This window comes from Thamnophis elegans, chromosome 6 (genome assembly GCF_009769535.1).
Source record: "Thamnophis elegans isolate rThaEle1 chromosome 6, rThaEle1.pri, whole genome shotgun sequence".
In the NCBI taxonomy this organism is placed as follows: domain Eukaryota; kingdom Metazoa; phylum Chordata; class Lepidosauria; order Squamata; family Colubridae; genus Thamnophis; species Thamnophis elegans.
The window spans coordinates 70,167,991-70,301,955 of NC_045546.1; the positions used below are offsets into that span (position 1 = coordinate 70,167,991).

The following is a 133,965-nucleotide window of genomic DNA, read 5'->3' on the forward strand; positions in this document are numbered from 1 at the left end:
TTGCCTGCTTCAGCTTCCCATCAATCTTAAGGATCTTTTCTGAATGGAACGTAAACTGATATATTTGCCTAAGCCTTACTACAGAGTATACCAGAGTTTAACTGATTTTTAAAATTCTATTTCGCCTTAATTTGATTTCAATACAACCTCTGAGAAGGCAGATTGTATCTTTATGACAAATAGTTGATAAAACATGCAGAGAATGTGAATCCTGTTTTTGTTCTTCTGCTTTGATCATATGACTTTAGAAATTATGTTAAATTACCTTTTTCATTATTGAGTGGCAATCAGGATACCTCACATGAACCAGCGGGTAAAGGACTAGAGACCAGTTTTAGTGCAAAGAATTCAATATTTTGTGGAGGTTCTATCCCAAAAACGCAGGATGGGCTTTCCCATGTTACATCTTCAACATTAGTAATGGAACAACCATAGGTCCTCTTTGAATATCTGTGGAAATTTAGGATTGTTTTAATCTTGGCTCCTCTTTTTCTGATTTTCTAGATGTCACAAACAAGGAGTATATGATGTAGAGAATGAAGAGAAGGTTAAATTGGGCATCACTGTCAATCAATGAATTGTCCAAGAACTGCAAGGTAACCCTTTCAGCATATAATATCTGGGTAAATTTGGCCTTCTGTTTGTTGGTGGGAGGCAGGGGTGGGTTTCAACCGGTTTGGTTGGTTGGTGAACCCAGAAGTAAGTAACTTCCGGGAATGCTGAAGGGCCCGCCCGCCCGTGCTCCTTACCGGTCTTTGAAGGCTTCTGTGCTGTCACGCAGGCGCATGGCACATACAGCGCCTGCGCGATTCTCCGTGAGCAGCTGGAGCATCGCGCAGGCGCTAAGACGCATCTGTGAACTGCACGCGTGCACAAGGATGCCGCCGGCCCCGTTCCAACCGAACCGGTTGGAACGGGATAAGCAACCCACCACTGGTGTGAGGAGAGACTATTTAATGGGTTGATTCTTTCCTCTCATTTGGCAGATCAACATAAAAAGGAAATGTTTATCATACTGGATTAGTCATAAGAATTTCTTTAGAAAGAACTTTGAGAATCCAACTTTGAGAATATTACTGATTGTTTCTGCTGTTGCATTTTGTCTCACTGGGATCTACCTAGTTGTGCTGAACTATGGTAGTAGTGAGGCATTGGAGAGGAAACAACTGTTACAAAAAAGACACCTCAGCCCAAGGGAGGGAATAGTGTAAGAGTAAATATGTCTTAATTATGCCATGTTCAAGTTTATCTGGAGAGCTGCTTTAGCAGGCTTTCTAGTGTCTGTGTTTTACTCTACCAACAATATAGGTCTTTCCAGAAATCTTAAGTAGTCTTGATTTCTGAATTTGTCTGCCTCACAGGTCTTGACACCAGTCAACTACTTTGCTATTGCAATCCAGGCACTTATTACCTTTTTTCCCCCTGAAAATTTATGCAGCTCAGGCACATTTTTTAAATATATGCATTATTTACCCCTCTTTGCCCTTCTATGGCAGCTGCTATTTATTTCCATTTCATTACTTCGGCTACTGTAGACCAGTGGTCTCCAACCTTGGCAACTTTAAGACCTGGGGACTTGAACTCCCAGAGTTCCTCAGCCAGCTTTGCTCTAGAAGTTCAACTCTGGAACTCTGGAAGTTGAAGTCCAGTTGCCAAGGTTGGAGACCACTGCTGTAGACCACATTTTAGACTCAAAAATAAATGTTTTGTTTTTCCTTGGAGGCCATTTCCTTTAAGATGATCTTGGATTTTGAAGATGCACATAATCCTCTGATGGGATTTCCCTAATCAGATAAAATCCTTTAAGAGAGTATAACTGGATCTGTTATAGAAGGTTAACAGGTTGAATGTCGTTAGTTCTGCTGAACTCCATGAGAATGCATCAATATAAGCCTCTAGTCAATTAGTCTGTATTAACCCTGAAATAGCTCTAGTTTATCCTAATTCTGTTTGGAGATGGCTGTCAATATTATACTGCAGAGTCACTAAAAATTAGTATTATAAATCAAATGTTATGTAAATGATTTGTTTTAACTTGAGGCATCCTTTTATTACAAATTCAGGTTTAAGCAGTGAAACAAGTTCTACACTCACAATTGAATGGATAATACTCTTCCTAGGACACGCTTAAAGAGGAAATTGTATGAATGAGAACAACTTTGTTTTCGAGGAGATAATGCTTTGTTAAAGAAGCAAATCATATCTCTAAATTGAAAGAATTCTCTTGAGAGACAGAACCACATTTATTCGCAGAGGACTTGTTCACAATGTGAAGCTACAACCGGAGAAGATTTTAAATTTGTCTTCTTACCAGTGGAAAATGACTTTGGCGTGAACCAAGCAAACAATGAACCAGGCAACTGGATTCTTTACAAAACTGTTGCTGAATAATGCTCTGAAAAACTGTGAAACACTCTCCTGAAGAGATCTACTTCTTGAACTTTTATTTAATCCAAAAAAATATTTAACAAGATGCTTCATTTTAAGTTATATATTTATTTTAGATACAGTGTATATGTTATTTATTTAAGACTTAATCCTGTAGTCCTGAAATCAACAGGAAAGACAGGAGTATTGCGCAGTGTACCATTCTAATAAATAATCTTTCTTATGCTTGCTGGCACTTGAATCCTGATTTAGAGATTAAAAGTGAAAAGCAATTATTTTTACTGATACAATCTTATAATATCTAACAATTGCCAAAATATATGCAGTCGGGGCTAAAATTCTTATAGCAAATCTTTGATTCTTTAGTAAATTTGGCATTCTGAAAACCTCAGAATATTTCCTCTAGAGCAGTTTTTAAAATGTTATCTAATTTTGTCTCTATTGCAGTTGTATTATTTATGGTTTGACAATGTTGAATTCTGCATAGTGCTTTTTCTAAAGACATTTTAGGTCAGCATGCAAAGCATTTGAACCTCAAAGCAGATGTTTTGCTTTCTTATGTTTTTATATGCTGTTGTGTGTTTTTGTTAGCCACCAAGACTCCTCTGATTGTGGCAGCATATGGATGGATGGATGGATGGATGGATGGATGGATAGGAAGGAAGGAAGGAAGGAAGGAAGCAAGCAAGCAAGCAAGCAAGCAAGCAAGCAAGCAAGCTAGACATTCTGGAAGTGTTCAAAACATCTCTGTGCTGAGCTTGGAGCAGGTGCTTCAAGTTCCAAATGAGAGGGATGGAAACTGAACATTTCCACAATCAACCAAAAACTATAAATGTGTTAAGCACACCTGTATTCTTTTGCAAATGGTAACAAATACACATTGCCCATGGTGGATTTACTACTAAGGAGATAAAGCTGAGTTTTGCCCATTCATTTCTGACCCCAACTAAGAATCAAGTAAGTAACAATAATGCAGAAGGTAGGGGAGAAGTTTTACTTTAAGCTTCTTTCAGACATACTTATTTTGTATATTGCTGAAAGTTGTACTTTGGGGTGGAATTTTTTTGCATGGATATATTCAATTTAGATGCAATATTATTAAATTAGCAAGAGATTTGCCTTTTATCTCATATAATCTAAGCAATGGGTATCTTACATGCTAAACTATAATTAAGTTAGATTAGCATGAAACCACCTGCTGTGATATGTAAACCATTGTAAACTTATGAGTTAACACCTAGTATAGTTTTGCTTCTTTTATGATGTATGCTTAAGCTTTATGCTAAAGCATTAAACTGAATGTTTACATAGCAGAGTGAAACATTTTTGTATAATACATTTTGTATAATGGCACATTAAAAAGAAAAACTTAAATTTATGTGTATTCTTTTCCAGATAACTTATAGTAGCAGCTGACAGACAGCAGGTAAGGTGGCAGAAGGGTGAAAAGGAAAGAGGAACATTCTAGAAGGTGGCTTTTATTTTCCATTCCTAGGTAGTACAGTGTAGCTTTTCTTTATTCCTGAACTCCATCAAATCTTCTCAACCAATAGGAATTAATCATCTAAACTCATTTGAATTACATAATGAAGAGATTCTCCAATATTTTTATGTAGTTAATATTTGATAGGGTGATCTCTTTGGGATATCACAAATCTCTGCATAGTTATCATTCTACTAATCCCATTCAGCAAATTAGCAACCTTTGTAGTGTTGCTGTCTTGATTCCGAGTAATAACCCCAAAGCAATCAAAACTCTGAGGCCTAGAGTTTCCTCAAAGCATAATTTTATTTGGCATATCATATTAGCACAGCAGGTGAAAACCTGACTCTGAAGGACCCAGGTTTTTCGCCACCCAAATCAAAACCCAAAGTTCTTGCCCCCAGGTCACATGTCCATCACATGGTCCAATCGGGTCGCAATCCCAACTCCAGCTGGCTCTGGTCCATACCCTTTCAACACCTGGTAGAGCGTGCTTGGCTCCCACGAGAAAGAATGCTATTTTGCCTATACATCCCCCAGCTATCTCTACCTCGCCCCTCACATTGTGACAGCTCCACCCAGCCTTGCTGTGGCAGGCCTGAAAATGCTCCCAAAATGGCTTCAAGGCTGACAGTTGCCTTAACTAAATCCATTACTAACATGGCTCGATATTCTTTCTCCATATATATCAGTTCCAGAGTGTAGAAGCCCAGCTGTGCCCCCTTTTTTTCTTGTAGGTGTTCAAATCTTTTCAGTTGGCAGGATCATTATCCTGTTGAATATTCTTCATCTAGGATGCGTTTGTTCTCTTCTGTTCTTCAAAGAGAGTCACTCTGGATCCTGTTGACAAATGTCTGTAAGCTAGGAAGTCATTGGGGTGACAGCATAACACACAGGCTAAATGCAAATAGCAATAGCATTTAGATTTATATACTGCAGTTTACAGAGTCAGCATATCGCCCCCAACAATCTGAGTTCTCATTTTTTCTACCTCGGAAAGATGGAAGGCTGAGTCAACCTTCAGCTGCTGAGAATCGAACTGCCAAACTGCTGGCAGCCTGCAGTCCGTAGAATTGGCTGCAGTACTGCATTCTAACCGCTACTCCACTAGTGCAATCATCTTGGGATCCATTCCCAGAGCAGGGAGGGCTGCCGTTCTCATTCATAAACCTCCATTATAATGGGTTTAATTTGCTTTTTCTGCTTGTTGTCGTCTTTACTTTCTGCATTATAAAACTGTATCCAGACTGTAGAAAAGTTGCATACTGCTTGCATCTCTGTATTTTTTTTGTTTTGTTCTTCCAAATATATTTTTCCAATCTTTTGTCCTAGTTGTATTGTGGGAAGCATTGAAGCTACAAATCTGTCTCTGCTTTTCCCATTTCCAAAGGACTTTTGACTGAATGTTCATTTGATGTATCTTTTTGTGATTCATTGTTTTTTCCCGTATTTTTCTTAATGCAAGCACTTCAAAACATCTAACTACTTAGGAATTATACATTCACTACCTTTAAATTGAATGGTGAATCCTTTCGTTATTAAACCTATTATTCTACAAGATTTCTCAAGTCTGAAACCTAGGAGATCTTTCACAATTACAGGATAATAATGGCATTTCTCTAAGTACTACATTTCAAAATTCTAGCATTTTCTGCTTCACTGCTATCAATAAAGTAAACCTTTCCTTCAGTATATAATTTTGTAATTCAAGATCAGTTAATAAAATGTTGCAGTGTACTCCAGATCTATGTCACTATACCTTTAATTAATTTCTCTAGTTCTCTGTAAATCTCTTTATGTCACTTTGCTTTCAATATTGAATTTGCTTCTTCCAATATCTGGCTTTCTTAGATTTAAAACAATTTTTGTCCTTGTTTTTTATTCTGATTTTAATTTCCTCTCAGCTTCCTTTCCCTGTAGGAATCTATTTCCCTTCCCCTAACACTATTGTTAGGTCTGCTTGCGGAATTTACTTCCAACACATTCATAAAGGTACTGAATATTTCAGGATAGCCACTGAGAAGTCAACCTTATACATGACAGCTTTTTTTTCTTTCATGAATAATATGCAGCACCTTTAGCATTTATTTGTTCCTACATCCCTTTGCTATTCCAAAGTTTCATCTACTATATTTTTTCAGGAAAAGAACCCTTGCTAATGAACTTGTTCTTTCATACAGCTTCTGTGAAGTTTCCAAATAATCTTTGCTCTGTTCTCATTTGTTTGTATGTAATCTTTAACAGTAGTTTTGTCTTTCTGGTTTTTCAATCCCATTGTTCAGAATTTTCTAATAAGCGTTTTTAGTATCCCTTAAATTATCATTGGATATAAGCATATAACAGATTTCCTTCACTTTCTGCTTAGATTATGTTCTTTCCAAACCTCACATAAAGTGAAACACTGATGTTTTAGACAAGGATTTGGACAATTTGATGATGGTTTTGGTTCCATAGTAACAATAGTAGTTATTGCAGTTATGAAAATAAGTGGAAAAAGGAACATACAATAAAAGGGACACACAACACAACAGTAAATGTGTTTTGCATAAAACAAATTTTGTATGAAAATGATCAAGCACATAGTAGCAAAATTTCATAAAGCAAGGAAAAACTGTATACCCCACATTTCCACAGTTGTTAATCTGATTTATTTATCTTTGCAGTTGTAAAATCTGTTCTACTGGTCATATTTTCTCCTTCATGCTAACATAAAATGACTTTTTGCTGAATGTTCATATTTTACATATGTGTTTCATCCAGTCAACTTTTAATCATCCAAATAAATTCTTGGATAAACTGGGCTTGTTATATCTACTGAAGTGTTTTCCTTCCAGTATAACAGAGTGGGAGGGGATTTTGGAAGTCTTCTAGGCCAGTGGTTCCCAAACTTGGCAACTTTAAGACTTGTGGACTTCAACTCCCAGAATTCTCCTGGCTGGAGAATTCTGGAAGTTGAAGTCCACAAGTCTTAAAGTTGCCAAGTTTGGGAACCACTGTTCTAGGCCAATCCCCCACTCAAGCAGGAAAATCTATACCATTTCAGAAGAATGATTGTCTGAAATGAAAGGAAATTCATTAATGAGATTTATGCTTTATTAAAGGGATGGGCAATCCACCATTAAGATGATTGCATTTGATCCACCATTACTCAGAGATTAAATTGCTGAATTTCAGTCGCACTTTGGTTCATTTTTTTCTTCAAAATGAAAAAAGAGAGTAGGAATGGGAAGATTATGAAGGGCAAATCACTCCTATTCTTGCTCTTAAACCAATAGATACTTTCCCAAAATCAGCCTGAAATACATTGTTTCATTTCTATTACTAAGCTAAAAACAGGCAGTAAAATGGTGAATGATATAAAGAATTATGTAGAGAAGCACCAATACTCCATATCTATATCACATCAGAATGAACTCTAGACTATAACATGGTACTCCTTGAAGGGATCCTATTCCAAGCTCTCACTAGGCATGATCCTGCTTAGCTCCTGAGCAGTGATGGGATTCAAAATTTTTTACTACTGGTTCTGTGGGCATGGCTTGGTGGATGTGGCTTGATGGGTGTGGTAGGGGAAGGATATTGTAACATCTCTATTCCCACCCCACTCCAGGGGAAGGTTACTGCAAAATTTCCATTTCTTCCTGATTAGCTGGGACTCAGGAGACAGAGAATAGATGGGGGCAGGGCCAGTCAGAGGTAGTATTTACTGGTTCTCCGAACTACTCAAAGTTTCCGCTACCGGTTCTCCAAAATGATCAGAATCTGCTGAATACCATCTCTGCTGCTGAGGCCGTACAAGAAGGAGCAAGGAATAGTTGGGGCAGGAACATTAGTATAGCCTTTATTGTTGTATATCATGTATACAAGGAAATTGGTTTTAGCCCCACTGGTGCAATCTATGACAAAAAATACAAACAACATAAGTTGCATAAAGAATATTGTGAGCTTGTAGGGGTACTATTTCCATCTTTATGCCACTCTGCCATCTGAGACATACTGTAGGTTTGTATTACGCTAATGATTTTTGCTTTCACATTCTCTAATGGGCTATGTCAACTGAGAAATATATTTGAGGATGAGCCCAGGCAGTATGCTAAACCATAATGTGGTTTCTTTTGCTTTTGCTAAACATGATACTATGAACTCAACCATTGTGGCTTTTTGAGTATGGTTTACCATGTTATACATGGACCAGTCCATTATGGTTTGTTCAACAAACTAGTTCAGAATGAACTATACCTTGACATTGCATTTTAATCCAGCTAATATTGATTGCCCTTCATGGTATTGGACCTGGGTACTTGAGAGACCGCCTGCTGCCAATTACCTCCAACAGACCGATTAGATCCCACAGATTAGGCCTCCTCCGAATTCCATCCACTGGCCAATGCTGTTGGCTACCACCCGGAGGAGGGCCTTCTCTGTGGCTGCTCCAGCCCTCTGGAACGAGCTCCCCGTGGAGATTCGGACCCTCACCACCCTCCAGGCTTTCCGTAAAGCCCTTAAAACCTGGCTGTTCCGACAGGCCTGGGACTGATGAGTTCCTGTTCCCGCTCGAATTGTGTGGCTGTTGATTGTTTTTAAATTGTGGTGTTGTTTGTCTGTTGTTTCTTTTTTTTTTTCCTGCTTGTATCCCCCCCCCCCTTACTTGGTTTGTGAGTCGCTCTGAGTCCCTCTGGGAATAGGGCGGCATAGAAATACAATAAAATCAAAAATCAAATCAAATTGCAAATGTCAATTATTAGGAGAAAGATTGTGCTAAAATTATTAGCTGGAAGACTTATAATCATCTTGATATGCAAATTTAGAGGAGTAAAAGCATAACATTTTTTCTCATAAGAAAATATTGCAGAACTCTCCCAGAATATCCCAGAAAGCTCAGATTGAGTTGTCACCCACTCATATATATCAATGTATTTTTCTCCTGTCCATGAGATGGAAGGAAAGAACAGATAGTCCTCATCACAATTGAGCCCAAAATGTATGTTATTAAGTGAGAAATTTGTTTAGTGAGTTATGCTTTATTTGATGACTTTTCTTGCAACATTTGTGAATCATTGCAGTTCTGAAATTAGTAACACGGTTAAGTGAAACTAGTTTCTCCATTGACTTTGCTTATCAGAATGTCACAAAAGTGGATCACATAACTCTGGAACACTGCAACCGTCATAAATGTGAACCACTTGTCAAGCATTTGAATGTAAATCACATGAGCATGGGGATGCTGCAATAGTCATAAGTGTGAAACATGGTCACAGGTCACTTTTTTCAGTGCTGTTGTAACTTTGAACGGTGATTATATGAACCACTGTAAGTCAAGGACTATCTGTATGTTGTTTTAAAAACCAACACTTTTTACTGCATCATGTCAATAAAGCTGGTAATGTAACAGCCCACATGGAAAATAATATAGGTTACTTTGTGGGTAGCAGCTGGTTAACCAACCTTCCCACTGACTTTCTCTCTCCCTTGCACCATGGCTATGTGTTGTAGTCGGTTCCGCCACAAATCCGCAAAGCCCTTATCCGCGGAGACATAAGCGCGAAGACTAATTTGCGCCGTTCGAAGCGCTAAGGAAAAACGCGACCCTACCGCGACGACATAATCGCGGAGGGCAAATCCGCGCATTCCCAAGCACTCAGCATCCTAAACCTAACCCTAAACCTAACCCTAAACCTAACCCTAAACCTAACCCTAAACCTAACCCTAAACCTAACCCTAAACCTAACCCTAACCCTAAACCTAACCCTAACCCTAAACCTAACCCTAAACCTAAACCTAAACCTAACCCTAACCCTAACCCTAACCCTAAACCTAACCCTAAACCTAACACTAAACCTAAACTAACCCTAACCCTAACCCTAAACCTAAACCTAACCCTAAAACAAACCCCTAAACCTAATCCTAACCCTTACCTTAATTTAAATCCGCTTTCTGCCGCCGCACTGTTTTAAAGCGCCCTTCTGTCACCGCGCTGTTGTTGCGGCGGTGATGACGCACGGTGATGACGTTGCGGCTTTAGCGACGCGATTTTATCACCGCTATTTTGACGAGCGCGGTTTTGTCGTGCCACGGTAGTGGTCTGGCTGAGAGTGAGCCCTCCCCATTCTTCCCTGGATTACTTGCTGCTGTTGCCCAGATATCTCCAAGCAGCCAGCATTTTTGACAATGCACTTTCAAAGTAGGTGGATGACAAAACATCTGGCTAGTTAATGGTAGAAAAACTGAGGAACAGAATCAATCTGTCTGCATCACAGAAGGTGTGTGGGATTGTCTAAATTCCTCTTTCAACCCTAACCTCAGTTTGAGCAAGCAAACAAGCCATTCTCTAGAGGCCAGTTCTACTCACAGCATATCAAGTCTTAACAGAGAATAAATAAAATCCTATGCGTTGGTATACAGAAGGGAATATCAGTCTCATGAAATATCTGCATTTGGTTTTCTGAGGTGTTGATATTCTGGTGACTAAAATAAGAAAGCTGTTGGATGAAGCTCTACGCTCTGCAGCTAAGGAAAAAATAGTCACAGAGGCACGGAATCTCACGGCTAGATAAAAGGGGGCAGTCCTACAGCTGGTTGGAGCCCTGCTGGACAACAACAAGCCTTTGAAGACTTCCATGTGATATAGAGTGCTTGCATTTTTTTTGTGTGTTTTTCAATAGAAATCATACTTTTCCTGATAGATCACCTTGATCCAGGTCCAGCCTGCGTTAGTAGCTGGATCTGACCCCAAGATATAGGTTCCATTGTCAGGAAATGACCCCAATAACTAGTAAGTGGGATATCAATTTTAAGAGCCCTTAAAATCAAAGCAAATGACTAGAAGTAAATTAAACAGTTGAATCCATACATTATGTTATCATTCACCGGCAGTTGGTTTGGAGGGAAGATTAATTCTGAGCTGACAAGAACTGTGGGAAGAGCTATTACTAGAAGTTCACTCTGTGGAACAAATTAGCAGAAAACATGGAAGCAAAAAGAAATACAGAGCGGAAAAGTCAGGTCTTGAAGAATAAAGGGTTTGAAGTTAACATCTGATGAACTCCCATTAGAGAGACCTGGGCCAAAGTTCAGGGGAGACACTACAAAGAAACCTGTAGTTTAGCAGTTAAAATGTTAAATCTGGGTAAATCTCTTCTACTGTTCCTGTTAAGTAGTAGTCCTAGTCTATTAAGAAGCCTGAATGTAGTTTATCAACCTTTGGTAATTACAAAGAAACAATTTGTATTTGCAATTTGATGGAAGGAAGGAGGGGAATCTATAGACTTTATAGGAGAGAAATGTAGGGCTGGCAAATGCCTAACCATGTCTCTCACACTGTCAACACTTTTAACAGTAACTAAGCAAGCATCACTGACATTTTAATTTATCTTTTATTTATCTTGTAAATCAATTTCTTTGTCAAATCTTTGTTCCAATAACACACTATCTAAGTGTGGAAGGGAGAAATTCATTACTTCTATTAGGTTCATTTGTAGATTTTATTTTTAAGGATCAATTAAACTTTTCAGATTGTGTTTTTAATTTCATTCTGGTTGATTTTCTGCTCCACTTCAGCATTTTGTTAACATCTAATTCTGACAAAGATCTCAGAAAATTGCTCACTGCTAAATGACCTTTTTGTTGGCAACAACATTGCAGTGCTCATTTAGCCTTTCTCCCTTTGTGTGCCTTTAACCATCATCACTAAGACATCCTTTTCCTTCGGTGTCTGCCACAAATTCCTTATTTAATGGCTTGGTGATATCATTCTTTTAGCTAATGGTGAACTTTTTTTCAAGTCGTCATATTTTTTTCATTAATGTTAGTGGTGGGTGATTAACAATGACCACCAGAATAAGTAATAGGCCATGAAACTTTCCTCTGTTCCTAACCAGTGAAGATAACAATAGTCAAACTGTTTATAAGCCAAAGCTTTTTCATAAGCATGTGGGAAAATATGATAATAATTTCAAGCCAGCAACAAGTGATACTGAATTCATAACACTGTTCTTTCCCAGGCATTGTCAGCATCAGCACAAAGAGCCTTTTCCTACCCTCCAAATGGGGAAATGGAAGACAGTTTCAAACAAGCATGTATGAATAACTTGGATCAGACATGAGTCCAAGATAATTTTTCCAATTTCAAAGATATTTGTCTTCCTTCCGGTCAGTGTCTGATTCTAGTCTCATATAATCTGGGATAAAGCAGGTTGGTTTTGAAGCTATGGAGTATGGACCAACTCTGAAGGGTACATTTATTTTTATAAGCCTAGTTTGATTTATTCCTGTCCCTCTAATCCTCTCTCTGTTAAAGGGTAGGTAGGTTGAGAGACAAAAAAGAAGGCAAATAGCTTCCAAGCTGAATACTTGGTCTTTATGGTTATAATACTTTTCAGAGGAATAAAGCCATTGATTACTTTACATTTGATCAGTATGGATCATTGATGGGTAATAGTAGCACAACTGCCATGTCAATGTAACTTATATAAACAAACTGTCAACGTTCTGACTGATGAACCCAACCAAAGGAAGCACAATTGAGACAATCCAGTTTCTTTTTGCAAAACTTTATTGAGTACATCTTTTTGGCACGTTTGAAGGCAAAACCAGATCCAGGGCTAACCCCTATAGTTAAAGTTCACATTCCACAATCCCCCAATTAGCTCAGATCACATTATCCAATACGGTTTTGGGATATTGTTGTGGAAAAGTGTTTTTGCCTTCTGTAAATACCTGCCGAAATGTCCGCGGTTCTCACACTGAAATCTTGATGTTTGGGCTATTTTCTATTTCCCTCTTTCTCCCCCCATAGTTCATTGGCAAGCTGAGATGTGATAATAGTTGCAACAGCGAAAGTTTTTTGAAGCTTGACACAAGGACTGCAACTAACTAGGAAATAGATTGTGGGTGCCTGATTACATTGGCAACTATGCAGAGTTCATGCTCTTTTCCCCTGAATTCACAGTAGATGAAGGGCAGCACAGCTAAGCTGGTTCATGTGTCATAGACAGGTGGTCGATAAGAAGAGAGGGATTTATAAAAGTATTTGGCAAAACCACACTTTGTGCTCATTCATAATTTGCTTAATTGTATCTTATTGGCTGATGGCAGAATGCTAAGACATAAATCCTATTTTACAAAACACAATGGCTTCATTCCAGTGGTGGGTTGCAGGCAGTACACCCTGGTACGGGCATACCGTTGCCTGCCGGGAGCACTGGGTACTGTTCCAGTATGGTGTTCCGGAGGGCCCACCCGCCCACCCAAGCTCCTTACCTGTATTTGAGCTCTTCAGCGCTACCGTGCACGCAGTGTATGGCGCCTGCACGACGCTCTGCTGAGCAGCTGGAGCATCACAGATGTGTCACGGAGGTAAAGATGCCTGCTCGTGTGTGCGCATGTGCTGTGCATGTGTATGTGGGGGACACCAGGCCCCGTTGCACTGTACTGGTTGCAATGGGATCCAGAATCTACCACTGCTTCATTCATATAGCACACTAAATCAAAAAAACAACAAATAGGCATTATACCTTAAATTTCTACATAATCCCCAGATTTTATTGAATTCTAGTTCCAGTTTGACTTCTACTGATTTTTAAAAAACCACAAATATGAAATGGTTAAGTATTATTTGTCTCCAAAATCAAATTTCTGTACAAGAGAACTAGAAAAATACCTATTTAGTGTAGGTAAATACTTATTTACCTACAATAAATAATAAAGGTACCATATACCTCCAGAGCAAGAACTTTAATGTCAGAAATTGTGAAGGATGCATCATTTTAAGAGATTGTAGCAGTTATTTCAGGGATAGGTACTTTGTAGACTACATAACATTGCTGCGGCATCTCATATCACATTGTCCATTTTCAGCACCAAAGTAAGCTATTTTCAGCAGTGCTGTGGTTTATTTGAAGGCTTTTAGGAGATAAACCAGTTCCATCTCACTATTAAACTTCTTCCCAAATTATCAACTTCAACCTGAAATCACAACTTCAGGTGGCCATAATAAAAGAATATTTGACAGTTCTTTTTGCATTTTTGTCTTAATGTTTGAAGACCTTTTTTAGTTTACTTTATTGTCATTGCACAGGAAGTCACTTCCGGGTTGCCCGTAGGGCCGTTTTTTGCCCTCCGGAGCCTTCAGGAGGCTTCCCTGAAGCCTCCGGAGGACAAAAAACAGCCTTAAAAGAAGGCTGAAGTCAGCTGGCCAGCGTGCACATGCGTGCTGGAACTGACAGGGCAACATCTCACATGCCCTAACAAATGGCTCTGTGTGCCACCTGTGGCACGTGTGCCATAGGTTCTCCATCATGACACTATACCATGGAATTCAATATGGTTATTGCCCTGTAAATGTAAATTTACATTTTTTACTATTTACTATTACAAATGTAAAACTAGTAAATGCTTTATCTGGTGATGCCAGACTCTTGCTTTGCCAGAAAAAAAGGTCAAATACAGATAATCCTCGACTTACAACTGTAATGAAGCCTGCTCATTAAGGTTGTAAGTCATGGTGGTACTTTAGTGAAGCACCCATGTGATTGCCTTGCTTAATGACCTGCTATAATTCATTGAGGTTGCTCCGAAATGGTCCAGGCTTCTGGGATTGCACCATGTGGCTGCTGTATTATACAGAGAGGCTGAGGGGTGGATCAACTACTTATCAAAGGAGATCTACAGAAAAGATAAGTGAAGCAAGTCATGACAGGGATTGAAAAGGAGGGTGTGGACCCAGTGGGACAGGAAGCAGGCCTGTCAAATCCTCTGGCCACCCAGTGTTATGGGATGGGGGAAATAGACAGTGGCACTGCAGCTTCCTACCATTAGTCATAAGGGAGAGTGTATTGCCAAGTGTCCAAATTTTGTTCACAGGAACATAAGGAGCTATAACTTTGGCCAGGAGTTGTAAGTCTAGCACTATTGCAGTATCAAACACTTGCTGAACAAACAGTAATAAGTCAAGAATTGACTTAAAGGACTTGTAAAGGACTTGCTAAGTGTAAGCACAGTTTAGGAAAATGAAAATGAAAAATTTAATTTCATCTCTGAAGAATATTTCCCCTCTATTTCCAAGTTGTGCTAGGCTGCCTCTTCATGGTGGTGAGGTCTTGAGGGAGATGAGCCAAGAACACCAGGAATGTACACCAAGAAGATACTCTATACTCCAATGAGGTTACCCAAGGCATGGCAGTCATCCCAGCTGCCCAGCTAAAGCAAGCAGACATCTATATTAGGTAACAGCAATATAAGAAGATGCTGGAGGCAGATGATCACTTTAGTGACAAATGGTATGACATATTGCATGGGAGAAGGTAATAATAGTTAACCATTCCTGTACTTTAACAATGAACATCACATGGATAGATAAGATTACATGGTTGACAATAGAATGTCTGGTGATGGATCCCTCAGATTGTATGGCATTCAACATGATACTGAAGAAGGATCTTTTGCAATACCAATGGTGTTTATGATACATGTATGTTGAAGCCTTCTGAATGTCTAATTGTTGATATATCATACAAGAAAAGAAAATCTGAAGCTGCAAAGAAAGAATTACAGTAGGGACATGAAATGTAAGAAAAACTGATATGAGAAAATTTGCCATTTAAAGGTTACATGAATACACATTAACATCTTAGACATCAGCAAATAGAAATGGGAATGAATTAGATACTTTTAGCAAAAAAAAAAACTCATGCTGCTACAGATTAATGACAGCAATGAAGGTAATGAATAAAAATTGATCTCATGCAAAAAGGAGGAACTTTGAGAAAGCTGAAGAGAATTTGAAGTGTTTCTACACAACCACAATATATTTATTAGGTCATATTTACTCATTCTTATTCAAATATGGAAGATGGAACACATTCAGAATGTCATGATAAAGTGGATGCAAACAAGCAATCATAGAGTAACAATGCAAAGACCTAGAGCCGTGATGATGAACCTATGGCATGCATGCCACAGGTGGCACGTGGAGCCATTTGTCAGGGCATGTGAGGAGTTGCCCTGTCAGCTCTAGTGCACATGTATGCGCTGGCCAGCTGACTTTGGCCTTCTTTTGAGGCAATTTTTCACCCTCCGGAGGCTTCCCTGAAGCCTCTGGAGGGCGAAAAACAGCCCTACGGCCAAACCAGAAGTCACTTCCACTTCCCTGAAGGCTCTGGAGGGCAAAAAAATGGCACTACGAACAAACAGGACTTCCGGTTTGGCCATAAGGCCATTTTTTGCCCTCCAGAGCTTTCAGGGAAGGCTCCTGAAGGCTCCGGAGGGCAAAAAATGGCTCTACAGACAAACCGGAAATGACTTCCGGTTTGCCCTTAGGCTTATTTTTCACGCTCTGGAGGCTTCAGGGAAGTTTTCTGAAGGCTCCGGAGGGCCTCCGGGTGGGGAGGCTGTTTTCTCCCTCCCCAGACTCCTAGAAAGCCTCTGGAGCCTGGGGAGGGTGAAAAAAGAGCACCAAAAGCAGCGGGGAGTGCTGGTCACGCGCACATATGTGCAGAGGGGGGAAGCATGCGCATATGTGGAATGCCCGCGCACAATCCCCCTGCGTTCCCCCTGCTTTTGGCACACAAGCCAAAAAAGGTTCGCCATCACTGACCTAGAGGAAACAATCAATAAAATTTCCTCCAAGTTATATTGATATAAAATTGGTATAAAATATTTATAGCAATAGCAATAGCAGTTAGACTTATATACCGCTTCATAGGGCTTTCAGCCCTCTCTAAGCGGTTTACAGAGTTAGCATATCGCCCCCACAGTCTGGGTCCACATTTCACCCACCTCGGAAGGATGGAAGGCTGAGTCAACCTTGAGCCGGTGAGATTTGAAACGCTGAACTGCAGATAACAGTCAGCTGAAGTGGCCTGCAGTACTGCACCCTAACCACTGCGCCACCGCGGCTCTTATAGATGGTGTAAAATTCCATTAATAATTATCAAGATGGATGAATCCAATAACAATAAAAAGTTGAAGATGCTACCAAAAAAGATACAAAAAAGCAATACATATATACTAGAAAAATGAATGATCACTTAAATCTGAGTTAGTAGTGTGCGGCGGCAGCCAAAAAAGCTATTACAATCCTTGGTTGTATAAACAGAGGCATAGAATCAAAATTACGTGAAGAATTACTACTGCTTTATAAAACTTTAGTAAGACCAACTGGAATACTGCATTCAGTTTGGGTCACTACATTATAAAAAAGATGTTGAGACTTTGGAAAAAGTGCAGAGAAGAGCAACTATGATGATTAAAGGCCTAGAAATTAAAACATATGAAGAATGGTTGCAGGGTTTGAGTATGGCTAGTCTAGAGAAAAGAAGGACCAGGGTGACATGATAGTGGTGTTCCAATATTTGAGGGGGTCAACTTATTTTCCAAAGCACCAGTGGACTGGACAAGAAACAATGGATGGAAACGAATCAAGGAGAGAAGCAACCTGAAATTAAGGAGAAACTTCCTAAAAGTGAGAACAATTAATGAGTGGAACAAATTACCTTCAGACGTTGTGGGTGCTTCATCACTGGAGGTTTTTAAGAAGAGTCTGGGCAGCCACTTATCTGAAATGGTATAGGATCTTCTGCTTGAGCAGGGTTTGGACTAGAAGACCTCCAAGGTCCCTTCCAGCTGTATTCTGAATTTGAATTATATGGGGAAAAATATGGTGAAAATTACCAAAAAGAGACATCTGTCTTCAAAGGTATAAACAGATAAAGAAAAATCTTCAAAGATATTTCTGCTCAGAAAAAAACCTATTCTAAAAGGCACTACTGGATAGAAAATATGTGATTCAAAGAGGATCATGTGGACATTGAAGGAGTATACTGAAATTCTGAACAGTAATGTCAAAATGCAAAATACCTTAAAAGAAATCAAAAGATCTAAGAATTAGAAGATACTAGATTAGTACTTTACCCATTATCAAGATTGGAAGGTTACTGGAATTGAGAGAATATCCAAATGGCAAAAAACAGAAAAAAATTAAGGATGTAACCAAATTATGTTAGAAAATCTGAAGAAAGATAGAGTTGGGTTGGAAGAAGTCAGTCTATATCAGTGTTTCTCAACCTTGGCAACTTGAAGATGTCTGGACTTCAACTCCCAGAATTCCCCAGCCAGCGAATGCATTCGCTGGCTGGGGAATTCTGGGAGTTGAAGTCCAGACATCTTCAAGTTGCCAAGGTTGAGAAACACTGGTCTATATGAATACTAAAGAAAGGAGACTTAATGATATTGTTTGAAAATTACCACACAACATTGTTAATTTAAATGCTAGCAAAATAAAGCTTAGGATCATCCAACATCCCTACGTGGAAAGAGAAATGTCAAGTATCCAAGGTTTATGTGCAGAACTTGGTGCACATGTATCTCCTCTCCTCTCCTATTATTTTTATTTCTTTTATATTGTATTTTTATCTCCTGTAATCCGCTGTAATCCGATGAGCCAAGGTGGCACAGTGGTTAAATGCAGCACTGCAGGCTACTGCTAGATCAGCAGGTCAGCGGTTCAAATCTCACCGGCTCAGGGTTGACTCAGCCTTCCATCCTTCCGAGGTGGGTAAAATGAGGACCCAGATTGTTGGGGGCAATATGCTGACTCTCTGTAAACCGCTTAGAGAGGCCTGAAAGGCCTATGAAGCGGTATATAAGTCTACTGCTATTGCTATTGCTATTGCTTTGAGTCACTATGTGCGAGTAGGTAGCAATACACATTTTCTAAATAAAAAATAAATGAATGAATTGGAATTGGAAAAGGCCAAGGAGCAAGATAATTGTTGATACACTTGGGATAATTGAAAAATCAAGGAATACCAAAAAGAAGCCAACACATGCTTCTTTATTATAGGACTTTTGATTGTGTTGACCATGCCATGCCTCAAGAACCATAGCTTAATGCACAGCACATGATTTTTAAGAAATGTCTCAGCCCTGGCCCAGAAATATTCAGCTAAGAGGAATCTCAAAAGCTATCACCAGGTATGATGGAATGTAGACTTGTTATTAGAAATGAGGAAGAAATTGGGGTTGGGGGGGGGGCATACAGAAAAGGTTATGCAATCTGAGAAAGATTACAATAGTAGGAAAAGTAGGGGGGGGAAATGATCCTCCCTTAGTTTTATTTGGCTCAAGACGGAACAAGAAAAACTGTGAAAGGTTTCTGTTAATTAGCTTTCTGTCCCGGGGTGGAGGGCAGCAGGGAGGCCGGGCTGGACCCTTCACAGGGTGGCTGGCCTCCCCCGAGCCAGACCGGCCTTGGTTGACCCCAACCAGAGGGCTCAGGTGCCAAGGGCGTGGTCGGGGGAGCCGGGCTGGTGCCGCTCGGCTCTTCTCCAAGGAGCGAAAGGCGGGTGGCGGCAGGTGGATGCTCAGAGCCCCGGGAGCCCTTCTATTACCTTTAAAGCCCTACATGGCCGAGGACCTGGGTACCTATGGGACCGTCTTCTGCCACATACCTGCCTCAGACCAATAAGATCGCACAGGATGGGCCTTCTCTGGGTACCTTCAGCGGGACAAGGAGTAGGGCCTTCTCTGTTGCCGCTCTGGCCCTATGGAATGAGTTGCCCCCAGAGATCCGGGCCCTACCCACTCTCATAGCCTTTTGCAAAGCCATTAAAACCTGGCTTTTCCGGCATGTCTGGGGCTGTTGACCCCTTGATGGAGGTCCAGCCCTGTCCAATTGAGTGTCTGTTGTGTTCTTTTTTAACTTGTTGTGTCCCATTGTTTTTAATAATTCTTTTTAATTCTTTTTTTCATTTCTGTAAGCCGCCCCGAGTCCTCCGGGATTGGGCGGCATAGAAATTAAATAAATGAAATGAAATGTTGAGCACGGAGCTCCCTCACAGCTCCTGTCAAGCAGCTGAGCTGGGGAGTCCTGGCCGGCAGTTCGGCTTCCTGCCTTCCCTGTTTTTGTGGAAAGCAAAAGAATGGAGAAGAAACAGGGAAGCTTTGGGTGGGAAATGAGGCAGTGGAAGAGAGTTTTGTCCTTTGCTGGTAAACGTGGATCGGTCTTGCGCCCATCCTGGAGGGATCCTACCCGGGGCTGGCTTTCAGAGATGTGAAAGGCTCTTTCCTCAGGAGGGCATCTTTTCTAATGAAACAGATCGAGACAGAAAGATCATTTTATTACATTTGAACGTTCTGAGTAAAACGGATTCTCTCATTCAAAGAGGGAACCCAAAGACCATCTTTCCATCCCTTTTATCAAAGAAAATGCAAGAGAAAAGCTGATTGGACAAGGCAAAAATAACTCCTCCTTTGCACTGTAAATCAGCTACATGGAATTAAACACTACAATCCAACTTCTTTGTGTGTGTGTGTGTGTGTGTGTTTGTTTGTTTGTTTGTTTGAGAGCAGGGGAGGGAGGGAGAGAGGGAGGAAGGAGGGGAAGGGAGAAGAAAAAGAAAAAGAAAGAAGGAAACTTATTTAGCAAAGGAGAAAAACAAATGCTGTCGCTTTAATAATAACAGCAGTCATGGGATTCAATTTTTTTTACTACCGGTTCTGTGGGTATGGCTTTGTGAGAGTGGCAAGGGAAGGATACTGCAAAATCCCCATTCCCTCCCCACTCTCAAATTTCTGCTACCAGTTCTCCAGAACCTGTCAGAACTGGCTCAATACCACCTTTGAATAACAGGCAAATCTTCCCTGTAACCTCCCACTGTGCATGAACAATGCCAAAATGCTCCAGATTTTTACATGAAACTACATTCAACACAGCTTCCTCCCCACCCACTTTTGCATCCTCTTCCAACTTACCGTTGAATATTGTTATGGTTTTAGTAATGGCGTAGATGAGAATGTACAGAAACATTAAATCCAGGCTACTTCAAGGTGTTCAAAAGATCAATCTGGGGGATTGGGATTCAACTTGCTTTAGATGAAGTTGAATTCTGCTAATAGAGGACTCCCTCCTTTTCAAATTCAAGTTGTTGAGATAGAGCAGTTTCTTAACCACAGCAATTTTAAAATAGGTGAATTTCAATTCCTATAATTCCACAGTTAAGAAGTCCATACAAAATCACCAAGTTTGATAAACATTGAGTTAGAGTCTTTAATTTATTCATGCTTCTTGGACTTATGAGCTAAATAATGGCAAGAGTATAATTACTTTTAGGAGAATTAGTGTTATTTTCAGCATGTCTACAAATTATTTTGAAATGACAACCCATCGCACAGGAAGTTTGTGTCACTAGGATTCTCTTGGCACTGAGGAGAGACAGCTCTCATAGCATATACACCTCTTTTCTAATCTGTCTTTGTGAATGTCTATATTAGACTTATATGTATAAAGTTGACCTGACTTCTGCAACAGAACTAAAATTGGGAGAAACCATGTATTTAAAAAACCATTATTGTTGCCATTTCTTTTAATATATTGATTAAATCAATACATGTTTTAAAAATACATTAAAATGAGAAAAAGCCTTTGAATTTTGGGGATTCTCCTTGCATCCTTTTATCACAATTCCAACCAGAAAACTAGCATTTAATATCTAATTAAAATAATTTACTAAAATTTAATAAGATTCTATCTGAACTGGAAGTAACAATTTCTTGGATAAAATTAATATTTTATGTAGTAAGTGGTTTAAAATAACGGTAGTTATACAAATATGAAGAAGAATTCTTCTTCAAGTACTAAGCCAAGGGCATTTCAGTTCCTTCAAATAAGGTATTTGGTAAGGGTTGTTTTTTAGCTTAAATCTTAAAAAACTATTACCTCTCTGAAGACCTTAGCAGATCTCACAATTTAAAACCACGGATAATTCTGGGAGGAGAAAATTACAATAGAAATTCTTCTATGTATTGTAGGAAATTAATGCAATTAATGATTCATTTGTTGGCACCATTCCCCTTTAGTCGTTGTAAAATTGAAGCCTTGTATGGCAGCTCTCAATGGTTCCAGCTTTCAGATGATATCAAAGATGCTGGCTTTTACTATCTAGATAGTAACTAAAGAAAAAATAAGTCAGAAATTCACATCATCTAATTTTTCAAATACCTTCTATGTGGTAAATGTATGTTTAAGAAGAAAATAAAAACAGTCAAACAGCTTCTAAACAGACTTAGTCTTGGTTCTCTGGCCAAATTCCTTTCAATGTATTTGTCCCCTCCATGTTCAGCTTATATCTGAAGAAGCCCTAAAAGGTCAGGCTCTGACAAACATTCCTTTCAGAGAACTGAATATACATAGATCTACCATTCAAAACCCTCCTACATGGCTTTTCTGGCACATAGAAAATAATTGTCACTTGGTGTCTCCAACTTTAATGGCTAACAGGAGTTTTATAGGTCAAAACATGCATCATCAATTACATTCTTTGTATACTGATGAGTGGAGAAGTTGGCAAATTATAATCCTGCCAGCTAAAGACTCTCCTAATTTTCTTCCCAATTTTTACATAGCTCTGTTTGGAGCAAGGAGGAGAATGCTAATAATCTAGTTGCTGGGATCATACTTCACATTAAATTATAATGTGATTTGATTGGCTTTGGAACATGAACCAAGGAAATGGGAAGTATTTAACAAACTATGGACAAACAAATTAGGACTTAGGGCCGTAGCTGTGTTCTGTGAACCTAGTTGCAGAACATTCATTGCAAAGGCATGAAGCACATATGGTGCTAATATTAGCAAAAGAGCTACCTATGGCTGCTGTTCAGGTGATATATCAAATCCTAGACAAAATTGTTTATTGTTTTCAGTATCAGTCAGTGTCTTAGATACCCTTGTGGCAGAGGTCGTATTCAGCCGGTTCTGACAGGTTCTGAAGAACCAGTAGTGGAAATTTTGAATAGTTCGGAGAACTGGCAAATAAGCTGGCCCCAGCTAATCTTCTTTTGTTGCCCTGAACAGGAGAATGGAGCTGGAAAGCAAGTTAGTGGGGTGGGGAGGGAATGGGGATTTTGCAGTAACCTTCCCCCAGGAGTGGAGAGGGAATGGGGATTTTGCAGTATCCTTCCCCTGCCATGCTTACAAACTCACACCATGCCCACAAAGCCATGCCCACAGAACATAGTAAGAGTAAAAAATTTTGAATCCCACCACTGCCTTGTGGTGGTTCTCACTTGAAGCTGTAGCTGGTGAACAAACTCAGTCCTGTCATTTAGAAATATAATAACAGAATTGAAACGGACCTTGTAGATCACCTAGTCCAACCCTCTGCTCAAGCAAGAGACCCTATACCATTTCTGACAGATGGCTGTCCAGTCTCTTCTTGAAAGCTTCCAGTGATGAAGTATCACAACTTCTGAAGGCAAGCTGTTCCATTAGTTGATTGCTCTCACTGTCAGAAAATTTCTCCTTATTTCTAGGTTGAATCTCTCCTTGATCAGTTTCCATGATAAATAAAGGATAAATTATTAGTACTCTGTGATTATATATTAGATACATAATCATAAAGTAATCAAGGCAACTTGGCCTAACCAAAATTTACCTTATGGAGCTGATTCAGATGACTTGTTATTCGTAGACACATTATGGCTTAGTACATCATGTAAATCACTTTATAATAGAAGTTTAGACGTTTCTATAATATATATTTTATTATATAGTCATATAATACATATATGGATATCGTGTTTTCCTGAAAATAAGATCCAGCCAGAACATAAGACCTAGCATAATTTTAGTGTGTGTCTAATATAGCCCTATCCCCAAAATAAGCCCCAGTTAAGAGCCCGCCCACTCCTTCCCACTGTCTGGTTCCTCACCGCTGCAACAAAGCAGGCACCACAAGGTGAGGCAAGGCAGGTGTGTGTGTGTGGAGCTGCCCCACAACCTGCACCTATGCACCTCAGGGCCGTCCCAGACACCAACAGGAGCCCACCTGCCTGACCACTCCATCCCACTGTCTGGTTGCTCACAACCCCAGTGGAGCAGCTGGCTGCGTGTTGTGTCAGTGCCACTGCCACGAGGTCAGGTGAGGCAGGTGGCAGGGAGGTGGAGCTGCTCCACATGCCCCGCATCTGCACACCTCAGGGTCCCCACAACTGGGCCACCCATCTTTGCCAGGGCAACCAGAGAGCAGCCAGAGATGACCCTGCCCTTGCCACCTGAAGTTTGGTTTCAGGAAAAATTTGTCCTGTAATCTGCAACTCATACACTTCAGAAACATTTGGACCACACATCTTGACAAGGGTAAAGCAATAGACACAATTTACATAGACTTCTGCAAAGCCTTTGATTTAACGGTGCACAACAAACTACTGTTGGAACTAAGTTCTTATGGCATCTCCAGATCCCTGCACAAGTGGATAGCCGCGTTCCTATCAAACAGGCAACAAATAGTCAAAATAGGGAGGGCCCTATCAAATCTAGCACCAGTTAACAGTGGTGTCACAAAAGGCAGCTTTTTAGGACTCATACTCTTTCTGCTTTACATCAACGACCTATGCGATCATATTAAAAGCAGCTGCGTCCTCTTCACCGATGATGTAAAATTATTTAACACCACTGACAATGCTGTTGCCCTACAAAGCAACCTTAACTATGTGTCAGAATGGTTGCATATTGGCAACTCCAAATTTTAACTAATAAATGGTCTGTCCTACACATTGGCAATAAAAATCAGAACACCAAATACAAGTTGGGCGGAAACATTCTTGTAGATGACCCTCACTTTGTCAAGGATCTAGGAGGACTCATCTCAAATGATCCAAGCCCCAAAGCTCATTATAACAGCATTGCCAAAAAGGCATTAAGAGTTGTTAACCTAATTTTGCGAAGCTTCTTCTTCGGTAACACTGTATTGCTAATTATGACATACAAAACCTTTGCCAGACCAATTTTTGAATACAGCTCATCCGCCTGCAACACACACTGTGTATTGGACATTAACACAATGGAGCAGGTTCAGAGGCATTTCTCGAAAAGAGTACTCCACTTCTCTACTCACAATATAATTTCCTATGCCTCCAGGCTTGAAATTTTGGGCTTGGACAATCTGGAACTGCACTCCTTGCAGTCTGATCTAAGCATAGTACACAAAATTGTCTTCTACAATGTCTTGCCTGTCAATGTCCTCTTCAGCTTCAACTACAATAACACACAGGCAAACAATCAATACAAACTCAAGGTAAACAGCTTTAAACTCGATTGCAGAAAATATGACCGGAAACAGAGTGGCCAATGCCTGGAATGCTCTACCCAACTTCGTTATTACAGTCTCAAACCCTCACAGTTTCAATCTCAATCTCAAACAGTCTATCGTGGACCTCACGCCATTCTTTTAAAGAGGGCATGCATAAGCGCACCAGCATACCTACTGTCCCTGTCTTACTGTCCCCATTTAACTGTATTTACCTCCATGTTTATGTTCATACCTATACTTGTTATCTTGTACATGTTTGACAAACAAACAAGCAAATAAATATGCTGACTCGCCCAACTGTCCAACAACCAGGTGTTTCTAGTGTTTTCAGAAACAGTTCAGCTGTTGCTGCCAGGGAAAAAGATGATGATGAAGAACAACTCCTCATGTGCTGAGTAGCCCTATACCCTTGTCTCGCTGCTCCTCTGTTTCTCCTCTCAGGGCAGTGTCTCTGGAGATTCTCTGTAGAACCACCCATAAAGCAACGTTTCATTGTGTAAACAGTCTCAGCTGCTCTGCTTGCATCTTGAGATGTTGCAGATATTGGCCTGTGCTGAGCATTATCTCCTTCTTCTCCTAATCGCCTTTCAAGCTGTTTTTGTTCTTCCTCCAACAATCAGCCAGTCAAATATGCCATGGCTAAGTCCGTCTCTTGCATAGACTCTAGGCTAGTCACAAGAACATCCCATGAAGTGTCTAAGGAACTGAGCACCACTTATACCTTGTGTGCCTCAGTAAATGCCATTCCTCTTTCCTCTAATTCCAGGAATGTTTTTCTCATAGCCTGAAGATGTGTGGACATGCTCTCCCCTGGCTTCAGTTGTCTCCTTGTCAGCAACACTTTACTGCACACAGTCTCTCTAACATACACACTGTGCAAAGCCTCCCAGCACTCTTTCACAGACTGGAGATCCCTCACCTGTATCAGCTGACTGTTCTCTAAAGCCAGAATTATGCTGGCTAATGCCTTTCATTTCTTCACCAGTCCCTGTCATCAGGATTACTGGTGGATTAGTAACTATCATCCATAACTCCTCCCTTTGCAGGTACATCTCCATCTTTACACTCCAGGAGAGGTAGTTCTCATTCAGCTGAGACACCACAAAACCTCCTCCCATTACACTGATGGAAGCCATGATGCTTGTTTCCGTTACAACAGTGGTGGGTTTCAAAAAAGTTTGGAACCTCTTCTGTAAGTGTGGCCTGCTTTCTGGGTCCACTGGTGGAACCTCTTCTAACTGGTTCGGTAGATTTGACGAACCGGTTCTACCGAATAGATGTGAACCGAGAGGGACTCACCTCTGCGTTACAAGCACTAACAACTAACAAACTATGATGCACAAACCCTCTGACTTTAGTGCAAGCTCTTAATGAATTTCTCTTTTCTCTGATTTCTTTAGTCACTCTGGCCTTCATTCTGGACTGGGCCCATAACCTGTCAGAGTCCACACAGTATGACTATGTGAGATAATCCAGGAGCAAATACATTAAAAAGTGTTGTATTTAAATAGTGGTTTTATCTACTAAATATATACAATATATACATACATGTGCTTTAGTTAGACTTCAAACAAACAGCAATCAGCAATTACAGGATGGAAGCACACACGAAGACAGAAATATGCCCCAACAGGGTCTCTTCTTATTACAGGCTCTTAAAGTGATATCAGCTCCAAAATCTTGCTGATTCATTCCTAGCATTACATCATTGTAGCTGCTGGTCAGCTCTTAAATCACTACCCTGACACAATGCTATATGGCTCAGAACAGGAATCTACCAAGTTGGAGTGGTTTTAATACATCCACATAATCCTCATGGTGTTGTTGAGTCTGGCATCTAACTTACTAGTATAGCAATTGTAAAGCCATACAAGGGCATAGTTCTGCTGTGAAGTAGACCAATCCTAGGGCTGATGTCCCGATTTGGTTCCACATAATTTCTGGAGTATGTTGTTTCTAGTATTAATTTTCACTGCCGTATTCTCAAGCTCTCCTGTACAATGTTACGCCAAGGTATTTTGGATGGAGATCATAGGGGAATAAGCTGTTGTTTAAGTAGATCTTTGGGGCTTCATATGTTAGTTTGTGTTAAGGTGGGAGCACATACTGTTTCCATGAAAATAAGACCTATACCAAAAATAAGCCCTAGCCTGATTTTTAAGTATGCACCTAATATAAGCACTGCACTAAAATAAGCCCTAGTGAAGGAGGTGGGTGTGTGTGGCCAGCACAGGAGGAGGCAAGTGTCTAGCAGCAGCCACAGGCAATCAGAGAGATGGTAGGACAGAGTGGGCAGGCATGACAGATATGTAAATTACCCAAACAATTTAAACCCAAGGGCAGAAAATAAAACACTGCAAAAGAAAAGAAACTAAAGGTGTTCTACCTCACCTCTGAGCATACCGATTCAGAAGTGTACATAAATTGAAGATCTGAGTTGAAGTTGTACCCTCCCAACATCTGAGGAACGGATGATGAAGCTAGAGGAGAAAAGCTATCCCCCCCTCCATGGGCCAGGAACAGCCAACAACCACCATGTGTTCCCTCACAAACATGGGCAGCGATCCCTCAGGCAGTCCTTAGCATGGCAGCTCCTTCCCTTCCCCAGTCACCTCATGGAAGCTTGGTCCTTCCTGCCCTGTCAGCGTGACTCCAGCAACCAGGTCTGGGCGTGCGGTGCATCTCGGCATAGTGGCGGGATCGGCAATGTGGGTAAAGCGCCATCCCGAGCTTGGCATGGACCTGACTCATCCCCTTAATTGCGGTGCCATGGATTGCCTGATCCAGTAAAAGCTGGGAGCTGCCTCTTGTTCCATCTATCTGGGGGTGTTGGGAGCTGCCTCTTGTTCCATCTATCTGGGGGTGTTTCTAGTGCCAGGCAACCTCACAGCCAAGGGCTCCTATCTTCTGCAGCTCACCTTGTTGCTCTGGAGCAAGCGGAAACTATAGCCAGGCCTGGAGCTTGGATCTTGCTCAGGCTGCTGCTACTGTACTGTTGGAAGAAATGTCCTTCTGGGTTCAGCTCCAAGTGGGGAAGAAGACACTGGAGACAAGGAGGCTGCTTGGAAAGATGGCTTAATGGTAACAGGACCAAATGGCTTGAGTCCCGAACAGAAAAGGGGATCACATGCTTCAATGTTGGGTGAAGAAGAAGCGAGAGGACAAGATGCTGAAAGTTCCTGGCTTTATACTCTCTGTTCAACCCCACCTCTCTGTTTTCTGTTCCTGCATAAGAAACGTATTCTGATTGGTTGTCAGACTTCCATGGGGCCGAGTTTGAGTTTCCAGATGCCATGTGGTGAGTTTCTCTGGAAGGCTAATCCTTCCTTTATTATGTAAAGTACACTAGCTCAGGCTTTAATGGCTCATTGGCAAAGGTGGGGGGGGCAGAAAGCTGCAGGGAGCTACTCTGTCTTTAAAACATGTTTCTCCCTTTTCACATCCAGGGAAATATAATATTCTGCGTTTTCAATATTTCCTAGGATATTTCATTTTTCTAGGAGTGGGCTAGGTGCTAACTTCCTGCAGCACAATGAGGCAGGAGGACATGCAGAGTATTGGGATCACCTGTTACTCCTCATGCCTCAGCCAACTGCTGAGTCTGCTTTCAACCCTGAAGCTGACTTGACCGAAGCCATCTTGGAAGTTTCAGTGGTCACACGTGCATGCGTGGGTGGTGGGGTGAGTGCGAGGGACCATATGTGCATACGTGGGGGGTAGGGCGCATGTAGGGGCAGGGCATGTGCAGGGGGCCTTGCATTGCATTTTGGGGGTTTGCTTTGGGCACGCAGTCCTGAAAAAGTTAGCCACCATTGTGCTATCTCAACTATCAGCTGTTGGCAATTTTGGCAGGATGTATTTTGGAGAACGTAAAAGCTAGCTAGCCTTAAATTTAGTGGGATGGAATTGAGTGAAAATTAAAAGGAAGCCTCTTTTTAAAACAGAAAGATAGGTATATTATTTAATATCTGTCTGTATGTATACATGTGCACCTAGCAAGCAGTTCTGCTATAAGTGCCAGGTCTTCCAAAACAAATTGGAAGAATTAGGCCCCGCATTTGGGGAAGGTGTTTGTTTGAGAGGAAGGAAACATTCTTTTGAACAATTAAAAGAGGACTGATTTGAAAAGCAAGGGAACAAGAACAGGAAACTAATCCTTCGGTTTCTCAAGCCATCACACTGAGTCAAATCTGAAAGTAAAGGTGCTATAGCAATTATCTGGAAGGAAGACAAGAAAATCAAGGAGCGCTACGACTTCTGCATGGAATCTTATAGTCCTTTACCTTAAATCTATTCATTTGTTCTTCTCACAGCAATTGCATCCAGAGTGGCTTCTTCTATGATTCATGTTCCTTGAATGACTGCTACTGTTTCGCTCCAAAATTCCATAATGCTAAGTGACAGTTACATAGAAGTGACCAGTCTTTTCTGTTGTTTGGCTCAGGCAATTAACATTCTGAAAAAGCAACTTCCAATCAAAGCAAATAAAATATAACACCCAGAAGCCCTTTTACCCAGAACAATATTGTATTTGGAATAGTGTACAAAACAAAGAAACCCTATTTTGATTTGAATCCTTGAAATTATGCTTTGGTTAAAGCATGGACAATATAAACCTCTGTTTCATGTACAAATCCCTGAATTTATTACAATATTCAAGTTTGTTTTTTTAATAAAAGTCATGCCAAAACAGATATAAATGATGTGATATAGCTCAAGAACATGACAAAATATATTAGCCAAACTGCATTGAAAAATATGTTAAATATGTTTATATCAGCATTAACAGAAGGCTGATACAAAGGCTGTTTTCCCTGACTTAGTTAGGGAAAATTAGGACAAAAGCGTATTTAAATTTAAGGAAAAATTACTGTAAGGAAAATGGTTGTCTCTGATACTCTGCAGATCAAACAAGCTCTGAATAAATATCCAGCTAAATATGACATACACACAATACACATTACCGTAATCCAAAATGTGATTTATGTGGCTTAGTATGTTGTTTGAGTTCAATTACTGTAATTTATTAAATAAGCAATGGTTAAGTATGCTATTGTAAGCCATGTGACTTGTTGAAGTATTGGCTTAGTAAAGTGTGTGACCCAAACCATTGTGACTTAACAATGGCTTATAGCTTGATGTGTCTTATTTAATAATACATGCCTGAATAGTTTTAACACAATGCATAAACCAAGATCCAGCATACCACAACACAAATTAGCATGAGGTGAACCAGTCTGAATTTCCAAGACTGCATTCATTTACTGCCCATATAACTTGTTAGCGGCAAAACGGAAAGCTGAGGAGTGGAACGGGTGCGATTGCAGCACACGCTTCGCTGTATTATATACCAATATTGGGGGACGACTGTCTAAGCTGAATATACAATCTGTGTTTTAGATGGGAATCAGTGAAGGAGCTGCTGTTCTGACCGAAAAGAAAAGAAACATGTATTTTTATTGACATTAAAACTGTCAACTGAATGATATAAGGTGAATTTGCGGGTAAACAGAAGAGGAGACAAAACCCGCGCTAGTCTCTAAACTAGCCCTCAGCTATCGATCCCTACTACGCATGTCTCGATTGAACAGAAACAAAGGACCGTTATGCCGTCCGTTAAAGCTGTTGCCTGATGCGCATGCGTAGCTGGTTTTGTTCTAGTTAAAATGGCGGCGCCCGTGGATCTTGAGTTGAAAAAGGTAAAGAAAATCAAAATAGGGCTGGGAGTTGCCTTAAAGTAAGGGGGATTTGGAAGTTAGGGTGGTTGTCCATTATCAGAAGAGTTTATTTGGGTTTTGGTGGTTGGTGTCGCCTCTAGAGAGGGTCTTCTAGGAATTTTAGGCACTTGTGCATTAAGAATATCAGACTTCTTAATATTTAACAGATTATTCGTGGTGGATCCTTCGAGTCGAGTGCGATGCCTGGTGATTTCATAGAATATCACTAAATTATGCTTGGTGGGTTCATGTGATCCCGCTCCTCTTCCCAAGCTGGCGAGTGGTCTCTACGAACTTTTCATATCTGTTTCCCTTCCCCCAGCAATATATCTCTGGAAACATTTTATCTATGAACGGAATTATGGCAACAATTTGTTTCTTATATGATTCAATTTCTATTTAAGCTAGTGTCATTGCCTGTTGTTTGAGAATGTTTAAGAAGAATGTTTTGGAAGGAAATTATTTAAATCTTTTGGCTTTAAATTTTAAATTTCATTTTGTATCAAATTCTGAAAATAAAAGAAGGAAAGCATTTTTAATTCCATTTCAAAACTAGTCAAATGCCAGTCAAATTTAAACGAGGATACTTTTTGTTTTGTATCTACACCAAACTTATAGCTGTAGACGTTTTGAGGAGGTGTTGAGATATGTTTTAACAGTCATATATAAACCAAACCAAGCTAACTTGTCCCAAAATGTAATTCTAAGAGTTTCAGTATCAAACCATGATACATTTATGATACTGGTCACCTAATGACTCTTTCAACCTGGATCAAACTCTCAAATTATTGTAATAAATTATAATACTTACCACCTTTCTGCAGGAAAAATATAAGGTGATTATTATACTTTTGATTTCATCTGTTATTTAGGCTGCATGAAAGACAAACACATTAGTTAACTGTATTTGACTGACAAAACTTTCCATATCTTTAAATTTTAATATATCACCCAATTTGAATCTTCAGGATCTGCTTTTTTATAAGAAATAAATTAAACCATCAAAGCAAGTAAAAATCTCCACAGATTGATAAAGCTCATTGAGTCTATACATAACAGTCTATATGTCAGTTATAAAGGAGTTTGTAGAATGTAGAGCAAATGTACAGCAGAATGAGTATTACTCACTATTAACATGCATAATTGTTTTTACAATTATATAATTATATAATTATATATAATGCATGGTAAATATTCTTACTAGTAAACTATATCCTAAAAACTGTGATGCAGGCGCTAGTGGGCTATTCCCATTTTTTCCACATTATCTGAATTAATCTGATTTAAAAAGTGCTATACCAGTTTACTATTTCATGATTGGAATATATTTGTGTTTCACTGCTAAGTATTATTAAAGATACATGCATATTAGTTTTCACCCAGTGTTGTTTCTGGTTTTTTAAAAATATTTTTTGATGTTTGGTGCATATTTTACATGTTTCTTTAATTCATCTGATGTTTAAATATACAGTACATGCTGTTGTTGAGAGATTGCAGTAGTTGGAAAAGGAGTTCTTACAGGTGGTCCTCAACAGTTCATTTAGTGACATTCAAAGTTACAAAGGCACTGGAAAAAAGTGACTTATGACCATTTTTCATACTTACAACTATTGCAGTATCCTCCTGGTCACATGATCATAATTCAAATGCTTGGCAAGTGACTCATATTTATAACAGTTGCAATGTCCTGGGATCATGTGATCATCTTTTGTGATTTTCTGACAAGCAAAGTAAATGAGGAAGCCAGATTCACTTTACTAATTTAATTTAACAACTGCAGTGAGTCACTTAACTGTGGCAAGCATGGTCATTAAAAAGGGGCAACATTTATTTAACAAAGTGAGTTTTTCATTTAGCAACAGAAATTTTGGGCTCAATTGTGGTTGTAGATCAAGGACAACCTGTATAAAGAGACTAAGAGGTTTTTGTCAAGAGTGAAGACTGTCACATTTTTTTTTTTAATTAGCTACATTTGTATTCTCCATGTCAGGCATTTTCTGAACTTCAAGCTAAGGTCATTGAAACCCAGCAAAAGGTGAAACTGGCAGATATACAAATAGATCAGCTGAACAGAACAAAAAAGCATGCACATCTTACAGACACAGAGATCATGACTCTGGCTGAAGAAACAAGGATGTATGAAGGTATAGGACGAATGTAAGTAATGGTTCTTGTTTGTCATTTATCTTATTTACATTCAATTTTCTTGTTTTCTCATTTTTTTCTGCAGCATTTATACCAAATTTGTATGATACAGCCATCCATATTGGAGTTGAGTTTAGCATGTCATCTGTACCAAGACTAGGGTTTAAACAAAGATTAACCATAATTTGTAGAATCATTTATTTTTGTTTTATTTAGTATAATCATGTTTTTGCGTATCATATGAATCTAGCATGTTTGTCTCATGGTTAAACAGTTCTTGGTCTGAACTGAAAATAAGGTGGGATATTAGATTATCTTGAGTGCTTAAAAATGATAAGGGATTGTTTTCTTGTCTACCACGTGTGTTTACTTTGATCTTGATCAGTTACCATGCTCTTGTACATAAAAAAAGGAACAGCTGACCATTAGCAAAGGTAGCTTGAGTCTTTTAGAAGGGCAAAGGCTGCTAAAAAATAGGGACTCTTAGATGGTTCCAGATAGCGATCAACATTTCTGTAATGCATTTTATGGATAAGAGTCTCTCCCATGGTTAATGTTAAACGTGTTTAATGAATGCAGCATATTTCTGATTTCTATAAGGAGACATATCTATTAACTGCTGAGACAAAGTTTCTTTGCTTTAACTTTGTTTCTAATCTGGAAATTACTGTTTTACTTTTGTACACCTTCACATTACTTTTCGTCCACTGTGATAGTACTTCCGTATCTGTCAGCAATGCCCCTTGAATTCTACATAGGGCAAATTTTATAACAAAAGAATGGATGCAAATATGACATACTTTGCAAATATGGCATACCAGTCCTCACCCATATCACCAAGTTGGCCTTCATGAATGCCAAGAAGCAGTAGAATTCTTTTGTTCTTGGGACAACCTAGACCCGTGATGCCACAGGTGGCACACGGAGCCATTTGTGAGGGCATGGAAGGCATTGCCCTGTCAACTCCAGTGCGCCAGCTGATTTTTGGCCATTTTTTGCCCTCTGGAGGCTCTAGAGAAGCCGCCTGAAGCCTGCGGAGGAAGAAAAACGGCCCAATGGGCAACCCAGAAATCTGTTCCTGAACTTCCAGTTTGTGTGTTGGGCCGTTTTTCAGCCCACCCACCCCCCAGGCTCCTACAAAGCCTCTGGAGCCTGGGGAGGGCGAAGGTCGAACTTAATGGGCCAACCGGAAGTCAGAAAATGGGCCATTTCCAGCCTCCGGGGGGGGGGAATTTTTGCCCTCCCAAGGCTCCAAGAAAGCCATGTGTGCATGTGCATGTGTGGGGCAGCGGGGGGGGGGGGAGTTCACGTGCATGCCCAGGGGGTACAGCGTGAGGGCATTAAATTATGGGGTGGGTTTTGGCACTCGAGGCGAGAACAAGGATCTAAGTTTTCACAATTTAATGATTTGCTATAATTGTCAAATCAGTGATAAACCCATTATGCAAAGCAAGTATTTTAAATATTTTCATATTCATTTCCAATCATCTAGTTTCTGAAGTAACCAAATAAGTAATCTTTTCTCAAGAGCACAAGAAGTAGCTTGTGACCCTACAAGATTTGCAAACTACAAAAACAATAATGCTTGTCGTCCCTGTAGCCATCAGATAATTCAAACTGAATGCTTTACATTTGCTGCTATGTGGTGTGCAATTCTGTGCACATAACAACACTTCTACCCTGTAAGTAATTAAACTTTTTGAATTTTTGACACATTCTCTGATCCCAGGATCAGCTAGAAAGGTACTCTTTGGGAGGAGGACGATTAACCAGTGGAATAGCTTGCCTTCAGTCATTGTGGATGCTTCATCAGTGGAGATTTTTAAGAAGAGACTAGTTAATCAGTTGTCTGAAATGGTATAGGATCTCCTGTTTGAGCAGAGAACTGGACTAGTCCTCCAAGGTCCCTTCTAGCTCTATTCTAATTCTGAAATTGGCTTTCTCTTTTGAGACTTGGCTGAGACTTTGCCAACTTACTATATACACATGTACAGTATGGTTGTTTACTAAATGTAGATAAATTAAAACTCAACCAAGATAACTTGTGAACTTAATCAGTGTGGGATGCTGCTGGTTTAACAACTGGTTCGGTGAGCGTGCGCTTTGTTCACGTGTGTTTTGCTTGGGCGCGCAGCTCTGAAAATGGAGTTCAACTGCTTACCTTCCAAGTCAGCAATGGGGGGGGAAGTCAGCTGTGCCGGGCAATTGAGATGAACTAGAAAGCAGGTTTGGTTTGATTTTTCTGTCAGTAAACATTTAAGTATATATTTTTGCTCTGTAGTTACTTAGGAATTACAGAATCATAGAAATGGAATGGACTCAAACTTTGTTCTATGCAGGAATTTATAAATAACTCATATCTAATACAACCCTGTATGGTAAATTGGGCTGAGATGGAGTGGCTGCCCCAAAGTCATCCAGCCAGCTTTCAGGCTTAAAATAGGACTAGAACTCACAATCTCCTGGTTTCTAGCCTCAGACCTTAACCACTAGATCAAACTAGTTCTATTAAAGCATCTCTCATTCGGCCTCTTCTCCCCAGGCAAGGGAGGGCACTTCTCCAGGTGATGGTAGGACGTTCCAGAAGTGGGTTCAATCCTTATTTGCCCAAGAGACTGAGTCATAGTTGAAGCCATGCCTCCATCCTTCCTGTTTGGCTCCATTCCGACTCAGTCTTGCCTGAATAGAGATGTAAATTTTACTAGCTCGTGTGTTGGTTCCCTTTTTTACATCTTTAAATTTGCTGGGGACGCAGCTGGCCGAGGGCCGCTGGTCATCCTCAGCTCTTACACATAACATTAACTGGCTGGAATTGTGGGCAGCTCATCTGGTCCTTCACCACTTTCAGGCCCTTGTAGCACACAGTCATGTCCTGCTGCTGACAGACAACGCGATCGTGAAGGCACATGTGAACAGACAGGGAAGGATGTATTCTAAGGCCCTCTGGGAGGAGTCTCAGAGGTTGGGCGGAGAGGTACCTGTTGTCCATCAACATAGAACACATCTCTAGAGAAGCGAACCACCAGGCGGACTGGCTCAGCAGGGCCATGGTGGACCAGATGGAATGGCAACTGGATCCAGAGCTGTTCAAGGAGATTTGCCGGAGGTTCGAACACCAGAGGTGGACCTCTTCACGTCCCCGGAAAACATCCAGTTCCCCAGGTTTTTCACGCGGTTCCCGACTCGGGGAGCAGAGGGGAGCAGTGCCCTGCACAGCAGGTGGCCCCAGGGGCTACTTTATGTGCTCCCCCCTCTTCCTCTCTTACCAGGGGTCCTGGGAAAGATAGTGTCAGAGGGGGCAGAGGTTATCATGGTCGCTCCATACTGGCCCTGCAGACCTTGGTTCACACACCTAATAGGTCTGTCCACTGCCAAACCCTGAAGGATCCTGCTGGAGAGGATCTCCTTCGCCAGGGGGTCCTGGTCCATCCGGAGCCTCAGTGGCTCTGGTTGACCGCCTGGTGTTTGAAAGGGGGCTCTTGAGGGAGGTGAACTTCTCCTCAAGGGTGATCCAGACCATCGTCGCTTCTAGGTGCCCCTCCACGGCCAGGATTTACAACGCCACGTGGTCTGTGTTTTGCAAATGGTGCCACATGGCACACGTGAACCCCAAAGACCTGTCTCTGCTGTACATCCTGGAGTTTCTCCAGGATGGCCTGGAGAAGAGTCTGTCCCATAACGTGCTCCGTAGGTAGGCGGTGGCTCTGCCCACTGTGTTGGGGCTGGACGGTAGGGAGAGCCTGGGACGCCACCTGGTTGTTAAAAGGTTTATCAAGGGTGGCTAACCTTAGGCCCCCGGTGGTTCACAGGTTCCCATGTTGGGACTTGTCCACTGTTCTCTTGGCTCTCATTAAAGATCCCTTTGAGCTGTTGAGGATTATTTCCTTGCAGTTTCTCACATTGAAGGTGGCCTTCTTGGTCGCCATCATGTCTGCAAGGAAGATATCAGAGCTGGGGACTCTGTCAATGAGGGAGGACCTCTGTGCCTTCCATCCCAACACAGTCGTGCTGAGACTTGATCCCACTTTCATTCCCAAGGTTAACTTATACTTTCATAGGGCTCAGGAGATCTCCTGGATTTTTGTCCCAATCCCACTCAGGGAGAAATCCTGGCATAACTTGGATGTGCGGAGGGCTCTCCGTATCTACATCAAGCGGATGGCATCCACTAGGAAGACGGAGCCATTGTTTGTCTGATTCCAGCCATCTACTGTGGGATCTAGGGTGTCACCTTCCACCACTGGGCGTTGGCTGCGAGCTTGCATTGCTCGGGCATATGAGGCGCGGGGTATACCTGTACCCCAGGGGATCACTGCGCATTCGACTAGGAGCGCTGCTATCACGGCTGCATGGAACACTCAGGCCCCAGTCGGGAATATTTGCAGGGTGGCTACGTGGGCTTCTCCATCACCCTTCGTAAAGCACTATCAGTTGTATGCTTTCATGTCCGCCGAGGCATTTTTTGGACAAAGGGTGCTTCAAAGAGTGCATACGGACTACGGCCCAGTGAGTTCCCCACCCTAGGGACTGTTGCTATGGTATGTCCATTTCTGGAACGTCCGCCATCAGGTGGAGAAGGAACGTTGGTCCTACCTGAACATTCTTCTGATCGTGGTGCAGGACGGTCCATATCCCTCCCTGTCAGTTAGGTCCGTAGACCATGGGGCTGGGCGAGCTGCGGGGCAGGATCTGCTCTTCTTTTGTCCTCTAGTTGGAACTATGTTTCGTCGGAATGGAGCCAAGCCGGAAGGAGCTGGAGGCGTGGCTTCAACTATGACTCAGTCTCTTGGGCAAATAAGGATTGAACCCAGTTCTAGACCATCCTGTGCCATGCTGAGAAGAATGTTCAGGTAGGACCAACGTTCCTTCTCTAAGGAATTGGTTCTGTACACTTAGTGGAATGAAGTGTTGCCTAATATTCAAGTTGAATTTGCTTTTTTGTAATTCAAAACTATTGCTTTGTGTTTTGCTCTCTGGAGTAATACTTCCTCATGTGATCTTTCCTCAAGTATTAGAAGAATATTATCATACAGTCCCTGTCATATTTTCTTAAAACTGTAATCTGATTTTTTTTCTCTCATAAGTTTTGGTTTCCAGTATTCTATCAATCTATTTATTTGCATCTGTTTCAATTTGTCTGAATCCCTTTTAACAGGTGGTGCTAAAACTAGATAGTACTTAATATAGAATCTGACTAAAGCAGAACAGAATGGAAATATTTACGTCCCTTAATTTGGGCAGTTTAATTTTATTGTGAGCCAGTCCTGTATTTCACTTTTTTGGCAACAATAATTTATAGTTTTCTCTTGTTGAGCTATGTTTCATTTTTTTAAATCAAGCCAAATATCTCCCATTCTGTGATTGCTCTCCCCCCCCTAAAATTGCATATGTTTATTAAATTTAATGTTATTTTCAGACAGAATCATCTTTCTGTCTGCTAGATTAATTATTTCTTAAAATTTATTATATCCTGACTTTCAGAATAGCAATCTTTCTAAAGCAGTTTGCAAGTAATATAAACTTTTGTAAATGCAAAGCCAAATAAATATTTCTAAAATCTTTCCTGTGAATATCTGGTTCTAGTAGTCTGTTGGTTTGTTAAAGGTAAGGAAAGAATCTATTAGTCCCAAGATGGGAACCTGTGAACCACCAGGGGCTTAATAGATGTTTGTTGCATATCACCCCTTTCTCTTCATGGCTAGTTTCTGCCAGCACTCCTATCTCTTGCTACTTTGTTTATAAGAAAGTCTTTTTTAAAAAAATTATATGTTTGGTTTAAGTTTCCTAAAAAATCAAGAATTGCTGCATGGTAATTTATTTATCTATTTCCCTCCTTTATTTTTTTGATCAATAACAGCTAACATATTTAATACTTCTTTATTCTCCTATTTTCCTGATACAGCAGCAACTCTGTGAGGTGAGTTGGGCCGATAATGACTGGCCCAAAGTTACCAAGCTGATTTTCATGGCTAAAGTAGGATTATAACTCATAGACTTCCAGTTTCTAGCCTGGTGCCTTAACCACTATGCCTAACTGGTTCTTCAAAGTTCCCACAATATGCCAACTGCCAGGAGTTTGATTCTGACTGGCTCAAGGTTGACTCATCCTTCCATCCTTCCGAGGTTGGTAAAATTAGGAGCCATATTATTATTTTTGGGGGGGGGGGGATATGCTGACTCTAAACCGCATAGAGGGCTGTAAAGCACTGTGAAGTGGTATATACAGTAAGTCTAATTGCTATTACTATTTCCACTATATATAGTTATTGTTCCATTTTTGTTAAATTACCCTTGCTCCATCATCTAAAGTAGAAAATCGACAGCAAACTGAAAGTTAGACACTAGGTTTACAATGTTTGTCTCCCCAAAGATGTCAGGATATTTCACACCTCAGCACTTGTATTGAATGTGTCTTTGAAATATATGCACTATGCAGAATAGCTTGCCCCATCCTGAATGAAGTTAGTCCTTGATGGACAATGAGCTTTAGTAGTGGCTTTGTAACTTCACTAGCAGAATACTTCATATATAAACTTATCTGACCAGAAAGCTCATATAGAATGCATTAGATATTCACATAAGCATCTGAAAGTCACTAGTGGGCAGAATTTTTTGGCTTCAGGACTTTTGCGAAGACCAAACAAGTAGTAGTCTGTCGAATCTTGTGGAAGAATGTTACAAAGAGCAGGGACTGCTACTGAGGTGTGTTGGCTTGGCCTTGTTAGATGGCAACATTTAAGAGAAAAGGCCTGGAGTATGCCCACCCTATCAGACTTAGTAAAATAGGTAGATATGTTTAGGGAAAGTTATTATGGCCAATAACCTGATCCTAGCCCATGTAAGATTTTAAAGATGATCACTAACACATCATTTTGTACTTGTAAAAACTGAAATCCAATGCACATGGCAAATCATAGGGAGTCAAAACTGTGCCCTTGTATTTTGGACCAATTATAATTTTGGAATAGTTTTCAAAGGCAGCTTTCTTATAGAGCATAATGCAGTAATCCAACCAGGAACTGACTAGAGCCTGAGTGACTATGAGCAAAGACCTCCCAGATCAGTTATGATCAATTGGTATGCAAGATGAATCTATTCAAAGGCTCCTTGACACATGCAAATTTTGCACTTCTGTTTGGGGCAAGACTCAAAGATGTACTTCACCAGATTCATAACACAGATGGGAGCAATTCTAAACATGCTTGTCATGACCACTTCCTTATTTTAGAAAACTCATATACTGTATTGCTGCATTCCAAAATTATTCTTTGTTTGCAATAATAACATACAAATTAAAAATATTAAAAATAAAAAAATACAAACAGAAACTCCCACCTAATTGCAAACATCACTCCCACTTTTTCAGACCACTCTTTTTGCAGTCTTTACACATTCTGTGGGCCATAGATATTTTCATTATTTGGATGAATTCAAATGAATTCTGTTTATTATCCACATATTCCAAGAGTGTATCTGAAACACCACCAATATTCAGATACGGTATTACACATTGTACACATTCATCATAGTACTCAAATTAAAATGCTGATGTCAGTTCACAAATAGTCCAAGTAGCAAACTCGACATTAGTGTATATGCTTATATCGGGCCACATAAGTCTTTCAAAAGAAATGAACTAACTGAATTAAAATGTACTGGCAAAAAGCCAAAATGCTGAACTGTCCTCTCAGTAACAGATATTGCTTAGACTAATTTATCATCATCTACTTCTTATTTCTGGTTTTTCTTTTATGAAGCTGCAAATAGGTTTTGTTGAAAATATCCCTATTAAACCTAAATATCGGAAGATAGCACACAACTGCTAGATAGTGATTGGTGAATTGGTGATGAAATATTAGACAGGAGAATTTTAATGTGCATAATTTTTCTGAATCTATTTCTGAAACTTGTATCAGATTCAGTAATGAACCTCATGTTACATTGAAAATGCTTTGTTCCTATGTAAGTATGTATCTAATTGCTCTATATTCTTGCTCTGTAACATCTTTTTATGATGTTCAGAGTCTAATCATACTAAACCTTTTCTGAAGATTGCTAATCCTATGTGCTTTACTATGTTAACATCAAAAACATTTGTGTGGTTTAATTTCTCTATTTTTAAATTGATAGACCAAAGCATCTCTTTATGCCTTAATATAATATATACTCCATTTCAAATTTGTGCTATAGGAATTTGGTACTTAAGCAATAGCTTTGCTATTTGCAAAACTAAAGTTGTACTAAATGTTACCTAAAATTTAACTTGATATAAAAAAATCAACCTCTCTGTCTCTCTTTCCTTCACAACCGCCCCTAAACATAGATTTGGAATGGAACTAAATATCCGATTACAAAAACAGCAGAGCAACAACATAGCTAGTAAATGGATTGTTAACTATGAGATACAAAGGAGTAATATCAATAATCCATGTTTAAATTCAAAAAGTTAATAAGATAGTTGTTGTTTAGTGATCAGAATTGGGACTGCAAAGAGGTTGCTAAGTGAAACTGCAACTTATGATTTTACTACAGTTTTCCTTTGCTTTACAGACCTACAAAGATCATAGATGCAAGGAATGGTCTTAAAGTTACATTTTCATTACTGTTATAACTGAGAATGGTCATTAAATGAGGACTACCTGTAAATGGAAGCTGGCATATTTTTCCTTAACAGTAATTATGAATTTTCCGCTACAGCTGGGTATTTTGAAGTTAACTGATACTAATGTGAAAGAGACACTCAAAATCACAGCACTGAAAAAGACTAATCACTAATACACAACCCCTTCTTGCATTAATCCAAATTAAACTACCCATAACAATTGTCCAGTCTCTGAATACAGTGGTACTTTGGTACTCAACTGCTATGAAACTCAACCTTTTTGACCCTTTTGACACAAAAATGTTGTCCTGGTACTCATTGTTTGTTTGGGCCCCAATGCACAAGCTAGAACTGCGATGGCCAACCTATGGCACACGTGCCACAGGTGGCACGTGTAGCCATATTTTAGGGCACACAAGGTGTTGCCCTATGACAGTTCCAGCGTGTATGTGCATGCTGGCCAAGTGAGTTTTGGCCTTCCAGAGGGCCAGGGTAGCCGTTTTCACCCTCCCAGGCTTCAAGAAACCCTGTGGATGGTGAAAAATGGGCCCAACAGGCCTACCGGAAGTCCCAAGGCTTCGGTGAGGCCTGCGCGCATGCACGGGGGAGAAGCAGTGTGTGTTGTGTGCGCATGCACCAGGGGGGAAGGGCATTGCATTATGAGTGTGGGCATGCACGCATGCGCTATCGTGCACGCACCCTTTTGGCACCCGAGCAGAAAAACGTTCACCATCACTAAGCTAGAACTTCTTGGTGTCAGTTGTGTTGTGACTTACCACATTATTTCTTATAGGAACAATTTTTTTGGTATTCATCCCAACCTCCTAGTATCAGTTAACAATGAATACCAAGGTACCACTGTATGTTGAGTGTCAGGAAGTATACTGGGTGATTTCTGGGTAATTCAGGCAATTCAGATTGTTCTAACTACATTAATGTTAGTAATTTATTAAGTTCAATGTACAGGTAGTCTACTTAACAACAATGCATTTAGTGACCATTCAAAGTTACAATGGCACTGGAAAAGGTGACTTATCAATGTTTTTCATACAGATCAATGCATCATCTATATGGTCATGTGATCAAAATTCAGATGCTTGGCAACTAGCACATAGATGGTTGCAATGTCTTGGGTTATGTGATTATCTTTTGCGACCTTCTGACAAGCAAAGATAATGGAGAAGCCAGATTTACTTCACAACCTATGTTACTAACTCAACGACTGCATTGATTTGCTTAACAACTGTTGTAAAAAGTCATAGGTCATAAAATGGGAGAAACTCACTTAACAAAAGTCTCACTCAGCAACCTAATTTTTTGGCTCAATTGTCATAAGTCAAGGATTACCTGTACATGTTTATACAAGTTTAATACATTATTATTAATATTAAATTGAAATTGAGTACTCAGGGCTTCTAGCCATTATTCCATTACCTGCCATGTAGAATGATAAAGAAATGCATTCTTTTGTGCAATGTTCTTACAGGAATTTGAAGATTGTCTCATCTCCTTTCTTCTTGTTTCATGTTTAAAGTAGATATTTATGAAGTTTCTATTATTAATCAATAGTACATTTTAATAATAAAATGTCTTTAAAAAGCTATCTGAGTCTTCATTTAACAGTGCCATTTTGTTTCAATCATTATTTTAAAGCTACTCTACCATTTTTTATAAAGGATTGCAATACGAGCAGTGGTATAAATCTACCATTCAGTTAACCGTCTAGCTATGCAAAAACACTAATTTGGAAGCCATATGGTTATTTCTGTTTCCTTAAGTCATGTAAATATATAAGAGTTGTAAACAGCTCTCATTTCTCAAGCAGGCTGATTCAAATATTAGATATAGTAAGACAGTGTTATTGGGGTAAGTAGTGCTGGTCTCTTTTTTGCTCTGTAAAACTATATGTCATCATTGCATCTTTTTGCTAAGAATAAATTATAGATTTCACTTGAAGAAGGCAAAGGATTGGATAAGTAAATAGCTAAAGCAGATCACAAGAGGATTAACATTTATCAGAGAAAGTAAGTCTCCAGGAAGTAGAGAATCAAAGAACCATGAAAATGTTTCACTTCTCATCCAAGAAACTTCACTTGATTAACAAGATTGATCAGTGATCACCTTGAACATAATGCAGTCATTATCAGAAGTTAGCATAGGTTTTGTCATGAAGTCTTGACAGATCAATCTCACCTCATTTTTTAAATTTTCCTGCTAGATTGCAGGAATGCTGGAGATATAAAATACCATGATTTCAATGCAACATTGACAATTACATCATAACCTTTTGATTTAAAAAGTTATCTAAAGTGAGCTGGATGATATGACAAACAAATTAATACTGTGTTTTCCCAAAAATACGACCTACTTCGAAAGTAAGTCCTAGCTTGATTTGTACACATGCACCCAATATAAAACATACCCACAAAATAAGCCCTAATTAAGACCCCATATCATTTTTATGCATATTTTCCACCTCCAAGGTGTATAAATTTGAATGCTTATTGGATATAAGTACAAGATGTTTAGTACTCAGAGACATGGCCAAGGTAAGGAAGAGTGAAACCCAACCACTGAACAAGATGCATAAGTTGAAATGGCAGGACTGGGCCAAGAATATCTGAAGACAGATTTGTCAAAGGTTTTATGGATTGATGAGATAGATGAGCATTCCGGAAACCGAAAGACCAGCCTGCTGGTGCACAGGCACACACCAGGAAGATAATATTCTGGTTTCCTGTGCATGCATGCACACTGGCTAACTGGTTTCCACGCACACATGGCCACCAGAAGCCGGAAGAGCAGGTGGCCTGTGTGCATGCACGCGCTGGAAACGGGAAGACAAAATTTTATTAAATTGAACGATTTAAAACATGTTTTTAAACAAGAACATCATATTCTTCCAGTTGAAAAAGATTTTTTGGAAGATGGGTAGCCACATGCATATCAATTTAATGTATGCTAGAGGTGTTGTGAATTAAATCTTCAAAATTTGTAGTGGAACAAAAAATGATCCAGAAATATAATTTTAATTATGGTGGTTACATTTTCAGATAATCACCTTGCATTTATTAGTTGTTGTAGCCCTATTAAGAATCTTTTATGTGTTGTTTATATATGCTTTTCAGTATCTTTTTACTTTAGTGGTGAATTAAATTTCAGGATGAAATGTTAAGTTTTAAATTCTTACTGTATTATTATAGCTGTTTAATTTTTTTAAAAAATATTTGAGTAAGTCTTAAATCCTGGATGCTGCCTGGACAAGTCCATGAAATTGGTTTTTATTGTTTTCTTCAGGGAACTGAAAGAGAGGATGAATAGCCTATCACGCAGCTGGCTTTGTGCCTAAAGCTGGATTAGAACTCACTATCTCCTGGTTTCCAGCTTGGTGCCTTTAACCATTACACCATAGTGGTTTTCAAGTCTGGGTATTGATAGTCTCGTGAAAACAAACTTTTTCCAGTTTGTTGCTATAATATATTTAACTACTTGACAAAAACTGTCTTGAATAGCCAGAAACCTTATACAATGAAACTTGATAGCTTTACTATGCATTAAAATCACTTCTGCCATTTTATGTTTTGCTGCAGGAGCCAATATATCAATATACAAAAAACTCTGAACTTTTTTTGGTCGTTTACAGCAGTGATCCCCAACCCCCGGTCCGCGGACCGGTGCCGGGCCGTGGAGTACCTGGCACCGGGCCGCGCAGCGGCCGGGGGCCATGATCGCTGCAGCGGCCGGGGGCCATGATCCCTGCTGCCTCTTCACCCACACGCGCAGCCTGAGATCAACCCCGGGACTCGAACCTGAGAGCCGCCTCTCCGGTCCAAACCCCACTCCCACCCCGGCCGCCCGCCCGGCCGCCTTGGTAGCCCGTGGAGACGGAGCGCATTCGGTTCGCCGCTACCTGGGGGCGCCGTCCCCATGACATCACCGCGGAGTCCTTGCCTCCTTCCCTGGCGAGGCTTTCTCCCTGCCAGCCAATCAGAGGCCAGTCCCCGGGCAAGCGTGGACAAGTTGCTGGCCGGCCGAAGCAGAAGCGGGAGATTGGAGGGGGGGGGGAGAGAGAGAGAGAGCGAGAGAGCGAGCGCTGGGCGGGTGGCAGCGCGTTCCACAGCGGACTAGGCGCGCCGCGGGCTGCCAACCCCCCCCCCACACACACACGTACACACACTGCCTCTCTGGCAATTGGCTGCCCAGGAAGGGAGCGGGGAGCTTTCACAGATAGGAACGTGATGGGGTTTGTTTTCTTCCCCCACTCCTGAGCCCCCCTTTTTTTTTTGCTTGCCTTCTGGGGTCTCCGCCGTGGAGCAGCCGAGGTCAGATGGGGAGGCGGAGAGAGAGAGAGAGAGAGAGAGATGGGCGGGTGGCAGCTGTCTGTGAAACATCTTCCCCTCCCCACCTCCTGGGCAGCCAATTGCCAGAGAGGCACGGTGGGGGTGGTGGGGGTGGAAGGAAATAAAAAGAGAAGTTGCCCTTTCATTTTGCAATCTCTCTCTACGACCTTGTTTCATTCTCTTCCCTTTTGTTTCGTCCTCATTTCTCAATCTCAGCAACTTTAACACTTTTGGACTTCAACTCCCCAAATTGCCCAGCCAGCTAGAATAGATAGATAGATGGTGGATAGGTGATTGATAGATAGAGAGGGATGGATGGATGGATAAATAGATAAATAGATAGATAGATAGATGATAGATAGATAGAGGATATATACACATACATGCATACACACATACATACACAGAGAGAGACAGAGACAGAGACAGACATGGATGGATAGATATCACAGAAGTGAGTACACCCCCTCACATTTTATCAATATTTAAGTATATCTTGCAGCAGTTTAGACATTAATGGCTGGGGGCCATGATCGCTGCAGAACAACGCCCCCCACCCCTGCACGCGCTCAGCGGGCCACGGTAAAATTATCAAAGGCTGACTGGTCCGCGGCGATAAAAAGGTTGGGGACCACTGGTTTACAGGACTGTATCTGTAAATGTTGAATAAAATGGATTGTTTTGTTTTCTTCTCCCTTCATACTTTTGTAGGTTTATCCTTCATCCCAAAGAAGTAATTCACAACCAGCTCTTAGAAAAACAAAAAATAGCAGAAGAAAAAATCAAGGAATTGGAGGTATGTTTGAAATATCTAAAATGATTGTATGTATGTATATGTATAAATGTATGTATTTTGCATTCTTTATATCAGTGATGGCGAACCTTTTCAGCACCAAGTGCCCAAACCGGAACATGTGTGCATGTTTTTGACTGGAGTGCCAAAAATCCTAAGACAAGCTGTCTGGTGCGTGCATGCATGCTTGTTTTTTGGCTGTTTTTCGGGCCATTTTCAGAACATTTTTCAGGCCTGGAAAATGGCCCCAAAACCAGCCTGAAAACAGCCCTAAAAAGGCTACCAAACAGCCCGGAAAATGGCCATTATTGGGGCTGTTTTCAGGTCGTGAAGACCAGCTGGCTGGCAGGCATGAGGAGCAGCTGGCGATGGCACACGTGCCCACAGAGAAGGTTCTGTGTGCCACTTCTGGCATGCGTGCCATAGGTTTGCCATCACAGTTCTATATGGTTTATCTGCATGAAGTGCCTTTGCAGAATGGAAGTCTCAGTATGGGACAGCTAGTAGTATTTCTTGTTTTACAATTGTGCCTAGAAATTCCCTGTGAAGCCTGAGAAAACACAGAATATAAAAGCATAATTGGTCTGCGGTTAAAAAGAGAGAGGTTTGCTTGTCAGAAGATTGCAAAAGCTGAACACTGCAACTGTCATAAATATGAATTGTTACTAAGTATCTGAATTTTCATCACATGACCATAGGGATGCTGCAATGGTCATAAATTTGAAAAACGGTCATAAGTCACGTTTTTCAGTGCTATTGTAACTTTGAACGATCATAAAATGGACTGTGGTAAGTCGAGGACTAACTGTACTGTATACAGTACAGTTAGTCCTCAACTTACATCAGTTCATTTAATGACTATTCATGTACTTTGATGTAAAATAAATATCCATCTTCTTCATAGCTAAAAGTAAATAGTTTGATTGAATTAGTATAGGACAGTGGTGGAAAACCTTTTTTTGCCATGGGTGTGAAAAGCATGTGCGCTATCGTGCGTGTGCCTACCCCGTAATTTAATGCGTGCTGTGCCCCTGCGCATGCACGCATGACACCGCTGCCCGTGCATCTGTGTACAGCTTTCTTGGAACCTGGGGAGGGCAAAAATTGCCTCCGTCGCTGCTCTGGAGCCCGGAAATGGCCCTTTTTCTGACTTCCAGTGGGCCCTGTAGGTCCGTTTTTTGCCCTCCCCAGGCTCCAGAGTCTTTCTAGTAGCCTGGGGAGGGTGGAAACGGCATCCTCCACACACACAGACACCCGAGGATGTCCGGAAGCCAGAAACAGCCCATTTTTTTACTTCCAGTGGGCCCGTTCGTTTTTCACCCTCCCCAGGCTCCAGAGGCTTTCTAGGATCCTGGGGAGGGCAAAAAACGGCCCAACACGCAAACCAGAAGTTCAGGAAAGGACTTCTGGGTTCTCATTGGGCCATTTTTCTCCTCAGGAGGCTTCCCTGAAGCCCCTGGAGGGCGAAAAACAGCCAGAAAGTCCATTCTCAAACCGGAAGTCCATTCCCAAACTTTCGGTTTGCACATTGAGTGGTTTTTCGCCCTCTGGAGGCTTCAGAAAAACCTCCGGACGGTGGAAAGTGGCCGAAAATCAAGGCTGAAAATCAGCTGGCCAGGGCACGCATGCACGCTGGAGCTGACAGGGCAACACCTCACGTGCCCTCAGAAATGGTTTTATGGGGATGCTGACTTCATTTTCCAGCAGGACCTGGCACCTGCTCACATTGCCAAACGCACCAAAACCTGGTTCAATGACTGTGGATTACTGTGTTTGATTGGCCAGCAAACTCGCCTGACTTGAACCCCATAGAGAGTCTATGGGGCATTGCCAAGAGAAAGATGAGAGACCTGAGACCAAACATGTCGGGCCTCTATTGAAGCATCCTGGTCTTCCATAACACCTCAGCAGTGCCACAGACTGATAGTTTCCATGCCACGCCTCATTGAGGTAGTAATTGCTGCAAAAGGGGCCCAAACCAAGTACCGAGTACATATGCATGCTTATACTTTTCACAGATCCGATATTGTTCTATGTACAATCCTTGTTTTATTGATCACATGTAATATTCTAATTTTCTGAGATGGTGGATTTCGGGTTTTCATGAGTTGTAATCCATAATCATCACAATTATGACAAATCACGGTTTGTACTATCTTGCTTTGCATGTAATGAGTTTATCTCATATTTTAGTTTCACCTTTTAAGTTGCATTACTGAAATAAATGAACTTTTGCACAATATTCTATTTTTGTCAAGTTTCACCTCTAATTTTGATGTAGTCTATAGGAAATTTTGCAAGTCAAACTGACATGTACAGTTTACAGTGAGTTGTGAAAGTCAGAAATTGTTCCTGGGCATCTCTAAACCTCTTTGGTAAGCCCCTGTGAGATTACAAAAATATTGACTTGGCTTTTGTTTGCTAAATTGTTCTTTACTGAAACAAGCCCTGTCCCAAATGCTATTAGTTGTACCATTGCGTTATGCAAATTTATTATTTGTAAATCCACTTCTTAGTGTTGTAGTCTTGATCACTAGAAAACCAGCCAATGATCTTTGAATTTTTTACATGCAAATCATAAGCATCATGACTAAAATGCTAAAGAGAAAGAGGTTTGTTTTGAGCACCCTGAAAAGTAGTAGTTGTTAGAAGAAAAATATATTTTAAAATTTCATTTTAATAAACATAATTGACAAGTAAGCAAAATATAGTTTGAAGAAAGTGTCATCTAATTTTATTTTGTATTTAAATGTTACATTTCAGGAAAAACAAAGTGGAATGCTCTAAGGATATGGAAGGAAGTGATTAGGGCTGTGTGTTTTTATTGTTAGTGGTAGATAATTCTCTGTTCTGTACTATTCTGAGCTTGTTTAGTTGCTGGGTGTTGTCAGACTAGGTAGCTAAAAATAACAAACAGCAGGAGGTTGCTATGAGATGGCTGTAACTTGCTGGATTGATTTTGCAATGTGAAGGAGGTTCAACCTCTTTGACATTTGTGATAAATGGTCTTCCTGTTTTTTTTAATCCTTTTATGTTTGAGAGTCTCATTATTATTTATGCTTCTTATGTACAGAAGTGATAAAACTAAAAGTTGTTTTACTCTTTAATCAGAATTCTTGCATTATGAAACAATAGGAAAGATCTCATTCTTTCTATGCTGCTTTGAAACTGTTTTTGCCATGATATTTCCAGCCTATGAATATAATTAATAGTATTTAATTGTTTTATTCTAGATTTAAATTTGCTTTACCGTAAGACAGGCAACCCATTTTACTAAATGATCCGAAGTAATAAAAGGTGTCACATATCCACATAATATCTTTGTTATTAGTTTTTCTCTGTTATGGCTATAATTTCAAGTAAAAGAAGAGCATGTATTATTGAGAACTGGTGGGTGAAGATAATTATTATACGCAGCAAAGTGAAATCACAGCTGCCAGATTTTTTATCTGCCGTTGGCCCTCATATACACTGAGTTCTTTCCAAGAATCTAGGATGTCATAATGTAAGTGTATTTGCAGAGCCAAGCAGTGTACACTTTTGAAATTGACAAATGGAAATTTTGTCAGCGTGTAGATATACTAAGTGCTGTCCAAGATTTTTTGGTATGGCAACCAGTGGGACCACCATAGCTGGTTTCTGTCATAAACTTTCAACTTTGATTTTCAGATCTTGATATTTTATTATTTTTCTCCAATTCTTTCTCTTCTATTATGCTGTCACTTAGTATCACTGCTATTGTTACCCTCATTTTCTTCTTTTGAGACATGATAGCAGTCTTCCAATATTTGAGGGGCTGTCACAGATGAGAGAGGGTCAACTTATTCTCCAAAGGACCTGAGGGCAGGACAAAAAGTAACAGATGGAAACTTATTAAGGAGACATGCAATCTAGAACTAAGGAAATGTTTTCTGACAGTGAGAACAATTAGTTAGTGGAATGGTTTGCCTCCAGAAATTGTGGATGTTTCAACACTGGAGATTTTAAAGAAGTGATTGGGCAGCCATTTGTCCTGAATGGTATACTTGAGCAGGGGGTTGGTCCCAACTCTGTTATTCTGGTCTGTTAAATCTTGCATGTTATAATGTTACACAGGTGCGTACTTCTATTGTTCCCAGTGATTAAATGGAATTCTAAATCTTTTAATTTTATGGGTACTATTATCTAGTTTTCTAACTATTCACAATAAAGGGATGCCTATGAAACCAGTAGTGCTGTTTAGATCCTTATTCCCTATTTACTAATTTACAATTGTAAATTAAATTAAAATTATGCATTATTACACTTTTCTCCTTATTAACTGGGGATTGTAGCAGTTGAAGTCTAACATATCTGGTTATAGAATACCTGATGGTAGAAATTTACTTTCCAACTGAAATTATGTTCTCAAAACCCATGGTATATAATTGCTTATTCTAACTAATATTTCCTTTTTCTCATCAACTACTGCACAAAACAGAAAAATCTTAGCAGATTATAAGTTTAGCCCTACCCACTCTTCTTGAACTGACTGAATAAGGCAGTTAGAACAGCTAAAGCTAACAAACCTCTGAATCATAATTGATAATCATGCCTCAAGTTTCAGGTGTGTGAATCATAAATTCCTGCTTGATTCACACCTTGCTTTTTAATCTGGTTTACTCTGCTTATAATGATAAGAGGAAGAACATATTTTAAGTCCACAACAAGCAGAAAATATGTGGAAGAAGCTCAGATTCTCACCTCTAATTTACATGAATATAAAAAAAGGTGGAGGTACATCATAATCGGATTTACAACTTTCTGTTACTATAATCCAGGCCTGTCAAACTGGTGGCCCATGCATGCCATGGCCACCCCAGCTCTGCAAAGGCAAAAAACATCACAATATATCACAATATGGTCAGTGATGCTAATAGGTTTGACAACCCTGCTATAATCCAATCTGAAATAAAAGTACATTTTCCTTCCTGAGCAGTTGATTCCTGATCTGTCTACCCGGTGGGCTAACGAAATATAATATAATAATAAGATGAGTGTACCAAAAAGATTAAGAGAAAGGGAGATGGGCAGCTGAGAAATATGAAATATAAATAAATACGTTTTTTATTGATTCATGTTGGATCTTAATGCTTTGCCTTTCAGATGCATGATATATTTTAGAATTTAATTGTTCTATTCTTCAAGTTTTCATTAATTTTTTCCAATCCCTTTCATGAGTAATTTAAATGGGAGACACAGCCAGGACTCTACTAGGGTGATGTCTCCCTCCCTCCCTCCCTCCCTCCCTCCCTCCCTCCCTCTCTCTCTCTCTCTCTCTCTCTCTCTCTCTCTCTCTCTCTGTGTGTGTGTACACACATATATTTTGTCTCTGGGTGTGTATTCAGAAGATTGAAGACTGATTTTATACCAATTATTTATTAAATTTAAATCTTATCTTGGGGGAGAATGATGTTCCAAAGGGAGAATGCCACTCCAGAAAAGGCCCACCAGATGAAATTCCTTGGACGATAGAACCTGCAACATGTCCCTCTTTGCAGAACTGATATGATGGGTAAATATAACTGGGAAGAGTACCCCTAGTGCAGTGTAGGTCCTTTAAAAGGCATAGCCAGCACTTTGAATTGGACCCAGAACCAGAATACCAATCATTGCAGTTTATGAAGCAGAGATGTAATGTGGAGTTCTAGGAATACAAGTAACAGTCCATGCAGCTGCATTATGCACTAGCTGAATTTCCCGAGGTTAACTGCATTAGTAGTCTGTTCAGGTGAAGTTGCTTGTGCACACAGCTCCATTTGTGGCAGCAGTGATCACATGTGAAGCTCCACTTGCACAAGCAGAGGAGCTTGAGCAGAGGGTGTTTGTGCTCACGCACGTTTGCCCATTTCTCCTGCGGCCTGTTGGGCTGCGCCTGGGGGATGGAAACCCCTGTTTTAAAGGACACTGGGTCTCTCTGATCCACTTTCTAAAGAATATTTAAATGTGTAAAGTAAGAGGAAGGAACCAGTTATAAAGATTTAAAAATAAATGCAAAATGTTTCCTGGGATTTTGAAATAAGATAGCTGAAAAAGTATTAAAGGGAGAGCTAAATTTGGAATATTGCTTCACAAAGTATTTTTTGAATTAAATAAACAGATAACACATAACTCTGTGCTTGCTTTGGCAGCACATACACTAAAAATACATATCTCTGTGGGAAATAAGAATGTTTAAATTTGTTAAAAATGATTGGCTGATTACATAAAAATGAGATAAGTGAAAAAGAAGGGAAACATGAAGTTCTGAGAAGACCATGTGATAGCAGAACTATGGAAGGCTGAAAATGTAAAGTCTTTAAGAATCCAAAGTGGCCTGCTGGTTTGGCGTCATGGCTCCTCTGGATAATTAGGGTGCATAGGGATTCCGGGATGTAGAGTTTGGTCCCCTTCCATGCGAGGTCATTCTTTTTGTTAAGATGTGTTGGTTGTTTCAGAACCAGGGGCAATTCAGTTTTGAGTCTTGTGGTTAGGTCACTTGCTGGTTGGTCTTGCCCAATGGTGAGTTGTAGGAAGTACGCTCCGGTACAGGCGTACCGGAGCCTGCCCAGAGTACTGGATACTGTTCCAGTATGGTGCTCCAGAGGGCCCACCTGCCTGCCCGCGCTCTTTACCTGTCCTTTAAAGCCTTTGGCGTTTACCCAGCCGAGCAGCTGCAGCGCTGCGAAGGCTTGAGGAGGCGTTGCTGGAAGGAAAGACGCATGCTGCGTGCATGCATATGTAGGATGCCGGGCCCCATTGCAACCGTACTGGTTGCAACATGATCCAGAACCCACCACTGGTCTTGCCAGTCATGGCTTTGCCATCTGGTGGTCGCTTGGGCAGCTATTTGAGTAGAGGGAATTATGGCATCCACCACTTGCTCTCATTTGCATTTGTACTGGGGCATGCGGGAGAGGGCATCAGCTAGAAAGTTCCTCCCCACTGGAATGTGCTTTATTATGAAGTCAAAACGGTTGAAGTATTGAGCCCATTGGTCTTATTTGGGTGATAGTTTCCGTGAGGTCCTGAGACCCTCCAGATTTTTGTGGTCAGTCCAGACTTTGAACGGTTTCTGGCCCCCTTCCAACAGGTGTCTCCAGGTTAGCAGCGCTCATCTCACCATGAAAGCCTCGTTTTCCCATGCGGCCCATCATCTTTCTGTCTGTGAGCTTGCTGGAGGTATAGTTTTTGGGGGGCTTTGAACTAAAAATGGAAAGAGCTAAAATGGCAATTTTTTTAGACTAAACACTTGAAAAAGTGTTGTTTAAGAAAAATAAAGCAATTATGAAGAAAGATAACTGTAACAGCTGTAATGAAGGTCAGAGGTCACTTAATTGTTTTCTTTGCACATTTTATTTTTGTTTTTTATATACTCTTTTTTTTTAAGTAAAAATTCTCAATAAAAAAGAATAGCTAAGCAAGTCAGTGTGCCATTCAAAATAGATTGGATCATTGGGACATATGAAGTAAATTAACATTTATTACAGAAGTTATTCCATTTGCCTTGGCTCTTAAAAAAAAGTTTCTATACTAATGGAAAAATATTGTATGTTGTGCCTGAAAACTTTTAGCTGTTTACTTATTGCATATTCAATATATTGAGCAGAAGATCCTCTGTTGGAACATATTATGAATTAACATCTGAATTCCAAACACATGTTCTAGTTTTATTTAGTGTATACTGTTGTTTTTGTTATGTCTCATGTTGACAACATTTTATGTTTTATAGTCCGCATAATGTGGCTCTGAGAGCTAATTTATGTCTGGATTTAAAAAAAAGACAATGGGTTCAAACATTAAGAAGGTAAAACCCAGCTACTCTGTTTGTATGAGCTTCAGAGGGCCCACCTGCCTGCCCGCGCTCCTTACCTGTCCTTTAAAGCCTTTGGCGCTTACCCAGCCGAGCAGCTGCAGTGCCACGAAGGCTTGAGGAGGCGTTGCTGGAAGGAAAGACGTATTCAGTTCTGAAGCTTTGATTTAAAAATAGAAAAAATATTTATCCTTGCAGAAACCATGATATAAGGCAAACTACATTGTCATACATGAATTTGAGGTCAAATCATGTAGCCATTATTTGGAGAAGAACCTCCATTTTGAGGTCACAGTAGCTATGGTTTCATTAATAGACTGGACGCATCTGTTGATAATCTGACATTGAGTGATTTTTGTTTACTTCCGTTTAAAATACTTAAAATAAAACCTTGATAGTGACAATAAAATAACAAGAAATTGTATAAATTGCTTCTTCAGTGAGTCTGCTTAATGGGGCCAGAACAGGTAGATGACGGCATGATTAGTGTGGATACATGAAGTAACCTGTCTTCAGTGTGATTTGTTGAGGCAGTTCAAGTCTATCATTATTTTAACAATCTTATAGAAGAAAAGATTTCACTCAGGAAATATATATTACATCTATCCAGCCATACATACTACCACCACTACTACTACTACTATCACATCTATTTTTTAAAGATTGGAAGAAAATGGGGGAAGGATCATACCAAACCAATCTTATATCGTTCTTCAATATAGTGACTAAATCCGTAGACCAGTGAAATACTGTGGAAATAAAATACTTAAGACTTCAGCAAGCATTCCACAAAGTAGACCACAACTTACTTCTTGGTAAGCTAGAAAAAAGTGGGATAGATAGCATAACCACCAGATGGATTCGTAACTGGCTGACAAACCATACTCAACAAGTAGTCCTTAATGGGTCTATGTGTACATGGAGGAAAGTAAGCAGTAGCGTACCACAAGGTTCTGTCTTAGGGCCAGTACTCTTCAATATCTTCATAAATGACTTAGATTAGGGAATAGAAGGAGAACTTACCAAATTTGCAGATGAAACTAAACTGGCAGGAATAGCTAACTGGCAGGGTTCCAAGTAACACCCCAACGAAAGAAGAATCTGAGGCTTGAGTTTCCTCACAGTTCCATTTTATTAGAGATATGGGCACATCTGGGAAAAGCCGCATCTGAAAGCTTCCAGGTTTTCCCACCCAGTTGAAAGTCCAAAACCCTGCCGCAACACCCACAAGTCTGTCACATGGCCCAATCCATCATTGCCATAAGGAAGATTCCACTCATCCACAAGGCGACCTTGACTTTCTGAGAAGGAATGTTGTTATGGCTGCATATCACCCACACTCTGTGGAATCCCCCCTCCCATTTTCCCACAGTAGAAAATGTGGCAGACCTGAAATCCAAAAAGTAAAAGATGGCTTCCAGGCCTGACGGGCAGCCTCTCCTTAGAAGAGAAGTGTGTCCTGTAACAAGAGTAATGTAGGGGGTTTACAATGTAGAACTAATCACCTCTCCACCATCCCCGGGGGACTCTTTGGCTTGTCTGGATCCTTATCATGAAATTCCTTAACCAACCTATCAGCTTCTACATTCCAGTTTTTTACCCACGTAGCCTCAGACAAGGGTATCCCTTCCAATGTACTAAATATTGCAACCGATCTCTATATAATCTAGAGTCTAATATCTTTTTCACTTCATTATGTGTCTGTCTCTGTAATACTATAGGAAGAGGGGTGGTTGGGTCTAAGGTCTCAGCCTAGACCCAAGCACAGGCATTGTAGCAAGCTACAATGGAAAACCAGTGTGCGGCGGAAGCCAAAAACCCAACACAATTTAAGTTGCATTAACAGAGGGATACAATCAAGATCAAGTGAGGTACTAATACCACTATTAAGCCTTAGTAAGCCCACACCTAGAATAATGCATCCAGTTTTGGTTACCACATTATAAAAAAATTGTTGAGACTAGAAAAAGTGTAGAGAAGAGCAATCAGGATGATTAGGGGACTGGAGACTAAAACGTATGAAGAATGGTTACCGGAACTGTGCATGGCTAGTCTAGTGAAGAGAAGGACCAGGGGAGACATGATAGCAATATTTGAGGGTCTGCCACAGAGAGGAAGGGGTCGAGCTATTTTCCAAGGAACCTGAAGGCCAGACCCAGAATAATAGATGGAAACTGATCAAGGAGAGATTCAACATAGAAATAAGGAGAAATTTTCTGACAGTGAGAGCAATCAACCAATGGAACAGCTTGTCTTCCTAAGCTGTGGGAGCTTTATCACTGGAAGATTTCAAGAAGAGACTGCACTGCCATTTGTCAGAAATGGTGTAGGATCTCCTGCTTGGGTGGGGGGTTGGACTAGGTGATCTACAAGGTTCCTTCCAACTCTAATCTAAATTAGGGGTATGATAATGTAATAATGTTAAATTGGTTGAAATAATAATGCAGTTAAATAAAGGAAACCAGTGGCAAAAAACTCATCTGAATATCAGTGTTACTCCTTTAGGAACAACTGAATAGTAAACCTGGTGTACAAATTATCTCAGCACAAGTCTGCACAGTTCAGTAAAATGGGGACCTAGGCTAATTGCCACTCAGTTGGCAGATTTACAGTGCTTTAGTGAAAACTTTGATTCCAACTGCCTTGTCTTTAAATTTTCCTGGAAGACAGAAGATCCATTTAAGATCCATCACTGGATTTAACTGCCTTGACTGAGATACATTAGTGAAGCCACTGGACAAATAAATAATTTGGTCATATACAGTCTATCTAAGATTGCTTATTTATATGCCTTGTAACACAGACAACTTGGACAGAGTTTGGAGTATGAGAAAATGTGACTGGATTCTTCCCTGGTTTATTTTCATCTGATGTTTGTTAAATGTTCAGATCTTGGCCTGTCATATAGCCAGCCTTTCTCTGAAGAAGAACATGAAGCAGTTGGAGCATATGTATCAGTAGCTTTAAAGGGAGGGAAATACATAATAAAGAAAACTTAATATTACTGAGCATATTTGCTTTTTAATTTCTTATTTATTAACATGTATAAATTTGAGTTTGCAATAGCATACTTTGTGTGCTCACTATTAACCTTTTAAAATAGTGCCATTTGAATTCAATTAAAATAACTTATGTAACAGATATTTATAGTTTTAATTTACATTGTGTAGATGTTGGATTTATTATTATCATCAATCTTTTGGTTAAGTTTTGATTTGAAAATAGATTATGCATTTTCTAAATATGTTAATTAAATTTCAGTGTCTTTGTTTTTAAAAAGTCTAAAAAATGATTCCTTAGTTACTCTGGGACCAATGGGGCATTTAAAAAATCCTAAGGCTTACAGCAACTATAGCAGCTCAGTTGAGGCCACAGTAATCTCATGGCTCCTGTCTGATATCTCATTTTGGATACAAGTCGTTTTCTCCTTCTTGAGGCCAAGGAGAGACATTCTAATAAACTAGTATGCTCTCATAAGTCACAAGATCATTTTCCTGAAGCATGTCAGAGGAATGTAAAAAATGAGAAATGTTAACTTTAGAAATTTAGACATTCTAAGCCAGGTCTTTTTATTTGTTTATTTATTTTGAGGTAAAAGTCGCAAGACATTACATCAGAGGGCTTTATTCAAGGCAAGTGCATCATATCCAAGCATCTGGTTCCAACACTTCATGTATAAATGAATCTGTTTGTGATTATGTAACAGGCTAATCCAGTAAGAGCATCCTTAGAGATGCTGTCATCTAGCTATATAGGAAGCTTCTTGTCAGACCTGGCCCAGCTTGGTCTCTTAGGAAAAAAAGTCTTGACTCTTTGCAGTGAAAAGATTACTTTTACTAAAAGCCAAGTGGTTACAGTGAGCAAAGCCAGAATTAACAGTTTGCGCCCAAAGATTCCCTAGTTAACTTTCCCTTCTCTGGTCCATCTCCCGTTATCTCGCATTGTCCAGTCATATTTGAAGAAGATATTTTGGTAATTGTCCCTGTGAAGGTTAGCCAGATGCAGAGGTGTTACATTCCATTCCAATGTCTGCAGCCTTGGGATTTCTCAGATGGCACGAAGATTGCTTTCAGTTTCCCCCATCCCCCCCCTTGTCCTTTCCTGCTGATTTCCCCCATGGCTTATGACAGACTGGCATCTAATGAAACAGAGGTGTGAGTGAAGCATGACAGCTCTGACACTTGGGAAGCTTGTACTTCCAGACTTACAAGATTGTGTCGGCCCTCCTAGAGGTTCCCCTACCAAACAGACCTGTTGCTCAATCTGGGGTTCCTTCTAGATTCAGAATTCTTGTTCAAAGAGCAGGTGGCAGTTGTGGCTTGGAGACCTTTGCACTGCTTCATCTAGTGCTCCAGTTGTGCCCATTTCTGGATTGGAAGGCTCTGCTCAGCCACTCATGTCCTAGTCATCTGCAGATTGGACTCCCTGTAATGAGCTCTACATGCAGTTGCTGTTGAAGAGTATCCAGAATCTTCAATTGGTACTAAACGTTGCAGAATGGGCAATTTCCAGAAGAGCACATACCACATTTCTGATGTATGAACTGCATTGGCTGCAAGCCTGCTTCCAGGTCCAATTTAAGGTGCTGTTTTTAACATTTAAAGCCCTTAGTGGCATAGGACTGGGTTCTTCTGAGGGACCCCATCTCCCCAGTTACACCAGCCCCTCCCATTAGATCCGGCAGAGAAGGCATGTTGCAGATACCAAGTCAGGTTAGCTCCATACCTGTTAATGTACCAGCAGTTCCTCAAGACCTGATTATGTCACATGGCCCGGGGATCCCAAGGAATCGGAGACATTCTTAGATGACTCTTCTGTGGTTGATATATTTGTATAGATAATTTTTTTAAAATATTTGCAGTTTTAATAATGTTTTAATATGTTTATAATGATTTTATATATTGTTTTATTCCATTGTTGTATGCTGCCCAGAGTTGCTTTTTGTGAGATGGGTGGCCATATAAATTTGAATGATGTAAATCAATACAGAGGCTGTGTAATGGCAAAATTCCCAGTGACAAGGCTTATTTTATACTTAAACAGGAATCCAAGGTCCACCAGTCTAGTTTAATATTTGACATAACAAACACATATATAGGTAGTCCTTACATTAAAACTGCAATTGGGATTGCTATCAATAAGTGATGTGGTAAAATGTGATGTCATGTCACCACATCAGGTAGTGGCAATCCAGATAGTCCTGATTGTCTAACCCCAGATGTGTGGGTCTTTAAGAAAGAAGCAGAGGGGCTCCAAGGCAGAAGTGTAGGGGTGATGCAAAGGGTTGGGGAGGGCCAACATAGGCCATGTATGAGAGGGAGGAGGTGCTCAGTGGTACAAGCGTAGGAAGGCTGGGGAATTTGGGTGCATGTGATTGTAGGGGGACTATCGTGTGCGGATGCAGGGAGGCCAAGGAAAAGAGGTTTAGGGAGGGTTGTCTCCCTGTGAGTGAGGGACCATGGGCAGGGCATGGGGGACTTGTGAGTGTGCAAGTACAGGTAGGCTGTGGAAAGAGTGCAGGATGTGTGTGTGTGTGTGTTCACGAGACCATGGAAAGAAGGTATGGGGTACGTATGTGTATGAGCACAGGGAGGCTGTGGAAAGAGAATGAGGGGTGCATTGTTTTGCAGTCACAGGCAAGCTGAAGGAAGAGAGCATGTAAGTGCAAGCTAGTTGCCAAGCACCTGAATGTGACATTGCAGGGATTGCAACACTCGTAACATCCCTTCATTCAGTGGTATGAATAATTGAACAGTTGCTAAATGAATGATTGTAATTCAAGGATTACGTGTAAGACTCTTATTAAAAAAGAAATCAGTTTTCCGAAATCTGACATTCTGAAGTCTGACTCATCAAGGCTTCCTGGGTGTGTGGAATTCCTGCAGAGTGACTTACCTGAATTATTTCCTGTCTAATTGCAATGATTTACAGATTTTACTGTTTATTGAAATTTGATGGCCTTGTAGAAACTGAAAGTAGCATGATATCTGGTTGAAATTGTGGACCACAAAACTAGTTCTGTATTCCATATCTGCCCTAGACTCTTCTTTTAGCCAGCTTTGTTGTAGACTTTGCATTAGCACTAAATTATGAGGATTTTAAAATAAATAAATTAACAAATAAGTAAACCAAAATCAGGAAAACAGTATTTTTGGCTATGTGCTATATACAATGTGTTGAATATCCCACAGGAAATTGGGGAAATTGATATGTGGAAAAAGAGGAGGGAGAGGAAGTGGCAATGGTAACACAAAATATGTTGTCAATCTTTTAATTTCCTAAACAACATTTAGTGCAATCTTGCTAAAGAATGAATGTTTGTACTTCTTTTTTTGAAGTTTTTTTATTGTTTTAATTGAATAAAAACACAAAAAAGAATCATCCTTCATTACCTCTTGTAGAAAGTGTGTTGATTGGTTACAAATACATTTCGTGCGTTTCTTCCACAATCATTACTTATACTTCATTCATATTGAATGGTACATTTTAAATCAAAAATCTTTATGTATCTTACTATCAATGTACCACAATTCACATTTAACTACAATTATTTAAACGTGCTTTTATCTGAAATCATTTGTATTTAAAGACACAACCACTTACTGGCATTCATTCGCAATTTCAATAAACTTCCAATAACATTACATCTTTATAACATATTCTGGAAAAAAAATCAATAAGATATCTAAGCATTTCCCCCCCTTCCCCCCCCCAATGCACTATTTAAAGCTTGTATCCAATTTGCTTTTATCGATACAACACATGTATATATCATTAAACATTAACCATTAACATTTCCTTGTTATTGTTGTAGTTAGCTAAAAATTATTTACTATTTATATCATATTTCCTCTCATCAGACCCAAAATAAATTACATCTTTATAACAAGATCTAAACAAGAATTTATTAATAAAATTTATAGGTCTTTTCCCCAAGTCCCAATTTACCATTTATATCCAAGTTACTTTTACTAGTTAAGGTTATCATTTCATTACTGTTATCGTAGTTAATTATATGTTAATGAATAAATATTTAATAACAATCTAAAACAATTTACAAAATACTAAAATTCCTACTTATTAACCACAAAAAATTAACTTTTTATCATCAACTTTCATTATCAACCTGTATCTTTCCAGTGGCAAAACAGTCTTATCTCTCTTGCCAGTTGTTGTGTCAATTCTCTTTTTAACTCCTTCATAAAGTTTTTATAAACTTCTCTCTGCACTTTATTGCTTGAAAGATCTCTCAGCTAATCTCATTGCCCTTGAATTGTTAATTGAAATTAGCTTGTCTTTGGTTGTCAGACTTATTTCTGAAAAGGTTTCTCTTCTTAACTCTATCATTATCACCCTTTTTTTTCCTCCTGTATCTTGAAATCTGGGATAAAGCTCCAAATTGTCAAATTCACTTTTCCATCTTCCCTTCTTTCTACTTTCACCCATGTTTGCTCCATTAATAAGTTCATCTATTGTCTTGTTTTTATCTTCTATATTTTCATTCTCTTCTTTAATTTCTGGGGCTCCAACCCCATCATCTTTCGCTGTGAGAAACAATAGTCTATCCAACTTTTTCTCAAATCTCCCAAATCCTTCCAATATATTTTGAATTCCAGCCAGGATATTTTGAAATTTTAAGATTTCCTCATCTGCATATTGATCTATTTTTCCAAAAAAAGGAGGAGAGAAAAAGAAAAAAGGAATCTGATAGCCATATTTGACTTAAGCACAAATTCTTTTGTACTCTTCAAAGAAGAAGGGTTCTATCTTTTTCTTTCCTTTTCCTTCCTTTGCCAAAATATTTTCCAAAAGCACCTGCGAAAACAATTCGTGCCCTTGGCTCTTTATCAGATTTTGTAAGCAAGTTGCAAACCCTTAAGTTACAAAGTCAGTGAGATTAAAGAAGAAAGAACAAAAGATACATTGTTTCAAAAAAAAAACCTCCAGACTCTGACTTCCGAGTGGCAGATTCCACTTTTTCATACTTGTCTCAAGCTTATGGACAAAGGTCTTTAATTGTCTTTAATGGAATTTAATAACAAATGGTAGGAAGAATTGTTAAAATAAAAAAGAAGGTTTTAGTTCAAGCCCAAAAATAAGGTGACAAAGAATAGAAGGGGAAAAAATCAATCCATTCACTTTAAGAGGAGAAACAGGACACATTATGGTCACTTCAATCCACAAAATATCGTTACAAAGAAAAAAACAAAAACTTTCCAAGGCAGTCCAATAAAAATTAAATTCACTGCTTTATTCTTTTACTTAAAGGACTAATTTATCTTTTAAAAAAAGTTTCTTTGGGCAATCTTTGTCAGAATAGAAAAAAAATCTCACCAGATCGACTCACTTTCACTTCCTTCCTTCCGGAGCCATCTCCGACTTTGTCAGCCTAGAGCTGCCTGTTTGCCGCCGCCTTGAAGCGCTTCCCTTGGGTCAATCAGGGACTTTCCGATGTCCCTGAGACCAGCAAGGCTTTGTCTTCCTGTTCACCGTCTCTACGGGACGGTTTAGGTCAAACTGGACCGTCCAGTGGCAAAAGTGTCAACAGCGGTCTCAGACTGTTGAGACACATGTTGTATTGTCGCGACGTTGGCGCATCCCCTCCCCTGTCTACTTCTTGAATACACTGTGGCCATATTCAGTTTCTAGGTGAGATTATGTTCTCCTAATGAGCTTATTTCATCAAGAATAGTATCTGTGATCCTCTGACAAGAATAATATACAGTATTAGCATAATATTTTGTAGTATCTTTGAATAACAGATTTTAATTTCTTTGTTCTCGTGAATTATAATGGTCATATTGAATAATTAATTCAAAATCCCCATAAGATTTATTTTTGATTGAAGATTTCTAATGTCTTTTCATGCTTAGTTATGTGCACAAATGGAATTATTGATACTAAAATTAGAAAATGTTACCTACCTGATGATGATACGTCTAATATAGTCTAATACAGGCAGTCCTTGACTTATGACCACAATTGAGCCCAAAATTTCTGTTGCTAAGTGAGACATTTGTTAAGTGAGTTTTGCCTGATTTTACGACTTTTCTTGCCATAGCTGTCAAATGAATCATTGCAGTTGATAAGTTAGTAACCTGATTGTCAAGTGAATCTGGCTTCCCCATTGACTTTGCTTGTCAGAAGGTCGCAATAAGTGATCACATGATCCTGGGACACAGCAAAGTCCATAAATATGAACCAGTTCTCAAGCATCTGATTTTTGATCACATGATCACGGGGATGCTGCAAAGGTCATAATTATGAAAAATGGTCATAACTCACATTTTCCAGTGCCATTGTAACTTTTTCTATAGAAAAAGGTGCAGAATGTTAATGTTTCATACTTGGAATTTATCGGGCTCCAAAACAATTTGCAACAATTTGTACTACTCAGAATGTGCTGAAGTCTTCATATCTTTCATTTCTTAAAATCAGAATGAGAGATTTTTCTTTTTCTCTGTTTTTTAATTATTTCTATTTTTATATTTTTTATAAATGTAATAAAGTTATAAAATATAACATTTCTTGAACATTTGGGGTCATTGTAAAATACTGTATACATTTTACTTTATAGATTGATGATGTATATATTTTTGATACTTCTGTGTCTGAAGAATAGTTTAGTCATTAATGTGACTTTACTTCTCAAATGCATGGAACAGCATTTTATTAAATATGATTTTGACAATTCTCATTTACTAGTGTGAAAAGTCAGAGCAGAGTTTGATTTACAGTGCTTAGAAAGATTTTGCTAAATGGATCTTAAAATGTTTTCTCTGTTTTATGGAATGGTCTGTTTTCTTGCTAATCCCAATGCCTGTTGGCATATCTCTCCCTATCTTATACTCTCTTATCACTATTATCGCTACTGCATTGTTATTGTTGTTATTATTATATACTTTATTCATTAAGCATGAAACTCAGTCAACTGAACATTTAAAAATGTGTGAAAAATACAATTGACCGCTGCTGATGGTTGATACAGGTGGCTGCCAGCGTCCTAAGTATCAATCAAGTATTTTCTTAAAATATACCACGTTTCCACAAAAATTAGACAGGATCTTATTTTCTTTTGACCCCTTTGAAAATAAGGCGTGGCCTTATTTTCGGGGGGGGGGGCGGCTTATTATTTTGGGGGTGTAGGAGGCAGCGAACGTGATCACCTCATGGCTGCTGTGTTGCACTACTGCAACAGCGCAACACAGCCACTCGTCAGCTGTTTGCTCCTGAGGCTGTGCCCGCATCCTCCTGTCCCTGCACCAGGCTCTTTGGGAGCCTGCCCGCAGCCCACCTCTCCAGCTGGGCAGAGCACCACTAACCAACCAAGTGGTATCCCAAAGTGCCAAACTGCGCGAGTGCCTGTCCCCCCTGCTTGCGCACCTCCCAGTCCTCACCACATTGATGTGGGCAAAGCATCAGGTCCTTGAGCTCACAACCGATTGCTGCCGGCACCCACCACCAGCACCCATGCGGAAACCATAGCCTGGGCCAGCTCTCCTTTCAGGGCCAGGGCTACCGCCACTGCCGCCACCATCCCAGCACTGAGGATGGTTTCCTCTGCGGCTTCCAAACCCCAGCTGGCAGCAGAAAAGAGGCTGGTTGGGCCAGCCGCCTGCTGCCGAGTCTTCCGACAGCCGGGGCAGAACCATAGAGTGGGAAGCACACTCCCAGAAAACCCTCTGCCCCGGCTCAGCAGAAGGCGGCTGACCTAACCAGTCTCTTCTCCTCTTCCAGCTGGGGTTTGGAAGCCACAGAGGAAGCCATCCTCAGTGCTGGGATGGTGGCAGCGGTGGCGGCAGCCCTGACCCTGCAAGGAGAGCTGGCTGGGGCCGTTGCTTCCGCACGGGTGCTGATGGTGGGTGCTGGTGGCATCGGCTGTGAGCTCCTCAAGGACCTGGTGCTTTGCCAACATCGATGTGGTAAGGACTGGGAGGTGCGTGAGTGGGGGGGGACAGATTCTTGCATGGCTTGGCGTCTTCGGGATACCGCTTGGTGAGTTGGCCGGCTGGAGGGGGATTGTCCAGTGCACTTATTTTCGGGGGAGGGCTTATATTTAGGTCTACCCCAAAAATCAGGCATGGCCTTATTTTGGGGGAAACAAGTTATGATGATCTGAGTAGCACAGTTTTTGCAGGTCTGCTGGAGTTATTGCAGGAAGCTGCAATTTCTTGATGTGATGATGATGATGATGATGATGATGATGATTGTTATTATTTTGTCTTTCAGCAAAGGAAATCATATTTGGAACGGAGTGTAAAAGAAGCTGAAGATAATATCCGGGAGATGCTCACAGCTAGAAGAGCACAATAAGTTCCTTGTGTTTGGACTGAATAGTTGATACAGAGGTTTTGAACCTCTATTGTTAAACAGTCAAAGATATGTAAGATAAGAAGAACTTGGCTTATGTAACTAGCTGCATCATGTCAACCCAACCTTGTAGTTTGATGCACTAATAAAATACTTAATTGATACACCTTGACTGCTAAATCTGCCCTGAGTTTGTTTCTTGAAACAGACTAGAATAGAATGATAAAGGACCCAATCTTTTACACTTTATTCTGTTGAAAACAGAATGCAGTTAGAGTGGAGCTGTAGATTGCTGTTTTGCTTTTATGCACAAGCCAGTGGATTTGGATTGTTCTGTTGGGAAAACATGAGACTTCAGCACACACTAGAGACAGGTAAAGCAGTAAGGTTCTTGCTTTCAGGGACTGGAAAGCTTGTAAAAATTGTAAAAAAAACCTGTAGGGAGACGGAAAGAAGTAGAAAAATTATCTGAACAGCTAGGTTTTGAGATGGCAATGATTGGTGCATGAATGGTTTTTACAATACAAGCAATTTGGAATGATTAGAAAGGTTCAAAGCTGGCACAGAACAGGTAAGAGTAGTTTTTCAGTAAGGGAATATTCACGTTTAACTCTCCCTATAGCTTTCTGCTAGATAGCTATAGCTATTATATTGATAGCAGTCTTAAAAATAAATGTAATAGTACAGTATCATAAGGTTGCTGCCATCTTGTGGATGAGGGCTGTATCGCTCATGTCTGTGTCTAGATTCATAGATCATGCTAAGTCAGAGATAGGCAATCTGTAATGTTCCAGTTGTTCCTGAATTATATCATTCCTGGCATCCTTGATCATAATATAATCCCATTGTCCTGGGAGTTGCATGCTTTGGCAATAGCTAGAGTCCCACAGCTTATTATGATGTGTGAGCCTGGTCATCATATTTTCTCTAAGATCAGAGTGGTGGTTTGGGGTTTTCTCAATTTCCATTTTTAATGCAGGAATTGTAAAATATTATTATTATTATTAGGATAATAAAACCTCCTAGCAAAATACATAGTAACCTAAGTATAAAACTAATTTCAAAGTAAAGAGTGAAAAAATGATTTAGACAATGGAGGCACTATTCTAAATTGAACACTATTAAAATTGTCAGTTTGGAATTCTTGACTGACCATCAGTTATTTTTCTGCAGAATTTGGAATATCTTCTGCTATAAAACATACATTTTTGCTATCAAGGATGCTGTCAATATATAGTGCTGCCACCTGCTGTTGAGATCATTTTATTTTCTATATTGTCGTGAGATGTTTGGTTATTCTGGCTGTACTGTCTAAATTTGTACTGTATATATGCACGAACATTGAGCGAATTTAGGCAAACTAAGCAAAGGTTTAGAGGACTAGAAGGAAACAAAACAGTCAAACCTTTATACTGCTTTCCTTTCCACTAGTGGTATATGAAGAAATGGAAGTATAAAGCTTTTTAATTTGGGGCAAGCCAATTTGCTACATCTGCATATGGAAAAAACATGATTGTCCATTTTCTATTTATTATACTAAACATATATTTAAAAAAACTCTGGAGTATATATGTTGCACAACCATGCTGCTGTGTCCATTGGAGCTTCCAATAGTTTTCAATGGCAGCCTTATGTAAAATCTGTTAAAATGTTCTCAATGGGAGGTCACTAAATATGAGAGATTGTGAGCAGACTCTTGCTGAATGGTTGCTAAGGTGAAGCTGTACAGTGGCTCTCTTAGCTACATTTACTACTTACAGAGGAGTTTAGGCTCCTAAGAGGACCTCCAGTTTGAACACCATCTGTAGTGTGTCTGGGGATATGTTCCTATTCAGAGCCAAACATGGCAAGTCCCCAGAATGAAGAACCACAGTCCCATGGCTGCTGCCAGATGGGAGAGGGAGTAAAGGAAGGCACGGGGGGCAGGGAGGGTACAATGTGGGTCAGGGAGGCTGTGAGAGGCCAAATGCAAGTTAAGGGTCCCTGTGAGGCACAGCAACGTTCAGGGAGGGCATATGACGGTGTGCCAGAGTGAGAGGCCCTGCATGGGTTGGGAAGGGTGAGATGAACCATATGATTGGAAAGATGTGCAAGTTGTGCCAGTCAGGGAGGATGTGTGGGATGCATGAAAGATAGTATGTGGATCAGGAAGGCTGCGGACGAGTGAGGTGTGGGTTGGACAGAGTGTGCAGGGATGAGGGAGACATGGCAAGGTTCAGGGTTAGGATGAGTGAAAATGCACTAGAACTGTAGTTTTGTCTGTGCAAAAGGTGTGAGGTGCAGTGAGCGTTGGGGAGAATGTGCAAGGGTCCGTTAGTATCTTTAAAAGGATGATCCAACAAGTCATGGGTTATCTAGTCATCTATATCATCTCTGTCTATATCTAATCTATATCATCTGTGTTTTCCCCTCAAAGCCAGTGACATCATTTCAAGGCCATGATCAGAAATTGACTGAACCATTTTAATCTCATCTTAAAAACCTCCAGTGTTGGAGCACCCACAACTTCTGGAGGCTAGCCATTCTACTGATTAATTATTTTCACTGACAGGAAGTTTCTTCTTAATTCTAGTTTTGACCTCCCTTTGTTAAACTTCCATCCATTATTTATTATCTTGCCCTTAATGCTTTGCAGAATACGTTGACTCCTTCCTCTCTATAGTACAATAAAAGAACCCCTGCAGATTTTACTGTACTAGTTGTTGTCGATTATAGAGAATGGTGCTCATCTCCATTTTAAGGCCATTGAGTCAGCACTATCCAAAGACATTTCCATAGATGTGGCCAACATGTCGGCATGCTATTAACTTCCCACTTTAGTGGTACCCATTTACAGTATTTTTCGGATTATAAGACACACCTTTTTCCCTCAAAAAGAGGCTGAAAATCTGGGTGTGTCTTATATACTGAATACAGCAATTTTTGCCTCCCAAAACCCTGCCCCCTTCCCCAAAATGGTCGTGCATGGCCTCTAGGAAGCTTTCAGAATGCTCCTGGGGGCTGAGGAGGACAGAAATTAGTGAAAAACAGGCCAAATCTTGCTCAATTCTGCCCCTCCAACCCCCAGGAGCACTCTATAAGCCTACTAAAGGCTACCCATGCAATTTTTTTGACAAAAAATGGGCCCGTTTTCTGCTCATTCCCCCCCCCCCGCCCCAGGAGCTCTCTACAAGCCTTCTAAAGGCTATTCGTGCCCTTTTTTTTTGAAAAAAAAAACAAGCTGTTTTTGAGAGGTTTGCAGAGTGCAAAAACTTTTTTTTATCTGCCTCTTCAAAACCTTGATGCGTCTTATACTCCAGTGCATCTTATACTTCAAAAAATACTGTATGTAGTCACATTTGCTTGATTTAGAACTGCTAGGTTGGCAGGAGCTGGGATGAGGATGGGAACTTACCCCGTCACATGGCACTCAGGTTTCAAACCTGGGTTGCTGGCTTTCCAGCTGATAAGTCCAGCATCTTAATTACTGAGTCTTCATCTTTTTTATGACAGCCCCTCAAGTAATGGAACATCACTATTATGTCACCCCTAGTCTCTTAGCTAGACTAAATTTTCCAGTTCCTGCAACCATTCATTGTACTGTAGGGATGTCATGGCTGCATCACGTCATGTATTGGGTCTTTCCCCCCCGTCATTAAACCAGGCGTGACATGTGACGCATCCGGTCCACGGGCCAGGAGTTTGACAACCCTGTTGTATAGTTTAGCCTCCAATCGCCTAAATATCTTTCTTGCTTTTCTTTGCACTCTTTCTGAGTCTCAACATCTTTTTTTTTGTATTGTGGTGACTAAAACTGGATGCATTATTCCAAGGGTGGTCTTACCACTGCAGAATAAAGCGGTACTAACACTTCATGTGATCTTGATACTATCCCCCTCTTGATGTAGCCTAGGACTGAATTGGCTTTTTATGCAGCTGCAGCACACTGCTGGTTCATACTTAAGTGGTTGTCCGCTAGGAAATCTGAATCTGTCTCACAGTTACTGCTGTTGAGTCAGTTATCACCTATCCATGCATTTGGTTTTTCTTGCCTAAGTGTAAAACTTTTCTTTCCACCGAATCACATTTTGTTAGATAGGGCTAAGTATTTAAGTCTGTCGTGATCCTTCTGATAATTCACAGGTATGCAAAAAAATTTTTTAAGAGAGCTGTTTTGGTTATTCCACGTAATCTTTATGTTTTTTTGTGCGCTGAATCCAAAAATGACCTCCATTTTGTCAAAGGACATCACGTTTCCTGACAATTTAGATAACTATGTTAAATAAGGCAATACCTCAAAATAAATGGAAATAGACTTAAAAAATTAAAAGTTTTGTTACAATATTTTCATGAAAATCCTTTTTTGAACTGAAATGAGCTCACCTACACACACTAAAATCGATTCTTCTTCCTTGTGAGGCTCCTCTTGGTGCATTTATGCTTGTGAGTAGCATCTGGAATGTCTCTCTCAAGCATCCAACAGTAGTCTGCCATCATTGTAATGCTCCATTTTCCCTGGTGTATCCTTTCCATCTCTTTAATGTCTTGGTGGAATCGTTCACCTTGTTCCTCATTCACAGCTCCCAAATTTTCAGGAAATTAGTTAAGGGCCGAGGTGGCGCAGTGGTTAAATGCAGCACTGCAGGCTACTTCAGCTGACTGCAGTTCAGCAGTTCGGCTGTTCAAATCCCACTAGGCTCAAGGTTGACTCAGCCTTCCATCCTTCCGAGGTGGGTAAAATGAGGACCCAGATTGTTGTTGGGGGCAATATATGCTGACTCTGTAAACCGCTTAGAGAGGGCTGAAAGCCCTATGAAGCGGTATATAAGTCTAACTATTGCTATTGCTAAGGTGGGACTGGAAGAAATGCACTTTCAAACTCATCAGGCAACCTAAAGCTTGAAATGCTTTCAGCATTCTTCCGACGATCTTTTTGTAGTGAGGATCTTTGTTATTGCCTAAAAATTTCTGTATGACTTCTTTAAATGCAATCCACCCTTCTTTTTGAGGATCCATCATGGTATTGACTATCTCTTGATCAACTATAAGCCTTCTAATGTCTGGTCCGACAAACACACCTTCCTTCAATTTTGCCTCCGACAGGCATGGAAACTTGGTGACCAAGTATTTGAAACATTCTCCATCTCTTGGAAGTAATTTTACGAATTGCTTCATCAATCCCAATTTTATGTGGAGAGGTGGTAGAAGAACTTTATGGGAAGATACCAAAATTTCTCAGAGGACATTTTTTTCACCGACTGTTAGCACCCTTGGCTACCAACTCTTCTTGGTCCACTGATTTTGTCGGTCTTTACTGTCCCATAGACATAGAAAACAAGGGTATTTGGTATACTCAGCTTGTTGCCCGAGCAGCATGCCCAAGACCTTCAAGTCCCCACACACTTGCCAACCATGGTCTTCATATTTAAGTTTACGAAGAACCGTAGGTTCTCGTAGGTTTCCTTCAAGTGTATGGAATGACCTACAGGTATGGAAGCGTAAAAACCGTTGTGGAGTAAAACTGCTTTGAGACTTCTTTTTGAAGAATCTATAAAAAGACGCCATTGCTCTGAATCATATTGGATTTTAAATTGACCCATCAGACCTTCAACATCGATGCAATAAACCAACTTGTCTTCCTGGGCGAAGTAAGGAACAAACTCCTTTTCATGATGTCTGAACCATGAAGAGGACACTCCTGGCAACAATAAATTCCAGCTTTTCAGCCTTGATCCGAGTAACTCAGCGGCATCTTTGGGAAGATTCAAGTCTCTTACCAAATCATTCATCTCCTCCTGAGAAAACAATTTTGGTCTTGTATCATCTTCAAAGTCAGAACTTGATTCGTCATCTGGTTCAGGTATGACTTCACCTTCATCTGAGCTAGGTCTCTCTTCCAAGTAACAGGGGGCTTGGGTACTGGTATATCTGTGCCATGGGGGATGGGACGAATTGCTGAGTGAAGATTGGGGTATGAATTGAAATGCTTCCATTTGGAATTAAACCCTTTCACATCGCATGAACAAAATTAACAGTCATCACTAAGGTTCTTTTGCTCTCGCCATACCATAGGAATCCAGGAAGATTTTTTCTTACCCTTGAACCAGTTTTGGAGGTCCTCAACACACCGTTTGCACACTTTATGAGGTGCCCAAATTTATCTTGATCTCCAATTTTTAGTTCAAAGTATGCAAAGTATACTTTTTTCACAAAGTCTGTAATATTCTGCTGTTGCTTCAACACTGTATATTCACCACAGATGAAACAGAAACTGTCTGGCGAATTAATACACTTTCGCAGAGCCATAACGTAATGGTTGAAGAATGATGAGGTAACATGAATTGCAATGAAAAAGTGTGAATAGCCTAGAACCAAGAACCTGATGATGATTCGTGCACAAGTGTGGTATGCAGGAGAGAGCAGCTCTGTGTCTGTACACGAGACGTCACAATACTGCCCACGCCCCCTGCACTGACCGGAGATGCTGCTATCTGCCCTGTGTCTCCCTCCCACTGGATTCTTCAGGAAAGATTAACCACTTCTACCTTTAGAAGCACAGACATTTAGTTCTTTTTTCAATGTTTCAATATTTTTTTTTACAATTTTATAGAAATTCGACAGCATTATGTTATAAATTCTAGGTATATAATAATTTGGGGTAATTTTAATCCAATGGATAACAAGATTCCTACTAATTACAAAAAAGGGTTTTTTATCCTTTTCATTTAAATATCTATGGATAATTTAGCTTAGTAGAAATTTTATTCAAATTTTATTACACAAATGAAAGAGATAGTAAGAAATGGATGAAAGTGTCCCTAAATTTTTGGGAATAAATGAGGTAAAACAAGTAATGTGTATGTTGAGAGTAAAAGCTGTATTGTTTCCCCATAAATATTTCTTATAAATCATAAAAGTTTAGTTATGTTCAGTTGTGGAGTTTTCAAAATTCTTTCTGAAAACTTGGATATCCTGGCATTTTTTTGATTCTAACTATAGCATAATTTTTCATAAGCTAGTAAGACTTTTTTGAACTTTACTGGAAAAACTGACATTTTGAAATATATTTTTGTAAACAGGGAGGGAAAAAAATTGGAGGGGAATCATAGGCTAAATGAATTTGAATTTACCAAAGCTAGCTGAATTGCTATATAGTCAAAAGTTGGTTAATTCTTTAGCCCTGAAGCTTTCACAGCTTTAGAAAATTTAAATATATTGGAGGTTTCTACATGTATTAAAAATGACAAACATATACTGGGATAAATTGCAAGAAATTTATATTGGAGAAATATTTTATAACGTCAGTGGTTTTAGGTTTCAAAAATATAATTTCAAATGTATTTCTAATAAATAATTTTAAAATCAAGTTAGTTCAGTAAATACTTATTTGTAGGGTTTATTGAACTCCCCAGTGAATGTTTTAAGAATTGTTGGCCATCGTTTTTATAGTCAAGATGTATTAAATTGAAAGAATGTTATTACATATGTTTTAGAGATATACTTTGCTATTTGATTAAATACTGTCATGGTAAATCAATTCGTTGCATGGACATTAAGGTCAAGAATGTTAGTGAGTTATTAAACTCTCAAAGTTTGGAATTTGTCTATGACGTTTTTGATATATTGAGTTTGGAGTGTTGAGGGGAGGGGGAAAGGTGATTTTGCACTTTTGGAAGAAAGGGAGGCTTTTGAATTTGACAGAAAAACCTTTTCTACTGTTGCTTAGTAACCATGCGGCTATCTAGATTCAGATGTCAGACTGGAATATCCCCTCAACCAAGCACAGAGACTTCTGAGACACCCAGGAAAACAGGCAGTTGATTTGAATAGTTGTTGAATATGTGAGCACCCACTTGCCCTGAGAATAATCTTTTCCTATTGAATCCAGGAGGCCTTGGCCTTTAAGACATATGGTTTTGATTCTGGAGGTAAGAGAGACCCATCAACCTCAAGAGTAATTCTTCTTCATGAATTTGACTACCCTAATAAAAGCAATGACCATTACCTCCTTGACAGCAGTTAGTCCAATAATGTTTTCTTCCATTTTTCCTTGCAAGCATACTTGTGAGACAAGCAAAGCTGAGAGAGATTAACTGGCCAAAAATCACCCAGTGAACTTTAACTGAAGGTACTTAGAACTGGATTTATAATCTAATAGTTACACCCACCCACATAACACCCATTTATTTAGATGATAATAGATGACACACAGAAAAATAATATTTTATCCTATCTTTGAGAGCCAGTATACAAATAACTGGCATTTTTAGTGTTCTAAACATTTTGAGGGGAAAAATTGATTAGTGCCTTACCAATTTCTGGATCACATTTTATTGGATAAAGTTTATTAAAACAGAAAATTAAGCGTAAGAGAAAACCAAAAATGCCTTAAATTATTGCATATTACTCTATTTCTAAGTATGTGTAAATTATCAATACATAATTTATAGTAAAAGCTTGTTAAATAAAATATAGTACATTATTTAAAGAACAATCATGAAGAAGAAGAAAGGAGGGTGATTCTCCACCCAAATCAAAAAGGATGCATTTAGCTTCATGCATCCAACTGGCAGGCATGTTATGCTCGGACAAAGCCATCTCATTTATTACAGTACTAAAAAGCTGCTGAAAGGAAGAGACAAGAGGAGCAGGAGGAGAAGAAGGAAGAGACTGCATAGCACTCCAAGAGAGAGGTATCAAAAGCCTTTGCTTCTCAAGGATCTCAGGTCAGCATGTCCCAAAGACAGCAGCAGCACAGTGCAGTCCAACATGCTGTCAGGCAGGTACTTTCACCAGAGTTGTCTCTTCGCTGTTCTTCCACAACATACACTGAGAAAAGAAAAGACAGATCATCAAAACTTTGAGAAACCATGTTTAGCTCCAATCTTTTATGCAAATGCAGGCGCCTGAAAAATGGCTTAGACTTTACACGCTCAACTGTTGCTACACTACATTCTGGGCAGCGCCTTCTGGCTCAAGATAGCTGACTGGTACATTGATGGCTATTCATTGAAAGCTTGGCACAGGTGCTTATGAATAGAAAGTCCTGGAAGTGGGGGAACACCCCCAAAGAACTCCAGACTTGTCATCATTTCCACAGCCCCAGATATGTGTCTGCCCTTGAATAGATCTTATCTCTTCCATTTTAAATGGCTCTTTAAAGCTAAATTTTGTAATCCAAAAATTGTAATCTACAATTATTTATTTGAAGTACTGTATCCTATTTTTCAAAAATCCAAATGGCTTTTAGGGCAATTACCATGATAGCAACAAAAACAGGATGGAAGCTTTGAACAGAAGCAATGCACAACAGGAACACAAACTTTTATCATTAATTAAGGACAAGGAAATATATTTAATTCAGGGATGTTAACAGAATAAAATAATGAGAAAAGATAATTTCAAGAGGATCAAAGAAATCACTAGAAATTTTTCAGCTAAGTTAGAAAAACTCAAAAAGTTATTATTAAATAAATAGAAATGGAAGACTGTACCAAAGCACTTTACAAATGGGTCTGCAAATGAAACATTTTTATGCTTCAAAATCAAATCATCTAGAAATTGAGATATCAGAACCAATAATCCAACTGTTGAATAAAGCACTAAACAGTCAGCCTTAATTCCTTCCTGCAACATTTTGAACAATATAGTCACATTATGGTTATATTTTGCCCAAAGAAATATTTCCAAATTTCAATTCTTGTGCAATATTGGAAAAGGTATTTCTTTAAAGGACTTTCGTACCAGGACGCACCCAGCGTAAGACGACACTCTGTATCTCTTTTGGCCTTCAAGGAAATAAAAATAGATTTAAAGTTTGACTCCAACTAATTCCACAATTAGAGACAACCCTATTTGGAAACAAGGAAGCATTCCAGATGGGAGAAAAATGCTGCAGCATTTTGGTCCTTATAGAGTAGGAGAGAAGAAGGAAATGGCATTCAGGAGATGAAAACATGTAGGCATGATATTAAGGACAGCTTAGGCAGCAATGATTAAAAAATAATTACTAACAAACAAAGGATTTTCCTAATACAACTATAAGCCTTACTAAGCTAATGCCCCGGGGGGGGGGGGGATTTCACTGCATGACATTTCAGATGACGTCTTCTCTTGGCTAAAGGCAGAGGACTAATATGGAAATTCTAGTTTTTCCTCATAAAAATGTTCAAAAATGACTTTGCTTTTTACATTATCTGTAACTTAATATTTAGACAATTTAAAAGTATTCAGAAAAAGGAAAATATCTAGTAAACAGTAAAGTTACTAATAATCTGAAAAGATTTCAAGATATGAAAATTTATTAGTCAAAATATTAAAAAGTCAAAACTAACTGGGAGACACATTTCTGATTTTGCTTCATGCTGTCATTTTTATTAAATGACCAATAGGCATCCTGCAGTCTCCAGAGGGATGCATGGGGAACCAATACTATTCAAGTATGCAAGAGAGTTCATTATGAAGGAAGCAGCAAGAAGAGGAAGATTAGCCCCAACCCACTCTTTTCCCAGCCTACGAGAACAGTATACACATTCTCAAATTCTTTATTTCATGCTGTGGGAAAAGATGGGAACGAAAGCATTTACAAACAGCTTTTAGAAAACTGTTTGGAAATGTGGAGAGATCAGCAGCAGGATAATCAAATTCTGAATAAAATACACATTTTGATTTCCTATTTAGAGCTCTTCTTCATCCAAAATATTTGAAGGGGACCAGGTGAGGAAAAGTGCTTTAGGCAGGTTCTGCCAAAGTAATGAAAGCTTTGTGCTTCAGCTTTCATAATATGCAGCACATTTTATTTATTTTATGGAAAAAAGACATTTCCCCTGAACAAAAGTATGTGTGGGTTATATCACAGGTTGATGCAGGAGTATTTCCAGGCTCAAAACGGGGCATGGAGGGGCCTCCCACACCTGCCCCGCACCCTGTTTTGGCTTCCAGGTTGGTGCAGGATTTTGGGCCTGGAAGGCTGACTGCACCAACCTGGAAGCCAAAACGGCGCATACCCTGCATGCACACACCCTCTCCACACCTGTGCACCAGAGACCCAAAGATCAGCTAGCCGGTGGGAGGCACGCACACATGCATGGTGGATCTGGGCTGGGGCGACAGCTGGCATGCCACAGAGAAGACTCTGCATGCCATCTGTGGCACGCGTGCCATAGGTTCGCCATCCCGGCTATAGAATAAGACAACTAAAACATCTGGATCAGGGTGTTTCTACTATTCATTTCCCACACAGGCATGATCTTGCATCACATGAAACATTCTTATACCTAATGCTGAAAATGTTTGCAGGGAGAATGTTAAAATGTATAAAGTGCACGTTGTTTCAGATATTGTGCTGCTTAGGGATTTGTAGTTTGATGCCCATCCTACCCAGCCAGGCAGTGGTATCCTATTGATCAAATAGTGCCATCTGATGTGTTCCAGACCTCATTTGTGATAGCATCTGCCTTCTGGAATGGCAATCTTCCAAAAGATGTGTATGGTTCCTACCCTGACTTTGTTTAAAAAGCCCTTTGAACCTGGCTCTTCTCTCCAGCCTTGACTTAGAGAAAGTGGCAGAACTCTTAGAATAATTGGTTTGTGAGACTTCATGCATTATTTTCCCACACATCTGCTTTTGGTATTGCATGCATTTTATTTTTTGAAATGTATATACTTTGTGTTGCCCAAGTCATGAGAGAGTTGGGAAATTTGAAACCCAGCTACTACTGTGCTTGCAAAGATTGTGCCCTGAACTTTCTGAGTCTCCAGTATCTGTTAAAGCTTTGCTTGAGCAATGTACATAGCCCATACCAGAGGTGGGTTCCTACTGGTTCGCACCAGTTCGGTAGAACCGGTTCGTCAAATCTACCGAACCCGTTAGAAGAGGTTCCACCAGTGGACCCGGAAAGCAGGCCACACCTACAGAAGAGGTTCCAAAATTTTTTGAAACCTATCACTGACACACACACACAAAGATACAGAAAGAGAAAGAGAAAGAAAGGAAGAAAGAAAGAAAAAAAGAAAGAAAAAGTGAGAGAGAGATGAAAGGAAAAAGGGACAGAGAGACAAAAGGAAGGAGAGAGAGAGAGAAAACACATGGCCAGCAAGCCACTCCCACCAGATCACATGGCCGGCAAGCCATTCCCACAAAGGAGGCCACACCCACAGAGTAGGTTCGAAAAGTTTTTGAAACCCACCACTGGCCCATACCCACAAACATTTTGGAAGGTAGTTCAATCTGCAACATTTTTCATTCTACCTTCAATTTCCATGATGCCCAAAAAGGCGTCTACTCAGAAGATGATTCTTATTTTGTGATAAAAAAATTCAGCTTTAACTGAAAGTTAAAGCTAAGAGTTAAAGTAGGAAAAAGTCCAAGTGGCAGAAACAGTATCATATAGAGTTGACTTACTTTCCTAAATCTAATTCCAAAAGGCTTTATAGTAAATGGAAATTATTGATCTCCCTTTCCATAGAAGAGAAAATAGCTGCAATGTGTTCTGGAGTATATACAGAGTGCATTTTTCAATTTTCAGATGAATGGAAAATCATCCCTAGATAGTTAAATCAGTTTCTACTCATTTATGATTCAGATCAGATTTCTGTGTTTGAAAATACCATGATCTTAATTCTCTTGCAATTTAACAGCAGCTGTTGCTCTATACAGAAGAAGGACGAGTAAAGTGTTCTAGCTCCATCAGTGAATGGATCCCTCTATCTGTGTGTAGTAGCATTACCATGTGCTGCCTCCAGCAGTCAGTGGATGAAATTCTATTTTTGTTACAGAGAGGGAAGAGCTGCCTGCTGACAGAAAGCCTTGGCTGAACATACATAAACAGAAGAAATCCCAGCTGAGATTCTTTTAAAATCTCTTCCCCGTTCTGCTTGATTGAATGTATTGCAGATAAAACTGTTAAGAGAAAATTTCAATTAAAAGATCTTGGGATTTGAACCAGATATTTTAGATTAAAAATGCTGTGCTTGAAAACCTGGTGATGAAACTCAAGGCCATGCAGAAATAATTTACATTTTTAAATATTCCATTTATCAGAGCCATAGCACTTATAGAAAAATATCAAATTTTAAAAGAGTGCAGTAGGAGTGCAAGTATATATTCAGATCAAAAATCTAAACCTTTGTTGTAAGTTCTGAAATCTATTATATGGGATCATATTTTGCATTTGTCATGGTAGTTGGGACACCATGAATGGAAAGCCAAGATGATTTTGACTTTTCCATTTTTTTCTTTACAGAAGGTTCAATACTAGAAGCAACTCAGTAAAGCTTCTCTGGTAGCTAAATGAAAAGGGATCATCAATTCCTTCCTTCCATTTTCCAGTATTTTTGTTTATTTGTTCCTGTATACTTCTTTGAAAAAGTTTTATGACCAAACTGCTGGGTGAGAATTTTATTGTTGCAGGAACACTTGAATTAAAGTAGTATCAGATTCTAAAATCTGTTTTAAATTCTTCCATTTTGGTGGGATTCAGATAATTTAACAACTGGTTCTCTGCCCTAATGACCGGCTGGGTAGGTGTGATTGGGTGGGCATGGCAGGGGTGGCTGTGACACGGGACTTGTGTGGTGCTAAGGCAGGATTTCCCTGTGACCCTCCCTCCCTCTCATTATGCAGGGAACCCTCCAGTTACAAATGTAATAGAGCCTGCCAAATACATTTAACCTGGGGATTCGTTTGATTGAATCACGTTAAATGAACGTGATCACTCCCTGCTTTCCCCAATACATTTGTTAATTGAATGTGCAGGTCTTTAAATGCACATGAGGTACCTCAGGCTGGGGAACAGGATGTGGGGCCTAGTGCTGGAGCAAGACATCCAAGGCCTCCCCTAATCCACTCCAGTGATACTTCATGGGGTCCCCACAATTGCTTCTCCCCCACATCCTGGCCCGCTGGGTCTCCACAGACTGGGCCAGCTTTGCTAGCATGACAGATTCCACTTGCTCCTCCACACCCCATTTCCCATGGATTACTTAGTTTTTGAAGATCTCCAGAGGCTGACCAACAGGCAGAGAATCCAAAGTATTTTATTCAGCTGATGGCAAAGCTGTAAGAAGGTGAAATCTAAGGAAAACATTTTCACCAACTTCTGAGTAAAAGACTTTCACTTGGGGCCATGTGGTCAGCAGGCCTCCTGCTTTAGGACAGCTTCAGGGATTGAGGTAGCAACAGCAGCCAATCAACGAGCGGCATCCTTCCTTTGTCTCATTGGGTTGAACTGCAAGCCCCGTGTTGATTGGCTGCCACACCCCAATCCCTAAAACTGCTCATTCGAACTAGCCAATCAGTAGCAAGCAAGAAGCTTCTCCATGCTGGCCAACTGGGCCCAAACTAAGCCTGCAGGCCCCCATGGCAGAGAAGCTGGTCTTTTATTCAGATGGGGAAAGTTGATTTTAATTACATCTCACGTCTTACAGCTTCACCAGCTTCTGAATGAAAGACTTGGGCTTCTCTGCAACGTGGGTCATCCTCTTATGCAGCTCTTCCAAAAGTAAGTACAGTAAAGCCATGGGAAATGGGGTGAGGAGGAATAAGTGAGCCCACAGAGGCCCCATTTTGGACTGTAACAGGCCAGGGGAGGCCTCAGGAGGCCCAAATGGGGCCTAGGAGGGCTGGATCAGGCCCATGGAGGCTCCATATCAGACTGTAACAGGTGGGAGAAGCCTCCGGAGGTCTGAACGGGGTGAGGTTTCAGCTGGTTTGGCCAAATGACCAAACAGTTAACAACCGCTTCTAGCGAACCAGTCCAAATCAGCTGAATCCCACCACTGGCTATGTCCCATCGGGAAGTCTTAAGATTATTTTATTTTCCAGTTTTTGATATACATAGAGATACACAACACATACCCCTTTTATTTGCTGTTTTGTCTTATTAACGTTTAAAAACTTTCCTTGTAACTTTCCTATTTTTTACGGTTTTCCAAAAGTGTGTATTAGCCAATTTTTAGTCCAATAAAATTACAAATTTTATGGAAAATAGGAGATTGTAGATGACTCTAGAAGAGGAGCCACATATTTACCATATTAGGTAACATAAAACATGAAGATGCTTTTCTCCGTTGGATCGATAGGAGAGTCCAGAATGGGTACCTCTAGCCTGCTAGCTCTATTGACTGAGTTGAAATTCTGAGGACACGCTTCCTTGGTAACGGTCCCCAGTCTCTCAACTCTCAAAAGCTTGTTATGATGCTTTTTCCAGAGCTCAGGGATCCTGAGGAAAAAGTTTGTTGGTTGTTATGTTATATTCCCTGGTTATTCCACAGAGACAGCAATGAGGTGTTAGGAGGACTTTAAAAGCGGTGGCGAGCGCTTTTGCGCCTTTCGGAGTCAGAGGCAGCAAATGGCCTTTGAAGCTAGGGAGGGCTGTTGGAAGGTGGCTATTTCGCGCCTTTTCTTGGCCTTGGAAGCTGGGACCGGAGCTTTAGAGACCCTAGCAGCTGATCTTTTATCCAGTCCGAGAGCCTGTCATTTTCGAGGCTTCCATCGGCAAAGACTTTCCCTGGCCTGGCAGGAGCTGAGGTCTGTACGGTTTTTAAAGCCACAAGGGCAATTCGACTCCTCGCTGATTCAGCTACAGTTATTTTTGTGCCATTTTCATTGCAGTGAGCCTTCCTGTGCAGCAGCGGCAATAAGGCCGTGCCTGAGGGAGGCTTAGGACTAAGGCCAGTATTATCTCCACAGGCCCTCCCTGAGGGAAGTTTAGGACTGCCAATATTTTCTCCACAGGCACTCTTTGGAGAGAGAGTTGCTGGGCGATAGAGCTGCCAGGCTCCTGTTCTCTCCACATCGCTGCGGCAGCAGGGAGTCGCTTAAGACATTCAGGACAATAACGGTGAGGCCGGCGTGCATTGCCAAACCTGGGGTTAGCCCAGTGACTTGAAGATCCTGCTCCACTTTACAACTGCTGGATCGGGGGCCCATTGTACCCATACTGGGAGGGGGGCTGGTGCTCCTGCCTGAACTTTGGGAGTAATTTTAGGAGCCTGCAACTACCCTAGGCCTGTAGCAGGGCTTTCGAGCATGTCTGCATTGACTTCAGGCATTCACCTGTGCTAGATTACATGATGGAGGAGGCTGGTGCAAGCTGCGGCCTAAGGCAGGGAGAAAGAGGGTCTACCTTAGAAACAGAGAGGAATGGCAGAGGTCCAGTCAAGCCCAGATACCCTAGCTTAGCTGCAGTGGCCAAGATTAAAGCTAAGGCTTGGGCTCATAAGAAATCCTCCAGGGCAGAGGAAATGGCTGCCAGGTAAAGGCAGAAGGCCTTGGATAGGGAATTCAATACAGCCAGAAAAGAATCGGATCTGCAGGGACATCAAGGAGTACATCAGGTACTACCTTCTAGGGCGTGGTCCCCAGACGCCCTTAGTGAGCAGGGCAAGCAGGAGCAATTGTCTAGATCTAGGGCACAGTCAGACCTTCTGGTTCATGCAAGGCCAGAATTCCCTGAGACAGCTGATGGGCGACAGTCTGGTAGGGGACACAGGCATATTCCAGAGGTAACCTTCACCCCTACAGTGTTAGGGTTCCATCGGGGGGGGGGGGGGGCTTCAGGAACAGGACATGCCACCTTTTTTGAGACTGGATTTTTCAGGCCATCAGAGAGGAAATTGCTTATATGCATCAGAGCTAACAATTACCTGGGCAAGTTGCCAACCAGGACAGGCATCTCGAGCTAGGGCACCCTGCAGGGGAGTCCCCCCAATTACGAAGGGCCAGGCCAAGGGCCTTATTCCCAGGATCTCCATCCAGAGCCAGTCTTCCCTGTCAGAAGGGGAGATTCCTGGCGAAGGACATTTTCTGAAGGTGAAGGTGACCAGCCTTGTAGACCGACCTTCAAGGCCCTGTTTAGTCCCTCTCTCTTTAAACCACTTCTCTCTAGAGTTGGAAGCACTACTTGCCTGGGGAAGGATTCTGTTGCTCAAGAGCCAACCCAGAGTTTGGTAGAGCAGGAGGATTTCCTTTTCATGGTGAACACTACAGAGGTGGATGTCATCTCTATTCCAGGGATTTTCTTGGATGTTATAAAGAGACAATGGGCTTCTTCAGTCGTATTTGCTAGACCCCCCAATGGTGGTTCTCTGTACGCTGTGGGAGAATTCAAGCGTGAGTTCAACTATCTGCCCAATGGTTGAGTTTTTTTAAGAGCTTTGGCCACGCCTCCTTGGCTCGACTGACTTCAGTTTCTCAATGAAGACATGAACCAGAAGAAGACTTTCGATGATCAGCAGTTTGCTCTGAAGTTCTCTCACAAATGGACACTGGACCCAAGCCCTTTGGGCGGGAATGGATTCTCCTGCAGCGCACAGAGAACCACAGTTCATGTAAGACAATGGTCTCTCTCCAGTGCGCTGCTTGGAGAATCCAAGCGTAGGATATACCCAAGCTTAGTGTCTCAAGGGCAGGAGATAGGCTGGTCCAGGGTCCTGTCTGTCTCATGAATCTGTTGAAGGACCCATTGCCCAAACGACACCTCAGCCGGGGCAAATGAGTCTAGCTTGTAATTCCTGACAAACAGCAATGGAAAGGCCCAGGATGCAGCTCTGCAGATCTCCTCCATTGATGCCTGCTTAGCCCAGGCAGCCGTAGTAGCTATGCTGCGAGTTGAATGAGCCATAATCTGGCCTGTTACCTGTGTATATTGATGTTCGTAGGCTATCGCTATGCAGGGCCACAGCCATCGGCCAATTGTGGAAGGAGACACTTTCTTGCCCATGGAAGCAGGCTGAAAGGAGACAAAGAATGATTCTGTCCATCAGAAATATGCTGTCCTTTTAATGTAGCAGTGGATTGCCCTTCTGACATCTAATTTGTGCCATTTTTCGGTGGGGTGGCTGGCGCTGGGACAAAAATCTGGTAAAATGACCTCCTGTGACCTGTGAAAACAGGAGTTCACTTTAGGAATGAAGGATGGGTCTAGTCTGAGGATGACCCTGTCCGGTCGTATGATGCACAGGTTTTCCTGGACGGAGAGTGCCGCCAGCTCTCAGATTCTCCTTGCAGAGGTGACAGCCACAAGGAAGGAGACTTTAAACATCAGAAGTTGGAGACTCATTGTTTTCAAAGTTCTGAACAGTGGATCGATGCAAGCCTGTAGAACAATGAAAAGATCCCATGTGGGATATAGATGAATCACTGGTTGTCTCAGATTTGCTGCACCCCACAGAAAACTATGCACCCGTGGATATTGCAAAAGGGAGTGCTTGGAGTTAGTTCTCAGGATCATGGACAAAGCAGCCACCTGTCTCTGGAGAGTATTGGGGGCGAACCCCCTGCTGAGTTCTTGTTGCAAGAATTCGAGTACCTGAGGAATTCAAAGATGTAATAGGGTTGATGAGGTTGGCGGAACAATACTGGCAGAATGCAGTTCAGGACGCATTGTAAATGCAGTTTGTGGACTCCTGTCTCAAAGCCTGGATAGTCTGGATAATGCGCCCAGAGAAATTGCCCCTTCTCAGAAGATCCCTCTCAAGTGCCAGACAGTTAGCTGGAGCCACTAAGGCTTGGGGTGGACCTGCACCCCTGGCTGAGAGAGATCCTGTTCTGGGGTATCCTCCATGGATTGGGAGATGGATAGGCTGATCAAGTCCGCGAACCATGGACATCTGGGTCAGTACGGAGCGACCAGAAGGATTTCCGCTTCCTCTGTGAGAATCTTCCTGATCATCCTCAGGATGAGGGCAAGGAAAGGCATACAGAAGGCCCCGAGGTCAAGGGCTGCAGAGAGCATCTATTGTCTCTGCTCCCAGTGTCTGGAAACTTTGAAACATCTTGGGAGATGAGCATTCTCTGGTCAAGTGAACAGGTCCATTCGTGGCTGGACAAATTTTTTGGAGAGATGATGAAAGGGATCTGGATGCAGGCGCCATTCCAATTGGTCACGGTGGCCCTGCTCAGCCAGTCTGCCTGGGTATTGGTTGCTCCCGAAATATGCTCCACTCAAATGTAGAGAAAATGGGCCTCCACCCAAAGTCCTAGTTTTTCCAATTCCTGCATCAAGGCCTTGGAGTGGGTGCCCCCTTGGCAGTTCACATGGGCCTTGGTACCTACATTGTGCATGAGTAGGAGAACATGTCAGCTAGCTACCTGGTCCTGGAATCGACGGAGGGCAGATGGGCGGCCCTGAGTTCCAGCCAGTTGATGCTGTTTTCCAGCTCCTCCTGTGACCATCGATCCTGTGATATCTGGGATTGGAGATGGGTGCCCCAGCCGAACAGACTAGTGTCCGAAATTACGATCACACGGTGGGCTCCTTGAATAGACAACCCTTCTCTTTGGCAGGGGAAGTCCATCAGAGGAGCAATCAACATACTCTCATGGATACTCGTACCTTGATATTGTAGTTGTTTCTACTGGATCTTTGATATGGCAACAGGAACCATGCAATGGCCAGGCATGAAATCTCGCGAACGGGACGACTGAGATACAGGAAATCATTTTTCCCAACAAGCGGGAGAGAATGATCAGTGGCATTAGTTGCTGAGATCGCATCAAGGTCACCAAAACCCCTTGGACCTGGTGCTCTTTGAGGGCCCTTTGGATGATGATCTGGTCTCTTTTGATCCTGGCCCTGAGTGCAGATCTGAAGAAGGCCCTGGATGAGATTGCTCTACCCCCTTACGATGGTATGCCATTCCTAGTGGCAAGCCAAAGTACGCACAGAGATAAGACCGGTAACACAACCACTCACCATCTGTTGCAAGGTCAAGTTAATGCCAGGCTCGGCAGATCCGCAACACTGTTAGACGGTCACAGCCTCACCAGAGTGTGACTGAGTTCTCGGACAGTGACCTCCAGGGCTAAGAAATATTGCACGCCCTGGGTGGCTCATACGAGTGCTCTGGCACTTGATCAGTCTGTAAGGGGCCTCCAAATACTGAATCACCTTGTGAGGCTTCCAAAGCTCGTGGCTGGATGACCTGGAGGCAACCGCTATCTGCAAGGAAGCCTGATGGGAACTCAAAATGGTGGCAGGTGTGAGGCTGCACAAAATAGCAACGGGTACGAAAACCAGCTCAAGGCACAAAGCTGAACTTGGTTGCTAAGTGCCTCTTACCCCCGTTGTTATGGCGCTCCTTGATCATCCTCTAGAGCCAATGCGGGAAGTAAGACCGGGTGCGGAGCCAGGTCCTGTCGCTCTGCCGCAAATTGGCCAAGAGACACTAGCAGAGTGCTCAATCAGCCGTATGGCAGTTGAGCCAGGCTTCCGGTGTTAAAGAAATGTTAACATCGAAGAGAGACTCTCAGCCAGCTACAAAGTGGCTACATGCCCTCCAAAAACTCAAATTGTAGATATGATGAACTGTTTGGAGAATACAAGATGAAGAATTCTGTTTTTCTGCTCAGTTGAGTGAGGAAAGAATATAATCACCCCTTATGGGCTTGACTGAGTTGAGAAACTGAAGGCAGTCGAGCCAAGGAGGCATGGCCAGAGCTCTTAAAAAAACTCAGTCACTGGGCAGATAGACAGAAGTTGAACTCATTCTTGGATTCTCCAAGCAGCGCACAGGAAAACACACTTTACTGTGTGGATCCAGAACTCCTGCACTTGGTCCATGTCCCAAAGGTTGATACTCCAGTGGCTGCCTTAACTTCACCCTCAGTAATTCCACCAAACGCAGAAGATGCATTGAAGGCAGAAGAGAGGAAGGAAGAGATGGCTCTTCGCAGAGCACATTAGGCTGATTTCTGGGTGATCCAGGCTCCCATGGCGGCATCCTTTTTCACCCGAGCATCGGTGCAGTGGCTCAGACAGCTTCAAGGTTGAATCCCAGTGGAGGATCTGCGGGCACACTAGGATCTCAGCAAAATCATGGTGTGGGCTGGAGCTGTGCAAGAACCTGCTTGGGTGGGAGGAGGGAGGGAAGCCCAGGCCCGCCTGTCCTCACCACCACCACCCCTGGTACTGGGACGCCGCCGAGTGTCTGGCAGAATATATCCCGGCTGGTAGTGGCAGCGCAACAGCCACCGCCACCGGGGGCGAAGGGATGGTGATAGTGAGAACCGGTGGGCCCTGGCTTCCCTCCCTCCCCTTCCGTCCGAGCAGTCTTCTTGCACAGCTCCAACCCGTGGCTCTGATGAGGATCCGCAGTCCAAAGCACTGCTGCTTCCAGCCGGGATATATTATATGAGGCCCTCAGCAGCGTCTTTATATGGGTAGCTTGCCTCCCCGCCAGCATCCCAGCTGGAAGCGGAAGCGCAACAGCCACTGTTGGGGAAGGGACAAAGGAGTGACGGTCACCTGTTCTCGCCACCGCCATCCCTTCGCCCCTGGTAATGGCGACTGTTGCACTGCTGCTTCCAGCTGGGATGCTGGTGGAGGAGCTGCTGGCAGGGAGACAAGCTACCTGCATAAAGACACAGCCGAGGGCCTGGCAGAATATATCCCGGCTGGAAGCAGCAGCGCTTTGGACCACAGATCCTCATCAGAGCAGCGGGCTGGAGCCGTGCAAGTAGCCCACTCAGGTGGGAAGGGAGGGAAGCCCTTGCCCGTCCTTGTCACTGCCATCCCCTCACTCTCGGCGGCTGTCACAGTGCTGCTTCTGTCTGGGATGCTGGAGCAGCCAGAAGGAGAAGCCACCATAGGAGAGATGGACTGGATAGACCATTGCAGATTGCAGATGCTTCTGATGGAACAGGTGGAATGACTACTGGAACCTGAGACGGCGGCGGCATGGATGTAGGAAACAAATCCAGCAGAGGTGGCAGTGGCAACAGCTTTGTAGGGGGTGGAGGATAATGCCCAGGGGTTACCCCATAACCCAGGTTGGGAACATGGAGCCAGGAAATGGGTCTCCACGGGCATCGGCTGGCCAAAGCGCGGGTCTTTGCAGGCCGCAATAGAAACAAAATCTGTGCGCTGGGCAAGGTGGTCACGAGGCTTGGGGCCAGGTGCGGTTTCCACTTACATCCGCAGCAGCTGTGCCTGCCGCTCCCCACCAAGAGGAGCAGTTTCCTCTGTTGCCCCCAAAGGTGGTGGGGAGCGGCAGGCACAGCTGCTGCGGATGTAAGTGGAAGGTGCTCCAAAACGGCCGTTATATTCCTCCCTGGGCTCCGTCTCCCAGGCAGGCAGAGCAAGAGCCCAGGGCCAAGCCCATCGGCCACAGCCTCCATTTCCAAGACCAGGCTGTTCAGTTCACCCCAGTGCAGTCCAGGAGACAACAAATAGCCTTGGGAAGGCGGGGGAGACTATTTTCGCTCTCCCCAGGCTCTTTGAAAGCCTCTGGAACCTGGGGAGGACGAAAAATGGATCTATCGCAGGCCAAAGGGGAGGGGGTCATGCACGCATGCGCAGGGTGTGCACGCACAGGCATATGCATGGGGGGGTTGCATGCATTATGGGTATGGCACGCCCGAGTATGACCCCCTTGCACTCCCCCTGCTTTTGGCACGGGAGCCCAAAAAGGTTCGCCATTACTGACCTATATGATAATGAATTCTTCAAAGCCGTGAACAGGAGCCATATGTCTTGTTTTTCTAATGCTGAATAGTAAGTATCAGAATAAAAGAACCAGAATGACGCCCTGACCTGATCAGAGAGGTTTCTTTAGTACTATTTACCTATCTAGAAGAATCTCATCAGGCTAATTGTGGAAAGGGGGGGACATAACTAAGGCAGAATATCAGCAAATAGCTCAAGCCTGTAAAGATGAAGTAAGGAAAGCTAAGGCTCACAATGAAGAAAGGTTTGCCACAAAAGTAAAAAATAAAAAAAAGCTTCTTCCAACATGTTAAAAACAAGAAAAAGGTTAAGGAAACAATTGGTCCATTGCTAGGAGAAAGTATTGTATTGTATTTTCTCTTTAGAACAGCCAAATAAACCCTTTTGGAATTTGTGTGTGTGTGGTCTCTGTTACTTCGTGTCCTGCAGGGATTCTGAGCTTGCCAGTCTCTTCACCTCCCATCTCAGCTACAGATTTCAACCAGACGTTCATTTTCTTTCTCTGGAACTCAACTCCCATGTAAGATGAAATCTCAAATTTCAGTTAATACTGCTAAATTGCTTCTTACCAAAATGGAACAATAGAATTAAATATAGCATAACTGCACTGCATTCTGACAACATAATTGCAATGAGGTCTTTCTAAAATACATAGGTTCTATTTCTGTTTGAAAAAGATAAAAATCTGGGACTTCTTGGGAAAGCATGTCAAGTAGGTATATTTACAAAAATGCAGAGATAATGATTACAGAGAAAATTGAAGAACCAGCAAGTAGATCGGTTCTTTGAAATCTCTCTGAACAAGGAAGGATGAAAGATTACCCACATATGCTCCAGTTCTCCTTGCAAGGGAACTGCAGAACAGTGGTCTCCACAGATTTGAGTGCTGGGAGAGAAAAGTGATTATTTTTTTAAAAAGTTTTATTGGATTTTTATTTTCAAATATACATCAATTTCAATACATTAATAGTGTAGCCTCTGGTTATAGTTCATTTTGATAGAAACAGCCACAACAACAACAACAACATTTGTTCCATTAATCAAACTTATATAATCCTAGTATTGATATACATGATAGTTTTAGATAATTATTCAATATTTCAATGTTCCATTTTAATGCCAATGATATTAAGCATATATAGTAATACCATCTTTCAACTTCTAATCTTTCCATCTAATTATTATTTATATTCTATTATATGGAAATTATAGTGATTAGTATTCATCCATTGTTTGTTTTTTTCTTGGCTTCAGGTTCTTTGGAGAATAGGTCGACCCCTATTCTCTGTGAGAGCCCCTAAAGAATTGGAAAACTGCTGTCACGTCATCAACCCTAGTCCTTTCTTCATTAGACCCGACATACCCAGTTCCTGCAACCATTCTGTTTCTGTTTCTGTTTCTGTTTAACTTTATTTATATGCCGCCCTTTTCCCTGAGGGGACTCAGGGCGGCTCACAATCCAGAGGGAGGGATAAACAAAACAAGATACACACATAAAGACAATACATCATTAAAAAGCGCAACAGTCATACTATTCGGGTGGGGTTGAAGTCTTTAGCCCCAGGCCTGTCGGGACAGCCAGGTTTTTAAGGCGGAAAGTCTGGAGGGTGGTGAGGGTACGAATCTCCACGGGGAGTTCGTTCCATAGGGTCGGAGCAGCCACCGAGAAGGCTCTCCTCCGGGTAGTTGCCAGTCGACATTGACCAGCTGATGGAATTCGGAGGAGGCCTAATCTATGGGATCTTATTGGCCTAGTGGAGGTAATTGGCAGTAGGCGGTCTCTCAAGTACCCAGATCCAATACCATGAAGGGCTTTAAAGGTGACAACAAGCACCTTGAAGCGCACCCGGAGATCAACAGGTAGCCAGTGCAGCTCGCGGAGGATAGGTGTTACGTGGGTGAAATGAGGTGCACCCACGATCGCTCGCGCAGCTGCATTCTGGACCAACTGAAGTCGCCGAATGCTCTTCAAGGGCAGCCCCATGTAGAGCACATTGCAGTACTCCAGCCTAGAGGTCACAAGGGCACGAGTGACTGTTGTGAGAGCCTCCCGGTTCAGGTAGGGGCGCAACTGGTGCACCAGGCGAACCTGGGCAAATGCCCCCCTGGTCACAGCTGACATCATATGCTTTAGCCTCCAGTCCCTGTGAGTATCCCTGATCGAGCGCTTGTGAGAATGGCTGTGCCCTGACTATCCTTTAATTTTCCCAAGACAAAATGGTAGGAGATTGTAAGTTGATTTTGTGATGGTTGATGATGAAACACTGAAACATTCTATGCTTTAGATGGGGAGCCATAAAGAATGAAGCTACTTCTCCTTTATATTCAGGAGCAAATTTAGGCCTCCACCTTTGTCCTTGCTACTACAGACTGTAGTGTAGATTCTGACTCACCCACACTATTATAGAGAGTAATGCAGTAATTATACAGTAATGTGCCATAGCTGTCCCCATTTGTGACATTTCAGCCAAAGTTGTGAAATAGTTCCTGTTATAATGTTGGTCATATTTCTATACAGGTTTCTGTTACTAAATGAGACACTTGTTAAGTGAGTTTTGCCCCATTTCACAATCTTTCTTGTTCCAATTGTGAATCACTGTTGTTTAGTTAGTAACCTGGTTGTTAAATGAATCTGGCATACCCATTGATTTTGCTTGTCAAAAGGTCGCAAAAGGTGATCACATGATCTTGGGACACAATAATGGTATGAACCACCTGCCAAGCATCTGAATTTTGAACACATGATCATGGCGATGCTGCAAAGGTCATAACTATGAAAAATGGTCATGTCACTTTTTTCATGCTGTTGTAACTCTGAACGATTTACTAAAAAATGATTATGTTGAGGACTGCCTTTATTATTTTTCCATATTTTTCCTCTGTTTCTCCATTTTCTATACAATGAGAGTGGGTGGTTAAAGTAAGAAAGAAGTATAGGGATGTATAAGTCTGGCTTCAAATCACCAAGAGCACTGGGAAACTACCAGAGGACTGGAAATGGGCTGATGTGGTTCAACTCTACATGGAGGAAAGCTTGTAGTGGGCTATCCCAAACTTCTGTCATAGGCCCAGGGCCATGACAATACCCTTCAACATCTTAAAAATATTTAAATGAAGGGATAGATGGGGAACTCATCAAATTTGCAAATGACATCAAACTGGGGAAAATAGCTAACACATTAGAAAATAGAATCTCCATAGACACTTAGATGATAGGCTTAAGATCTAGGAATGTAACCAACTTGAACACTGGGCCCTATGCAACAAAATGCAATTCACTGATGAGAAAACTAAAATCTTATACTTAAGCAAGAAATACTAAATGCATAGATATAGAATAGAATCAACTCAACAGCAGTAACTATGACAAACATCTAGCTGTCCTGGTGTACAACTACTTAAGTATGAGCCAACAGTGTATTGCAGCTGCTAAAAAAAGTCACTGCAGTCTTGTGGGCATCAACAGAGAGATAGTATCAATGTCACACTGAAGAACTAGTGCCGCTTTCCACTGCACTGGTAAGACCACATTTGGAATGGTAAAGGTACACTGGTAAGATCACATTTGGACCAATTTTGGTCACCACGACACAAAAAACATTTGAGACACTAGAAAGTTTAGAGATGAGCAATAGATGATTGGGGGACTGGAGTCTAAACCTTATAATGAAAAGTTGTGGGAACTGGGTATGATTAGTCTAATGAAGAAAAGGATTAATGATAGCAATATTCTAATATATGAGGGGTTTTCACAGAGAAGAGGGTGTCTAAAGCACTTGAGAAAAAGACAGGACATATCCAGTGGAAGCTTAACAAAGAGGGATCCAACCTAGAATTAAGGAGCAATTTCTAATCAGTCAGGGGAACTGCTTGCCTCTAGAAGTTGTGGGTGATCCATCACTAGAGGTTTTTAAGAGATTGGACAGCTATTTGTTCAGAATAGCTTAGGATCTCCTGCTTAAGCAGCAGGTTGGACTAGAAGACTTCCAAAGTCATTGGGGAAGCCAGATTCACTTAACAACCTTACTAACTTACTAACTTCACTTACTAACTTATCAACAGCAGTGATTCATTTAACAACTGAGGCAAAAAAGATCGTAAAATGAGACAAAACTCAACAAATGCCTCACTTCACAACAAAAAAATGGGCTCCATTGTGATTGTAAGTGAAGGACTACCTGTACTTCCTTTTAGCCACTTACATATGAACTATCAAATACAAAGCAGACCCCCTCCTTTCGATATGTCACTCAGTATCTTGACTATATTCCAAACAGTAACCACTAATCTCTCACTTAAGCAGAAGGAAATGATGTTCATGATTTTGAAAAATTAGCCAACCAGAATTCTCTTATCCTGATTTATGACAGTTGTGGGAACATCAGTAAGAAAAACTGAGCCTGGAAATTCACAAGCCCTTAAGTTGAGTCCACCAACTTTCTGTAATTGAACTAGCCTAAAATGGACACTTTGTATCAACTCTTCTGGTCCCTTTTTTTCTTGGAAACAAAAACTAAGGTTGAAGTCTCCTCCGCCCCACCCGGTTCTGCCATATCTGCATTGGTTTGGAAATCTTAAACATATATGCACACATATAAAACCCTTTGACTGAAACTGAACTACTAGCCTCCTTGGAAACTTATCTAATCCACTGTAGGTCAGAGTTACAGAGTCTTGCTTTTTTATCTGTAGGCTTAGCCATTTATGACAAGCACCACTTTATTCTATACAAAAATGAGGTATGTTTCCTTTGCTTCTATCATGAGTATTTGTGTATTGGTTTCCACCTATATAGATTATTAGTTACTGATTAAGCTTAGAAAAACAAGGACTGCTAATAACTGCTCTGAAATGTGGTCTATAAAAGAAAGGATCACCTAAGTTAACACTGGTAGCAAAATGATGTTTTCAAAACAAAATCAGTTGTGAAACAATAAACAAGGAATGGCCATTAATGAGAATTTATTATTCATTTTAAATTATTATCTAAGCACAGGATTAGCTTGAACACGTTTTTGTCAAGCTGCATTAAGAATGAATGCAGATTTTTTTCAGAGGTAGTCCCCCAGGCCAGACAAGACCAAAAAACATTGTATGCAACATGTCTTCCTTAGGTATCAGACACTTGGGGGAAACAAAAAACTTGTTAAGACACATTCAGAACAAGGAGCTAAAGTGGGAAGATGAGAGGAAGAAAGGAAGACAACATGCGAATATCTACAAGTTAATTTTGTAAAACAAAATTCACAAGAATCAGATAAGACTTGCAGTAACCAAATTTGCAATAATCAAGATATTTAGTTTGTTTATTTCTGATCAACATCCATCCAACTAGTCTTGGTAACCCTCCTCTATGTCTTCAAGAATATATTCATATCTACTGATGCCTGGAATTCTCTTTAATTCCTGTGCAAGAATTATATAATCTATAATCCAATGGCTACCTTTACAAGTGATTTAATATCAAGCAGTAACAACAAATAAAATAGGAAAAACACTTAAAAATGATAGTATTAAAGCTTATTCCATGGCTATATGGTTTCACACTAATTAATATCACCAACTCTTTTTTTGAAAATTTTTATTAAACATATTTAGCATTAAAAACAACACAGTTCCATTCCGTATGGATCAGTCACTCATATTAACATAGTTACGAATTTTATAGATTACTATACTATGTATTATATATTCATTTAAGTTATAACAATATTTACAAGTATATACATTTCTCTCTCTTTTTGATATATATCTTCCATATTCCTTATATAGTAGTTTTACATCTATCTTCCAGCCAATTGTACCATATACTCCAGGTTTTATAATATTCAGATTCTTCACTGTCTTTTACTTCCATGGTTAACCTATCCATCTCTGCACACTCAAGTATCTTTCTTATTATCATTAGATCGGAGAGGGTGTTGTTCTGTTTCCAATTTTGAACAAAAACGATTCTAGCTGCAGTTAATATATGCAGTATTATGTATTGAAATTTTTTACACGTTTTTCCCTTAATATACTCAATAGCAATATTTCCGGTTGAAGCTCTATTTTTTTATCCTGTAATTTCTTCTAGATATTTCTTTATTTTGAGCCAGTAATCCCTGTCTTTGGGGCATGACCACCACATATGATAGAAAGTTCCTTGTTTATAGCTGCATCTCCAACATTCAGGTGAATGCTTTGGAAACACTTTGGCCAATCTGGCCAGGGGTAAATGACAACAATAAAACATGTTGTACAAATTTTCTTTGTAGGCTGCTAACATTGTTAGCTTGTAAATTTTCTCCCATAGTTTTTCCTAATGTTCCAAATCAATACTATAACCAAAATTTTGGGCCCAACTTATCATTGTCTCTTTCATTGTTTCTTCCTCCATTTTAAATCTTAAGAAATAATTATATGCTAATCATTTTTTCTTCCATCCCCTCACTTCCAATTCCAATTTATAGCAAATGTGTGCAGTAAAATATTCCTTGGTTACATTATATTTGAAAAAAAAAATAACCAGTTTATAAAAAGATTTTATTATCTAGTTAAGGTACTCCTAATAATAATAAAAGTATATGCAGATCAAACTGTATCATTGCTTCATATCACATAACTGCAAGTACTTTTGCTTGAAGCTGCCTAATTAATATCACCCACTCTTATGGAATTCCCTGGTAGGCCTCTGTTCAGATACTAACAAGGTCCAACTCTGCTTGACTTCTGAGTCAAGAAAAGGTTGGCCAGTTCTGTATCAAGCCTAACCACTATCAGTTGGAGAATAAAGAAAGAAGGGTAAAGGTAGAAGACATAGTAAAAAAAAAATTCTTTTCCATATAAAAGAAATCCTTCCTTCTTTTCAAAGAATTGGCCAAGCTGGATAAAATTATAGAAATACTGAGAAACATCCTTTGAACACCATGTTCTCATTAACATACTTTAACCATTTAACTATTAGAACTGTAATAAATCATGAAATCTATACAATTTCATGCAAGGTATTTATATTACCTGTATTCTTAGGTCCATCTGCATAGACTGGTCCTTGAGGTGGAGCATTCTGCCATCCGTATGGTGGGTAACCATTGTAGCCTGGTTGACCAGCTGGATATGGCCCTGTAGGCCCAGGCTGATAGGCAGGATATGGACCAGGGCCTGCTGGTTGTTGAGTATATGGTGGGTAAGGGGCAGTTGGACCCGGGCCAGGATATGGTGGAGGATTTTCGTAATTCATGTAGGACACTTACTTGTTTCCTAAAAATACAGAAATGGATTTTATTTTCAATTGTAATCTTTAAACAACAAACATACGTTTTATTAAATGTATTACATTTAATAATAATTTACACATTAAATTATTATTAACTTTAATTTTAAATTAATTTAATGAAATTTAATGTAGAAAAAAGCAAGGTTTTTACACCTGGGCAGGAAAAACCAAAGATACAAGTACAGATTAGTCAAAACCTGGCTCAAAAACAGTAACTGTGAGAGGAATCTTGTGGAGTGGACGATCACTTGAATATGAACCAGCAGTGTGAGACAGCAGCCAAACAAGCTAATACAATCCTGAGTTCTACAAACAGAGGCATAGAATCAAAATCATGTGAAGTATTAGTACTGCTTTATAAAACCTTAGTAAGACCACACCTGGAATACTGCCTCCAGTTTTGGTCACATTACAAAAAAGATCTTGAGACTTTGGAAAAAAGTGCAGAGAAGAGCCTGGAGACTAAAACATATAAGAACGGTTGCAAGATTTGGATTTGGCTAGTCTAGACAAAAGGAGGATAGGATAGCAGTATTCCAGTATTTGAGAGGCTGCCACAAAGAGGAGGGGGATAAATTTACTTTCCAAAGCATCAGGGAGCAGGACAAGAAACAATGGATGGAAACTAATCAAGGAAAGAAGCAACTTGAAATTGAGGAGAAACTTCCTAACAGTGAGGACAGTACACCAGTGTAACACCTTGCCTCCTGATGTTGTGGGTGCTTCATCAATGCAGATTTTTAAGAAGAGACCAGACAGTCACTTGTCTATAGGATCTCCTGCTTGAGCAGGGAGCTGGACTAGAAGACCTTCAAGGTCCTTTCCAGCACTATTCTGATTTTAATATCTCATAAACAACCTGCTTAATTTTATGTTTCATTTACAGCTAGGACGCCATATACTGTCATCAACAGAGGTATTCTTTCTAAATCTCAAAGTTTTTTTCTGTTTACAGGGAAATGATTACACCTACCATCAAGCAGAGCCCTGGCAGATGCACCAGACTTCTTAGAGCAAAAGGAAGCAATTTGCAGTTCTTGGGCACTCCATTTTCAGCCCTTGAGAACCTCAGAATGGGTGGGCTGAAATGTTCAGACCTGATTTACTGAGAAGAATTGAACGGTGATGGCTAAGAGGCAAAATAGACTGTACTGGATGATGGAGTTCTAAAGTATCCACTGTGTCTCTTTAAACTCCTGAATACTCTCCCAAACACTGGGCCAATTTTTATCACTGGGGGAGATTTAATTATAAAAATGCTTAAGGCAGCCATTTTGCCCTTTAGTGATGCTATATGTGATACAACAATATTTGCAATCCTCAGGCAAATCACAAAGACCAAGTGTGGTTGTTATAGCAAAAAAATATTTATCCTTCCCTGTCTTATGGCAATGTATTCCAGAAGCATGCCTACTGCAACAAATCTAACTATAAGGAAGTAATCAATGCTTCTCTGGAATATCTCGAAGGACTTTGCTGCCTTCTTCAGAATGATGCAATTATTGCTCTCGCGAATCCCGATACCTCAGTCTAACAATATTTCTTCACAAAGGCATATTCTGGGCAAGATAGTTTGGAAGCTACTAGTGCAGCAGAACCTCCTGTGTCACTTGGCCAAAATGATTTTGCTTTCTGGAAGGACTGTTAGAGCAGGGGATGAACAGCAAAATAGCCTATGCTTGCACAACTAATAGAATGACAAGCTGAAGGAGAGGATAGGCAGTCTGTCAATCCTTATGGATGTGATAAGCTAGAAAAGTACTTAGGCAATCCTGATAAGGATTGTATATTGCACAGGTATCAAAGTCAATCGTGTCAAGTGACATATCATGACATTTTTTGCCTTTGCAGAGCTGGGGTGTGCGTAGCCTGCGTGTGATGCATCTGGCCTGCAGGCTGCCAGTTTGACACCCCTGGTTTATGCCTCCAAAACGACACCTGAAGGAAACAATAGCCTATGATTGGAATAAAATGTTGTATTAAGTGAGTTTACATATTGCTCAATTCATATAGTTTACCGAACAAAGTTTGATTTGGTACAGAAAGTTGAGCATAACTATAAAGCAGAGATTGATGTTTCCACCAAAGGTTGAACTTTCTGTATTTCTGAAAGTACAGAGGACACAGTGCTGCAACACAAGTGGGCAAATCCAAAATTATTCCTAGTTTTGTCTTTTTTTGAGGTTGAAGGGGAACTTGAAAGTAACTGCATTTAACTTAGTAAACCTTAAAAGTTTTACTGCTGCTTGCAAACAATAATGGTAAATGTGAGCTTTTGTTTACACACTTTGTATTATTATCTCAACAGGAAGAAACTTGAATTATTCCCAAGGTACAACACTTGGTTCCTCTGCTTATTTAAAAAACCACTTTAGTTAGATATTCAATAATAGGCAATTTTTCATGGACTGTCAATCAATGTTCTCTCTAATTTTTTTTCAGTGTGAGCAGAAAAGTATAGTGTTTGAGCGGCACATTTTCATGCCTGAGCACCTGAATTTTTTTCACAGATGTCACCTAAGACAACAACGAAATCAGTATTATTTGAAACTCAAAGTTACGTTTATTCAAGGTACCCACTTAATTAAAAGTGTTATATAATATCAGTATCACTTAACAATGCTCCTGCTTAGCAACCAAAATTTTGGCTCAAAAAGTCTGGCATTTGAAGCATGCAAGTCTTAAAGCTGTTGTTACAAGATCCTTGCACTCCTAACGCTTTAGAAAAAAAAAAACCAAGGGTCTTCAAACCTGACAGCTTTAAGACTTGTGGACTTCAACTCCCAGAATTCCTCCTCCAGTCATTTTGCGGCGATGTCATCAGCTTGGATCTGCTCCATCTTCGGTTTTTTTCACAGGGGGCAGGATTGCCGCTGAAGATGCCAACGAGCCCCCGCCGCCACTAGAATAACTGCTGCTGCCACCTCCTCCTCCAACAGCACCACATTTGCTGCCCAGCGCTGCAGCTGAGGTGAAGCCGCCAAAGCTCCCGCTGGCGCCCCCGCCCATGGCAGCAGCGGCGGTGCCTCCCCCTCCGCTTGGAACACCTCAGCTGGGCAGGGTGCTGGCGGGAGCTTTGGCGGCTTCACCTCAGCTGCAGCGTCAGGTGGCAAATCCGGCAGTGCTGTTGGAGGAGGTGGAGGCGGCAGCAGACATTCTGGTGGCGGCGGGGGCTTTGGGAGTTCACTTCAGTCGCAGAGCCGGGTGCAAGCGGCTAGGATTGGCTGCCCACAAAGGACCTCCCCGGGCTTGCTTGGCTGAACATGGGGCGACTGATGGTAGTTTGAGTGGCCGCAGCCGGCACAAACTACCGTCAGTCACTCCGTGCTCATCAAAACAAGTCTGGGGAGGTCCTTTGCGGGCGGGCAGTTCTAGCCTCCTGCAAAGGACTTCCCCGCGTTTGCTTTGCTGAACACGGGGCGACTGACGGTAATGGGTGGCGCAGCCGGCGCCTAGAAGGTCTTAGGAGACCGGCTGTGCCGTGTAAGCTCCCGCCGCCATCCCCGTGCCTGTGCTAACCCTAGATTTTCTGACGCCCCTCAGCTTCCAGAGCCTGTGACAGAAATCACTGCGCGGCAGTTAGAAACGTATGTTCCCACCTTAGAGGGAACAGTGCTGTCAATGTTGCTAGAGCAGCTTTGTTTTTCACAGCTTCTCCAATCGGCTCCAAATCCCTAGAAGCAGCTGCCCTATCCAAGAAGGTTACTAGCACTGAAAAATTTCACTAAGTGCTTCTCAAGGAAAAAGTATTTCATCCATCCCACAGCAGCAATATAGAAGCAGCTATATTTTAGAAGCATAACTCTGACAAGCCAATGAAGAAGACTGGCTGGTGATAAACAATAAAAAGATGAAATATTTTTTTATTAGAAGAAAAACAAATTTTCACTTATTTCAAGCATTGTTTAACCATTATACAACACTGAATCGGAGAAATGGACATAGAAGTCAAATCTAATTCTATAATTCTGCCAACTTGATATATGTATGTTGCTGTTTTCATCATTAGAGCAGTTGTTTGAACAATGGTGACCTAACAAGTCAGACTACATTTGAATAACTCCTACTGAGCTGTGCATGGAATTGATCGAGATAGATGTCATTGGCCTATATGTCAAATACTCTACTACCCAAAATACTGTACTATCCACAAAGAATTGTTCACAGATGATGCTCACTGAAGCATCAACACCATATCGGGCTGACCACCCTAAAATAAAAATAATTACTAAAATTATAAAGTTATAAATAAGGTGCCTATTCCTGTACAGTATATTAAAAGCTCATTTATTAAAAAATAATGAAAATGTTTAATTTTATTTTCAAAATTTATTAAATGTATTGCTAGTGATACATCATACTGGATGAAATCAATGATATAAGTCAAAAGAAAAATCATGCATTGGAAAGTTGGATGCTCTGTATTCCAAATATCTAAAACAAATATCACATGTTACATCAAAGCAATCGGCAATGTTGCTATGTATGACTAAGCAGCTGCACTTTGCTTTCTATTCCTGTACAGAAACAAATTGGCAATTTGAAATAGGTAAGAACAGATTTTTCTGTGACCCTTATAATTTTACCAATTTTTAAAGTTTTATCTTCACTGTTTTGTAAGTAAATAATCCACTTTATATCACTTCCCCTTTCTTTTAATAATCTTGATCTTTAATCCCTTCAAATAATGTCCTAGAATTTCAATTTCTAAAAACAAAACAAAAAAAAACCTTTCAGCACTTTATCAGATTCCTTTTGTAAATCTAAGAAAGTTATCTAAGTCATTCTTTTGGTTTGCCACTTGCATATCCCTTTTAATTATTAAGGCATCCACTGGTTTCATTTTTATATTCAATGTAACATCTTTCATATCACTATTTCAAACTATCATTTCCAAATCCACTTTCCAATCACTCCTAGTCCTGTCCAGCAGACACTTTTAAGATTAACTTGTGGGAAAAGCCGGAAGCATCGCAGCGAGACTAGCTGGAAAAAGGCTGGCGAGCCTCACGGAAATCCAGCCAGACAAACAGCTGTTGGGAGGTCTTCAGACTGAAGCCTGTCCTGGAGGGACAGGGAAGAAGAAGGGTTATCTCAGATGACCTAGAGGAACCAGCAGTTCCTCAGGAGGTCGGAAAAAAGCCCTTCAAACTGGCAGTGGGGGCAACAGCCATAACTGAATGACCACTACAAAGCTGGCATCTGGACTAAGTTATTGTACTGGAGCAGTGTTAGAACAGTGTTGAAACCGGGTGAGTGATTGATGAACTCCCCCCAAAAAAGAGAAAAAAACATCTTAATCTTAAGAAGGGTCCCAGAGCAGAATTAGCAGCTAACTGGCTTTTGGGGAATTTTATTGAAAAAGGAGGCAGAGGAGGTTAAAGCACCATAGCCTCAGAGGATTTTGTCTTCTGCAGTTTGGAAGTGAAGAAAAATTAATCACCAAAAGTAAGAGCCCAGGGGGGAAGTCCTTTTTCTCCTTATTTTATTTCATTTTTTGTCGATTAAAAACGCTTTGACAACTATTGACAGTCAGCTGTTGGATTGTATTGCGGTTTGGAGAGAGCTATCTACTGGCAAGCAGAAAATACTACACTGGCTAGTGAAAGAAAAAAATGAAATAACAGTGAGAGTGCAGCTGGGAAGTGTGACCTTGGCTACAGAGAAAAATACTTTGAAACTGTGAGAATTGTTAAAGATAATCTGTTATTGTAACATTGTTTGGCTGCAACTGTTTATAGCTGTGGAAGAGAAAAACCTTCAACTTGGACTAGACTGGATTAACACTAAAATTGAACAATTTAATTTGGAAGACCCTAAACTTGTAATTAAATGTGGCATAATCCAAAATTTAAAAATCTGTAAAAATAGTTAAACTTGTAAAATAGAGAGTTGTATGTATGAGGGATTATTTGTGATGCTGAAAAGTGCGCGTGAAATATTAATTAGTAAAAAAAAAGATAGAAAATCAAAGGGAAAATACAGAGCAAAAAATAGAAGAGGGGGTAAAAGGAGGCACAAATGAGGAGCAAGAAGATAAGGTGGAAGAAAGAAAACTTGAAAATAAAATTCAGACAGATTTCACTGGGATTTAAAGTCATAAAGAAAAAGCAGACAAAGGGGGAGATCCCTCAAACGAAACCACAAGATAGTAAGGAAGGGAGGAGAACAGGGAAAACCCTTGAGAATGGTACCAGAATAATAAAAATAACTACTCTGAAGAAAAGATATTATAACCATAAAAACAGGAAAAAGAAATTAGGAGAAAGGGGGAGAAGAAAAATGATTAAAAGAGCCCAAGAGAAAATGGATAAAAGAGGAAGGGCAAAAGAGTTGCATTAATAGATTAAAGGGAATAGTAGTATGATTGGTATTATTATGTAACTAATTAAGAAATAAAGAAATTATAGTATATTGTTAATTGTAGAAAGATTAACTTGTGGATGCATTGCTCACAAATATCCTCAGAAATTTTCAATGTAATATATTTTGCTCCATTCTGTGTTAGTAGTCAGATGAAAATGTTCTTCTGTTTTAATGTAATCTTTGGTCATCTAGCATCCACTGTTCAAATTCCCATCCTACCATGTTTTCTTTCAAGAATTCAAAACAATTGCATTTTTCCATAGAAAGGATCCTCACAATTAATTTCAAAATCTTATTTCAAATCCACCAGGACCCCTAGTCCATTTATAACTTTCCAAAACCAATGATTTAATCAATGCTTTAATCACCTTTTGTTACTTGTTCCCCCCAAAATTTAAAATGTATTGTTAAGTTAGCAATATCCTTAAACCTATCTTTAAAACGTCTTTTGTTAAGGATTAAAAGAAACTAATCCAGAGCATCCTCTAAAACTTGTCACTTAGAAGGATCTCCCTAGTTGAAAAATAATTGGCAATTTCCAAAAGTGATTAAGAAATGAGATCCAACAGAACTTTATGGCTATGAGCTTGATATAATCCCTTGACTTCCAACTACCTCATGAATCTGTTGTAGAAAGCTCAGTTCCTGATATTTACTCACAAGGAACAGCTGTCCATAATGCAAATGGGCAACCTCAATCTATCCAGACGGGTCTGGTTGCCAATCTTGCCGTAATGCTTTCTGTGCTCCCTCGGAGACATCTAGGTCGCCATGAGTCCTCATCAGAAATCTTTTCACCATAATTAGCTTGTCTTTGGTTGTTAATCTTGCTTCTGAAAAAAATTCTCTTCTTAAGTCCATCATCATTACTATTTTTTTTTCTTCTGTGTCCTGGAATCTGGGGTAGAGCTCCAATTCGTTGAATTCCCTTTTCCATATTCCCTTCTTTCCACTTTCACCCACATTTGCTCCATTAATAAATTCATCTATTGTTTTATCTTTATCTTCTATATCTTCATTCTCCCCTTTAATTTTGGGGGCTCCAACCCCATCATCTCTTGCTGTTAGGAAGACTAGTCTTTCCAACTCCTTCTCAATTCTCCCATATCTTTCCAATAGATTTTGAATTCCAGCCAAGATATTTTGGAATTTTAAGGTTTCCTCATCTGAATATTGATCCATGTTTCCAAAACAGAAGAAAGAAAGAAAGAAAGAAAGAAAGAAAGAAAGAAAGAAAGAAAGAAAGAAAGAAAGAAAGAAAGAAAGAAACTAATAGCCACTGCCACTCTAGCCTTCCAGGCCTCTTTTATTTTTTATTTTAGATTGACTTGAACACAAGTTCTTTTATGCTCTTCAAAGGAGAAAGGTTGTGCTCCCCCCCCCTTTCTTGCCCCTGCCAAAATAGTTCTCAAAGGCACCTGCAAAAACAATTCATGCCCTTGGCTCTTTATCAGTTTCTGTAAACAAGTTGCAAACCCTTCAGCTACAAAGTCAGTGAAGTCAAAGAAGGGAAGAAAAGAGATACGTTGTTTCAAAAACCCCAGCCTCTGGCCTCCGAGTGGCAGTGTGCTACTTTTCACTTTCTAATATTTATCTCTGGCTTATAGGAAACAAAGTTCTTTAGATTTCTTTTCATGAAATTTAATAATAAGTAATAGGAAAATTGTTAAAATAAGAAGTCAAAAAATAAAGCAACAAAAAATAGAAGAAAAAATCAATCTGTTCACTTTAAGAGGAAAAATGAGAAACGTTGCAAGCACTTCAATCCACAAAGAATAGTTATAAAGGAAAAAAAAGCTTTCCACAGCAATCCAATTAGGATTAATTTCGCCGCTCAGTTCTTTGCTTAAGGATCTAATTTGGCTTTAAAGAAAAATTTCTTTGGGCAGTCTTTCACAAAATAGAAAAAATACCTCACCAGATGGACTCACTTTCTCTTTTCACTTCCTTCCTTCCGGAGCGTCCTGATTTCATCAGCCTGGGGGCTGGCTATTTACTGCTGGCTTGAACCGCTTCCCTCAGGTCAATCAGGGACTTTGCGATGTCCCTGAAACCAGCAAGGTTTCATCTTCCTGATCACCGTCTCTACGGGACGGTTTAGGTCTCAATGGACCATCCAGCGGCAAAAGTGTCAACGGCGGTCTCGGAGTATCGAGACCGCACATTGTGAAATCATAATGTGACTTCTCTTTTCCAAACTTGTTGTAATGCTTTCTGTGCTCCCTCAGAGACATCTAGGTCACCATGAGTCCTCATCAGAAATCTTTTCACCATGTACCTGATTATTATGTGTTCAGGTCAGAGAAGCTCCTTGCACAACTGATGATCCTTCATGTACTCTTCAGCATTTTCTGACACATATGAAAGCCAAAAGCTACTCTGCTTCTTAATTATTTCTTAATTATGTCCTGCTATTCCTCTAAGAAGTGCCAGGTAGCTTACATGGACTCATTTAACCCTCACAACAGAAACCTCATAAGGAAGGTTGTAAGAGAAACAGATGACCCCAATAGTCGAAACTGACCCACCCCCTCATTATCTAACCAATGAGCTAATTACTATTTCAATTGTGACGTAGCTTAGCCATGCACTTGATGAACCAGTTTCACAAGACTAATGGCTATTAGCAAGTTTACAGTAAGCAAAGTCTTTCTTAGACTCCCATATTATCCAAATCAGAGAGATATAAATATTATAATAGGTTTGGGCTCAATAGGCTAATACCAATATTCAACTTCTTTTGCTCATACACATTCCTATGGCCATAACAGATCTTTTAACTACCCCCAGTATTTATCATAAATGAAGGACAGCAGTCTTTGTGTCTTTACATTCTCCAAAGCCAAACTTTCCTGTCTTAAATCTTTACACTGCTACTCCTTCACTAAGCACTTTAATGTTCCCAGTAAGTTGTTGTCACAGTGCTTCTCAACACAAAAGTATACTTGTATCTTCAGAATAAAGTCAGGAATTACGAAGCCATTCAATATTGCTTTCATAAATGACTATCCCATTCTAGGAAAGCATCAAGACCAAAGAGAGAAAATCAAGCATCTCTTCCTCTTAGTCCTTTTTGTTAATTTTTTTTTTTACTTTTATGAACAATGACTTTATTTTTTTCTTCACTATCTTTTATATATTCTTTTATTTTATACTATTTTATCTGCTGTGCAACTCATGGCTTTTATTCAGTCTTATTTTATAGTAATTAAGTTTAACTTTACATGTTATTCAGTTATCAAATTGAAAATATACTTTGGTAATAAATATGAGGCACTGGAAACAAATACAGTAGCACAGAATGAGGAAGATGAAAAGGAAACTCAATGGTTGTGACAGACCACAATGGATTCAGAATGAAATTACAACATTTCTACTGAAGTACAGCAGTAAAAAGGTACGATTCCTGTAAAGCTGCAACTAAATTAAGGAACAACTAGATCCAGCATTTATGAGTCACAAAGTAACAGCAATTAACAAACACATTGACTATAATTAACAAATGAGCATCTTATATTTGACCCAGAATCCATTTGGATTATTTGTTTTTGAAGCAATATAGGTGAAAGGTAGACAGATATTCATCTCAAATCTTAAAGAAAACCAGGAAGAGAACCCTCTCGAAATACAGGAAAGCATCAGAAAAGAAAAATCAGCCTAATTTTACTTCTGATTCAAAGGGGAGAAAAACAAAGAGTCACAAGATGAGGAATGGAGACAGAAAAGATTATATAAAGAGATACAATTACTAGTATTGATGTGTATTTTGCAGGCCAATCAAATGAGATCAGCATTGGCATGGGCATTATGGTAAATTTTACCCATACCTAACATTTTCAATAAACAATGAAACAAAATTATATCTCAGACTTATTCCAATTGCTATATATTAATATGGGTGTGTGAAAATATTAATTCTTTACTGTTGAAGAATTTTTTGCGTTTTTTTTTTAACCAGCCATCCTCCCCTTGGATGTTTATCTTCATAGCCACCCTGTAAAATAATTTAAGCCGAGACAGCTCGACTGGGGCCAGGCTAAGCTTTACACCACCACATTAAGGGTACAGTACAGAGCGAGCTGTTGAGCCTTCTGTGCCATCCTTCGCGAAGAAATAAGCAGGAGTTGCCCCGCCCCGCCCCACCCACCACGAACTGTTATTGCACATCCTCCTGCCACTTCGATTCAACCTTTGCCCAGAGGCCTCTCTCTTCCTGCTGCCCACCAAACAAGGTCGTCTTGTTAAAACCGCTAAGTCACAAGGAGCTACAAGAGGCACCCCCCCTCTCCCCCGCCTCTTCCTGGAAAGGCTGGCCGGGAAAATGGTCTCCGTGGCTCCAGGAGAAGAACCGGACTTTAACGTTTTGGAGCAGTGTTTCTCAACCTTGGCCCACCTGAAGATGCGTGGACTTCAACTCCCAGAATCCCCCCAGCCAGCAGAGCTGGCTGGGGGGATTCTGGGAGTTGAAGTCCACGCATCTTCAGGTGGGCCAAGGTTGAGCAGCACTATTTTAGAGTAACCGCCGCATTGTGGTTGTACACCTGACGAAGTACGGGCGGGCACACCAAGCGCGTTCGCCTTTCTTCTCCTCCTCCAAGATTTCCTCAGCCCCGCGGTAAGACTACTAGCGCAACACAACCTGGCCTGCCCCCCCCCCACCCCCTAAGCCTCCGTTCCAGGAGAAGGAGCCCAAGTGGGGCGAAGAACCGTAAAGGTAGCCCCGCCGAGACGCTACCAGCGCCGCCGCCGCCAGTGCAGCCGCAGAGCTGCAGCCGTCGAATGGCCTTCCCTGTCAGGCTAAAGGGGCCGCTCCTGGTCTCCAGCTCCCCGTCGTCTTCAGGCAGACTAGGCTCGATATGCACGTACCCCCAGGCTTCCTAGGAGCCTTCTCCAACGGCGATGCCCAAAGTCCAGTCCCAGCCCTCGCGTCGTCCCCAGGGGCAGGAGCCGCGCCTACCTGTCTCTGGCGTCCTCTGAAGGCCGGTGTCCACTCTCCCCGTCTGCTCCTTCCTTCTATCTATCGGTTTCAACAATACCACCGCAAAGTGCGCACGGCCGTGACGTCACTCCAGGAGCTCCAGTCATCGGGCGGCCAGCGAGGGAGGGCGCTGCAGTGGGGCCACCGCGCCAGCCCTGGAAGCATGCTGCCCCCGGGACGTGCGTACAGCTCTTTCCGCCACCTCCGCCGCGGCCGCGGTGTTGAGGGGGAGGTTTCAGGTTCTTTTATATAGCAATAGCAGTTAGACTTATATACCGCTTCATAGGGCTTTCAGCCCTCTCTAAGCGGTTTACAGAGTCAGCATATCGCCCCCAACAACAATCCGGGTCCTCTTTTATTGAAGAGCCCTCCTTCTGGTGGTCCTAATGGTCCAGTCTTTTGGATCCCGCGGGAAAGGAGGAACAGGAGTGGGGTAGAGGCAGGTCACGCCTGCAGGAACCCCCCCCCCCCCCCGTCTCCCATTTCTTTTGGCTGTCTGACTGCGTTCTTTACAACATGCTTGTTTATTATGGTATCACATCTTTCGCCCGCTGCAATCACAAGCAGACTCTCGGCGGTTCACTGAACGATAAAAGAACATTTTTTTTAAAAAAATAAATAAATCTACAAGCCGAATTACAGAATTAACCCACGCAGAGTCTGGCATTAGCCCACAAGCTTCCTCCGGAAAAGATCTGTTTTAGTAGCTTCCGGAAAGCGCTTAGAATTGGAGCGAAATACTGATCCAGGGCTGATTTCATCTAGATCATCTTAACTCCAAAGCGTCTTTGATCTGTGACTAAGATGGTAGTTAGGGAGTGGGTGTGTTCTTTTTTAAAATGGTAATTAAATACTATGTATACCGGCATCCCTTTCCTGCACTGGGTTCAAAAACCCAGTGCAAGAAGGAAACTTTCCGCGCTATGAACTGAAAGGTTATTGCCCTTAACTAGATGTCAGTCTTCCTGTCACACCCTTGATAAGGACCAGTACGTGAGGTCCTTTGAATGATATAAAAGTACTGAATTTTGCAGGTTTTTTTCTTTTTGAGCTGAGGAAAGAGCAAATAGCCGCAAGACGTCAGATTGTCTCGTGATTCAAACTAAGTAGTAGTCCAGTGACGCCTGGTGGTTTGTAAAGATAAAGGATTTGGGCCCATGGATGTCCTAAGCTCTGTTTAGCAGTCCTGGCAGAGGTCTTTTCAAAGAATGGAATGGAGTAGAATGGGAGTTATTGGAATTGCAATAAAATAAGAGTAGAATACTTTATTGGCTTAATGTGATTAGACACACAAGGAATTTATCGGTGCAGAAGCTTTAGAAGTTAATGTCCACAGAACATGAAACGTGGGAATGCTTGGTTAGAAAAGCTGTAAACTCTGTCACAGAGTTAATGTTCATATTCAATAGTGGATTAAATTCTCAAAACATTTTTAATAGTAACACTAAATTTTTGGGGAAAGCAGCTGGCTTAATAGGAACAATTGCATTGTTGTGTGGGGATGCACCAAAATGTGAATAGTTTGTCTGGGTGATGACTATTATGTATTTAATATTTTCTTCACTCATTGACCCCCTAGTCCTGATATACATAATTTTGGAAACAATCTCTAGTTGTTTCATATAGTTTTTAATTGACAGCTAATGACAGAGAATGCAAATTTTCACTGAGAGTTACTGTTCCTAAGGCTGGGAGCAACATATTATTTCTCAGCCCTCCCCATTATGCCCTTATAAAATATTCTGTAATGAAGAAAGGACCAAGATATAACAGCTAAGTTTTATATATTGCAAGTGAATAAAAGGCTGAATTGCTAAGTAAAATATTGGTATGAAATATAGATTTGAATTAATGGATGGTTTTTGGATTTAAAAGAAACTCAATGTTTGTTCTAAAAACTGACTATGCTTGTGTAAAAAAATAAAGAGCTGTATGATTGTTTGATCAATTCATTCTTGACCAATTTTTCATCTCATGCTTCATTGGAAATCTAGTAGGATGACAGGTTTTAGGTCAAAAATGTAGCTCTGCTATTATTTTTCTTAATATTATACATGATATTTTTCTGCAATATAACAAATTCCAATTTAAGAAATTGCTTACATAAAGGTGAAAAATGTGGCTGACAGCACAAATTAAAATTGCCAAATAAAATATTAATTTTTATTTTTTTTAAATTGATTATTTTCTAACACTTTGTTGCCCCTGTATGAGAAGATTAGCTGGGGAAGAAAGAAGAGAAAATATTGCTTAAAAAGCCAGGAATAAAATACATTCCAAGTATTCCTTTGTGTTTCTTCTAGGTATTTCTTTGAAGAACATTACAATTATGCTACTATCTTATGCTCACCTGGATACACAAGATGTCAAAGATGTACAATGGTCAGAAGCATTTTATGAGTGTTAAATGTCTTGAAACAATTAGATATTAGAGAATTCCTATGATACTATTATGTGCCAATAGAGGACATTTTTGACCATTCTGTGGAATAAAGTTTCTACCTATGCAAGTTCTAAAAAAAATGGTCCCCAAATTCTCAAACTTGACTCTTTGTTGGCACTATTGAATATAGAGAAACTGTCTAAATGGGAATTCACTTCCAAATTTAAATTATTACTTTAAAATTTCCCCCTCCCCACAAAAAGCCACACTGCATTGATTTCTCTTACTTGTTAGCTCCCAGCTGTATTGGACAACTTCCAGCATTTCCAATAGGAATGGAACATTGCTGCTAATGCCTAACCTATCCAGGCAGTAGGTTTGTGATTGCTCCCATGTAAATAGTTGTGAAGGAAGTTGGGGGATAGATAAATAAAAATCATTTTGATGTTTTGTTGATATTTCTGACGCTCTAATAATCTGTTTCTTGCATAGGCAGAAAATTAACTGTTTGATTTGTTGCTTCTGGCAGACCCTGGTATCTTCCACAATTGCCAGTACATTCACACACAAAAATATTGGGGTTTGTCTTAACAATGTCAACATGGACTGCAGAGGATGCCTAAGAAACAAGTATTCTGAAATTTTACAGTTGGAATGAAAATATTTTTAAAAAAATGTTTTGCAGAGGAGAGGATATTGAGCAGCCATCCCAACAACCCTATCTAGGGACCATATGGATGCATTGAGAGCTGAGTAAATAGTTAGGGGGACAAACATTGGAAATGTGTTTAATTACCAAAGAAGTATAGCAGAAAAGTTAAGCTTATTGACAGATGACAGGGGAGAAAGCAACAATTTTATACTTTGCTTTAGCCTTCTCCCATGTCAAATCGATCTAAGCATAAAGATGGAATGGCACCCCAAGTAAGTTAGACATTAAATCTCTAGATCAGGCCATTTACATGTAATGGCTCAAGAAACTGGAGGATGTTATCTCAAAGCTTCTGTCTGTATCTGCTAAATCATGGAGGATTGATATAGAGCAGTAGTTCCCAAACTTGGCAACTTTAAGACTTGTGGACTTCAACTCCCAGAATTCTCCAGCCAGCAGAGCTCTGCTGGCTGGAGAATTCTGGGAGTTTAAGTCCACAAGTCTTAAAGTTGCCAAGTTTGGGAACTACTGATATAGAGCATGAGAATTGAAGAAAGGCAAATGGACAAGAAAAGATTTTGTTTCCTGAATGTTTCCTGAATTGCAGATTTTTGGCTGCTAATCATGAAAATAACCCATAACTTAATCTATCGTGCCATTTTATAGAAATCTTTTCGTGTTTCAATGTACCTGTTGCAACGTACTTCAGTACCTGTTAGCTGTGAAAGAAACATATGGAAACATGGAACTATTGTTGCAGCAAATCGAGTTATACCAAGTGTAACTAGAATATCTGAAGGTTTAAAAGTAGTTGGCTCTGCTGCTTGGCATGTAGCTCAGATATACCAAGTACTGTTGTTACATATGTGAATGGGACATATGTGCAAGAGAATTGTGTTACATTAAAACAAACAACCACTCCGAAAAAAATGGTTCCAGGACAGAAAATATGGTGCATGAGCAACTTGTTGACCCAACAATTATATTTGTGTTTCTGCTTCACATAAAAATGAAAAATTTATGAAATTGATAAACAAGGAAGGTGAATGCTTTTGTTACTTGAGACAGATGTTTCCAAGAATAACTGATGCCATAATTAAAGAAGATATTTTTGTTGGTCCACTGATCAGATATATCATCGATGACAAGCGGTTCAAAGATCTGTTAGTGAGGCCAGAGAAAATCACCTGGAAAGCATTTAAGCATGTTGTTGAGAATTTTCTTGGCAACTTCAGAGCACCAAACTATGTTCAGCTGGTTGATATAAAATCAAAAGTATAAGTATAGGATAGGGGATACCATGTTAGACAGCAGCACTATTGAACCAATATGTGTGTCTTGATGGATCACAAGCTGAACAAGAACAAATAGTGTGATGTGGTTTTAGTCCATCCATCTACCTCTCTCACTCATTCTTGTCAAGCACAGTATTTTTTTCTAGTGAATAATCCATTCACATCACATACCCAAAAATCTGCTTTGTGATAATCACCTAAAGAAAGCAGTCAATATTTATTTGTTTCAGAATATATTGATGAATTGCTGCTTTTGCAGTCACAGTACTTAGTAATCATTGTTAGATGCATGAAGGTATTATTTTCTCTTTCTTCCTGGGTATCGGTGTTTATTTTTTCTCTTTCTACTTTTCTCCTTATAATAGGAAAACAATTTTATGTATCTATTAGGATCAACTCTTCTGATCTTTCGTTAAAAATGTCCTTTTCCTTCCAGATTTGGCTAACATTGTTATAGCTTTTATCCCAATAATTGGCATCTTCTTTACTTCTCCAGCTGACTGTTCATCTTTATTTTTGAATTTCAGGAAACAGAACAATGTACCACCTTCACTTTTGGGCCATCAACAGGGAGTTCAAAGAGCATTCTGGTTGGCATTACATTTGTGTTCTTAATACAAAACAGAAACACAGCTTTTTTTTTTTTTTTAGTTTCTGGTTTTATTTTCATAATAGGTCAAGCCAATTCAGTGGAAAGTGAACATGGGGGTATATAAGAAGCAAAAGGTGAAATTGTTCTGTTCTCAAATACTCCCTCTCGCAGGCTTCCTCTTAAGCTCACTTGGGCTACCAAGTCCCCTGCTGCAAGAAAGGTATGGTTTTTAGGAAGCCAGTATCTGCTTATAGCTCAAGATACTGCTTTTGTAGAGAGTGAGAGATGCTTGAGCTGATCTTTCTATACTTGTGTTAATGTTTTCCTCCTTATTCAAGCATATATACCAATTTCATTGTATTTATTTTGTACAATGACAATAAATACTATATTATACATATATACGTACATGCATGCAATTTTCCATCTGAAGTATTTTTTTAGGATCATTCACATTACAATGGTTAAAAAGACTACAACAAACATTAAAACAGTAAAAACTAAAATACATACAACAGCAGTATGAAAATAATCTCATGGGAAGATGATGAAAAGAAACCAAGTGGTGCTGAGTGAGCTTTATAGAGAGATCATTCCATATGTAGAATGCCAAAATGGGGAAGTCTTTACTGCAATTGCTGACAGTTTTATCTCAGTGAGACTGCCCAGAGTTTGCCTGAGAGTAGTGGCAGGATATATATTTTTAGCCACTGGCTCTATTCACCTGTATTATTAAACCTTTTGAAAACTCCTCAAAGAAATTATAATGGTCCAGTGTGGAGTTTATCAATCTAACTAATCATAACCAAACTGCAGCTGTTGTACTGAAAGCCTTGGCTGGTGCATGATTCTTAGAAAGTGGCAGAAGATAGCATCCACTATGGGAGACACCTGGGCTTCCAATGACCATTAGATTCAGGAGGGCAAACTTCATAATTTACCTTGGGGGAAGGCAACCATTTTTAACCTGAATATTTAATTTGACCTGAAATAGCATGTCAGGGGCTAATGTTTAAAATAATATTTAACAATTAATTTGAATTAAATTAAATTAAATATATGTAATTGCACTTTGTGAGTTTAATAAAGTTTGATGTGTGACATACAGAATTAATATGTGAGTATCTTATAAGAGATTCTAGAGGTCACACTTTATAAGAGACTTATCAGAGACTCTATAAGAGTCTTTATAAAAAGATATTGTAAGAAACTTATCAGAGACTTTAGAGGTCACACTCTAGAGCAGGAGTGTCAAACTCGATTTTATTGAGGGCTGCATCGGATTGTCTTTGGTCTCGGAGGACTAAGGGCAGTGAGGTGGATGTGGGCATGGCCACAGTGGGCATTTGACACAGATTCAAGATTCATTTTTCTCCCTTTGCATTCAAAACAGCTATTCCAGATAAAGGGAGATTTACTTTCTGGCACAAATAGTCTCAGTTCCATAATGTAGAGATTAAAGACATGTAGAGTCCTCAGATGCTATGATGTTTGATTCTTTTGTATAGGAGCAGAGCATAAATGAACTGACAATTTCTCCAGATGTCTCTAAAAACTGTCGGTCCAACAGTCTATCAATCTTTGTTACTATTTTTGGCACAGCCCTAGAGGACAACTTAATATTAGTAATAATTACAAAATTGATATACCACCCAATTCTCAATGACCCTGGGTGGCTCACAACAATAAAAAAAAAATTACAATTAAATCAATCACAGGTTAAAAAATTAAGATAAAAGATGACAAACTCACTGATACGAGGGGGCTCATTCTCTTTCATCAAAGACCTGGATGAAGAGCCAGATGTTTTTGGCTCTTCTGAACAACAGCCATCCAGATCTTGGAGAGTACCTAGTTCTTGTTGGCAGATGCTGCTAAAGAGAAGGTGAAGAAGGTGCTGCTTCCTGCAGCATTCTGCTGGCCCAAAACGGGCCTCCTGCAACACCTTTGCTGGCCAAAAACGGGCAACGGGGGAGGGGGGTTTCATGCAAGGCTCTCCCACAGCCCATTTTTGGCCAGCAAAGATGTTGCAAGAGGTTGTGGAGGCTGAAAACAGGCTGCAGCAACCCTCCTGCACCTCCCAAGCAGCCCATTTTGGTCGGCAGAGGAACCATGGGCCGGTCCTTTGATATTTCCAGGCCAGACTCACAGGACAGATCTAAGCAGCCTGAGGGCCTTGAGTTTTACACCCCTGTTCTAGAGTCTCAGAATGAACAAAAGACTTGCAATAAATTTCAAAGATAATTAAAAAAAAGTTTCTTTCAACATATAAATAGTAAGAAAAAGTCTTGGAAAAAGTTGATCCACTAAAGAGAGAAGATGGCAAGGAAGTAACAGGCAGCAGAGAGAAAGTAGAACTGCTCAACTTATTCTTTGCATCAGTCTTTACGCAAAAATATACTATAGCTCAACTTACCAAAAACATAACCATAAAAGGCAGACTAGAAATAAAAATTAAAATAAATAAAAAAATGGTGAGAGAACACCTGTCAGCTCTACCTGGATTCAAATCACTAGGAACATCTCAGAGTTCTAAAGGAGCTGGCAGATGTTATCTCAAAACCCTTGTACCATATTTTTCAAAAATCCCGGAGCACCAGGGAACTACCTGAGGATTGCAAAAGAGCTAATGTGGTTTCCATCTTTTTTTTTAAAAAAAGTAGGGGGAAACAGACCCTGCAAACTACAGACCAATCAGGCTAACCTCAATACCTGGGAAAATACTGGAAAAGAACCAAAAACAGATCTGTGAACATCTGTTGTTGTTGTTAGTTGCAAAGTCGTATCTGACCCATTATGACCACATGGACAATGTTCCTCCAGGCCTTCCTGTCCTCTACTATCCTGTGGAGTCCATTTAAGCTCACACCTACTGCTTCAGTGACTCCATCCAGCCACCCCATTCTCTATCGTCCCATTCTTCTTTTGCCCTCAATTGTTCCCAGCATTATGCTCTTCTCTAGTGAGTCCTTCTGTCTCATTTGGTGGCCCAAGTATAGTTGAGTTTCATCTTCAGGATCTGGCCTTCTAAAGAGCAGTCAGGATTGATCTCTAGGACTGACCAGTTTGATCGCCTTTTAGTCCAAGGGACTCGCAGCGGTGTTCTCTCGCACCATAGTTCAAAGACCTGAATTATTTGGTGCTCAACCTTTCTTATGATCCAACTTTCACAGCCATACATTGCAACTGGGAACACCATAGCCTTGACTATAGACATTTTTGTTGGCAGGGTGATGTCTCTGCTTTTTAGAATGCTGTCTAGATTTGCCATAGCTTTCCTCCCCAGGAGCAAGCGTCTTTTAATTTCTTGGCTGCAGTCCCCATCTGCAGTGATCCTTGAGCCCAGGAAAATAAAATCTGTCACTACCTCCATTTCTTCCCCATCTATTTGCCAGGAATTGAGAGGGCCTAAAGCCATGATCTTAGTGTTCTTAATGTGGAATTTCAAGCCAATTTGTGCACTCTTCTTCTTCAAAAGGCTCTTTTGTTCCTCTTCACTTTCTGTCATTAGAGTGGTATCATCTCCATATCTGAGGTTATTGATACTTCTCCTGGCAATCTTAATTCCATCTTTTGATTCACCTAGCCCTGCTTTTCTCATGATGTGCTCTACATATAAGTTAAATAGGCAGGGTGACAGTATACAGCCTTGCCTGACTCCTTTCCCAATTTTGAACCAATCAGTGGTTCCGTGTCCAGTTCTCACTGTTGTTTCTTGTGCTGCATATAGATTTCTTAAGAGATAAATAAGATGGTCTGGTACTCCCATCTATTTAAGAACTTGCCACAATTTGTTGTAATCCACACAATCAAAGGCTTTAGCATAGTCAATGAAGCAGAAGTAGATGTTTTTCTGGAACTCCCTAGCTTTCTCTAGAAACATCTAGAAACAAGTAAAGTTATAACTGGGAGCCAGCATGGGTTTGTTAAAAACAGATCATGCCAAGCCAAACCACTAAATTAGTAGAGCAGCAAAATTCTGTGGACATAGTATACTTAGATTTCAGTAAGGCATTAGACCAAGGATAGCCAACCTTTTTATACCTACCGCCCACTTTTGTATCTCTGTTAGTAGTAAAATTTTCTAACTGCCCACCGGTTCCACAGTAATGGTGATTTATAAAGTAGGGAAGTAACTTTACTTTATAAAATGTATAAAGCAGAGTTACAGCAAACCCCTACCGCCCACCATGAAAGATGGAACGCCCACTAGTGGGTGGTAGGGACCAGGTTGACTACCACTGCATTAAACAAAGTAGACCACATCCTACTTCGTGGTAAGCTAGAAAAATGTGAAATAGACAAAATCACCACCAGTTGGATTTGTAGCTGACTGACAAACTATATTAAATGAGTAGTCCCTAATGGTATTATAACTACATGGACGGAAGCAAGCATTGGAATACCACAAGGTTCCATCTTAGGCCAGTACTCTTCAATATATTCATAAATGACTTAGATGAGGAAATAGATGAAGGAGACCTCATCACATTTGCAGATGACACTAAGCTGGCAGGAATAGCTAACATTACAAAAGATAAGCTCAGGATCCAAAAGGATCTTGATAGACTTAAACACTGGGCCCTATCCAACAAAATGAAATTTAACGTGGAGAAAAGCAAGGTTTTACACTTACCAAAGGTACACGTATAGATTAGGTGAAAGCTGGCTCAAAAACAATAAATGTGAGAGGGGTCTTTGAGTCCCAGTGTACAATAATTTAATTATGAGTCAGCAGTGTGCAGCAGGAGCAGCAGCAGCAAAAAAAAAGTTGATTAAATAGAAGCATAGAATCAAAATCATGTGACGTGTTAGTACTGCTTTATAAAACCTTAGTTAAGATCACACTTGGAATATTGCATCCAATTTTGGTCACTACCTTATGAAAAAGATAATTGAGATTTTGGAGAAAGTGCAGAGAAGAGCAACTAAGAAGATTAAAGGCCTGGAGACCGAAACATATGAAGAATATTTTTAGGATTTGGATAAGGCTAGTCTAGAGAAAAGAAGGACTAGGAGTAACATGATAGCAGCATTCCAGTATTTGAGAGACTGTCACAAAGAGGAGGGGGTTAGCTTATTTCCCCAAGCACCAGAGGGCAGGACAAGGAACAATGGATGAAAACTAATAAAGGAGAGTAGAAATCTGGAATTAAGAAGAAACGTCCTAATAGCGAGAACAATTAACCAGTGCAACAACTTGCCTTCGGATGTTGTGGGTGCTTCATCACGGGAGGTTTTGAAGAAGAAATTGTACAGTCACTTGTCTGAAATGGCATAGGGCAGTGATGGCTAACCTTTTTTCGGTCAGAGTTACCAAAGCACACATGTACGCGTATGCAAGTCCGTGCCCGTGGCCGGAACTCCAAAATGCCCACGCCCTGCCCATCACGCACACTCATGTGACCCCACACGTGCACGACAGAGACCTGGAGCCCAGCTGGCCAGCAGTAGGCCTATACGCATGTGTGGCAGATCTAAACTGGGGCGATGGCTTGCGTGCCATCAGAGCAGGTGCTTCATGCCACCTCTGCCATAGGCTTGCCATCCCGGGAATAGGGTCTCCTGCTTGAGCAAGGGGGTTGGACTAGAAGACCTCCAAGGTCCCTTTCAGCTCTATTCTGACTCCAATTTAAGGCTTTGGAGGTCTGCAGATTAAATGTCTGTGAGAACAAGTCAAGTTGTATTTAGGCAAAATGCTTTCCAGCAATTGTTTGTATTGTTGCGATTGTGTTTTCATGCCAAGAATGTAGTGAACTTTTTTTTTCTTTAGACTTGCACTAGTGAAGAAAAATGAATTTCTCTTTCAAGATAACTCTTAATAAACACTTGAATGCTGGATTAATGAAGAAGATTTTAAGATCCAAGACAAAGCTTAATTCACTAGGTAGCTTGAATATTTTGTCCAAACATGCTAATAAAATAATTGAGCTGTTAGAGGACAGAACATTTTTAGATGCTCCAGTCATCAAATTATATGAAAAAAAATATTTTTTAAAAAAATAAGCAAGACAAAATAGTGGTGGAGGTTTGCAAGCAAGCAACCCAGCTTCTACTAAAAAGACAAGCAAAAATGAACATTTTCTGGAGCTGGGGGGGGGTAGTTTTCAGATTTGATGTTAACTTTCCATTTGAGATGAACCTTAACTGTATGGAGCTAAATATTTTTTTAAACAACCTGTCTTTAATATAATAAGCATACCTCCTCAGCTAATTCCAAGCTTCCAGTTTTATCTTCTTCATTGTCATTTTTCTCATGTCCTCATTAGAATCATTTTCTTTCTCTCCTTCTCTGCTCGTTATGTTGTGTCTCTTTATAGTATTTCATTTCATGCTTTTTTTTCCTTACCAGAATAGTGAATTTAACTTTATCTTTAGTTTTAATTCCATGGGATGGCTTGATAGCCCCTAAATAAATAAATACACTTGAATCAGAAGATAATAGTTTTTCTAAAGCCAAGGGCTCCTTTTTTTATCCTTATGTTTCCCATATACAGCTTCTTTTTCCGTAGAACTGTCCATTTGCTCACCAACAACCCTGTCAGTCTCTTCTCTTTTCTGTTTGCAATTCTGCTGAATAGGACATTGTCCTTTTGTTTTTTTCATTCTTTTATTAAGGCAACTTTGATCATTGTCCAGATTCCAGTAGGAATTTTTTGTTTATACCTGTTCCCCTTTCTTTTTTGTGTGTGGATATTATATATATATATATATATATATATATATGTATGTATGTATGTATGTATGTATGTATGTATGTATATATGTATATATGTATATATGTATATATGTATATATGTATGTATATACACATACACATACACACACACACACACACACACACACACACGCACATATGTTGTGACTCGGCAGAAACCTCCTGTGAGTTGTTTCTGGATGCATGCAGGAGAAGGGCTGACCAACTCACAGGAGAGGATAACGAGCAGCTGTGGCTCATTAGGATCTCCTCCTGTGGATAAAAGACGGATGGTGCCACGCCCTGGTTGCAGAAGTCAACGTTCCATTCCGTTCCGTTTCTGTTCTAGTCAAGTTCTCCGTTTGTGTGTAACCATTGAGAAAAAGCACTTGGATAAGTGATTTGATTTATATAATCCTGTTTTGTAGTAGGTTATGAATGAAGAACTTTTGCCAGAGCATTTATCTGTGTTTATTTTGGGCTCGCAGCCATCAAGAGCCAGAACTGATAAAAACATTCATTTGAACGTTCTGTTTGGGTTTAGTTTCTGAACGGGCAAGGTGGGGGTCAGAATATATATATATATATATATATATATATATATATATATATATATATATATATATATATATATATATATATATATATATATATAATCTTTTCAGTTTTCATTCCCACCACCCAGCCACCCCCAAAATGCACGTGCCTTTTTGGGATTAGGAGGTACAGTATTTCATTATAGGCTTCTTCTTCCCAGGTGGGTGTTTGCATTATTTCTCAGGCAGCAGCAGACATTTTGTTATAATATAAAGGATCTTAAGAAATATATAAAGGGAATCTGAGGGGAAGGTGCATGATGGCTTATTGTTTAAAATTGCTGAGCTTGTCTGTTGGAAAGCTGAAAGCCCAGGTTTGAGAGCCGAGTGCCACACTATGTGGTGAGTTCCCATTACTTGTCCCAGCTCCTGCCCACCAAGCAGTTCGAAAGCATGCAAATGCGAATAGATAAATAGGTGCTACTTTGGTGGGAAAGTAACAGCATTCTGTATGCCTCAGTATATAGTCATTCTGGTCAAATGACCACAGAAATGTCTTCAGACAACGCTGGTTCCCTCAGCTAAGAAATGGAGATGAGCACTATGTCAGGGTCAATAAGAGAAGCCTTTACCTTAAAGGGAATCTGGCTTGAAAAGATATTCTCATGGTATATTTTTGCTCTGGAAATAATGGTAACTGACCACTAAAAGAACTACAGTAACAATATGAATCATGTAAACTACAAAAGAGGGAGAGTCAAGGCATTTTTGTATTATCTTTTGCTGGCAGAAAACAGATGAAGAAACTACAAAAACCTGGATGGGAGAATTGTCTATCATGGGATACTTCACTGCAGGTATATGTGAATTTCACCGGGTAATCTTGGTTTTACATATATACTGCACATATTTATCAGTTTGCATGCTACTTTTAAGTGAAGTTTCCTTATACAAAGGTCTTATGTTTTTTTCTATTTTTCTATTTCTTAATAATGTTTCACTTTGATTTTTTGTTCTACATCTTTATATTCTCTCTCAATTTTCCGAGTAGATCTACCAGACTTTTTCAGTAGCATATAATCTAAATTAAAAGCACATTTTTTTTAAAAAAAGGAAGAGAGAAAATAAGCATTTAAAAAGATTAGGTTTACATGCCCAACCCTGGTGGTAATGCTGGTCCCGTGTTAATAAAGAAGAAACACAGAGGGGAAAATAAAATGATTTCAAATATGTTAGATAAGTTCCTGGTCACTGAATTCAATATGTATATACCTGCGAACTTCCGGGGGGGAGGAGCCTGTCGCCGAAGGTGCTCAACGGAGCCCCTCTCTGAGTTCTGGTCTGTATATCTAATTAAGATCAATAGATATCACCCCTTTCTGGCAGAAAGGGGCAGGCAGAAGCTCAGGTGCTAGGATTTATTCGTAGTTCACAGCCCCCCTTCTTTTTTTTTGGGCTGCGAATGGAGAAGAGATCCAGCGTAACTGAGCTCTTATCTCCAGCCAGTTCTTCGCAGCTGCCTTTTTGCAGCCCTAGACAGACGATCCCCCCCCTCAGGACAATGATAAATTGCTTAAAACAACTTAAGGCTAACACGAGCGGGTCTTACTCCTGTGATGTTTTTTTTTTTAATATATATATAACTATCTAAACACCAGCCTTGTTTTTCCTTTGAAACTTCTTTGTTCAACCGGGTTTCAAAATGGCGTTTTTACTGTGTTGGTGATTGATGACGTAATTAACCGGCTTTATCTCCCCGGAGATTGCTACTCATTAACAAGCAAAGTCTACAAATAATTTATTGAGAACTGACCAGGTGAAGACACTGCTTATCCGTTTATTCTCAGCTTTTATCTATAATGCCTCCCAGGTCTAAGCAGGCAAAAAAATCCCCCCCGCATGTGCTTAAAGAACTTGTTAGTAAATCGCTGCCTTTGCCTCCTACACCCCCTACTGGAGATTCCTTGACACAGGAGCTTTTTTTTAAAATATTTAATGACTTTAAACAAGAAATCAAAGAATTTGTGCTGGATTTATGCGATAAAATACGGACTAAAATTGCCCAAATAAAGGTGGATATGTTCGAAGTTACGTCTACTTTGACAGATTATATCGAAGAAATGGAGACCAAACTGGAAACTTTGGAGAAGGCTAATTCTAATTTGACTTCCAACATCCAAGCATTACAACAAGAGATTAGAGATACTCAAACACAACTTATAATGATAAATTATAACAGAAAGGCGTCTGCAATAAGAGTCAGAGGACTGCCCGAAAAGAAAGGAGAGAACTTGAAACAGACGTTTGTAGAAGCTTTCCGCCATGCGGTGGGAGGTCTGGGATTCAATTTTGATTGGAATATTCAAAAAATCTATCGCCAGAATTCGTGTGTAGCAGAACAACGACAGCTTCCAAGAGACATAATTATATACCTCTTCACAAGAGAATCCAGAAATGCGATCATCCAAAAGTTTTACAATAACAGGCTTCGAATCGATGGCCATGATTTGTTTGTCTTTAAAGAGATTCCGCTCCAGATGCTGCAAGCAAGGAGAGGCTATACTTTTTTAACCCAAGAACTTAGAAATCGTCAAATACAGTATAAATGGGAAGCTCCAGCTGGAATCACAGTTACACTCGAAAATCAAAGATTTCGTATTAATTCTGTCTCGGAAGCCCGGGACTTTTATTATAAAACTCTGAAGGCGGGGCTTCTTGACTCACTCGGAAATGCGGAAGGACAAGGTGAAGGAAAGACAAGCAGCAATTCACTTGGTTACAAGAAGGAGGGAGTTGTTCTCCCCCTACTGGAGAGGCAGAGGAGCGGAAACTGAGGATTTAGCCATATTTTCAAAGCAGCGGGACACGTGGTTATAAGGCAGAGGGTTGCCTTTTCTTTCCGGAAGGGCAGAAGAGTAAAGAATATAGATCCAGCGATGTCTTTAAAATACTTTCTAAGCTCTTGGACTGATTAAAATTTTAGGATTTCTGTTTGGTATGAAATGGTAAAGTTGTGTACTGATGAGGAATGGAAAGAAGCATTGCTTATGTTGGACAGATATTATACGGGACTTTTATAAGACTTATTTGAATCTCAATCCAAACTGCGCATGAGGTTTAGAGGTTTAGAGGTTTATTGGGATTTATATGCCGCCCTTTTCCCTGAGGGGACTCAGGGCGGCTTACAACCACAGGGGAGGGGAAGTGCAAGGTCAAAACAAACAATTAGTGAACAAAAGAAAAATGATAAAACACAACTTTCATTCAGCAATCAAACACTCGGGCGGGTGATTGGAAACCTATTCCCAGGCCTGCTGGGAGAGCCAGATCTTGAGGGCTGCGCGGAAGGTCTGGATCGTGGTGAGGGTGCGGATCTCCATGGGGAGCTCGTTCCATAGGGTCGGGGCAGCAGCAGAGAAGGCTCTCCTCCGTGTGGTCGCCAGTCGGCATTGACCGGCTGATGGAATTCGGAGGAGGCCTAGTCTGTGCGATCTAATTGGTCGGTTTAGGGAGGTAATCGGCAGAAGGCGGTCTCTCAAGTACCCAGATCCACTACCATGGAGTGCTTTAAAGGTGGTCATTAGTATCCTGAAGCGCACCCGGAGACCAACAGGTAGCCAGTGCAGCTCGCGGAGGACAGGTGTAACGTGGGCGAACCGAGGTGCGCCCACTATCACTCGCGCGGCTGCATTTTGGACTAGCTGTAGTCGCCGGATGCACTTCAGGGGCAGCCCCATGTAGAGCCCATTGCAGTATTCCAGTCTAGAGATCACAAGGGCTCGAGTGACTGTTGTGAGGGCCCCCCGATCTAGGTAGGGCCGCAACTGGCGGACCAGGCGAACCTGGGCAAATGCCCCCCTGGTCACAGCTGACAGCTGGTGGTCAAAAGTCAGCTGTGGATCCAGGAGGACTCCTAAGTTGCGGACCCTATCTGAGGGGTATAAAATTTGACCCCCCAGCCTAAGCGTTGGTGTATTAGCCAAATTGTTGGGGGGGAAACACAACAGCCACTCGGTTTTATCCGGGTTGAGCACCAGTTTGTTAGCACTCATCCAGTCCTTAACGGCCTCCAGACCCTGGTTCATCACGTCCACCGCTTCATTGAGTTGGCACGGGGCGGACAGATACAATTGCGTATCGTCCGCATATTGATGGTATTTATGAATTGTTTTCTGTGAGGAAAGCGGGGACTAAGATTTATTTGAATTGCGGTTTGGGATGAATGGAGTCGGGAGGAGTGGGGCAGAAGGGAAGGTGGAGCGGGATATCGATGAAGGGATCTTGGGATTGAATGAAGTGGTATGGATTTTGGGCACACATTTTACGGATTTATATACTTGAAGTATAACATAAAAAGCTCAGGATTTTAAAGTGAAGAGCGAGATCCTAATTTTATGGAATTTGGGCTTGGGAGGAATGGAGAGGAGAAACGAAGGGTAGGAAGATGAGTAGCGAAAGTATGATTAGATTGCTCTGTATTTGAAGATAAATTGATTTTTGTATAAACTAATATTTGAATATAAGGTTAAGAAAGGCTATCTGGAGAGTCTACAGGAAGATGGGGGTAAATATCAAAGAAGTAAGGGACGAGGACAAAATATAAATGGAATGATTTATATTGTTTAAATTTTAAGAATGATGGGAGGCTGAGCATAATGCAAAAGATTTTTTAAAAAAATTTTTTATTTACTTTTTCTTTTTTTTTTCTTTTTCGGAGTGTTCTTTTTTATTTTATTTTTATTATTATTTTTAATAAGATATTTTAGAAGGTGAATGGTATTGAACTGTGCCGGGTGTGGGACCTGGGAAGTCGGAGGGGATTAGGGAGGGGGGTTCATTGGGGGTGGGTGGGTGGGTGGAGATATAGTTTCAATACATAGAATAAGAAGAATACACTTGTATACTGTTGATCCTTATCTTTTCTTTTTATTTTTCTCTTTTTTTTCTTTTTATTTTTTTTTCTTCCTTTCTTTTAGTGAAATTTTTAGTAACTGAATAGATTAAGGAAGAGAGAAATGCACCATAGTGAGAAGTAGAGGAAAGGAAGAGGGAGAAGTAAGGAGGGAGGAAGAGGGGAATGTAAGGAGGATGAGAGGGGAAGGAGGATGAGGAAGGCGAGAAAAGATAGGAGGGGAAAGGGAAGTAGGAGGGGTGATCGTTGGAGGGAGAAAGGAAAGTTGGAGGGGGAGAAGAAGGGGTGTATGAAAGTGATAGGTTGGGTTTATGATGAGTTGTGTTTAGGTTGGGGTTTTTCTTTTCTTATTATTATATTATTATTATTGCAAATATTCAGTATATAAGTGAATGTACAAAATTGAAAATGAAAATGAATAAAACATTTAAACTTGAAAAAAAAAAAGAATACAAAAAAAAATATGTATATACCTGCAAAAAGAAAAAAGAAACCAGTTGGCAAAGAAATCAATTAAGTCTACATTTGCAAATATAGTATGTAACAGAGACTTCATCAATCCAGGTTTCTGCCTCCAACAGTCCTTCTGCTGTGTAATACTGTAGCTTCAAAACAACTTAAAGGACAGCATATTTTCAGAACTCCAATATATCATGCATTAAAATTTTACAATCTATACATCCCCCAAAGATGCACGTAACTCGTAGCATCCATTTGCTAAAATACCACCCTATAAATAAATTCATATATGTCCAAGTCATAATATAACCATTTAGAACAGAAAGAAATTATAGTAATTGCAACTGTATATACCAGATTTCATATACTGGTTCAATATGTCATTCCACATATTGGATATATAATTTCACTAAAACACAAAAGATCTACCTGAGAATTAAAACTGAATGGTATAAATTAAATTATGTACTCAGAATTTCAATTCTGTTCATATAAAATAGCAAAAAAAATGGGACTGAATAGACTTCCGGGGCGGGACCTTGCTGATGGCGGCAGCTTAACGAGCTGCCCCCGGGTTTCTGGTCACGTTATCTGCCTAAATACCTGGTAGATAAACTCATTCTTCAGGCAAAGAAGAGTGAGAGAGAGATCCAGCTGGTAAGAGCTTTTCTTTGAAGTTTGCAGTTTTTTTTTTTGCTGCAAATGGAAGGGGGGGGCAACCGTAGGCTGAATCACATCTCCGTGCCAGAAACCTCTGCTGTTTTTTTTACGGCGCAAAGCAAGGATCCCCCCACTTAGGACAACTCTTGATATATTTATTTGAGATTAATACAAGCAGAGTCCGTACCTGAGAACCTTATCTGCCTTTTTTCTTTTTTCTTTTTTTTAAAAAATCCTAGCTTCCTTTTACAAGAGTTCCCTTCGTGCATGGGATTTTTTTTTCTTAAAAAATAAGCTCCTAAGATGGCGTTGGTCCCACATTTCTAACTATCCGGCAAGAGCACTGATAAAAAAGATCAAAGGAACAGCCAGCTTGCAGTCTCTCTCTTAATTAGCTTCATTTCCCTGAAGAGCTTACAAGACTTTATTTTTTCTTATTAACTTTTAAAAGTTTTAAAAGATTCCTTGTTAATATAGAGACATTCCAAACAGAGATGAATATGTTGAACTGTTTCGTTACAATGCTAATCTCTTGAAACCTGCTTTGTTACAATGCTCTTTTCTGAAACCCTTTGAAAAACCTCTAAGAACAAATAAAGGGGGGACTTAATACTTCCTTTCTTCATAAGCTACACAGTGGGCCAGTGGAGTTTGAATAATTGTTGAATAAGAAAAGATATAATGGCAACAAAATTAAATTCGGGGAGACCTTTTCTTAGAAGCACATCTCACACACTTGGCACAAAGTCGCAGCTTCCACCCTCTACACCCCCCTACTGGAGATTTGCTAACAAAAGAACTTTTTTTTGAAACTTTTAGAGAATTTAGAGAGCAGAATTCAAAAGCTTTCAGAGAATTCAGAGAGGAGATAAAGAATGAGATGAAAGACTTATATGATAAGCTTGATAACAAGATTGCCAAAACAAATGATGATATGTTGGGACTTGTAACTGTACTGACAGAATATGTTTCTGGAATGGAAGATAAGCTAGAGGTTCTTGAAGAAGCCAACACTAACTTGACTTCAAAAATTGAAGTGGTGCAACAAAGAGTTGAAAACGCTGAAAAACAAATTGTTATGATGCAGTACACACAGATGGAGCTTGCATTAAGAGTCAGGGGGCTGCGTGAGGATAAACAGGAGAACTTGAAGCAGATTTTTTCAGAGGCCTTTGACCGTCTGGAGGGAAAGACCAGGGTCCAACTTTGACTGGCAGATCGAAAAAATTTATCGCGCTAACTCTTGGCTGGCAAAACAGAAGCAATTTCCCCGAGATGTAATTATATACTTTGCTACAAGAGAGTTCAGAAACATAATACTACAAGAGTCTTATAATACCAGGCTTCAAATTGGCGGGCAGGACTTGATTGTCTTCAAAAAAATACCACCTCAAATGCTAAGAGCCAGGAGAGATTATGCTTTTCTAGTGGAAGAACTTAGAAACCGTCAGATACAGTATAGATGGGATGTGCCATTCGGTATTATAATTACATTTGATAAGCAAAAATATTGTCTCAACTCTGTATGGGAAGCCCGAGATTTCTATCACAAGATCCTGAAGGTGGGACACCCTGAATTATCTGGATCTGGAGAAAGACCACGAGAAGGACAAGATAAACAGCAAATCACACAACTACCAGACAAAAAGCACCATTTCCTCCCTCCGGAGTGCAAGGGGTCAGGGAACAAAGATCTAACCATATGACTACCAGACAAATGGGAAAACAAGGTACATCGCAACAACCTCAATAACCACCGGCCATTGACCAAGGAGTTGTGGTCTGAACTCTTTACAGAAGAGAAAGAAAATATTTTACTATCTCAAACAGTTTAAGAACGATATAATTTACTTGTAAGAAATTCATATCAAATCAACTGATCAAAAATATTTGTTCAACCCTGAACTTGGTCAATATTTTGTGACCTCTGCTATGGAAAAGAAAAATGATATAGTTGTATACTTAAGAAAAGACATTAAGGCTGAACTAATTGAAGCAGATCCCTTTGGAAGATATATCGCATTAGACTTAATTCTAGAAGGGAAAAAGACTTGATGGACGACTTCTAATTGAGAAATGTTTGGCGAGAAAGAAATGCAGAGGCATATGACCTCACCCTTTTTTTTTCCTGATGGACATCTACCCTTTTCAAGGATTGATTCTACACAAATTTATTTTCTAGGGTGAAGAAGACAAAGATTGTGGCGAGGGTCCTTTCGGACCATAACCCAGTCTGGATGGAATTGGGAAGGGTAGTGCAGGCAAGAAGGTCTTGGAAGTTGAATGAGAGTTTATCTAGATATGAAAAGTATATTAATGATTGTAAAAAATTGCTATCTGAATACTTTGCTCTGAATAAGAATAAGGGTACTTTCATGGGATTTGTAGGGGATGCAAGTAAAGCGTATATGAGAGGAGTACTGATGAATATAAACAAAATATATAGACATAAACTAGGGCAAAAACGAAAAGAATTGGAAGAGGAAATTAAAAGAAAAATTTGAAATGTATCCAAATTGTGTTATAGAGGGAAGGAGGTGTTCTAACAGGAGGAGATTTAAAAGGCATTCCGGAAATTTTTTTTTCTTTTTTTTCCCCTTTTTTTTGCAGAATTGTACAAAGGAGACAAAATTAAGGGTTTAGATATAGACAGATACTTAGATAAAGAGATAATACCCCTGGTTAGAGAAGAGTACAGGTAAAAGTTGAACCAACAAATAACCTCTGGGGAAACCCTGCAGGTAATCAAACAACTAAGATTAGGAATAATGTAAACTGTTTAAAGTTTGAGTAACGGCAAGAAGCTGAGTTCAACGTAGAGACTTTACTGATTTTTTTTTCTCTTTTTCCTTCTTTTTTTAAAAAAATTTCTTTGGTTTTAATATATTTCGACTGTGTTTGATAAAAAGCTATACCGTGTACGGGCTCTGGGAAGTCGGGGGGGGGAAGGGAGGTGGGGTTCTAGGGGGGAGGGGGGAGGGGGGAAATATAGTATGTGCTGGATTTTAAACTGATTAATATGATTGCACTTGTAAAAAAAAATGGGACTGAATAGATATAGAAAAATAAGAGAACTTCTTCAACATACCGTAATATATCTCCCATATTTTGTATTGTGAAATGCCGTAATGAATAAACACAAATGTATAAGCAAATGTCAGAATAAAATTAATAGTTTTCATGATGCCAAAGAAATTCATGTATGGATTTATTGAGCATTCTAGGGATCAATATTTATCAGAGAGGAATGTGCTGCTTGCCATTGCCCCTGCCCTTAGTACAAAATTGGATGCCAGCTTTTATAACAGATTACAAAGAGAGACAGAACTGCTGCCTTTTACTGGCATGCATCTGATCAGGTCCAATATTATTTGACATCTTCTTAAATGATTTAGGAGAGGGAATAGAAGGGGAACTCATCAAATTTGCAGAAGACAACAATCTGGGAATAATTTTAGAAGATAAGTTCAAGATCAAGAATTACCTTAACAGATTTGAATACTAAGCTGAATACTAAGCCCTGTCCAACAAAATGCAGTTCAATGTAGAGAAAAGAAATGTTTCACACTTTACACAAGAAAACTAAATGCGCAAGTAGAAAATAGGTGACACCTAGCTCAACAGCAGTAACCATGAGAGGGGTTTAAGCAGGGGTGGGTTGCTAATCCCGTTCCAACTGGTTCAGTTGGAACGGGGCCAGCGACGTCCTCGTGCATGCACGCAGTTCACGCATGCATCTTAGCGCCTGCGCGATGCTCCAGCTACTCGCGGAGACTCGTGCAGGCGCTGTATGTGCCGTCCAGCTGCTCACAGAGAATCGCGCAGGTGCTGTATGTGCCATGCGCCTGCGTGGAAGCGCAGAAGCCTTCAAAGACCGGTAAGGAACGCGGGCGGGCGGATGGGCCCTTCGCTGTTCCCGGAAGTTACTTACTTCCAGGTTCGCCGACCAACCGGTTCGCGGGGACCGCCGCAAACCGGTTGAAACCCACCCCTGGGTTTAAGAGTCCTAGTGGTCAATCACATAAGTATGAGCCAGTAGTGTGCTGCAGATGTGTAAAAAGCCAATTCTGTACTAGGCTGCATCAACAGAGGGATAGTATCAAGATCACATGAAATGTGAGTACCACTTTATACTGCCCTAGTAAACTCACACTTGGAATATTGCATCCAGTTTGAGTTACCATGATATAAAAAAACATGTTGAGACTCTAGAAAGAGTGCAAAGAAGAGCAGCAAAAATGATTAAGGGATTGGAGGATACAACATATGATGAACAATGGCAGGAACTGGGTGTGTCTAGTTTAAAAAGAGAAGGACTAGTGGTGACTTGATAGCAGTCTTCCAATATTTGAAGGGCTGCCATAGAGACCAAGGGGTTGTCTCGTTCTCCAACACAGTTGAGGGCAAGGCAAGAAATAACAGCTGGAAACTTATCAAAGAGGGAGCCAACTTAGAACTAGAAATTAGAAATTTAAAAATTTATGAATTTAGATAGTAAGAAATTTTCTGATAGTAAGAACAATTATCAGTGAAACGGCTTGCCTCTAGACCAGCCAGCATAGCTGGCTGGGGAATTCTGGGAGTTGAAGTCCACAGGACTTAAAGTCGCCAAGGTTGAGAAACACTGCTCTAGACATTGTGGCTACTCCATCAATGGAGGTTTTTAAGAAGAGATTTTAGTCCAGAATGTTTTAGGATCTCCTGCTCAAGCAGGGGGTTGAACTAGAACTCCAAGGTCCCTTCCAACTCTGTTATACTGTTACTGTCGCCATTCCTTGCAGGAATTGAACAGCAACTAGAAAAAACCAAAATCCTGCCACGCACCCTCTCAAAACAATAAACTTTCTCCTTGGTTTTTTTTTAAAAATCTTTTCTCTTAAGATATGCACCCTTCTAAATGCGGGAAAAACTTGTCTTCCTACATTCTTATACTCTTAGTAAACCTATAATTACCTTCCCATTTGTGTGTGTGTGGGGGGGAAACTAGCCTTCCTTTCACTTTTTATAACAGTATAAGAACTACCGTATTTTTGGGAGTATAAGACGCACCTGAGTATAACCCACACCAAGGTTTTGAAGAGTCAAATTAAAAAAAAAGTTTTTGCACTCTGCAAACTTCCCAAAAATTGCCCGTTTTTCACAAAAATGGGTCCATTTCTTTTTTCAAAAAAAAAGAGGCATGAATAGCCTTTAGGGGGCTTGCAACCAATTATAAGCCCACAATGAACTATTTTTATTATTGTTCCTTACCAATTGGTATTAAGATATGTTGTCACATATCTTAGAGCCTGCATATAGGAAGTCCTCAACGTATGTCCTAAGTGGGATATTTATTAAATGAATTTTTCCCCATTTTACCACCTTTCTTACCACAGTTTTTAAATAAGTAACATGGTTATTAAGTGAATCTGGCTTACCCATTAACTTTGATTGTCAGAAGGTCGCACAAGGTGATCACATGACCCTGGAACACGGCAATTGTTATAAATATGAGTTAGTTGTCAAGTGGCTGAATAGATCACGTGATCATGGGGATGCCACAATGGTCGTAAGTATGAAAAATGGTCCTAAGTATCAGTATTGTTACAATTTCAGTCACTAAATTAATAAATTGAGGATTACCTGTATTGCAATGACAACTAGTAACCTGTGAGTACATTAATTCCTGTATATTTTTCTATAGATAGATAGAAGTTCTGTTTCAGGAGTACTTCCATGAAATAATAAGGATGTTACTAAAGTATACTTGCCTTAGTAACGATTGCTTCTATAGATTTATTACTGCAACTGAGCTGCTTAAAAGTTCAGCATCTGCTATGCTGTTCTAGAAATTATGAGTTTTTGAGACCATCACATATGTTCTTTTACATTGCTCCTATCATCAATGTGGTCAAAAATGTTCATTCTCCCTTTTAGTTGCATGCGTTGAGGTGTAATGAAAGTTTTCTTCATGATCTTCTCTCAGATAAAGAACTGTACAATGTAAACTCTAAATGTACATTTATCTTCATGATCTTCTTCTCTCAGATAAAGAACTGTACAATGTAAACTCTTGCAGCATCTAAAATTCACAAATACATAATTAAGGATACCAAATATGGGGAACCTTACAGAATATTCTTTTATTTTTTTCTAAACTTTTTCCATCCCTATTTGTGGCTTTCGGAGGCCTCCATTACTCTTACATTTTAGTTTTAATAGTAAGAATTTTTTACATATATATTTTATTGTTAATTTTATAGTATTGCATTAGCAATTTAGTTTTTAGTATCCTTTTATCAATTATACATTTCAGTGGAATTAATGAAATTAATGTAATTTTCCTTTTTTGTATTTTATTGTCTATGACCAAAATTAAGTTTGTTGCCATTGTGCTGATGAGAGATTAACTAACAGAATTGTAGTAATTACATACCTACATCTTAGATTAAATTCTAATACTAAGAAAAAGATATCTTATGTCAATTGAAATAACAGAATACCCTAATCCTCTCTCTGACCCACACTGTGTACTTTACAGATTTCAGAAGAATTGTATTCCATAACTGTAAGAATATGGATAAAGCCAAACTACTGTTGCTAGAAATCTAATACACTGTCACATTTCCAGTGAGAGACATTATATAATCTGACTGACAATAGTCACTGGTTTCTAGAAATAATATTACATTAACAGTAATACATTGTCAATAAATGTTTAAAGAGTTGAAGAGAGTAAAGACAACCAATGTTGATTATGCTAGCCCACACCTTGTCCAAGTTAAAGGGTTTTTCATGCCATGTTTGGATGGTTTTTTAGCTTTGCTTCATAACTATTCTCTTTTACAAAAACAAATATTTTGAAGACTAAAGGAAAATTCATGTAGTGATATCAAGTGTCTGGGTATAACCTAGCGTTTAAGTGAAATTGCCTAATGCATATGTTGATTTTATGGTGGCATGAAATATAATTATACATTTTGTTCAGTAACTGAATACAACACAATGTTAACAGGAAGATAAAATATAATTCAAAAACTGCAGTCTGACATTTCAAATGTACCCTAAGTGCACATAGAAATAAATACAGTGACCATTTAGAAAAGAAGTAAATGATAACATCATAACTCAGAAATGCAAAACTTCTGTTGACTGAAATAGATTTTTGACTGAGTCTTGTTTTCCAAAAGTGGTGGGCATAGGTAAAGTGACCAGATTTTCAGATTGGTAGAGGGACACCTTTGACCAGGGGGTGGGGTGGGCTTGATTAAACATTTTATACGGAGCAACAAAATTTTTCATATAACGCAAAAATAGTATTGTAATTTTTTTTTATTTCAACATAACTACAATTTACAAATATAAATTGTAACTCTTGCCAAACATCAACATTTTGATCACGTGACCATGAGGATGCTGCAACGGTTGCTAAGTGTGAAAATGGTCGCTAAGTGTGAAAAATCGTCATCAGTCACTTTTTTCAATGCCATTGTAACTTTGGTCACTATACCACCTTTCTTGCCACAGTTCTTAAGTGAATAACTGCAGCTGATAAGTTAGTAACATAAGTGAATCTGGTTTCCCCATTTGACTTTGTCAAAAGGTGATTATATGACCCCAGGACACTGAAACCATCATAAATACGAATCTGTTGCCAAACATCAAAATTTTGATCGCGTGACCATGAGGATGCTGCAATGGTCGCTAAGTGTGAAAATGGTCGCTAAGTGTGAAAAATGGTCATCAGTCACTTTTTTCAATGCCATTGTAACTTTGGTCACTAAGCCCATTATACCACCTTTCTTGCAACAGTTCTTAAGTGAATAACTGCAGCTGGTATTTTGTATTTTGGATAGAATCTTTTTTTAAATAGTCTAAGACAATTTAAAAAAAGAATCCACACAGAATAAAGCTATTTTAAAAAAAAACTTATGCACAATAAATAAAATATTATTTTAAAATACATTAAAAAAATAAAAGAAAAAAACCCAGCTCACTTACCAGCAGGCACAAGTCAATCCAGAATGATGTAGATGTTAATACAAAGAACTGATCAAATTAAAATGGTGAAATTAGTCAGGGAAATATTTTTCAAAGAAACTTTGCCACTATTTTTTCTTCCACACGAGCCGACCTCCAACCTCCGTGCCCCTCCCCTCCAGAAAATCCAGGAAGTAACACTCGCGCCCCCTCTAGCCATGTATTTCCTGGAGCTCTATGGTATTTGGTCATTTTTTCTTATAAAATGAGGTAAAAGGGGCGGGGGGGGGTTTTCCGTTTTCTTGCTTTAAAGTTTTAATATCTTCAATGAACGTACTGAGACAGAGAGAGAGAAGTTAGACAGGGTGTTTTTGTCTTGCCCCGGTTAGGATTTCTTAAGCAAATCCACTGGGCTTTCAACATGAAGCTAGAAAATCGGGACTTTTTTAAAACGGCCTGGGACACAGGACAAATTGTTATAAAGCGTGACTGTCCCGCTGAAATCGGGACATCTGGTCACCTTAGGCATAGGTCTACAAATTGAGGTTTTAAGACTTCTAAAGGAGTGCAGTTTAATAGTGCATTAAGCCTCTGCAAGCATTAAGGCACTTCATTTTGTCCCTTAAATTCACCAAAAGAAAAAGAAAGGTGGGACTCTAAGGACTGAAAATAGGATGTTAATTTGCAACTTCTTTGTTCTCTTGCCCTAATTGTTATCAATTACTGCTGATATCAATAACTATTTTGCTTATTTTGTCAACATTTAAACTTTTGCAGTAATGGCCACATACATTTTCAACATTTTAATTTTAATCTCAAATCACTATTTATATTTAGACCCAGTTACTGGTATATAGTCCACAACCTTCGTGTACTCTATAGCCACTCCTTTTATAGCTTTACTGTATAGAACCCTGGAGACTTCAGCATATTTTTCCCACCAATCAGTTGATTGGTTAACCTAAAGTATACCCAATACAAGATGGATTTGAATTCTATTCTCATGAGAATCTATTAATAAATTCATGTGTTATAATAATATCTGTTAAAGTAAGGTAAGAGAAAATCCAGAATTCTTATCGTTAGCTATGAGGATAGAGCCAATGGTTGACATATT

At 40.2% G+C, this 133,965-nt stretch overlaps 3 protein-coding genes across 6 annotated transcripts in view; 2 read left to right on the forward strand and 1 right to left on the reverse strand.

The window, feature by feature from the left end:
• Positions 1–4,819, forward strand: part of HBEGF (heparin binding EGF like growth factor) — a 15,151-nt gene extending 10,332 nt beyond the window's left edge. Inside the window, exons 5-6 of the mRNA XM_032219271.1 lie at positions 505–596; positions 2,064–4,819. Coding sequence (XP_032075162.1) covers positions 505–577 — 73 coding nt within the window. The 3' untranslated portion in view covers positions 578–596; positions 2,064–4,819. The remainder of the gene's footprint in view (positions 1–504; positions 597–2,063) is intronic.
• A 25,715-nt stretch (positions 4,820–30,534) lies between these two features.
• Positions 30,535–65,846, forward strand: PFDN1 (prefoldin subunit 1). 2 transcript variants are annotated; one of them, XM_032220190.1, is made up of 5 exons: positions 30,535–30,656; positions 32,665–32,831; positions 46,473–46,557; positions 65,102–65,286; positions 65,594–65,846. In XM_032220190.1, exons 1-4 carry the CDS (start codon positions 30,624–30,626, stop codon positions 65,246–65,248), a joined length of 432 nt encoding a protein of 143 aa, XP_032076081.1. In that variant the 5' UTR covers positions 30,535–30,623; the 3' UTR covers positions 65,249–65,286; positions 65,594–65,846. The 2 variants fall into 2 exon arrangements, with proteins under 2 accessions (XP_032076081.1, XP_032076082.1); XM_032220191.1 differs by lacking the exon at positions 65,102–65,286.
• An 8,118-nt stretch (positions 65,847–73,964) lies between these two features.
• On the reverse strand, positions 73,965–106,789 carry CYSTM1 (cysteine rich transmembrane module containing 1). 3 transcript variants are annotated; one of them, XM_032219835.1, is made up of 3 exons: positions 106,683–106,789; positions 95,101–95,343; positions 73,965–74,482 (listed from the first exon to the last, which is right to left on the reverse strand). In XM_032219835.1, exons 2-3 carry the CDS (start codon positions 95,321–95,323, stop codon positions 74,376–74,378), a joined length of 330 nt encoding a protein of 109 aa, XP_032075726.1. In that variant the 5' UTR covers positions 95,324–95,343; positions 106,683–106,789; the 3' UTR covers positions 73,965–74,375. The 3 variants fall into 3 exon arrangements, with proteins under 3 accessions (XP_032075726.1, XP_032075727.1, XP_032075728.1); XM_032219836.1 differs by lacking the exon at positions 106,683–106,789 and adding an exon at positions 106,592–106,679; XM_032219837.1 differs by lacking the exon at positions 106,683–106,789 and adding an exon at positions 106,461–106,557.
• Positions 106,790–133,965: the final 27,176 nt, after the last annotated feature.

What these genes read in the sequence shown, in the direction of transcription:
- PFDN1 (XM_032220190.1), top strand. Translation starts at nt 30,624, where the DNA reads ATGGCGGCGCCCGTGGATCTTGAGTTGAAAAAG. An exon ending in TGGATCTTGAGTTGAAAAAG is followed by an intron (nt 30,657 to 32,664) that starts GTAAAGAAAATC and finishes TCTCCATGTCAG; the next exon opens with GCATTTTCTGAACTTCAAGC. An exon ending in AAAAAATCAAGGAATTGGAG is followed by an intron (nt 46,558 to 65,101) that starts GTATGTTTGAAA and finishes CTCCTCTTCCAG; the next exon opens with CTGGGGTTTGGAAGCCACAG.
- CYSTM1 (XM_032219835.1), bottom strand. Translation starts at nt 95,323, where the DNA reads ATGAATTACGAAAATCCTCCACCATATCCTGGCCCGGGTCCAACTGCC. An exon ending in AGATGGACCTAAGAATACAG is followed by an intron (nt 74,483 to 95,100) that starts GTAATATAAATA and finishes TTCTTTTCTCAG; the next exon opens with TGTATGTTGTGGAAGAACAG.